Genomic DNA, 120,371 nt, shown 5'->3' on the forward strand with positions numbered 1-120,371 from the left:
AGTCAAACAGGAATCTCAACTACAATCCAAAAGTGTGCTTCTGTGTGAAAGGCACGCATTATCTCTTGGAAAGTTACTGAGATAATGAGGTAGCACGGTTTTAAAAGTATGCACTGCTAAGCTAGCATTAAAGAGTGATGTTTGACTGGGTTTTTTTTTTTTTTTTTGAAGTGGGGGGAGGTTGTTTGGGTGCTGGGGATTGAACCCAGTGCACTATTCCATTCTACAACTGAGATATAACCCCAGTTCAATTGGCTGAACTTTGAGATCTTTAGATGGACACTATTAATTAGTAGAAACATTTTTTGGGGGTCTGGGAAGGTAATTCAGTGCCTGGCAAACATGAGGACTGGAATTAGAGGGGAGAAAGAGAGAGAGAGGAGAGAGAGAGAGAGAGAGAGAGAGAGAGAGAGAGAGAGAGAGAGAGAGAGAGAGGCATATAGCTGGGAGCTGGGAAGATGCCTCATTTGGAGAAAGCTCTTGCTGGTGGAATCAGCAAATACCTGAAAGCCTGGGTGGCCACCTATAATCCCAGTACTCAGGAGGCAGAGACAGGGTCCCTGGGAAAAACTGCCCAGGGGTGTTAGAGTATTCTGGTTCAGCCAGAAACCTGCCTCCTTAAATAAGGTGAAGACCCCTGAGGCCTACCTTAGGCCTCTATACTGATATGACATGCTTGCAAATGAACCCAACCACCACATGTGAACACTCATTCTTACTCGCACACCACACACATGTACTCAGAAGAGGAATATAAGGTGTGTGGCCCCATCTCTTTTTAAAATATATAATTATATTTAACTTTTTACCTATTTATTTATTTATTTATTTATTCACTTTACATCCTGGTCTCTTCCCACTCCTTCCAGACACCTCCTCACACATCCCTCCCCCACCCAGGGTGGCACCATCTCTTAAAGAATACAACCTGCGGTGATCCTCTGACCTCCAGACTTACTGGCACACACATGCATTCATATGAATACATGCATGATCACGCATACAAAACATACAAAAAATGAACATGAACAAAATGATGTTTGGTTTTGTGTTATTTCATTTTGTTTTGCAGGGTCTTAACTCTCCCAGGCAGTCCTTGCTTACTTATGTGACCAAGGAGGACCTCCAGCCTCTCCTCTGCCTCCTAAGAATTGCCATTGCAGAGATCCAACCCAGGCCTTCACCCATGCGAGGCAAACACTTTACCAAGTATATGGTCTTCTCATCTATGGAAGTTTTTTGTTTGTTTTACAGTTTGAGAATGGTTTTTCCCTCTGTAGCCCAAGCTGGCACCTGCCTCCTGAGTGATGAGATTCTACAGAAGTGCAGTCATTCCACACTGCAGAACTGTTACAGTCTAGTTTCTTTTACTTTACATTGAGTTAATTAATTAATCATGTGCTTATACAGGGCTCATAGAGACTGAAGTAACAATCAGGGACCCTGCATGGGTCTGAGCTAGTTCCTCTGCACATATGGTTGTGTAGCTTGGCGTTCTTGTGGGACTCCGAACAGTCGGACTTGGGGGTGTCTCTGACTCTTGCCTGCCCTCGGAACCCTTTTCCTACTACTGGGTTGCCTCATCCAGCCTTGATATAAGGACTTGTGCCTAGTCTAATTGCATCTTGCTTTGTCATGTTCAGTGGCTATCATACATACTCTCTCCTCAAGGGAAACGAAGGAGGAGTGGATTTGGGGGAGAAGGGAAGGGTGAGGAGGGACTGAGAGGGGTGGAGGAAGGGGAAACTGCATTTGGGATGTAGTATATGAGAGGGAAATAAAAGTTTTTTTTTTTTTTAAATGTGTTTCTATGCCTGCAAGTGCAATCTGCTTTCGAGGCGAGAGAGAATATGTGTCAGAGGACACCCTCAGGACTTGGTCCCCTCTTCCCAGCGCATGTTTCTGGAACTGAGTACAGATAGTCAGGCCGTGTGGCAAGTGCCTTTACTCATGGAGCCTTCTTATTGGCCATCTCTGCCTTTTTTTTAAATTCTAGAACTAGAAAACCATGGTAAAAATGGAATCCAAGTTAAACTAGACAAACTCACCTATTCTGGAACACTGTTGCCATCTTGATAAACTAGTGACTCTCCCTTAAAAGCAGGTGGGGACTGTTCAATAGGGACTGGCACAGGAGAAGTTGCAAAAGTAACCTTCTTGATTTAGTGTGTCCAGAAATTGTGAGGCATGTGTGCCAGTGACCACACCAAAGCCTCGGGCCAATTACTGGAAACTAGAATCTCCTGGAGCCTCCTAGAAATGTGCACGGCAATAACCCGTATGCTTAACCCAGACAGACACAGGGCAATATCACAAATAACAGAGATGTACTGTCTCTGAAAAGCATGAGTGCTTACTCATTTCTTCTTCACCTTTCTGTGCCTGTTGGAAGGTCTCCTAGTGGGCTAATCATTGACTAAGATTTAACCCGGCTTTTCCACAGTGCCAAGTGTTTCCCTGCTGCACTGTGCACCCCGCCCTCATTTAAGAAGGCTTAAACTTCCCTGCAAGCCCTATATCCCTCACCCCCATCCTCTTGGCTTTCATTTCACTATGTAGCAGGGGTTAGCTTTGAACATTTCAGCAATCCTCCTGCTTCAGCTTCCTGAATACTGGGGTTACAGATATAAAAATACCATGTGTAGAGCATGTCCAGAGCTCCTCTATAAAAACGTCTAATTATAAGTTTTAGATATATTGGGACAAAACATACATTACTTAAATTAATTTTAAGTTTTTATAATAAAATCCTTGTAAATATTTCATAGATCATACAACTTTTATTAGTTAACTATACTTTGCAGTTTTATTTGTTTGTTCGCGCGCGCGCGCGTGTGTGTGTGTGTGTGTGTGTGTGTGTTGCACATATTCCAAGGCACATGGCTGGAAGTCAGAGGGCAGCTCTCTGCTTCCACCATTTGGGGCGAGCGATGGATCTCAGGTGGCCAGTTTGGGAAAGTGCCTCTCCACACACTAAGCTGTTTTGCTGACCCTTGCATTCAATTTTTAAGTTTCTCTTCCTTTCGAATTCTTCCCTGGCATATGTATCGTGGAACTTACCTGAAACAACTTCAAAATTTTTACCAAACTTCTTAAGCAGACTCTTCCTGGACAACAACAACAACCTGTTTAGGGCTGGAATGCTGCCAAGCAGGAAGTACTCAGGGGTTTTCTGTGGTTCTCTTATAAAACAATCTACCAGGGTCCAGGGAGGAGGGGGCACTTAAACTTTGGCCTTCCAGGCTGATTTTGGAGCCAGGATGAGCCAATGGATTGAAAAACAGATACAGAGGGGAACCATGTGTAGCTGGTGGTACAGGGACAGAACTGTGGGCAACGGAGAAGGTGAAAGGAAACCTCATATCCCCAAATTGTCTCAGGGGAAAGGACACTGAGGAGAGGAGACCCGCTTAGTGACTGTTCCAGTGCAACCAAGTGATTTCTACCACCTCTTCCTTCTCTTACCCACCTCTTAGTTCTCCCATGGGCAAAGCTACCAGACAAGTGATTTAGGCCAACAATTCATTTTGGCTGGTGCCAGGTACACAGGGGCCTTTCCCTGACTGTGATGAAATGGGCGTGTTGGCGCTGGGTGGTTATTCCAGTACTAGATGGTTGAGTAGAGAGAACACCAATGCCAATTTGAGGCGAATTTGAGGCTACCTAGTATGATCCTCTCTCAAAACAAACCAAGCAAAAACAAAGGGACAGTAGCTGGGAGGATCCCTCCTTAGAGTCCTTTGGTGCCAGGTCTGAAGAGATCAAAATGAAGTACTGTACCTTCATAATGAAGAGAGAGAGAGAGAGAGAAAAAAAAAAACGGGACCGTCACCCCCCCATACCTGACTTAAATAGGCGACGTTCAAACATGCTCTGAAATTCCCAACTTTACAGTTATCTCAGTAATGTTTTTTGAAACATGTATTCCAAGCCAAACATCGTAGACTTACTTCTAAGTTCTTCCACCAGGTAGGGAATGGAAAAACAGGCTTGCATACAGAGTTCCAGTCCCCATCCCTCCTCAGTGCCCATCCCTGCCCTTGCCCGGTCTCTCAGCTCCCCACCCAGTTGATGTGACAGGCTCCTGGCCCAATCCCCTTTCTGGTTCCCAGGCCTCTGGTGAAAACCACCAGAGCCAATGGCTGAGGCCGCAGGGCGGAGGGGGCTGGCAAGAGGGGAGGGAGCGCTGCCTTTAGAAGCACAGCTGCAGAGATTCCTAGGGGCAGAAGTTGTTGGAGAGCTTGGTCGGAAGCTGTAGGGCCAGATCAGCGACTCTGCGACTTTTACGTAAGTGCTTTGCTGCTCGGAGGGCGCGAGGGGAGCCGGTTTCCAGGGCGTGGGTAAGAGTGGGTCCTGGGGAGAGCATCTCCCGGAACCTCAGCAGGAACGTGCCTTATACTAGGGGGCGGGGGTTGGGCAAAGGGGGAGATCGAAGGAAATTTCTTCTGGAATCTGAGGCTCGGCTCCCGGGCGATCTTCGCCGCCAGGATGGGTGGGAGCTCCAAAGGGTTCCTTATTACCACCCTCTTCCATCACTTTTTCTGCTCTTCGCCTTGCCTGTTCTCTAGTTCCTCCTAACTTGTTGCCCACCACAGGCGGAAGGGCTTAAAAGCCAACCCCTACCCAGATTCCCCAAGGCGGCGACCACCCCTGAAGTGGAAATCCTAAGCCTAACTTCCCTCTGCCTTCCTTTTCCAGCTACTGCCGTTCCTCCCTCCCTCCCTCCCTCCCTCCCTCCCTCCCTCCCTCCCTCCTTCTCAGCCGCTGGGAAATCCCGGAGCCAACAGCCTAGGTCGCCTCCCGCTAGTTCCAAATTGCCCGCTCTAGGTGACCCGGCGGGTTCCTGAGGACCTCGAGGCTCCCAAAGGGGCGGGACGCGGAGCGGGTGCGGTGGCCCGGAGAAGGAACCTGGCCTCCGCCGCCCACCTTCCGCCCTCTCCCCTCCCCAGCCCTTAAACGGAGCTTCAGGACCTTGGCGCGACTCCCTATGAGTAAGCAGTTTTTTTTTGTTTTTGTTTTTTTTGTTTTTTTTTTTTTTTTTCTTCTTTCGGTGGCAGACGCTCTCCAGGCTAGCCCAGAGGTACCTTTCGATTCTCTCCCCTAGCAGCGCCCTGGCGGTCAGCTTGCATCCTGATGGTTGTGCAACTCAGAGCAGGGCTGCGGCACCCGCGGCGACCTCTCTGGGATCTCTGAGAAGCTGAGCAGAGATGGTGGCTGGAGCCCCATTCCCAGACTCAGCTGCACTTGCCTGTGTTTACTTTTCTCCGCCCGCTTACTTTAACGACTTAATAAGAGGCCTGGGGACTCTGACTACCCCTGCGGTCGCCAGTCCCAAAGTTGCTGCTGCTGCTCCACTAGGTCAAGTGCTGGCAGTTCCAAACCTCCGCCTGGCTCCAGGCCCTTGCTTGCTCCAGCTTTGCTGACAGTTTACATCCTGAAGACTCGCTTTTCACTTCAGCTGCATTAACTACACCAGTGGTGCAGGTCTAGCTTGTATTTAAACTGGGGCGCCTAGTCATATAGCACCAGACCTGAGGGATGCTCCCATCGCCCTTCCTCTTAGGGGATAGATATTGTAGACAGGGTGAGGGAGCCTGGGTGGCTGTGGTAGGTAGAAGATGTAGGTGAAATTTAAAAAGACCTACTGAGCAGTCAGCATTTACTCCATTTCAACATCACAATGGGCTTGGGAGGCTAAAATTGAGCCCTGAAATGCAGTTTACTGTGAATTGCAACTTAATGGCGAAGGTCCCACACGTGCCAATTGGCATCACGTGTTTTAAGTCTGTGATGCCCCTAGGGTAATGGTCACATGACCTCTTCTGACTTTAAAACTGGAATGCAATGACTGAGGCCCATATTCCCCAAACTACCAAGACAAAAGTGTGTGTGTGTGTGTGTGTGTGTGTGTGTGTGTGTGTGTGTCGGGGGAGGGGGAGTGATGTGTGTCACTGAAGGGTTTTCTTGGATTTGCATGAGGGGAACAGAAAGTGATCTGTTGCTGTGGTTTTAAGCAAAATTAAAAATTAAACAGAATATTAGAAAATAAAAAAGAGCTGCTTTTAAAACAAAGGCTTCAAATGTACTTATGTGGTGACACATAGCTCTGCTTCCCATAAATTCCATATGCCTCTTCTAAATTTTGAACATCCTTTTAAAATCATCCTCTTTCCTTATTTTTGATATTTCAAGACATTTTGGTATTTCAAGGGTTTCCCTGTGTAGCTCTGGCTGTCCTGGAACTCAATCTGTAGACCAGGCTGGTCAAGAACTCAGAAATCCACCTGCCTCTGCTTCCCAAGTGCTGTTTATTAAAGGCATGTGCCACCGCCACCACCAGCTGATTAAACCAGTAGTTGTGGCCAAGTGGTTAAGGTGTTGGACTAGAAATCCATTGGGTGTTTCCCTGGTGCAGGTTCAAGTCCTGCCGACTGTGCCATTTTATTTTTATTTTTTAACTCACGACTATTTAATTCCCAAATGGTTACTTTTGAAACCATATCCCACAAATAGTGTTAGAAATAGACCATCCCTACCCTTTAATCTGACCTATACCATTCTCAAAATTGGGCATCTACTTAAAGGTGGCAAACAATTCCTTGTCTAAAATTGACTCAGTTATTTGTTCTTTGGAATTAATTGGCTCAGAAACCACACCCAAACCTACTTGAATCAAAATTTCCAAAACTGGTTGGGTTTTGTGCTATGTAGTGGTTTGAAAGGACTTTCCTACATTATCCTATAGTGGAACTTTCACTATTTAGATTTTATATTGTCAAGTATGGAAACAGTGTAGACCAGCCAAGTGCCAAGTGTGGTGGTGGCAAGTGATCGGAATCCCGGCCCTTGGGAGGCTGAGGCAGGGGCATCACCTGTCCAAATTCAAGACGGACTACATGATACCCTGTCTCAAGCAACAAGGGTATGAGTTAGGGAAACAAGGAAATGGGAGAAAAGAAAAGGAAAGGGAAACACATAGAGGACTCACCAAGGTCAGGAATTTAAAGGTCTCACCTAGTTGCAAAAACAGGCTCAGTTTCCACATGTTAGTTCTTCAAATCAAGTACTGTAGACCCTACAAAAGGGAAATGAGGGTTAGGGGTTGAGAACCCTTTAGAGATGGTTCACATCATAAAAACACTTGCTATCAGTCCTGGCTACCTAAGTCCAACACCCTGGACCTATTGGATAGCAGAGAACTAGCTCCTGTAGTTTGTCCTCTAACTTTTACATTGCACTTCTTAGTGTGCATATATTTTTATGTGTGCATATATTCACACACATACATACGCACAGAGATACACACACTATATATTTTTTTAAATAACTGGAAATATTTAAAAGATTTCTACTTTTCATCTTTCCTTTCAGACTCTTTATTTCAGTAACCTCTGAATACCTTCTGCACTGCATTTTCAGCTGTACATAATAAGATTCTGAGCCTGAGAACCACACCTATCTAAAAGTACACGGTCCGGATGTGCTGGCTAGCCTGTTGCACAGATTAGCTAGCAATGGATTTAAACTGTGCCTGAACTCCTAGAGATGAGGCCCCCCTAGTGGAAGTAAGGTGACAATGTAATTTTAGAGTGAATTTCTAATAAAGGTTTAACATAAAAAAAAAAAAACAGTCAAACTGTTTATGCAGCTCAGCACTGTGTACCTGAGTAGACACTGATAACCACTGTTAATTTCCTAGCTTGAAAAGATGTTTAGATAGATGTATAAGATGGGTGAAGATTAACTACGTCTATATGATTGCTGTTGTTATTCTGTCAAGCCAAAATTATTTCATAATAAAAATGTTTTAAAAGCCAGTCCTGGTAAATTACATCTCTCATTCCAACATTTAAGTGGCAGATGCAGGGGAATCAACTAGCCTTGCTTCATTCACTGAGAGCCTGTCTCAATAAGGCAAGAAGAAAAATGTTTTAAATTGCTTAATTTTTTTTAGTTCTACTCATGGTTTTCCTTTTTAATCATTATTTAATTTTTTGATACAGTATAGTTTGATCATATTTTTCTCCCCCCACAGCCCTCCCAGATCCTATTCATCCAACTTTATGTTCTCGCTTTCTCAAAACAAAATGAAAATCAAAGAAACAACAACAACAAAAACAATTCAGACAAAACATCCTAGTGTGAAATCATTTTTTTAAAGATTTATTTATTTATTTATTTAATGTATGTGAGTACACTGTAGTTGTCTTCAGACACACCAGAAGAGGGCATCAGATCACTTTGCAGATGGTTATGAGCCACCATGTGGTTGCTGGGAATTGAACTCAGGACCTTTGGAAGAACAGTCAGTGCTCTTCACCACTGAGCCATCTCTCCAGCCCGTGTGAAATCATTTTTAAGAGGTGGAACACTCCTTATGTGTTGGGCCGCAGGCTGTATAGGTCATATGGCGAGGTAGCCTGCCCACTAAACAGAATCACCACTACTTCTGACAGAATCTCACTACTATTTTCTGGTCCACAGCACTTCTTGGAATGCCCACACACTTAAAACCAGTCTCATTGCTGGCCTGCAATTTAGAGGTATTTTCTAGTTAACTCAGATTTTTTATTGAAATTGGAGGGTTGTGCATCTATATTTCTTCTCTCTCTCTCTCTCTCTCTCTCTCTCTCTCTCTCTTTTGTTTTTTGTTTTTTTGAGGCAGGGTTTCTCTGTGTAACAAGCCCTTGCAGTCCTGGACTCAATTTGTAGACCAGGCTGGCCTCAAACTCAAAAGAGATCCACCTGCCTCTGCTTCTTGAGTATGGAGATTAAAGACATGTGCTACCACGCCCAGCCTAGAACTCTAAATCTTAATTTCTACCCTTAGACCTAGCCACTTGCAGTGCAAGCTACATTATGTTTTGCCTCTGTTGTAATACCTTAAATGACATTGAAGTCTAAAATGTTTAGTCTCTTTGATAACCTTTGGAGTCTAATTACTAAAATGTGACTAGGTTTGTGACATTTGGAGTAGGATTAGTAATAGTTTGATGGAGATAAGTCTCTTCTACAAAGAAAAAAGTTTGTGCTATATTAAACTTGACCACAACTATTATAGCAGACTGATAGAATATAGTAAGAATGTTACTATTCAGTATACTATCAGAAGTCCAGTGAAATTTTCCTCCTAGGCAAGTAGTATAATTGCTGTTACAAAAAGGGGAGGCAGTTTGGTCATGGTGCTTAATCTCTCAAGTGATGCCCTTGGACAAAGAAAGAAAGTCCACTTCTAACTCCATGTTCTGTTTAAGGTGTTGTTCCTACTTGGCTTTTCACATTAATTCCCCTCTCCTTCCCCTCTCCCTTTTGCTCCAGCCCCGCTTGCTCCGGCCCAGCTCGCTCATATGAGGGCATCAGATCTCATTAAGGATGGTTGTGAGCCACCATGTGGTTGCAGGGATTTGAACTCATGACCTCCGGAAGAGCAGTCAGTGCTTTTAACCACTGAGCTCTTAAACCATCTCACCAGCCCTTCACATTTCTTGATAGCATACTCTTAGCATATATTACAATGGTAGAGATTTGTATTTGAATTCAGTCTAGTATACTCTGGGTGGAAACTATATATACCAAGACATGTGTTGTTGTAACGGATTCTAAAAGTAATTAGTATGAAATCAGATTTGAAAATGAACATCTATCAATATATGACAGCTTGAATATCTTTTTTTAGAATTATTTTGTACTTGTTAGTATGACATGTTTTTCCCCCCAGTGGAAAATGATCAAAAGGGGACAGACTGATCTGTAAAAAGTAAGCCTAGAAGTTTCGAAGCTGGGTCACATTTCCGAGTGTGTGTACTTATTCTAGGGAGTGACGTGCCATATAATGCAAGCTTAATTCGATGGAGGATTCCAAAGCTTTTTGGATGCATTGTTGTGACTGTTTTCAGTTTGGAGTCCTTTGTTTAAAGTTGTAGCAACTGTCTAATGCTTACGTGATGACACCCATCCCATGTGTGTCTGTGTCTGTGTGTACCTTATGGAGATGGACATAAAGTGTCTTCCTCAATGACCTGCCTCCTTTTTTTTTTTTTTTTTTTAACACAGAGACTCTAGCTGAAACTGGAGCTTGTCCATTTGGCTAGACTGGCCGGTGAGCCCTAGGGATCTTCCTGTCTGCACCTCCTCAGTGCTGTATGTCAGTTCAGGCACATGGTACTCATCTGTCTTGTGGATTATGTACCGAGAAATCTGAACACAGGCTCTCATGCCTGCACAGCAAGCACTTCACTGTGGAACCATCTCCCCAGACCTTTAATGCCATTCTTAGAGCCAATCTCATAATACACGGGCCAATTGATTGTAGTTACGGAGGGGAGGCCATGTCAAAAGATTCACAGCTAAATTCAATAGTATTGAACATTGCCCTATTCTTACCACTTGAAAGTAAAATGTGAGTCAGGGCTGTTCTAGGGATGAAGAAATGTTATATTTACTAGAAAATGCTGAGAGAGAAGAGGGGTGTGATATCAAGGGCCTGTAATTCCAACATATCGGATGTCAGTGTATAGAATGACTTCTAGAATAATATCTTAGTAGCATGGGATCTCATCTCAAAAACCAAAATAACAAAATATGGAGGGGCAAATATATTGCATATCGCCTCAGAGGATCCACCACTGAGCCAGAATTTCATGTTGAGAAAAATCACATGAAATTGTTATATTGGCAAATAACATTTAGCCCATATGTGTACTAGATACTCAGCATTTTCTTAGTTTTGAAAAGTGGAGTAGCTCAATGATTTTAGTTGGCTGAATTTGCTTTTTGAATATGGCTGTAATCTGGCTATTCTCACTTAAGTTTCTTAATTTTTTAAAAAATCTATATGGATATTTTGCCTGCATGTATGTCTGTGTATCACTTGTGGTGCCTAAATGTCCATGGAGGCCAGAGGAGGATGTCAAATCCCCCAAATCTGGAGTTAAAGACAGTTATGAGCTGCAGTTGGGTGCTGGGAATCAAACCCAGGTCCTCTAGAAGCCCAGCCAGTGCTCTAGGGTTAGGGTTAGGGTTAGAGGGTTAGGGTTAGAGTTAGGAGCTGGTGCTTGATATCAGAGCCTCCCTCATGCCAGGCTAGCCCTCTAGTACTGATCAATATGCCAGGCCCACATGTTGCTTTTTACTTTGAGTCAGAGTCCTGCTTATGACAGACTAGCCTTAAACTCACTTTGTAGACTGAGCTGGCCTTTGAACTTGTAATCCTCCTGCCTCAACCTCTCAAGGACTCTAGATTATAGGCTTGCACCCATCAGGCCTGGCTACAGACTGATTAAAAAAATTAATTTTTCATAAAGCTTAGAAATGTGATTAATGATAAATGTAGTGTTGCTGATTCTATAAGATGTGGGGTCTGGAATCCCTGCTCTTTATTTCTCCGCTGTCTGGCCAGATAGGCCCCTTTCAGTAAATCACTGTGGTACTCATAGCTGGAGTTTGCTTCAGTTTTAAGGCATCTGTTTTTAATCTATGCATTTCACAGGCATGCTGAAAGGATAAGGGAGCTATGTGAAAGCTTGGCTCTTCAGCAGACAGGTGCTATATAAATCCAGCGTACTGTAGCTGGGTTTCATAACTCTGCCAGGGCTTTAACAGGCCTTCTCTGAAGACTGGGCTGTAGCTCAATGGCAGAACATTTCCTTTGCTTGCATGAGGCTCTGTGTTCAATCCCAAGCATCACACACACACACACACACAATCCCAAGCATCACACACACGCACACGCACACGCACGTACACACACACATACACACATACACACATACACACACACGCACATACACACATACACACACACACTGGCAGTTATATTTCTTCAAATATTATGCAGAATAGCATGTTAATGTCATCAGTTGTTTTTTCCTTGTGACTAAATAATACATTTCTTTTTCCTTATTGGTTGTCAATACAGAGTCCATGGTCGTCTTCTATTTTGTTCTTCTTTTAAATTGTTTATTAGCCTATACACATTTAGGTTTCACTATGTTATTTTTGAACAGTTTGTTATGGTTTATTTTCATACACCTCCCTTCTCCAGGTTCCCCCTTGTACCTTTCCCCACCCTCCTGTCTGCTTTCAGCATATGAGTGCCAGATTGTGCCCTCTTCCTCCACACCTCTCGCCGCACTAATGGTCTCATTTCTAGTTTCATAGCCTGTGCCCACACTCATTTGCCTGTTCACAGACATATAAACATTATGTCCTAGGATGCACACATGAGAGAATGTGATTTGTGTCTGAATCTCAGCCACCTCCCTTAAAATAATGCTTTCCGGATTCATCCATTTTCCTGCAAATTTCATTTTTCTTTATGGCTGAATAAAATTACCCACTATGTTTGTATTACATGTTCTTTATCCATTTATCTGTGGATGGATATCTAGGCTGATTCCATTTCCTTGCTGTTATGTTTAGAGAACAGCAATAAAAATAGATATATAAGTATCTCTGTGGTGGCGTACAGAGTCCTTATGGTATATGCCAGGAATGATAGCTGAGTCATATAGTAGTTCTGATTTCATATAATTTTTATATTTATTTATTCTGTATGCGCATGTGTCATGGTACACATGGAAGTCAGAGGACAACCTGCAGAAGGAGTTCTTTACTTCTATCATGTGGCTCTCAGGAATTGACTTCAGTCATCAGACTTGATGGTAAATGCGTTCACCTGCTGAGCCATCTTGCCCGCCCAGTGAAATGGCTTGAGAATAACTGAGAAGCATGGTGAGTTTCTAAGAGTGGGCGATTTTTACTATGAAACATCATTTTTCATTTTTAAGTTGTGTCCTCTTACTTTGACCATCTGTGATTTAAAACATTCACTCGGAGAGGCATTTTGTGTGATCCTGTAACTTGTGCATTGAAAATAGAAGTTTGATTATCTTAAGTTATGATACACCTATTGAAAAATGAATACATAAACACACTATATAATTTTATGTAAGCATAGAAAGTCCTTATGTTGTATAAAATGCAATAGATTCTCAGCCACTGTCTCTGTTTATAGCTGAGTTTATGCTCTACACTCTCCTTGCAAGGGCTACACAGAGAAACCCTGTCTTGACCCCCCCACCCCAAGAAAGGGAGGGAGGGAGGGAGGGAGGGAGGGGGAGAGAGAGAGAGAGAGAGAGAGAGAGAGAGAGAGAGAGAGAGAGAAGAGGGAAGGAAGAAAGAAAGGAGGAAAGAGGGCGTGGGGGAGGCTGAAGAGATGGCTCATCAGTTAAGGAGTGCTGCTTGCTGCTCTTACTGAAGACTACCTTCACCCAACCCCAGCACCCAGATAGGGTGGCTTACAACCACCTATAACTCCCGATTCTAAGAATACAACTTTTGTGGGCAATTACACTCTTATGCACGAACTCTCACACAAACACACACGCAACCTAATTAAAAGTTTAAAGTAAATTTAAAAATGGAAACTATGGTGGGTTTTCAATTTTTTTTATTGATGTGTGTGTGTGTATGTGTGTGTGTGTGTGTGTGTGTGTGTGTGTGTGTGTGTGTCAGAGGACAACTTGCAGGCATCATGTTCTTTTTCCACTATAAGGGTGTGCCTAGGATTGAACTTGGGTCCTCAGGCTTGGCAGCAAGCATTCTTAACCACTGAGCCATGCCACTAGCCCTTGTTTGTTTTGTTTAATGCTATTATGAAAATACTGTTTTCTGTTGATTTTCTTTGTGACTGTGATGATTTAAGCAAAGGTATAGGTTAAAGGGGCTGCTTTGCTTAGCTCAGAAACCTGATTATCGTTGAATTCATCCTTTTATGAGGATTTACTATCCAGCAGTCTAAAAATAACTTCCCTTCAAAGGAAAATTGGAATTGTGACTCCTAATCAGTTACATAAAACAAATAGAGCTTAAACAAGGGTGAAAGGTAATGTTTAATGTTGATGCCCAGTTCGCTATGTGGGAGAGGAGGCTTCAAAATTTGCATGGTGTTCACAGTAATAGAATCAGTGGCAACAAACTTACTTTGGAGAAAAATAGCATAGACAACATAAATTGGTGAAAACTGAAATGTTGAAGAAGGCAGAGGGTTATAAGTTAAATCAGTATCTTTCTTTTAAAAAAATTTATTAGTGTGGGTTTGTGTTTGTTCATGGGCAGAGGGCAGAGGGTACCTCTCAGGAGTTGGTTCCCGTCTTCCTTCCACTGTAGATTCTGGGTTCAGGTCATCATGGCTACTGTAAGCACATAGCTCACAAAGCCTTTGTAAGGACCATAAATCAGAATCTTTTTTTCAAGGTGACATACAGCCTTAGAAAGTGATAAACTTACAACATTAAACCTAAATTTGTTATTCTTATTTTCCCCCCTCTGGTAGAAGTTTTCAAATGCAAAACCCAGCAAATGAAAGGTGTTGAAACATTCGGAAATATTTTAAACAAGCTGAGCATAGTGGCGCATATGCCTTTAATTCCAGCACTTGGAAGACAGAGGTAGGCAAATCTTTGTGAGTTCAAGGCTAGCCTGGTCTACATAGTAAGTTGCAGGACAGCCAGGTTTATGTGGAGAGACCCTGTCTCAAAAAATTAAATAAATAAAAATACAACAAAAAAAAAACCAAGAAATAAAACAATCCAAATAAACAGAAATGTTTTAAGAAATTTGTGGAATTACAGCTGAATCATTTTTGCTAGTGATTATAGAGAATAATCCTTTCTCTGAGTACTTATGATTTGTGTACGCTGAGCAAACTCTATGACTGAGCTACAATGCCAGTCCTTATTTCATGTTTCTTCATTTACATTTTGAGACAAGAGTGTGCTAAGTTACTTGGGCTAGACTTTAAATTATGATCCTACTGCTTCAGCCTCTGGAGTAGCTGGGATTACAAGCATGAGTGACCAGACTTGGCTAAATAATTACATTTTAATATTTATCCTATCATAACTTTAAAATGCAACCACCTTAGTGCAATGAAGTTTAAAAAAAATCTTTCAATAGGTGACACGTTCAAAAATACAAGTCAACTCATTTGGTTTTTTTTTTTTTAAGTCTAAACTCTTAAGTAGTCCAGCTTCTATTAGCTCTCAGATGAAAAGCAGGCGTATAGTATAGATGCTAAAGGCGAGTGAAGTGAAACTTTCCCAAACTAGAGCTCTGTATAAAGATGAAGGAAGTTTGGTATAACTAGCATTTTGGAGTGTGTATGTATTAGAGAGAGGGAGAGGGAGAAAGAAAGGGAGAGAGAGGGAGAGAGATTAAGTTTGAAGCTAGCCTGGAATACATGTCTCTTCAAAACAGCCTATAGGCCCACTAGTGAATAGATAGAAACTTGTGCAAGTGCCCTGTGTAGATGCCTAGAGCCTACAGAGGTCTGAAGAGGGCTCTGGTTTCTCTGGAAGTGGAGTTACTTCCGGTTTCATGCTGCCACATGAGTGCTGGGAACCAAACTGGGGTCATTTGCAAGAGCAGCCAGTGCCCTTAACTGCTGAACCATCTCTCCAGCCCCATCATTTAAGAAAAGTATTTAATGAAGACTTATGTCCTGGGGTTACAAAGAAGATAGAAGATAACTCCTGCAATTTAGGAGGAGAAAAAAAGACACAAAAGTAATACCGTTTTTTTTATGGAATCTAAAAATGTTTATTTTAGTTACTTATTAATTTGTGTGTGTGCACATGCACAAGTGCCCCTGCATGTAACATCAGAACAACTTGTGGAAACTGGTTCTTGCCTCCCGCCTTATTGAGACACTGTTTTGCTGCTGCAGTGTTGCATCTTCTAGCCCATCTGGATGATGCTAGGGTAATTCTCCTCTCTTCTTCCCATTTCTGTGTAGGAGTGATGGGATTACTGATGCCCAACACCACATATGGCTTTTTAAGTTGGTTCCAGGATTGAACTTGGGTCAGTCCTTTCATGGTTATCACTTTTACCTGTTGCGCCATCTCCTCCTCCACTATATATATGAGAAATGGATTTAAATTCTTTTTAAAATGTAAAATAATTTCTAAATTTAAACTTTGTATGGACAAAGACATTCCCTTATATCCCAGTATAATCAAATCTAAACTAAGAACAAATCACATTTAAACATTGTTATTTCTTTGCAATAATTATTACGTCCTAAAAAAAGAGCCCACCATGAGTTAATTTTACTTAAATAGAACATTGCTCAGCCTATAAATGAAGGTCAGCAGACACCAGTGTCTTGGAATAAAATAGCCCTTTGGCTAGAAAATGTGCCACACCCAATTTTGTTTTTACAAAAATAAAATTCTTTCCAGCTTCACTAAAATGGAGATGCTGTGTACAATGACAGTAGTAGTTGGCTCTGCAACTGTGGAAATATCCAAGTACCCTGTGTACAGAAGCCCTTAGAAAAGTTGACTTACACAAGCAGTACTCAGGCCTTCTGTAGGGTCCTGTTCACTTAGGTTTTATCTGAACTGTGTATAAAGTGCAAGTAATTCATACAGCTGATGGCTTTCATTTCCTGACTTGTGAGTCATGATTTTCACAGACCTTAAATTGGGTAGGAGAACCTGGGATTTCAGGCCTGACAGTTGCTACCTCTGGAAGCAGGGAGTCAAAGTAATGCATATGGCTTTCTTGAAAGGCAGGGAGAAATTCCTGCCAACCGATGAGCTGCCACAAGCAGGGATGGAGCAAATAAACTCCAAGGAAAATCTCTGTTCTGGTTCCTTCATAGTAGCCTGATACACAGCAGGACCATTTACAGCATTCCCTCTATATTCTCAAGGAATGGGTTTCAGGAACTCTCTCAGGATGCAGAAGCCCCTTGTAGGAAATAAGGTGGTCTTTGCATATAGCCTATGCACATTCTTCACGCTTTTTGCACGTGGAGATGAAAACCAAATCAAAAGCCTCTCACATTCTAAACTTACCACTGAGCTATACTCACAGATCAGTGATTAAATCATCCCTAGGTTACTCAATAGCTCATGGAATATGAAAGCTTAGCTTGTATTGCTTAGAGAATGAGGACAAGAAAAGATCTGTATAAGTCCAATACAGACATGGGTCTTTCTGAATGTTTCCCACCTGGTGCTGCTTGAACCCACGTGGAGCATATAGTTATAGAGGACCCATTGAATTGGGAAAAAAGAAATAACTTTGAATTTTCATAAGCATGAAGCTGAGGTCTGGAGATATGGCTCAGTGGCTTGTACTGGGCATAAGTAAGGTCATAGATTTGTTCCCCAACAGAAACAGATGGGGGCCCAGGGAAGGAGGAAGAAAGGATGGAGTGAAAGAAAGAAGGAAGGGAAGGAATAATGTAAAGGTGATGTGTGGGACAATCAAATGGAAGAAACCCAAATTAGCAGGCCATTGATTTATGACACATGGCCTTCATGCGAGGACAATAGTCACATGCTGTTGCTTTCGTTTCCCTTTTAGCTATTTTCTTACTAGAACTTTTTTAGTATAAGTTCGTTGTACAACATCAAAGAATCATCATGAAATGTTCATGCAAATACATAATGTACTTTGACCATATTTACTCCATTTCCCTTCTTTTCCTCAGCCTCCAACCTCCCACAGGCTTATTTACTCTTTTCCTCTGAGACTCCTCCTATGTGTGTGGCATGTGCGGGTGTTTGCATGTAGAAAGATGCTGCATATGAAAGAAAGCTCAGACTATCTGTCCTGAATCTGGCTTGTTTCGTTCAAGATGATCCCTAGTTCCATCATTTTCCCTGTAAATGACCCAATTTTATTCATCTTTGTGGCTGGAAAAACCATCATCATGAACACTGTTCACAGAACTAGAAAAAAAAAAAAAAAAAGAGTCCTAAAAAGTCATATGAAAATGGAAGACACCATGTGTTTCCAAAGCCGTGCTAAGCTTTGAGCCCTGCTGGAAGGTATCGAAATTACTTGACCTCAAATTGTACTACAGACCTGTACTGGCAGAAACGTCTTGATCCACACAAAAACAGACATGTAGACCAAAGATATAGAATAGGGACCTATGAACAAACACAGACAGCTATGATCACATAACGTTGGACAGAAGTGATTTTAAAAGTATACACTAGAAAAAAATCCTATTTAGTAAATTGTGCTATCAAAACTGGATATCCCCTCACAGAAGAGTGACGTTAGATCCACACCTTTCCCCCACCAAAAAATAAATTCAAAATCGGTCAAAAAAACCATGAAACACTGAAATTGCTAGAGGAAAACACTTCAAGATGCAAACACAGGCAAACCCTTTTTTGTTTCCTGTCCTTGGAGTTAGGAGTCATGTAGCACAGGCTGGCCTCAAGCTCACTGTAGCTGAGCAAAATGTTGAACTTGTGATTATTTTGCTTCCACCTCTCATGTGCTGGGATTACAGGCAAGCATGCTCTCTAACACTGGCGTAGGTTGTGCTGCCAAACGGAACCACAGCTTCATACAAACCACGAAATCATTCTACCAAGTGCGGTGCATTCAGGCTGGTCTCAAACTCAAAATTCCTGCCAGCAGGACTCTGAGTGCTGGACTTAAAGGAATTTTATCACCAGTCCTGGCTTTGGCTACCTCTAATGATTGATTAAGAGTGTTAAGTATGTGCTTTGTTTTGTTCCTTGTTTTTGAAGATAAAGTTTCTCACTATGTAACCTCATGCTGACCTGGAATTTGCTATGCTGCCCAACCTAGCCTCTAATTTACAATTTACCTGCCTTAGCCTCCTGCATGCTGAGAGTGTAAGCATGTTCCATTACTTCCAGCTATGAAAAGCATCTTCTATCTTTTTTAGATATATCTATTTAATGTGTATGTCTTATCTACATGTACACATGTACATGGTGTGTGTGCCTGGTACCTATGGAAGTTAGAAGTGGGCATCAGATTCCTTGGAACTGGAGTTGCAGAGGATTGGTTAGAAGCTGCCCAAAATGGGCGCTCGGAACCAAAACCAAGTCCTCTGCAAGAAAAAGTGCTCTTAACTTCTGAGCCATCTCTCCATGCCCCAGTATGGATTTTCACGCTAAGAACTGCTGAACTTCAGAATCAAAGAGGAAGCTGTGATATGCTAATATTTTCACACTGTAGTAGCTTTGCTGAAAAACTGCATGTATATGCCCATACTATCTTCTACAAGTATGTACTTCATATTTTAGGCCATCTTCTATTGTGTATATGATTATAGTCTATGTTCGTCTTTTAAGATTTATTTATTTTATTTTAGGCACATGGGTGCTTTGCTCTCATGTATGTATGTGTAACATATGCATGCCAGGCCCCCACAACGCTCAGATGAAGGTGTCAGATCCCTTGGGACCAGAATTAGGTACAATTGTGAGCTGCCATATTAGTGCTGGGGATTAAACCTACATCCTCTGTAAGAACAAGTGCTCTTAACTGCTGAGCCATTTCTCCATCTGCCTATACTCCGTTTTCATACATTTTTATTAGCTCAGACAGAAATACTGGACTACCTACCCATAATCTTCCCACTCTGTTAACCCTAAGTGACTTCTACTCTACTTTGCATCTCCATAAATTTCCCTATTCTGGACTTTTATGTGAATTAAATGCTATGACATAACGCTCTTTTTCACATCTGACTTCTACTTGGCATAGTGCTTTTAAAAGGTCACCCACATTCTAGCATCAGTATTTCATTGCTTTTTTTATGCCCTATCAACGTTTAGGTTGTGTAGATATAGCCACCATTCGCTTATTGGTGATCATGTTAATTGTCTCTACAGCATGGCTATTATAAACAGTGGAGCACATCAGTATTAAAAGTTTAACCACCGGCAAGATAATGAGTTAAAGGCTGTACTGACAAGATTGTCTCATTTATTTCCGCCTCTACTGTTAATGAGAATCCTAGCTTGAACTGACTTTGGCTGTTGTTTTCTTGGTGCTACTACCCACTGATTTATCCATGAGTTACTCCCAGTACAATTTTCCTTTTCCTTGGGTAATGCAAAGTACATACAAGGTTTTAGTTTTGTTTGGGTGGGGTGAGGAAGGCCTTGAACATTTACCCTCCTGTCTCAGCCCCTGGAGTAGTGGGGATTCCAAGCCTGTGTTTTCAGTCCTTTAAAACAAACTGTATTATAGACTTTTAGAATCTTCAGTTAAATATGTGCTATTCTTGTTTGGTTTGGGAGATGGCCCCTTATATGCAGATAAGGCTGTGCTCAAACTCAAGACCTTTCTGCTTCACCTTCCCCATGACTGGGAATAGAGGCACACCACCACACCCTGCCACGTATTTGTTTCATTACATTCTTGACTACTGAAGAGCAAAGATAAGCAATGTTAAGGAATGCAGAAGTAAATAGTAAATACTCGAAAACAATGGCTGCAGTTAACCCAAACAATTACTGAATACATTTATTTGTCAAATGTGTTCACATAGAACAAATTTCAAATGCTACAAAGGGCCATGGTATATAATAAAAACCTTCCTAACACATGACATTTTCAAAAGATATTTGCACGTTGTGGTTAAGGAAGCACAATGGTAAAAAGGACTCTGCTGACATCGTAGGCGTAGAGATGAGAACGGGATATTTATCAGCACTTTGAAGTTAGTAGGTCTCAGGTTCAGCCACACAGAATAAGGTGAAAATAGGTGATAACAAACTAAATGGGATGGGACACGCCTGTAATTCCAGCACTTCGAAGCTGAGGCAGGAGGATTGTGGCAAGTTCGAGGACAAACTGGGCTATTAGGAGATCCTATCTCAAGAACCCTGAAAGGAATTAAGAAAAGAACTGCTGGTCCCTAAAATACTATTTTGCTCTTGCATTCTGGATTCAACTGTAAGAAAATTTCCTGGGAAGCTATTTAAAAGAGTCCTATAAAATTGGGATAAAGATGCTCAAGAATGGCTCCTCACAGTTGATGGCTTCTGGTAGGAGCTAGGGTGGGGGGAAACTCAATTATCTTTTAGGGGCTGGCCACTGGGAGTTTGACCATGCTCCAGTGTCAATCTGGGCAACACAAATTGGACTTGGTGTACTTTTTCGGGGGGAGGGTGCTAGGGAATGGCACAAGGGTGAGAGGGTACCTGGGAGGAATGGGACGTGAGTGTGACCAGGGTGCATTGTATGAAATTCCCAAATACTTCCCCAAATTATATTGGAGAAAGAAAAATAAACTTCTTGGATTCTAGCTTCTTACTCTTTTGGACACTGAGAACTATGCAGGCCCTTGAGGAAAGGAGGGGTTTCACTGTGCAAGGAAGGCTGGAAGTCAGTACCATTTCCTGGAGACCCATTTTGAATGCCGCATATAATTACTTAATTCTTGCAACACATCTTTGTTAATTGTTTACAATGTGCCTGCTACACTAAGATTAATCAAACAATCCGCCAACATTTGAGCTTGGAGTCCAGTCCAGGCATTGCTATTACAAGTGAAGGGATGGAGGTCTGATTGTGACTAGTCTCAACATACAGTTGTTAAGGTCATTGGTGGATGAGCACAGTTTATCATGGGAGATCTGGATTTTAGCAATAGAACTACTCCATCACTGTTCTCTGTCCATTTCATTACCACATCCATGGTCTGTCTGATAACACTGTCTCTTCCATCCTGAGTCAGTTTATACTAACTGCTATTTTCTTTCAGATACTGACAGAATGGGAGGCGCTATGCCATGTTTTCTTCTTCTTTTTTTTTTTTTTTTTCATTTTGTATTGGTTATTCTTTTCATTGACATTTCAGGTATTATCCCCGTTCCCAGTTTTCCCTCTGGAAACCTATCCCATTCCCCCCTTTCCCTGGTTCTATGAGAGTGTTCACTCACCCACCCACCCACCCACTTCCACCTCACCACCCTGGCATTTCCCTACACAGGACCAAGGGCCTCCCCTCCCATTGGTGCCCGAGAAGACCATCTGCTATGGATAGGAGATATGAGTCACTCCATGTGTACTCTTTCTTTGGTGTTTTAGTTCTGGGAGCTCTGGGGGATCTGATTGGTTGATATTGTTGTTCTGGGGGTTGCAGTTTCCTTCAGCTCCTTCAGTCCTTCCCCTAACTCCTCCATTGGGCTCCCTGTGCTCAGTCCAAGGATTGGCTGCCAGCATCCACGTCTGTATTGATCAGGGTCTGACAGAGTCTCTCAAGAGACAGCTATATCAGGCTCCTGTCAGCAAGCACTTCTTGGCGTCCACAATAGTGTCTGCGTTTGGTGGCTACATGTGGGATGGATCTCTAGGCGGGGCAGTTTCTGGATTCTATGCCATGTTTTTAAACTGCCAGGAACTCACTGGAATTCTTTTACTTATCTTGATAAGCCCCTTGGGTCAGACAATTCATTCATAGTTAATAGAAATGCCTTAATAATAGTTAGACACTGAGCAGGAAGCTCTTTTTCTGTGTTCTATCTTTAGTTGATAGTTCCCGGTGTGCTAACAAGCATGTTTTCATAATCCTACATGGTTAATGCATTCCAAAGGGTTGGAAAACTCTAATTCAGTATGTTGCAAGTATATCATAGGGTTTTTTTTTTTTATCACTCATGGTTTCCACTAAATTAGAATTTATTGCCAGGCAGTAGTAGCATTTGCCTTTAATCCCAGCACCCAGGAGACAGAAGCAGGCAGATCTCTTGATTTCAAGGCCAGCTTGGTCTACAGAGCTAGTTACAGTGCAGCCAGGGCTACACAGAGAAATCCTGTCACACACACACAAAAAATGATTATGCTCTTCTTCTTTTGAGATAGGCTCTCAGGTATCCCAAGTTGACCTATGTGGCCATGTGTGATCTTGACCTTATGTGCCTATATGTTCTATATGCTGAGATTACAGGCATGTACCAGTATACCCAGTGTTGAAAGTATGGAGATTGAATCCAAGGATTCATATAAATAGTAGGCAAATACTCTACTGACTGAGACAGATTCCCAGACCCTCACCATGTATCCTTGACCATCTGCTTCAGCTTCCCAGGTGCTGGGATTCCAGGGTATGCCATTACTCGCAGCCCCTATATTACACTTGACCAAGAAGAAGTTTCATTCAACACATCATCCACTTATTCAAATAATTATTACATATCTCACATAAGTCAGGCAATATTTTGTCATTAGGGATAATAGTCACGAATGAAATCCAAAAGGTACCACCTTTATGAAACTTAACATGCTACTAGAGGTAGCATAGAAAATAACATTGGTAAAGTATTGCTCTTATGACAAATATAATAGAAAAACTATTTAAATTTATTTAGAGAAACATATTAAATTTATTTTGGTCCATGGTTTCCCAGTCCAAGGTAAGCTGCCTCCATTGCTTTGGGCTTGAGATGAGGCAAAAATATCATGACAGTAGATCCTTGTGAATGGGGTTGCTCGCTATGTAACAATCAGGAAGGGGAGAAAGAGAGAGACCAGAAATCGTGTAGTACCTTCAAGAACATGGCCCCATTGACCCATTACCTCTCAGTAATGTCATTGGATTATTAATCCATCACTGGTTGTATCTAATGATTAAATCTAGGGCCTTATGGGCCAATCACTTTTCAGTGATTAGCTCCACTATCTGGAGACACACTTGAGCATTTTGTGGACTGTGTTGTGGTATGTATGATGTGTGTGTATATGGGTGCAAGGACAAGCATGCATGTATATACAGTGTCCTCCTTGGTTTCTCTCATTTATTTTTTGAGACAGAGTCTCTCCCTAAACCTGAATGATGGCTCATTGATTCTTCTGGCTGGCTAGTCCACAAAGTTTAGGAATATTCCTCTCTCCACCCCTTTCCCAGCAACACTAGAGTTACAGGCTAGTGTAAAGCACCACCATGCCTTTACATGTGTGTTGAGGATCCAAGGTAGGGTTCTCATACTTGCATGACAATCACTTTTGCAACTGCACTATCTCATCAGCCCCTGTGGGACTTCTCATATCCAAACCCTAACATATAATATGTTACATGCTGTTGTGTTAAGGGAAAGTTAAACCAGAATTCTTGTTATAGTGGGGAAGAAGTAGAGGGTTAACATTTTCAATTGTGAAATCACAGAACTTTTCTCTGAGAAATTTCAAGGCAGGAGTGTAGGTAATCAAGGAATGGGCTATGTGAATATGTGGGAAGCAATGCTTTAGAGTTTATCGTCCCTAATTTGTACTGAACTTTATTTCATTTGAGGAAATTAAAATTGTTTCTAATTATCTTACTAACCATAACATAATGATGAGCTTGGAATAATTCTTAATGTTAGCTCCTTTGTATTTTGGTATTGATCAAACATATTTATACTCTAGTGGAATCAGGAATTGGTTATAGTTTTGGAGGTGGGGTTGGTTTTGGTTTCTATTGACAATTTGTGTTAAGAATATGTTAGCAATATTTATGCTAATGCTTTAAGAAGACTATGGGAACAATATTTAAAATTTAGTTGGATGAATGCATACATTTTATTTATTTATTTATTTATTGTTTTGGTGTTTTGAAACAGAGTCTCTCACTATGTAGCCATGTAGCCTTGTGTAGAACTCACTAAATAGACTAAGCTGATCTCAAAGTCATAGAAATCGGCCTGACTCTGCCTTCTGAGTGCTGTGATTAAAGGTGTGTAACACCACAACTGGCTTATTTATGTATTTATTTCTGAATTTTATTTATATTTTTCCACTATATTTTGAAGTAAATGTAGGCTCACACATGAGTGTAAGAAATGGCAGAGAGATCTTGTGTTCCATACCCAGTTTCTTCGGATGGTAGCCACTTGCTAAAACAGTAGAATATCAATCCCAGGATACTGATATTGATACCGTCAAGATGTAGAACATTCCATCACTTCCAGAGTGTCTTTTTTGTCCATTTATAACAAGATATGCTTACTTCCTCCCTCCACTTTCACGCCTGAAACCTGGAAATTACCAGTATGTCCTGTATTCTTACACTTCCTGTCATTTCCATAATCTGTATAATGAGACATTTGGGATCTCTCTCTGTCTGACTCTCTCTGTCTTGTCTCTGTCTCTTTCTCTCTTTCTCTTTCCCTGTCTCCCTCCCTCCCTTGGTGTGTGTGTGTGTCTCTCTGTATGTCTGTATGCATCTCTGTGTGTCTATGTGTCTGTCTCTGTGTGTTTGTCTGTCTCTGTGTGTGTCCCCATCCATCTCTTCCCCTATCTGACTTCTACCCCTCTACTTCTCTGTCTTTTAATCTTATTTTGATACAGCCCCCCATTATAACCCCAGCTTGAACTTCTGATCATTCAGCCTCAGCTCTTGGTGAGCATGAACTACCAAGCCTGGATGGAAAATGGCTTTATTCATTCAGTATACTTTTCTGATGAGTCTTCCAGAATATTGTGCACATTCATTCTTTGTTCCTTTTCATTACTAAATTGCAGTCTGTGGTGAGACTGTATTTATCACTGTTTAACAATGGTTCCATTAGAGCATATCTGGACCATTTCCAGCTATATCTTGGTATTGCTTTAAACATAAAGTTTCGACATCCCCACAGCCTTAGTTTCTGGTACATGACTTGTTTTGCACAAATCACCAATGCCTGGAAGATGCATCTATTACCTTTGTTTATTGGAGAGTAGCATGCATGTACTGTAGCCCCCAAGTGGAGTTCAGAGTACGATTTGCAAGAGTTGGTACTCTCCTTCTCCATATGGCTCCAGGGCTTTAAACTGAAGTCATCATGCTGGGGCTTGAACTTTTGACCCCAAGCATGTTAAGCATATGTCCTACCACTGAGGTATACTCCCCTCTCATTTCCACTTTTTGTTGTTATTGTTGTCATAAATAAAGGCACTTGTCCAAGTGTAAGGTTTATTTTTGGAAAATTATTACGGTTTGAATATGAAATGCCTTGTGCAGGATCATATGTTGAATGCTAGGTGGTCCAACTTTGGAAATTTTAAGAGGTGGAACCCAAATGGAAAACAAAGGTCACTGAGGATGTGTTATTGGGGACTGTAACTTGTGCCTTGTGCTTCTCTATGTCTGCCACATGCCACATGCTCTGTCATAATGTTTTGCTTCACCAGAGGCTACAAATCAATTTAGGGAAGACTATGGACTGGGAAACCTCTGAAATCCTGAACCAAATAAAACTTTATTCACTGAAGTTGTGTATATCAGATATTTTGTCAAGTTAGCAAAAAGCCTAACATGTAGGTTAATATGTAAAGAGTGCAGTTACTGAGTTGTATGGAAGTTGCATGGCAGCTTTATAAGAAACTGCCAAAGCACGTGGGTAGAGTGACTAGACTGTTTTCTACTTCTTAAAAAGATTTATTTTGCCGGGCAGTGGTGGCGAACGCCTTTAATCCCAGTGCTTGGGAGACAGAGGCAGGTGGATTTCTGAGTTTGAGGCCAGACTGGTCTACAGAGTGAGTTCCAGGACAGCCAGGACTATACACAGAGAAACCCTGTCTCACCCCCTCCCCCAAATTTGTTTATTTTATGTATATGAGTATACTGTGCCTGTCTTCAGATACACCAGAAGAGAGCATCAGATCCTATTACAGATGGTTGTGAGCCACCATGTTGTTGCTGGGAATTGAACTCAGGACCTTTGGAAGAGCAGTCAGTGCTCTTAACTGATGAGCCATCTCTCCAGTCCCTGTTTTCTACACCCCTCCCCCAAATTTGTTTATTTTATGTATATGAGTATACTGTCCCTGTCTTCAGACACACCAGAAGAGGGCATCAGATCCCATTACAGATGGTTGTGAGCCACCATGTGGTTGCTGGGAATTGAACTCAGGACCTTTGGAAGAGCAGTCAGTGCTCTTAACTGATGAGCCATCTCTCCAGTCCCTGTTTTCTACTTTTAAAAGCAGTGTGTAAAATTATCCAGCTTTTCTACATCCTTGCTGAAATTTGATGATATCACTATTTAGTAAACCTTCACTCATCCCCAATGGCCAATGATTTTAAACATCTTTTCCATTTTGAACATTGTTTTCCATTTATATGTGCTTTTCTATGCAATGTCTGCATATGTCTTTTTATTGGACTACTTGTTCTATAATGTTGAATTTTGATTTTATGTATACCAGTCCTTTGTTAAGCATATGATATGCAATATTTTCTCTGGGATAAACAAGGTTTTTCACACAATGAAAAAAACCTTGAGACTGGTTCCCTGGTGCCCAGGTTGACCTTGAATTCTAGGTTCACATGAGTCTAACACCTTTGCATTTGGAGTATAGATAGGAATACAAACACCAACCATTTAAAAGCAAAAGAATTTTAATGATTCCCAGTTATCAATACTTTACTTTTTTTCGGTCATATTAAAAAACTTTTCAACGAATCAGATACTGGATTTTATTTCTCCAAATGTTTCAAGGGTTTACAGTTAGGTCTATGATTCATTTTTAATTTTTTCTTAAATTTAAATTTTATTTGTATTGTTATTATGCCTGCATGCATGTCTGTACAACACATGAATACCTCATGCTTTCAGAGGCCAGTAAAGGTGTTGGATCTCCTGGAAATGGAATTACAGATGGTTGTAAGCTGCCATGTGGGTGCTGGAAATCAAACCTCCAGAAGGGCAGCCAGTGTTTTTAACTGCTAAGCCATACATCTGTGTTGTGGATAGCCCCCGGCCTTGTATTTTGATACTAACTCCCCTTTCCTGTGAAGGGCTGCAGAGGAGGTGTGAGTCATTACACAGGTGAATTCTAGTGAACCTTCTACCCATCTTAATTTGTAAAATAAAGGCTGAAGCCAGTGATTGGGCAGAAGAAGGGGAGGTGGAGAAATAAAGATTGGTGGAAGAGAGGGGGGAGGACTGGAGGAAGATAATGGGGGAGGAAGATGAAGAAGGAGAGGACAAGGAGAGGATGACTGGGAAGCAGGAGGTAGAAGGACAAACGCAGGGTCTGTAAAACTCTCAAGTTATAAGGGTCTCATAGTTGGGGAACAGAGTAGAGTAGGGGTATCTGCCCAATCTAGGCTGACAGAATACATTCATAATTAATGAGCAGTGTTTTCATTGACCAGTCATATTCGAGTTGGAGATTAAAAATATCACCCACTACATATCTGTTCCTAGAGTTTTGTTTTTCCCCATTGAGAAAAGTCTTTTTCTATAGGTTGGGATGCTTTAGAATTTGTTATGTATGGCCCAAGCTGGCTTTGAACTCATCGTCATACCTTTTTCTTAGGCTCCTAGGTGCCAAGATTACAGCTGTGATTCACCATACCAAGCCATTATGGATTTATTTTTGTGTAAGGTTTAAGTAGTCCTGGTTTTATTTGTTTGAGACAGAATGTATGTAGCTCATTCTAGCTTCTAATTCACTCTAGCTGAGGCTGGCCTTGAACTTGTGATCCTTTTGCTTCCGATTCCTGATTATAGATATGTGCCACTGCAGATAGCTTTTGTTTTAAATTTTCTTTTAAAATAGATTCTTCTTTCATACAATACATCCAGAACCCAATTTCCCACCCTCCTCTCCTGCCGTCCTCCCCCACTTCCGCTCTCCCTCAGATTCATTTTCTTTTCTTTTTCTCCAGAGAAAAACATGCCTCCAAGAAACAATAACCCAATATGAAAAAAACAAAGATAAAATAAGACAAAAGCCCTCACCAAGGCCATACAAGGTAACCCAATAGAAAGAAAAGAGTCCCAAGAGCAGGCCAAAGAGTCAGATACATACCTACTTCCACTGTTAGAAATTCCACAAAAACACCCAGCTAACAGCCATAGCTTATATGCAAAGAACCAGGAGTAGACCCATGAAGACCCTGTGCTTGCTGTCTCTGTGGGCCGAAGTGAGCCCTGCTTAGGTGATTCAGTGGGCTAATGTTCTCTTGGTGTCCTCCATCCCCTCTAATCCTACAGTCTTTTCCCTCCCTCCTTATTATTTGCCTGTGCTTGTCTAGACAGTCTGCAACTATTCCTCCACTGGTTAGTTTACGTTCTTCTAAAAGAAAATCCTTTATCATTGGATTGGAATATAGTTAAATGGTAGACCATATGCTTAGTATCAATCCACAGTGTACACATGTGTATGCATACATGTGTGCACGCACATACACACACACACACACACACACACACACACACACACACACACACACGTCTTCTGAGTTTCCTGTTCTCTTCCAAGTACAGATGTTTTGCCAACACACTATCTTTTGATGAATGTAGCTTCATGGTATAACTTTACCACTGAAAAAAGTCAATACACCCAACTTGTCATATGTTTTACCTCTTCTTGTTCCTTTCTATGTAATTTTTTGGGAAACAAAGTTTGCTTATGATGGTAAAGAATTGCACTAGAGTTTTTAGAGGAATCATATCAATGGATTAAATTTTGGAGATTCTATATGTAAATGACAATATACTTTCAAATGGTAATTCTATTAAGTAAAACTATTAATTCTCTTTAAAAAATAATTTTGTGTTTAATCTGATGCTAAATATTATTTTCTAACCTTATACCTTCTTAAAAGAGATTAAAATGTCATATAGCCCAGGCTAGCCTTAAATTTTTTATGTAGCTGAGGATGATTTGAACCTTTAATCTTTCTGCCTCTATCACTAGAGTACTGAAATTACAGGCGTAGTCCTCTAACTCTGCTGTACAGGGATTCATGCAGACTAAACAAGCATTCTGTCAGCTGAGCTACATACCAGCAGTATCTGTTTTTATAGTTTAAAATAATTAAGCCTGGCATGATGTCACATGCTCTTAACCCCAGGACTCAGGCAAGTAGATTTCCATGAGTTCATAGATGCTTTAAAGCTATATACTGAGACTGTCTCAAAATAAATTTAATTTACCTCTTTAACTAATACACAGAAAGATAAAACCACATTTTTATAATGTACCATGTGATTTGACAAATGTATGTGTTATATAAGTGTTGAGATAAAGGTACCTGTCCCCTTAGACATTTATCTTGTTTTTCCACAATGTGTACCCTGGTTGTGTGCACCTTGGTGGTGTGCACACTGGCTGTGTGCACCCTGATTGCATGTACACTGGTGGTGTGCACTCTGCTGGGTCTCAAATTCATGAGATTCTCTTCCCTCTGCTTTATAAGTGCTGGAATTACATGCACGTGACACCCAACGATTATTTATCATTTCTCTATGGCAAACACATTCATATCTTTTTATAATTTTTAAATCCTCGAATGAAAATGCCTCTTAAAAATAACTTAAATGGCTTTTGAGTCGCCAAAATTGAAGTTTTCAAAAGGAATGAAGCTTTTGTTGTTGTTGTTGATGTTGTTTTACAATCCTCAGCTTGAGACCCCGGGGGGGGGGGGGGTTCTCTTGCCAGACCAATGCTCTCCAACTGAGCTACAACCCCAGCCCTAAAATTACATATAGTCTGAGTCAGGGGCAGGAAATGATTAAGACAAGGTCTCACACTAAAGCACAGGCTGGCGTCAAACTCAGCCTCTCAAATGCTGGGATTATAGGTGTTTAGCTATTACACATAGCTGATATAGGCTTAGATTTAGAATTTGTAGCAATTTCTAAATTGTTTATCTTTGTTTAAATTTAAGGAAAGTTTTTAAGTTCCACTTATGGAATTTTTAAATTTTATTTTTTATATTGTTTTGAATATCTTTGAGATACTCTATGGCCTAGGAAAGACTGGAGCTTACTATGTAACCCGGGCTGGTCTCTAACACTGATGCTAGTCCTCATGTCTGAGCCTCTGAATTCTGATTCTAAACAGAAACCACAATGACTGCCTTTTTCTGTAATTTATAAAGACCACCCACTGTAACTTCTTATATAAGTTTCTCAAACTTCTTGTTGTACCTTAAGGGAATGATGGCTTAGTCCATTGTTGGCCCCAACAAATTTATGTCTCAGAATAGCAAAATGGGGTATTCCATTAAACCCCTGGGATTTGGGGCATTGGGGTCAGGGTAAGTTTGCTCTTCGTGAACAGTAACTCATAAGTTTTTCAATTAAAATACTTGGGCATTTTGTGCTTTCATTATAGATTCTACAAAAATAACCCCTTAACAATTACAAAAAAGCATCTGGTAAGCTGGGTGACTTAAGAGAACACAAGGAAATTTACTGTCTGGTTCAAACAAACAAACAAACAAAAAAAACCAATGGGGACTGCCAGACTGATTGTGGCTGCAGAACTGAAAAGAAAATGTCACCTTATTGCTTTTGGGAGAGGGAAGCTGAGACAACATCATGTTTTCATTTCTGCCCCGCTTTCTGCAGAAAAGGCTTTTATGCTCTCTCTATATTTAATGATTCAGGGTGGACGGCAGAGAACAAAGCCATATGGCTCATTTTTCCATCCTGTTTTTATTCTCAATTGCCTTTTATTTCATTTAGTAAAATTTATCACTCGGCCTGTAACATTGGAAGGTGAGATTACGGGGTTAAAGTTAGAGAGCAGAATCAGGAAAATGACAGTTCAAACACACCTGCTCTAAGTATGTAGCAGAATGACTTCTCTATACTGAAAGCTTCTTAAACTTACATAGCACATGGCTCCTAGGGCTGCTTGCCACAGTGCTGCCTCCAGTCACTAGAGTCAGTGATATGTGTACCTGCTTAGGTAATGGCCACTGCTTCAGCGAAACCTGTCCTTAACAGAAGGAAGTGTAATCTGGGAAAGAAAGGGAAGCATAGCAGTTCACATCTCTAGTGTGGGGAGAGTTGAGGGAGACAGGAAGACCAGAAGATGACGCCGCCTGAGTGTCTGTGGCAAGTTCAAGGCTGACCTAGCTGGCTTCATACTTGAGACTCTGTCTCAAAAAAAAAAAAAAATCAAAATAAGAAAACAAAGGAGAAAAAAGATTGCAGGTGGTTAGTTCAGTGGTTGAGTACTTGCCTGGTGTGTAACAGTTACAAAGTGGTTTTAATTTTGTTTCTTAAAGAAGCAATGATATGATATGCATCAGAACAGATAGATATTCAAGTTTCTTTTTTCACATATAATTGATTTGGATTCTCTCTCTGTTTCTCTCTCTATTTTTCCCTCCCTCCCTCCCTCCCCCCTCCCTCCTTCCCTCACTCCTTTTCCCTCCCTCCCCCCTCTCTCTCTTTGTGTGTGTGTTTTACTCCAGAGCACAGGTTAGTCATGCACACTTACCACTGAATGGTACCACTAGCCTTTATTTTTGTCTTTTAAAAACTCACCCTGGAAATTCATGAATTCTAAAAAACAGTCAACATAAATAAATCAACCCCAGTGAAAGAACTCTGAATGGCTTAGCCAGTTTCTGATGCAAGGAGCTGGGAGCAGGCAGACGATGGTTAATCCTAAAAATGGAATGTTTAGCAATTGAAGATGGTAGAGCCCTTTAACTTGTGGCAAAATCCATTGTAATGAGATGTGTTTAGCTGTACAAACTTAACAAATTACCAAGTGAAATATCAGCCGAGCAAATCCTGGTTGATTACAATCCATCTCTTTAGCAAGCTGAGCCAGCCTGTTATTGTGTTGACAAATTCTGCTCCATCCTCAAAGAGATACAATGAAGCTTTTCAGCAAAATTAAAATAAATAAAATTTATAAGTTATCTTTCAGATGGACATATGAACATTAAGAGCATATAACCACTTTTAGAGACTGTGGAATTTTTTGAGGTCAATCTAACAGATAAATCTACATTGTGTTCACAGTTCTGTGGAGAGGCAGATTTAACAATGACCATTATGTGTAGAAAATAGCAACCATTGTTGCTGTACTAAACTCTCTGGAGATGAAAAAAAATTAAATGAAGCAAATTAAAACCTCAATGGTAACACACCAAAGGAATTAACCGGTAAAGAGTGATTAGAAACAATATATAGAATGAGTGTTGAATTAGACCTGGCAAACGATACCTGAAGTATATAGAAAGCTGAGGATTGTTTACTTATTTAAAAGAATAATTCCTAAACTGCATGCATGCATGCACATACACATACTAATTTGGATCTTTCAGTTATTTTGGAGAAAGAATCAAATATATATATATATGGAAGAGATAAAATACAGTCTGTGCACTGCCAAGTCATAATGATCTGGAATTTATTTAATTTTTGCTTTGACAGTGTGTCTATGTTTGCAAGAATTACAAGCAAGCATTGAGCTGACACGATGCAATTCTTAAAATGAATATCGGCAATGTTCTGAATGTTTTATTAGACAACGAGGCCACAAGTTTTCTCTTTGAACTTGTCTCTGCGATGGTAACAGAAGACAGACTATATTTCTCATGCTAATATATGTGAAACTTCATGGATGCATTTAACAACCTGAAGCCATGGCAACATGCGATAACAAGTGGCAACCAGCATCCTAGAAGCTCTGGCTTCATATTACCACTTCATCTGAATCAGTCATTTAAAGGGTATTTTATATGCCTTGCTGAAAACTGACAAGCTTATTCTTGGACTAGGCCATGCAGGCAGGAAGTGCTAAAAGGGCTCTTTCTTTTGAAGATTTCTTTCATTACTCCCTGTGAGGTCAAAAAGCAGTTGTGAGTTTGGAAACCCAGAGCAGTGATTTCTTTCTTGTAGGGTGAGTTTGGTTTGTTCAGTGCTACTTGTGTGCCAGGCACTGTCTTAGATGCCAAAATAGATTACTAAAAGAAGTAGACAAAAAAAATCCCATTGCCATTATAGTCTTTGATCGTGATTGAGGTTCTAGAACTATTTCCAGTTATTTAATATTATGTCTAAGCTTTTCAAAAACCTCCACAGAAAGAGACTTGAACTCTTGAATATTTTATCTGATTCGAATAGGGAAAAATTGATGATTTGTTTGGAATACTTGGCAAGAATCCAAAAGCTGGTAACTAAAGTAAATATTTTCCTTCTGGTTGTCACTACTATATTTCTTGTGCCAGAGTTAACCTGTACCGCTGACTGACCTAGGAACGATTTGGGCTTAACTTGTGGATTTAGTCTTTAGGTGGGGCTTAATTCAGTTTTGTGGGGGAGGGAAAGGACACAGGAGGGAAGATTTATGGAATCCTCAATTGGACTGAACAGTCACCATGGAAAATGAATATATCGCCGAGTTCTTTTTGCCTATGTGAGGAGTACAAGGGTTGACTCAAAGAGGATGCCATGACGGTTGGTTCCTGTCCTGAAGTCAAATAAGATGACAGGCTGTGCTGGAAAAACTGTGCTCATGCCCAGGTTTGCTCACACCCCGTGTTCAGTTCATTTCCTTTTATAGAAGAAAACCAAGGAGAGTGAGTCTCTCTCTCTCTCTCTCTCTCTCTCTCTCTCTCTCTCTCTCTCTCTCTCTCTCTCTCTCCTGTTTCCTCTCAATATTTTCTTTCTCCTACCATTTTCTTTTATTTCCTTTTAAAATTCTATTTTAATAATTTGCAATTTGGTTAGCTTAAATTGTGCCTTGTAGTAACATGTATAGCACCTTAGCATAGTAGAGGTATGATACTCATTTTTGGAAATCAGGGTTAATAAATACATTTTTTGTTTGTTTGTTTAGAGACAAACTGGTCTTGCATTCATGATGGAGGCAAAGCAAGACCGAATGTGAACTTCTGACTCTCCTGCCTCCACTTCCAGAATGCTGTTTGTTTATTTTTTTAGAGACTTGCACTGTAGCTCAGGCTAACTTGGAATTCACTTGTATAGCCATACCGGCCATACTTGAGACAGTCTTCCTGAGTTAACTTTCCAAATGTTAGGATTACAGAGAGGTATGAACTACCCTACCTGGCTCAATACGTGTATGGTTTTCTGACGAGACTGATGATTTTATTAATTAATATGTTTTTTAGGTATTATATAGATGTCAGCATTTAGAAGATCAATATAACTTGGTGACATGATCAGTTTTCCAGTGATCAATGCATAATTTAATGAAACCAAGTATTGTTTAAAAAAAAAAGTTCCACTCAAAATTCAACTGAGACCAAAGGGATTTCATTGAAAAGGTGGCAACCAACACAATTTTCAATTTGCCTTTTGAAATAATTGTTTTTTTTAAAATGCTATACATATTACCATGTGCTGCTACGCTATATTATGCCTTTTAAATCTTAACATTTTTCCCAGCTGCAAGTTTAACATGATGATTACATCAATTTAATTCACATATCAGAAAGTTCTTGGTGGATTTCAGATCTAAAGCCAAAAAGTTGGGGGAACCATTAAGTTGGCTGGATTTTACTGTTGTCTCCTCTTTCCTATCCCTCACTTCTAAACCCCCTCCTGTCCCTTCAGCTTTCTTATTCTTCCTTTTCCTCCTCTTCTTCCTCCTCCTCTTCTTCTCTTGATTCAACCAAAGGCATGAAGGCAGAAAGATAGAAAGCATATATTTCTTTATATGTTTTCATTAGCTGTGAAGAGAATACAGATTTCTTAAATCAGACACTGTCTCATGTGGGGCTCAGCTCAACTAGTTTTCTGAGAACTTAGACTTCCAACAGAGAAAGTCAGAAATGGTGAGCCACACACATCTCCAATCCCAGGGCTGAGGAGGCTGGGACAGGAGGATCATGAGTTTAAGGCAAGCCTCTAAGGCAAGACTCTGTCTATAATTTAATATTCAATTAGAATCCTAGTTTAGTTTAAAACAGGTTATTTTATTATTGAAACAGAGCTGATAGGTACATGATAATATGTAGGCATCCTTGGAACTTTGAGATCAAGGGTTTTTTATACCTTTATTCTTTTTTTAAAAAGACTTATTTATTCTATGTATGTGAGTATACTGTCACTGTCTTCAGACACAACAGAAGAGGGCATCAGATCCCATTACAGATGGTTGAGAGCCACCATGTGGTTGCTGGGAATTGAACTCAGGACCTCTGGAAGTGCTCTTAACTGCTGAGGTATCTCTCCAGCCATCACCTTTAGTAATTCTCTGAGAATGTCATATAGTGTATTATGACCATATTCATCCCCAGCTTTCCCTTTAACTCCTGCCAGATACAGCCTCACTACTGTGCATCCCCAACTGTTTGTCTTCTGAAGTTAAGATATTGTTTTGTACCATTTCTCTCCTTAAATATGCAAAACCCTTTCAGAGGCTGTAGCTGTAGGTCAGTGTGAAAGCGTTGGCCCAGCGTTCATAAGGCCCTGTGTTCCTCCCAAGTATTGGCCTTAAAGGCTTAGAGCATCTCATCCAGCTACCCCTCCCTAAATTACCTTCCCATTAAAGATTTTTCTTTGATCTTCCTGACCTTTGAATGAGGTAGATTGTTCCACCTTCTCCTATTAAATAAATTAGTATCAATCTAAAATGCAAGGTCATACTGTTAAGGCATTTGACTTTGTCTGTCTGTCTGTCTCTCTGTCTGTGGTATTTGCTCCCTACATTTAGATTGGACCTAGAGTCTCATACATGGTAGACAAGTGCTCTACCACCGAGCTACATCCACAGCCATTTTATTCTTAAATACTTTTATTTTTGAAATTAAAGTATGGTTATCATTTCCCGCATCCCTTTTCCTCACTTCAAGCCTTCCAATGTACCTGCCTTACTCTCAAATTCATGGCCATTGTTTTTTCAATTGTTGTTGTTATGTATATATTTCTTAATATATAAGTATATTATATGGGGATATTGAGAACCAAAGCAGTCCCCAGGAAGAGCAGGAACTTCTTTTAACTACTGAACCATCTTACCAACCCCCTCAAAGACTTTATTTTGAGACACAATGATATTATCCAGGCTGACACAACCTTGTGGTCCTCATGCCTCATTATCCCGGGATGCCTACATGCCTAACTTCATCCTCAGTAATTAGGAATATAGGCATGTGACACCACATACAGATTTTTTTTATCTTTGTCTTTTTGTTTTGTTTTTGTTTGTTAGTTTCTTCGGTGTATAGACCTTTTGTAATACTGGAGATTGAACTGCGAACCTATTTCTATACTAGACATCTTCTCTATTCCTAAGAAGAGAGGTGTTTATTTTGAGACAAGGTCTTCAATAAGTTACCCAAGCTATCCTTGCACTCAGTCCATATCCTATGCAGGCCTTGAATTGGCCATCTTTCTGCCGCAGCCTCCCCCAAGAGCTATGATTATAGACCAGGACCAAGTTGGCTTTATTTATCTTATAACATCATATCATATGCCTTACAGCTATCCAGATATGGAAGCAATGTAAAGTGTTCACATTCCAAATTCCAATGCTATGGTCAAGTCTGTAGAAGATAAAGTGCACCAGGATTTGGAGTGACTACTTATTGGGGCATCTTGCACTCATGAAGGTGGACTGTTACTTTTAGTATCTCAGGATGCTGAGCTTAATGTGTGGTTGTGCTTTGTATTTTTTCTCCAAATATGAAAAAAAATGGTTTAGAGAACCTTGTATAGCTCCATCTAAATCACTTGTGTGGCAGGCACAAGGCCCCAGATTCTGGTGTGGGAGGGAGGAAAAACAAAAAGTATCCCTGAAAACAGATCCAGTTGGTTATTAAAACGGACCCGTGTCATTGGCACCAGTTTTATATGTTAACAGATCTCTGTTCGTGAATGCTTCACTCACTGTGTGCTCTATTTTTGAAATAACAAAAATGGGTAGTACCTTGTTTCTTGAAAGGAAATTAGATCACGCCGTTGAGGTGTGTCATTAAACAGAGTGGGAGAGGCCTCCAGGGTACCCGAGAGACACGGAAAGAATGGACACAGCAGTGGGTGTGGTGGGGAGTATGATGTTTGAACGAAAGCTGGAAGAGGTCTTTAAAGTATGCTCTGGATTTGGAGTCAACTGCTGCGGAAGTGAAACTCTCCTGTGACGTTGATGGGTGTGCCTCTGATTCTTTTTTTCTTCCCACCCTCAGGGGTGTGTTGGAACCTTATTGTTTTGCTTGTAAGATCTAAAAGGCACGTGTGTTTTCCATTGGCTTTGCGTTCATCCTGATGGATTGAGACTGGAATAGGAAGTTCGTTTTCATTCTGTTGCCTGCTTGTAAAAAAAAAAAAAAAAAAAGTTAAGCTCATTATTAAGCTACCATCTATTTATTCCCAAAGCAGTTTTCATAAGCCACACAGGCACCGGCACATGCACTGACACAGTGTCACTGGTCAGCCCTTCCTATACCAACCTATTCATGTGCTGAGTGAAAAAGAAGTTTACAAAATGAACCATGGACCCAAAAAGAAAAAGAAAATCTAAAAACCTTGAGTGAACTGTTGAAGAAGTTTCTTATAGGAAACGTGTGGTGTTGGGTTTATTGTTTGGATTTTCCATTTGGGGTTTTTGTTGTTCTAGTGCTGGAGAATAAAAATGAGGACCTCTTGAATGCTTGGTAGGAGACAGATTAGTAGCATTTGAGTTTGAAAACCTGAATGCACGTACACACACACTTATATTTGACCAAAGAAGTTAGGTATACATTTTGTTTGATTGTTTGTTTTGCTAAGACAGGATTTCACTGTGTAGCTATCCTGGAACTTGCTATGTGGACCAGGCTGGCCTTGATCTCAGACATCCACCTGCCTCTGCCTCCCCAGTGCTGGGATTAAAAGCCTGCACCACAACCGCCTGGCAAGGGCGGACTTTCTAAGTAGCCTGCTAGAACCATCTGTAAACGAGCTGCACAATTGTTAGTTTAAAACAGCAATTTACCCAGTGATGTTGTGCATCTGAAAAGGGTGGTTATATAGACCTATTTGAGGGGTCTGATGTGGTTGAGGAGCAGCTCCAGCTGGGAAACCCCAGCATTTCTGGCCCAGCACTACTGTCTCCTTACCTGAGGTAATTGCCTCCGGTCCAGTATTCTTTACCCACAAAGTACAGGATAACACTTGCATAGGTTTCTGCCTTCCAGTTAGTACCATGGGCTTCATAGGTCCTTCTAGAAGTATTATTTACCCTGACAGGCCCTGGAGAGACGGTGCTAGGCTTGTTTTGCAAATGGAGAATTTGAAAAAGTTGAGAAAATTCATATACTGAGTCAGCAATTTACATAAAAACCCAAAGTATGTCCCCTGGCTTCTCGTGGTACATCCTGTCTTTTCTATATTGGGTTGCTTGGGGGGGGGGTGGTATTTCATATGGAATTTGATGATTGCTATAATGCATTGAAGCATGTCCATTAAGGCAATGAAGTGTAAGCCAGTATTGATAGTCAAGGGGAAGGGAGGAGGGCGGAACACTGTCTGCCTCGTAATGAAGACTACCCAGTGGTGGTTTCTCTTCACAAGTGAATACTCTGTGAGTCACATCTGTGTGCTGAGAACTAAGTGGGTTATATAAGACTCATTGCCGTGTTTTATTTTTTTTTCATACACATCCAGAACATGTTATCTCATTTTATTTCCTCATATGGTAGACAGAGGAGCTGTTAGTAAGCAGGTGTTATCCGGGCAGGTTACAACATCACTTACTGAACACCATGCTACACACTGACCCTCTCCATTACTTCCACGCTCCCTGGCAGCTTCTAAAAGATATGTGGAATTTGCTCCATTTTTACAGATAGGGATGTGGGTCCCAGACAGGCTAAGTGATTTGATAAGGGTCTCTAAGACTTCAAGACTGTGACTTCAACGGCCAGTGGTGGCACATGCCTTTAATCCCAGCACTTGGGAGGCAGAGGCAGGTGGATTTCTGAGTTCGAGGCCAGCCTGGTCTACAGAGTGAGTTCCAGGACAGCCAGAGCTATACAGAGAAACCCTGTCTCGGAAAAACAAAGAGATGGTGACTTCTAAGGCTCTCATGCTGCCATTCCATTCCTCTCAGGTTATTAATTTGCACTGAATCTATAGAAGTGGTGTTCTGAGCCTAGCCAGTACAGCTAGGTTCCTTGGTTGGTTGGTTGGTTGGTTTGGTTTGGTTTTTGTTTTTTTGTTTGTTTGATGTTGGTTGATTTTGGTTTTGGTTTTCTTTTATCTAGCCACTCAGTGATTCAGTTACTAGAGTAGGGAAGAAGGGTTTTAATAAGAGCCTCTGTCCACGACTACTGATTGCCATGATCTACATTTAGGACATATACAGAATCATTAAAAATGTTCTACATTGTATAAAGAAACTAGTTACTATAATATGGAGTAGTTCATAGTTTTATTTTTATACTACTACTACTAATAATTATTGTTTTGTATAAAATTATTTATTATTATTATTATTATTATTATTATTATTATTATTATTATTATTATTATTATTATTTTGGGTGTTGAGACAGGGTTTTGCTCTGTAGCCTTGACTGTCCTGGAACTCATTCTGTAGACCAGGCTGACCTCGAACTCACAGAGATCCCCATGCATCTGTAACCCCAGCGCTAGGATGAAAGGCATGTGCCGTTATGCCCAGTAAGTATTTCGTATCATTACTGTCATTTACAGTGTGAGAGATGGAACCTTAGGGCCTTTTGCATACTGAGCCAGCACTGTGTCTGAGCCCCAGGCCCCCAGCTTCAGCCCAAAATGCTTATGGTTGTCATCATCCTGGCTGGGAAAGCCAGGCTGAAGAGATTAAACAACTGGCTCAAGAACACATAAACCTATTAAACTGTGAGGCTGGGAGGGACGGACACCCATTCTGACTCTGGAGCACTTTCTAAGGTGGTACTGCCTTTTCCACAAAACAGTCTATGCTGGTGTCAGAGTGTGCTCTTCCAACAGAAACCAAAGTGGAACCAGTGTGCTGCTCCAGTTAGAATCTGGAGTATAAATGTTGTATGTGCACCGGAATGAATAATAGAAAACATAAGCGTCCTGGGATAGTTAATTTGCCTTTCCAAGTAATGTACTTGACTGTGGATGAGTGGCTTGGACACTGGGGAGAAGCTGTTCTTTGTGTTCTAAAATAAGCAGGTTACTTGGCTACTGTTCAAACTCTAAATAGGTATATGGGTTGTAGCTATTTGACCTGAAGCAACTTGAAGTTCCCTTGGTTCCCTGTCTGGTTTTAAAAGTGGAGCCAAAACGAAAGCATAAAAGCATAAAAGTTTTCTCTTAAGGCTGTGCTTCAGTTCGAATTTATTCAGCCTCTGGCAAAGGACTGCAAGGCAGCCAGGAAGGAGAGTCGTAAGTATTGTCTCATTCCTTTGTCAGGGTGTTCATTTGCTAGCAGGAAGTGTTGTGACTTGCTCTTTAAAGATGCAATTGTAAGAAGAATGTTGGGTTTCCAGATTTCAAGTTCTGGGCGTGGGAGACAGTCCTCTTAGTGCTTCAAGAAAAGAAGCAGGTTTGCTCCGGTCGGAAGGGTAACTATTTTAATATTTTTGTCAGTGCTAACTTTGTAGGTTACTGAATATTTAAGCTGAGCTTGACTGTTTGAAAACATGAAGTTCGTATTTTCTGTTTAGGTAAACCTTTGGAATCACTTTTAAAATCTTGATTGTTTACGGATAAACGAGCTTTGTTGTAAGACATTTTTGAAATTAACAATTTAACCTTTCTATGTTCTCTATTCTGATGTTTTTCTCTTCTTCAATGTTGGGAATGGTCTAGGGGCTTTGTTTTCTCTTTTAAAAAAAGTGGGTTTGACGTCCTACTTACATAATCTTAACTTGTTGAGTTAGATACCTCAAAGCTTATTAATTGATAGAAATTATTATCTGTGGCATTTTGAGCGGAAGGGTGAGGAGACAGGATTTCAGATGCCTTTGGTTCTTGTTAAAGGATTTTTTTAAAAAAATTCTGTAACAAAGCTTGTCATGCTAGAACATGTCACGATTAGATAAGTATCTGTGCTTTTACAAAGTGGCTGATGTCAAACAGTTGTCTCAGCATTTATAGTTCACAACACACATGATTTAGATGGTGTTCCTGTCCCAAAGCAGTGCTTATCTTGCCATCGGGGTTTTTAATCATACGTAACAGAGGAGCTTAAAAGTCTTAACTTCTCGAAGTTCTTGACAAAAGGAAGGAGAGCTAGTTACAGAATGATCTGAACGCTGAGCTAAGTAACCATCATCTATGTAGTATGAAACATTAGGTCTTAGTGTTTTCAGTGCAGGGAGAATATTTGAATTGGTAAGGTATATGATCTGAGGCAGGCACTTTAGTGACAAATAGATACTCTGCTACGCCGAAAGAGAGAGCTGGAATTGTGCATTTAGTGACTTCTGGTAATACTTTAGTATTTTTGTTTTGAGTTGAAACATGCTAATTGCTCTGATTCTTGCTCGCACATCCATACTTCACACATGTTCCGGAAGCTCACTCTTGGCTTCTTAAATATGGTACTTTTTACAACTCAGGAAGCTGGAGCGCCCCTCGGGGATGAGAGGCAGTTCATTTCATAAGCAGCAGTATCATTATTACACAGATTACGGGTAGGGGATGCATGCTGTAAAGTGCTGGGGAGAAAAAGAAATTGATGCCCATTAGCTTGGTAAACAATCATGGTAAGAAACGGGTAATATGAGTTGAATCATTTTGTTAATTAGTTTTAATTTTTGATATTATAGCATCATTTCCCCTGTCCCTTTTTTCCCTCTTGGCTCAGTCTTTCTTTTGAGTTTGACATATTTAAATCATCATTAGGACTTACATTAAAAACATCTATAAAACTTTTGGGCATCAAGCATTTAAAGAATGTCTTCAATGTAAGTTAGGTCGAACACTGCTATTATTGGAAGAGTTAGTGGCTTATTTTTAAATAGCCACTGCTTTTAGATCTTATCTGTGTTTTTTAAGAGCCAAGGGGCAAAGGAAACTTTTACTTAAAATGGAAGTAGTTGATCTTCCTTCAGGAAGTGACACAGAGTTGGGCACCCTTTGGGATTTGAGTGACTCATACATACTGGTACTGAAAAAGATCAATTAGAATGATGCTTATACTATTCTAGGATAGGCTGCAAATATTTTCAGAAGATGAATTTGCTTCTTCCTTGATATGTAGTAGTGAAATCATGGGATGTCTGGTGTTAGATTAGAGACAGCTAGAGAGGAACAAGAGGGAATGAAGAAACAGTAGAGGCATCTGTGGGGAAACCTGGAGAAATGGAGTGTCTGCTGGTTTTGTGGATGGTGATTATATTGTCTTCTCATAGTTTTATAGATCGAAAATGCTAACATCACAAAACTTGACATATAATTAGCTAATTGTATAACTAGCTACGTGTATTTGTAAACACTCAGTGTTACCTGTGAACGGCAAGCCTGTCTAAACATGATCCATGCATATGTCTTATTTGGAAAGAGAAATGTGCTGCATGTGTGCCAAAAGACAGCAAGGACTGTTTCTAAATCTCTTTCTGTTTGACTTTCAGTTGCGTTCACATCGTCGTAGGTCGCAAACCTCTTGAAGAGTTCTGTAGTATCTTGAAGTGTGAAACCAGAGTAAATAAGTAAAACTCGATCACAGGCCAGTGGCATGGGAAGAATGTGACTTGGTTGTGTTCTCGGGTTTTTTTTTTTTTTCCAAACTCTAATAATGCTTGCAACTTTGTTTACTTAGTCATTCATTCATTTATCTATTGGCGCTGAGGACTATGAGGACTGAACCCCTCATAGTGTTTGTTCATGCTAGAGAAACACTCTGCCACTAACCCACACTCTGAATCCCCTAGCATTGCTTGTTTGGGGTGCTTTTGTTTACATTTTTTTTTTTAGATAGAGTTTCCTTATGTTGCTTATCCTGTCTTTGAACTTTTGTGTAGTCCAAGCACTCACAACCCTCCTGCCTCACACTCCCAAGTTCTGTAATTATAGGTATCAGCATGCTCAGGTCAAGACTATGCATTTTGGAAACCTACTTGAGATGACTAGATAGAGAACTTCCTGATAGGTAGGTCTGGTCGCACCCATCCTTGCTTATTTATTCAGCCAGTTTTTGGTGTGTACTTGTTGTGAGCCAAGATACAAAATCACGTGATATCTTCTCTGTTTTCAAGAAACCAGGAATGAGTGTAAGAGACAGAAAAGGCAGAAAGGTAGTCACCACACTGTGGAATTTAGGGAAGGGGGTTTACTGGCTAACAACTATGATCATGTTCTGCATCTCCTTTAAAGTCATTTAACAGAAAATTTGAGGTTTGGGCAGGGTAGTCTATATCTGTAATCATATAATTTGGGAAGCAGGGGCAAGAGAATCAGGAGTTTGAGGCCAGTGTGCGGTACATAAGTCCTTATCTCAAAACAAAAACAAATAAACAAAAAAGCCACAAAAATTAGAATGGTGTAAGTGGTTGCTGATATTAAAGTAGAAAGTGGGCAAAGATAGCGTAGGTTAAATCTATATATATGAGATTTCAAAAAAAAAACTTGTCTGCTCCTTTATTCTTCTGAGAAACCTTTAAAGGTCATTTGTGTATCTGCTGGGATCATGAGGCAGCAACACATGCAAAGGAGAACACCATCCTTACATTTCCTAGAAGATGGGTGTTTAGGTCCCCTTAAAGGTTTTGAATACATCCAAGTTAAAATTAATACTTAAAGGAAGCAAGTTTGTGGGACAGAGCAAAGGGTAGAGGAAGCCTTCAGTAACAGTTGTCCAGAATATGGGAATTTATTAGGAATTAAAAGCATATTTTGTCAAGCAAGTATATGCTTACCATTGTTAAGGTTGAAATATTTGAAGCAGAAGAGACAGAGATGGTTAGGAGCACTTGCTGCTCTACTGAGGACCTTGGTTCAGTTCTCAGTATACACATGGCTACTCTAACCATCCATAACTCCAGCTCCAGTAGAACCTGATGCCCGATTTTAGCCTTTTTTGGCACAGAGATATACATGCAGATAAAAAATGCTCAAAATAAAATTAAAAGTAAATCATGTTAGAAATATGTAATTATTTTTAGTGTGTGTGTGTGCATGTTTTCCTTGCTACTTTATATGTGTGTGTCACATGCATGTAGTGCCATTGGAAGCCAGAAGAGGTTTCAGATCCCCTAGAACTAGAGTTACAGACAGATTTGATTTACCACAGGGTGCTGGGAACCAGTCCAAGATCCTTTACAAAAGCAACCAGCTTTCTTAACTGCTGGTCATTTCTCCAATCCCAAGTAATAAGACTTTTCAAGTTACGAGTGTCTTTGAACTCTTCTGTTTCATTATCTGACATATTTCTATATTGTCATTCACATGTCATTTTGTGGTACACCTGATTGAATCTAGGGTCTCATGAAGACTAGGCAAGCACTCTACCATGAGACTATATCCCAGCCTCCTCTTTACGTTTTATTTTGAAACATAATCTGGGTAAGTTGTCTTGGTTGGTGTTGAATTTAGAATCCTTTAGCCTCAGCTTTCCAAGTAGGTGAGATTGTAATGCTGCTCCACCAGGCCAAGCCTATGCTATTTAACCAGAATGAAACCAAGAGGCTGGACTGGAACGGTGATTCCGTATTTAAGAGCACATACTGCTCTTGCAGAGAACATCAGTTCTATTTCCAGCACCCACATTAGGCCTCTCCCAAGCACCTCTAACTCTACCTGCAAGGAGAACCCATGTCCTCACACAAATAAGTGAATATTTTAGAAAAAAGAATGAACCAAGAATATTTGCTATATATATTCAGAGTCTTTCAACCAGTGGCTTTATCTTTCAGATTCTAATTCTGTACAAACCAAATGGCATATATAGCTATACCTAAAGCTCAAATACTGTTGGTTTTGTGAGGAGTATCTGAAGATGTTCTCTGCTTTGGTTTTACAGTATGTGGCTGAAATGTCAATCATAATTACAAGAAGATGTAGTAAGCCTGGAAAATAATTGTGCTAAGTGAAGTCTGTTGTATAGTTGAACATCCCTTTCTTAGTTTTTTGTTGTTCACATTGGTTATTGAAAAAAAAAAAAAAAAACAATTGACAGGACCAGGTGTGATGGTAAGCACCTTTAATCCCAACACAAGTTGAGGGAGGGGGCTGGAGAGATGGCTCAATGGTTAGGAGCACCGACTGCTCTTCCAGAGGTTCCGAGTTCAATTCCCAGCAACCACATGGTGGCTCACAACCATCTGTAACAGGGTCTGATGCCCTCTTCTGGTGTGTCTGAAGACAGCGACAGTGTACTCACATACATTAAATAAATAAATCTTTAAAAAAGAAGTTGAGGCAGGTGAATGTTTATGAGTTCCCGACCAGCCTGGTCTAGAGTGTGATATACCTTATCTTACAGGAAAAACCAAATAACCAAGAAGTTGGCAAGGGACATGGAAGAGATGTAGCTCAGTTGGTAGCATGCCCAGTCCCCTGGGTTTTTGATGCTCAGCCTCACAGAAACCAAGTATCTTTCTTGATGCACACCTGTAATCCCAGCAGTCAGGATTTAGAGACAGGTGAACCAGAAGTTTAATTTTATACTTGGTTACATAGTAAAATCCAAGCCAGCTTGGACTAAATGAGAATCTGTCTGAAAGTAATAATCAAACATGATGAAAACATGCGAAAATGTCATAGTGAAACCTAGTATAAATTAATAGAAAACAAAAGGAAAGAAAGACCCAGAAGACCAAACCAATCTTCTTGTGTTGCTATGCATATGTGCAGCCACACTGGGTCACCTGTGATGGTTGGAGGACAGCCTATGCTGTCAGTTCTCCCCATCCACCTCCTGGGAGGCAGGGTCTCTTCATTGTTTGCCACTATATACACCAGACTAGCTGGCCTAAGAGCTTTTGCAGATTCTTCTGTGTCTACTTTCATGCTTTAGGAACACTGTAGGCTATTGTGCTCAGCTTTACGTAGGTTCTGGTTATTTGAACTCATATCCTTGGGATTGCATGCAAGCTCTCTACCCACTGAGCCAGCTTCTCATCCCCAAATACGCAAGTATTTCAAACGCTGATGTGCTATGGTTAGTGAATTGTCAAAAAAAAAAAAAAAAAAGACACCATGTTTTTCTGCATTTCAGAACTAGGAGCCTAAAAGAAGTGTGAGGACATTTGGGATTTGACTGCTTTCTTTTGACTTTCAAAGCATTGAAGGAAAATACTATGTAGGAGCACTCAGGAGGCAGAGGCAGGCAGATCTCTGAGTTCAAGGCCAGCCTCGTCTACAGAGTTAGTTCCAGGAAAGAAAAAAAAAACATATCTCAAAGAGAGAGGGGTTGGGGGGGGGAGAAGGAGAGAAGATACAGAAAGAAATGATGTATAGATTCTTAAGCTATTAAAACAACTTCTTTACCAAGATTACACAAAAGTTAGCTTCAAAAAGAAAAGTTCTGAAAGGGAAAGAATTCTATACTTAAAAGTGACTAGTAAGACAATGACTGAGTGGTTATGTTTATATTAACATAAGGGTTTTGCTAAGCTTTATGGCAGAATTCTACAGCCTGTGCTGAGCTAAAGAGAAAGACCTGAAGGAGGCAGGGCACTAGGCATCAGACCTCTCAAGAAGAGTCTTCTCAGTGGGAGAGGAAGCGCCTAGACTCACAGAGACTTGAAATGCCAGGATGGGGGGGATACTTAGGGGGACCCCCACCTGTTCAGAGGAGAAGGGGGTGTGGTGGAAGGGTTGTGTGTTGGGGGGACCGGGATATGGGCAGTGAATGGGATGTAAAATGAACAAATAAAAAATTAAATTTAAAAGAAAAGAAGGGACTTTGGTAAAACCTTGGAGGTTAACAGAGAAGAAAGGGAAAGCAGAAATAGAGAGTGAACAGTAGATGTAGAGGGAAGAAGTCTCCAGAAGAAAAGAGTCAATCCAGTGTGATGCTGTGGAAGTTAACTGGGTATGGTCATAAGGAAAGCTCGGAAGCAAAAGGCTTTTTTTTTTTTTTTTTTTTTTTTTTTTTTTTTTTTTGAGACAGGGTTTCTCTGTGTAGCCCTGGCTGTTCTGTAACTCACTCTGTAGACCAGGCTGGGATTTAGAAATTTAGAAATCTGCCTGCCTCTGCCTCCCAAGTGCTGGGATTAAAGGTGTGTGCCACCACTGCCCAGCTCAAAAAAGGCTTTTTCAAAGCTGGGGCATGGGGACAAACACCTGCAATCTCAGCAGGAGGGAAGATTACCACTTCCAGACCAGTGAGGGCTACACACCTTGTCTCAAAAATACAGACATCAAAGTTGGTGCAGAAGGTGGGACTCCTGAAATATCAAGGTGGGACTATCAGGTGGGACTCCTGAAATATCAAGCAGATGGTACACACTTAATTGCAGGTACAAGTAATTTGAGATTGCTGAGTTTGGGGATCAGGCATAATCAACTCGTGGTGGATGCTAGTTGTGGGCCATTTTTAATTTGAAAGCAAATCCAAATGCACTGTGTCCAAGGCATCCAGTAATAAATATGTTCTATTTCTACCCTACTGAGTCTTGGGGAAAGTAAATTCATTCAGTAAGTTGTTGAGATTTTATCAGACTGTGGTTGGGAATATGGACTTGGTTCATTTCTTTCTAGCTATGAGTTTGAAGTGACTTCTCTAAAGTCAGTTGCTCTGTTAAGTGTTAATATCACACACAGAGACACACACACAAGAAATAATTTTTAATATCAATAGTAATATTTCCAAGATTTTATTTTTCTGAGAACTAGCTTCCATTTTACATATGAAGCAAGTAGCTTACCCTACAGTAAATATGTCCTCTGCAAATTTGAGTGGCTAAAATAGAAACTTAGGAAGACGTGCTGATACTTCACGTAAGTTGTTATTACCTACACTTCAGGCACTGTGATACAGGCTGGGTGGATGCCAATGAGATGTGAATACTGATCAATGAGATATGGATGTTTTTACCTGAGAGATTCGATAAGAGTATTAAATGCTATTCTTGGGGTAAATATATTTTCTATAAATAAATACATGTTAATTGGGCATGGTGGTGCATGCTGGTTATTAAAGCACTTTGAAGACAGAGATCAGAGGATGGCAAATTCATAGCTATCCCGGGCTATATAGCAATATTCTAGGGAGAGACTGCTGAAAATTCTAGAATTGTTCAAATGTAATATCATAAAGGAACATGATGAAAAAATCTCAAAGTTTGTAAGAGAGAATCCAGGAAGTTTAATGACTGACTCACCTATAGGGAACAAACTTGTGGCCATCCAGTGTCTCAAATGTATTTTCCTGGAGACTACGAAAGTGAAGAAGCTGAATAAGACGTCTGCTGTTTGAAGAAGGAGAGTAAAGGAACAAGGCCATGGATGTGACTCACTGAAGAGAGCATCTGCCTAGCATGCTCCAGGCCCTGGGTTTGAGTCATACTACTGAGAAAAGGAGGGGGGGGAGATGGCAGTGAGGGAGAATTGAATGACTCTTGGTGACCTTCACCTCCTTTGCTCATGTCTCAGCTAGACTCTGACCTTTTGTAATTGTGCCTGTCAGTAATCCTAGCCTAAAAGCTCAAGCCTTCCTGTATGTCCGTAGCCCCAGATAGCACCTTCTCTTTCTGACTCCTACACCTAGAACAGGTCTCCAGCCTTTAAGACAAATTTCTTATCACATCCATAGAAATGTTGGCTGACGTCTACCACTCAGCACAAATCACAGTGATAGCTCTAGTATGATGTGCTGTTTCCCTCTACTGGACAATAAACTCTTCTAGAGAAAAGAGGCTTTGGAGTCCTAATCATTCGTATTCGTGGCACTGGACACACTACCTAGTATGTATTAAGCCTTCAGTGAAGGCTTTGTGAGTGCAGATGAGTCAGGAGTGAATGCATTAGGCACTCAGGTTGAAGTCTGCCAAAGTCATTAGGAAATATGGCACTGGAGGTTGAGTAATCACAGGAAGAGATGGTGAGCTTTAGCCCACAGAGTGGCACACACCCATCCAATCTAGAGACTGGCACTCTTGACTTACCTAAGCTGAGGAGGAGGCAGGGTGGCAGTTTCTGTTGGTACAGGTAGGAATGTGAAGTGTGGGTATTCCAAGGCACTGCATGCTTTGAACGGAAGATGGTGACAAATAATATCCACCTTTTTTTTTTTTTTTTGTTGCCTGCTCTAGGATTGCTTGCCCACAGTGGTGGCCACGTCTTTGTGGTTTCCTCCTCTTTTCTAACAAAATAATACATTCTTCCATGTTTCCTTCCTGTTCTTGATGGCTTTCTCCTTAGGGAGTTTTAAGTCATATACTGGACAATCTTTAATCGGGATTTTCCCAATTCCAGTTTTACAAAGTTTACTAGTGGCTGTCAATGAAGTCTATGGTAAATATCCTGTAAGTTACTAGGGTGGTTGATCAGCTTCTTTGTTTTCTGCTGTGCTGGAAATGAAACTCAGGGCACTTGGTAGGCAGGCTCTCTAACGCAAAGCTACAAGCCCAGCTGTGTACCAGTTTCATCCTTTATTTTTCCAGTTCTAAGAGAGGAAAAAAAAAAACCAATATAGAATTCCTAATCCAAACTGATTACCCATGAAGGAGTTTGTGAAAGTGCCACCCTTCTTCCTGACCCTGACATGGTACAGAATGACACACACTAGTAAGTCCACTTTTCAGTAAGCTACATTCCAGAGGTGAGTACTTGAGGAATGGGAATCAGGACCCTCCCCACCCCCAAACGGGAACAGCCTTCAAATTTTGAGTAATAGTTTCAGGTGGTTTTAGGTAAACCATTCTCAGCAAGGATTTGTGTCCAAGGTTTCTGCATAGTTACATGAGCCAATGGAGTGGTTTCATAATTGCCGTATTGTTAGTCAAACGCTGTAATTAGGAATGACTTCAGAAGCATAAGATTCTTCTATGGGTGACGCCCTGAATCCGTACCCTGTTGTACACCATATCCTTTTATGAAAAACTAACAAACACACAAACAAAGAAACAAGGCTTTGTTTCCTTTTGCTTTGTACCCTGAGTTGAAAACCCACTTTCCTGTGTCTCTGATGTTTAGGAAAGAGCTCCCCCAATTCCGCTGCCTTTTCTGTACAGAACAGGCAGGCAGATGAAAAAGAACAGAGGCAGAATGAAACATTTTGCAGACTGGAGAGCCTGGGAGCATTATTCCTTGGCTAGTATTTGATTTACCGAAATGAAATGCTGGGAAACATATGTATAGTTCTCGTCACTAAGTATTAGTACTCTCATATCACATAAACAACATTCACTTTTGTGGCACGACAGGCTGCGGGGGCCGGGGGGAGGTTAAAAAAACGACGTTGCTAAGAGCCATTTCCCTGTCTAGCATACATTATTAAATTGACTCTAAACTTGAGTCCTAATCTTTCTTTATCTTTTATTCACCATTATTGCTCATGAGAAAATGTTCAGATGGAGAGGAATGTGACTATTAACAAGCTGTTGATGACTTCAAAGTATTTATACGGAAATTATTTGTATTTTTGACATATATCACTTGCCTACACCTCAAGTTCTGTCTAGAAGTTGCCCTTTTGAAAGAGCCAAATTGAGTCATAGGTAAAATGTGACTGATAGGGTTTTTTTTAATAGGGTTTTTTTTTTTAATGCTCATCCTTCTTAAACTGCGTTGACTGAAGGCTTGTAATTTTTATATATGAAGGAGGCTTGTTATACTCTGTAGTCAATAGTTATAGGGGAGATGAGACAGTTCATCATGTATCCCATTTAAAAGACTCTTAGTAGAACCATTGCCTGATATTTATAGTCTCTCACAATTGCTTATGGAGTTATTTATTCCCCGTTTTCTTTCACTGAGGATTTGAAATTGCTATATAATGCTTTGTAGCTTATAATTTGCCTTCACATACGTCATCTTTAATCTTTATGAGGATCCGGGGAAACAGGTATTATTAGTGCTATTTGCAAATGAGAAGCTGAGCCTCAGAGAGATGAAATAAACTAACTCATTCAGGAAGGACCCAGAGGCAGCAATGATAACAAATTTTCTGTTTCACATGAAAGCCAGTCTAGGATACTTTAGTTTCTTTGGGAGAACTTGTATGAATATAAAGAAAAACTAAAGAACAGAAATTGAAATAATTTCAGTGAGATCTAAGCATTTCCTAATTCTATGGGAAGAACACATAGTTCTATTCCCAGCATCCATGGGAGGATGGGGCAGTTCACAACTGCCTGTACCTACAGATGCAGTGGACTAATGTCCTCTTCTGGCCTCTACAGGCACTGCACTCAAGATGTGTGCACCCAACACACACACACACACACACACACATTTAAAAAGAATAATAAAATAATTTTTGAAGTATGGTGTGAGGGTAAAAGTGGAGCCGAAAGTCCTGTTGAGGAGGGTTTTTAAAGGGGAGGAAGCAGAGTGGGAAGATGTACATTCCTGTCAGCTGGAGTAAGGATGACAAGCAGGGTCAACAAGGATGATAAATGGTGTATGTCCGGGTTTAAATCTTCTCATTTTCTTACTGATTTAAAAAAAAAAAAAAAAACAGAAATGATGTGAATGCATGAATGTGAAATAGTGTGTAAATGAAGTAAGTTGTATAAAGTCTTATTGTTTCTTGGACCTTTTTTTTTTTTACTGACCTATTTTAAATGATTATGGATTCAAACTAGAAAAATCTTTTAAAGATAGGGGTCAAACCACGTTTTAGATTTTCTCACTCCCAAGGCTTTTGTGCCACAGTTCACTAAATATAATTCATGGAAATGAGTAATAATTTTTCATTAAAAACATGATTGGCTGGGGTATGGTGGCATAAACCTTTCATTGTAGCTTAGTGAGTCGTAGAGGTAGGAGGATTGCCAATGAGTGAGGTCAGCTGTATCTACATAGGGAGTGCCTGTGCAGCCAGGGCTACAGAATCAGACCCCACTGCTAAACATCATCAGTACGGTACGTAAAACAAACTTAGAATTATTACCACAGGGTTACAGCTTAAATGCTATAGGATGTTTGGCCATGGTATGAACCCAGAGATTGTATTATTTATTGAAAGAGCCTGTTTCTAGTTGTGGTATGGCTCAGCACACACCTTTAATCCCAGCACTTGGGAGATACATGCCTTTAATCCCAAACAATGAAGGTAAAGTTAGTATGTAGAAGGAAGCCCCCATGTTTGTAAGTGATGTCTAATTGAGTGGCAGACAAAGTGACTAATGGGATTTGACAGAATAGGATATGCTCCAACTCTCGCGAGAAGAGAGAGGAAAGGAAAGCTACTTAAGGGGCAGTGCAGAGAGAAGGAGGCAGGCAGTTTTACTGGAACAGTTTTACAGATGACGGGTTGCAGAGAGAAACAAGCTAGATGCTGCTGATGGAGCGGAGCCAGATTAGAACACGTTGCCAAAGTGAGTATGAGGACAAGCAGAGCCATTCAGGAGAAGGGAAGAGAAGCCACATTGAATCTGTTAGTGTGGAGAGGAGTTTTGAGCCAGAACAGCTGAGTTGAACTCCACAGCGAGAGTTCAGAAAGGGATGGAAAGGGGTGAGTTTATTCAGCAGGAGGTCCCAGAAGCTGAAAACATTCTAGACGGAGATAAGACTGTAAGGAGGCTAGAAGCTCCCAGGACTAGGACTAGGAGACTGAGGCAGGTAAGCCACCAGGAAAACAGTTATTTCTAGCAACTAAAACTTACAGCTACAGCTACATCTTAATTTTAAAAAAATCATTTTATGATTTTTAAACAAAGTAGCTACTTTATTTTGAGCCAAGATTGTTTCTCTGCCTGCCTGTTTGTTTCAGATAGGGTGTCACCTCGTAACCTTATTAGCCTGGACTGATACTTGAAATAAAATGGCCTTGAACTCAGCTTGCCTCTGCCTCCCAAGTGCTGGGAATAAAGGCTTGTGCCACCACTGCCTGTCTACACATTTTTTTCAACATGTGTTTTTTTTTAATTAAAATATAACAATTTTGCTCTTTCCTCCTAGCCACTCCCATGCAGTGCTCTCCTTAACTTCATGGCCTCTCTTTCTTTAGTTCTTATTATTTAAAATGACTACCTCTGTGCTTGGGGTAGAGCTCAGTTAATACAATGGTTCCTTAGCATCTGTGGAACCATAGGTAGGCCCTATCCCCAGCACTGACTAAATCAGGCAGTGCATGGCTATAATCCCAGCATTTGCAAAAGGAGGTGAATGGATTCGAGTGAGAGGAGGGCATGGTCATAACAAGTTCGAGGCCAGCTTGGGCCTCCCCCCCAAAAAAAAAATTGTGAAAATGTACAATGACAAAATTTACGTCTAACTGGAGATACTTCTTTTTAAAGCATTTTTAATATTTGAGATCATAATTTCATTATATTTCCCCCTTTACTTTCCTCTCTTCAATCCTTCCCATGTTTCCCACTCTCTCTCAAATTCATGACCTCTCCTTTTTTCCTCTTCTTTATTATTGTTGTGTATATCCAGATATATTTAAATTATAATTTTTAAATCATACCTAGTATATAATATCAACAATTTAACACAGTATGTGTATGTACACTGGTTTCTGTTTATCTTCCTTTTAAGAAGCGTGTTTGATAGGTATCGGTATGGTTGATATTTGAAATCAGTAACTTTTTTTACAGGAATTATTAGCAAGTGATTTAGACCTTCACTTTGGCATTGGCAATCGTGTGTGTGTGCGCGCGCGCACACACACACACACACACACACACGATTCTGTCATGCAATGCTTTCCTGTTATACCTTGGTGCTTTCTTATCCTCTTTTAGAGTAGCTTAAGATTTAGCTTAAGATTTTATCATTGGGAAGTTGCCACCAAGTGAGACTTCCTGAGTTCAACTCTTGGGATCCACATACTGAAGAAAGAATCTATGCCGATAGTTGTCCTCTGACTTCTAAATGCATACTCTGACAGATGTGCCACCCACACACACACACACCCAGAATGAATAACTGTTATTTTTTTTTAAAAAAATAAACTTTATTCTTAATAAAGAATAAAATAGTTTCTTTTACTGAATAAATTTTGATAAATGAGGACTTGTCCTTGGTAGGTTTTCTTTATTTTGGGTGTAGATATATGGTTACCTTTTCAGCGTGTTTTAATAGTTTGCAAGGCTTGTTTGTTACATATTCTCCATGAACTGTTTTGAAGAATGAGCCTTTTGCTTCCTTTTAGGTCTTTCCATGGATGAGATGGCAAGCACCCAGATTTCCAAAGATGAGCTGGATGAACTCAAAGAGGCCTTTGCAAAAGTTGGTGAGTGCATTTTATACAACAACCAGTGGAAAGGCATTTGGTCTTAAAGTGATATTGCTAGAAATTACCATAAATCAGCCTTTGCCTGAGCAATATAGTGAGACTGACTCCAAAAATCAAACCAGAACTAGATGGATAAAGTTTTAGAAATTATAGTGAAAACTGTACTAATTCGGGCAGATATTGCTCAACAGTTAGTGGTACTTACCTGAACTCAATTCTGGGAACCCACTTCGGACGGAACTAATTCCTGCAGGTTGTCCTCTGGCCTACACACACACACACACACACACACACACACACACACACAAAGACATAAAAGCCATAAATTTTATTGCTATTTCTATATGAATAATGTATTTATATCATTTGCGGTCTCCCCTCTTTTCCTTCCAGCTCCTTCCATGTCTATGACACTCCCTTTCAAATTCATGAACTCATCTTCCTGTGTATATAAGTGTGTATGTATATATGTAGATATGTGCATGTATGTCTAAATTTTCAAATTTTAAAAATATTTTAATAGTATCTAGTATTTAATATGGTCACTCATTTTTAGCCCAGAGTCTGAATCATTAAATCTGGGCTGCTGTGGCACTTGAAAATTTGATGACACATTGTGTTATTAGAATATTTTGCATATCATGTTTTTCTGAGGTGAGTGTTTGCAGTGAACGCTGAAACATTCAGATGTCACTGTTCTTGTGGTATTTATTTGTTGAGAAGGGACTCATTCTGTATCCAGGCTAGCTTTGAACTTACTATGTATACTGTTCATCTTTCTAACAAGCATAAAACAAAGAGGGAAAGAAAGGCATATCGTGGTGACATTGTTTTCCCCTGGAACACAGTATTGAACCCAAAACCTCATGTTTTGGCAAGTCCTCTACACTTTAGCTATCTCCAGCCATTAATATTTTGAGACAGTCTCACTGAGCTGATCCTTTCACCTAACCCAGGAATCGGAATTATAGATACATGCCAACACATGGCTTAGTTTTTTTTTTGTTTATTTGTATACATAAATACTAGACCAACTATCTATCGATAAGTAACATTACCATCTTTTCCTTTCACTTTTATTTTGAGACAAGGTCTCCTACACTCCTAGACTGACCTTGAACTGACTCCATAACCCAGCCAGGTCTTGAATTTACATTCTATCCTTCTTCCTCGGCATCCCCAGTAGCTGGGGTTGCAAGCCTGCACCACCAGGCCCAGTTTTGCTTTGAACCTTTTAACATCATATCACATGCCTTCCAATTCTGTGGCTATGGAAGCAATATATAATGTCTATATTCTATGCAAAGATCAAGTCCATAAAGGATACAGTGTAATGGAGTAAGAACTGACTACTGTTAGGAATACTCACAAGAGAGCATGCGCTTAAGCTTTGCCTCCCAACCTGTGGTTATAAACACTTTGCAAAAACCTCTGTCTCTAAAAGTATTTACATTACGATTCATAGCAGTAGCTAAGTTACAGTTATGAAGTAGCAACAAAAATAATTTTATAGTTGTGGGTCACCCAACATGAGGCACTCCATTAAAAGCGTTTCTGCATTAGAAAGGTTAAAACCCCCGGCTTAAGGTAAACCTAAACCAAAGGGACTAAAGTTGGAGTATATTGGTTTGTTTTTTAAATCAGAATTACTCTGAAACTGATGCTAAAAGTCCTATTAATAGGAAATTTAGAAGGATAGCTATCTCTGGTCCCTTTTCATTCATTCATGCATTTTTGAGACAGTCTCATTTAGACCAGGTTAGCCTCCAGATTCATGCCAAGTAGCCCTTCAAACTCTTTCTTTTTCTTTCTTTCTTTTTTTTTTTGTTTTGGTTTTGGTTTTTCGAGACAGGGTTTCTCTGTGTAGTCCTGGCTGTCCTGGAACTCACTCTGTAGACCAGGCTGGCCTCAAACTCAGAAATCCACCTGCCTCTGCCTCCCAAGTGCTGGGACTAAAGGCGTGCGCCACCATTGCCCGGCTCAGCAACTCTTTTTTAAAAAAACAAAAACACTGGATTGGCAGTGACTTATAGTTCAGAGGTTTAGTCCATTATTGTCCTGGCAAGATAAATAGCATGCAGATAGACATTGTGCTGGAGATGCAGTTGAGAGTTCTACATCTTGATCTACAGGCACCAGAAGGAGACTGTACCATACTAAGGATACCTTGAGCATATAAGACCTGGAAGCCTGGCCTCCAGCAAGGTCACACCTACTCCAACAAGGCCATACCACTAATAGTGCCACTTCCTATGGGCCAAGTATTCACACGCATGAGTCTAGGGGGCCCATTCCTATTCAAACCACCAGGCCATTGTACATGCTAGGCAAATTCTCTACCAACTGAGCTACATCCCTACGTATGATCCTGATTTCTATAACAGCATTTATATTAATATTCTGAAGAGAATAATAATCCCCCAGCTAGAGTAGCTATTCATATTCTATCACAAGGCTAGATAGAAAAGGTTAAATTGTTCTGAATCATTTTATATGTGTTTATTTTACACAGCAGTGTATTAACTTGCTGCACATATGACTCACTGGGAGAATGGAAGTACATAGGTAAATATTTAATTGATGAAAAATAGAAAATGAATGCTGGGCAGTGGTGGCTCACGCCTTTAATCCCAGCACTTGGGAGGCAGAGGCAGGTGGATTTCTGAGTTCGAGTCCAGCCTGGTCTACAGAGTGAGTTCCAGGACAGCCAGGACTACACAGAGAAACCCTGTCTCGAAAAACCAAAAAAAAAAGAAGAAGAAGAAGAAGAAAGAAAAAGAAAAAAGAAAAGAGAAAAATAGAAAATGATTCCTTAGTCATAAGACGTGGTGTTATTTTTTTATTAATATTTTCTCTTTGGTCAATATCCCTTTAGACCTATTCTTACCATAATTGTTTTAGAAACGTATTTTCTTTCACCCTTGTCTTTTGTTTACATTCATTTTGCAGTGTTAGAAATGGGTTAGTTTGTTTCTTTAAGTGTTAGAGTAGGGACCACGACTTACTAATGTTTCACTGCTTCCTCACTATGCCTAGCCTCCGGAAAGAAGGCTTTTCATGGATTGCCTCTTAGAAATATTTATGTTTACTGTTCCTTTTAAATTAACATCAAATGATATGTGACTTACTTGATGAGGCTTGAAGGACTTTTTATGAGTTAGCAGCATAATTGCTTTGTTAAGACATAATGATAGAGAATTACCCAATTATTGCCATGGTGAGAACAGGGTTAAATTATACTTAACAAGAGAGGGATCAATTAGAACAGTGGTTCTTAACCTTCCTAATGCTGTAACCCTTTAATACAGTTCTTTATGGCCTAGTGACACCCCAACCATAACAATATCTTGTTGCTACTTCATAAAAATCATTTTGTTACTGTTTTGAATCATAGTATAAATATATGATATGCGAAATATCTGATATGCACCCCCTGTGAAAGAGTCGTTGGACACACGGAGGCACATAAAAGCAGGGGTGAGGTGTCTGTGTGAGTGAGTGTGTATGTGTCTGTGGGGGTGGGGTACTATGTGTGGGAAATGCTTGTGCAGACTCTATCTTTCAGAAACTATTGAAAAGCTCACCAGACTCTGGATATTCCTGCAAACCTCTTTGTAGTTTTTACATGGCATTGGATACAGAGCCCTCAGGCAGCTCTCAAAAGTGTTGTGGAACTAATCTTTTAATTTAACGATCCTTTATTTATTAAACAAAGCTCTAGAACTTATTTTCCTGGCAATAATGATGTTTCCTACTCTTTGTGATAAGGGAGAGCAGAGACGACTACTTTGTCTCACTTCATCTGTGACAAAATATGGAAACTGTTTTCCTTATCTATTAACAATAACAACCTCCATTGTCTGCTTAGAAATTCAGCAAAATCACAGTGGGCAGAGAAAATCTCTGTAATCACGACTAATCACACGTTTTGTTCAACCAATTAATAGTGCTTTGAAACTCTCTTTACCAGCAATAAATTGACTATTAGGATTTAAAGTTCTTTCACTAGTTTCTTGCACCTGCTTATGGTTCAGCTCTAATTATATGCAATTATTTTAATTATACCAACAACTGGCTCAGGATTTTCCTCTGGGTTAGTGGAAAGCATAGTGCTGCCCTTCCCCAACACAAATCATTTCTGTTTTAATTTACATGCTAACACACTGCATGATTTCTTTCTAAAGAGACTAGAGCTTAGTGTGTTGGGGCCTGCCAGGAATCCTTGCAGTCTATAATCTTTGCACTAAGGTGGCTAAAGTCTCAATAGTACAGGGCTAGCCAAGGCTAGATAGGGAAACCCTGACTCTATATTTTTCAAGCCAGAAGTGGTGGCACACACCTCTGACTCCACTACTTGGGCACATGTCTGACAGTTCAAGGCCAGCATGGTCTAGACCCTGTTTGAAAAAAAATAACCTAGAAAGATAGATAGATAGAGAGTTTTCCCCCCTTGGGCAGTGTCAGAACATGGCTTTAAGCCTAGCACTTGGAAGGCAGAAGCAGATGTATCTGTTTGAGGCTATCCTGATCTACCTAAGGAGTCTCAGGAGTACACATAGAGAAACCCCATCTCGAAAACCTAATATATATGTGTGCCTGTGTGTGTGTGTATGTGTATTTCTAGGTTCAAGCCAACACAGGTGAATGAACAAGCAGATAAATGAATAAAACTGGGCATGATGATATATGCCAGAAATTCAAAAATTTAGAAGTAGAGACAAGAAGAAGAGGAATTCAAGGCTAGCCTTAGCTACTTAACAAGTACAAGACCAGCATGTGTTACCCTAGACTGTGTTTCATAATACTAAATAAGTACATAAATACTGTATCTCAACTAAAAAAATAAATTAAGTAGTGCTCTTTCACTGTGGCATGTGGTTCATTATCTATGGAATATTAGAAGTGGATGTTTGAAGACCATGTGTTGACACTGCAAGGTTGTCTAAGGACCTGTGTGAGAATGCAAGCAGGACTGCACACATGTGAGACATGTCCACAGACATGAGTATATCAATATTTGTAGAAAGAAGGGAGTAGCATACTAGGATACTATAGTATCCTCGGATACTATAGGCAAAGTGTTAGAAACACACAGGAAAAGATTATAAACATTTCTGAATACCCAGTTCTGGTCCTCTAGATTGATCTAATGTTCAAATCTAGGTGAACTCCACCTTTGGGGGGTCTACTGCTGAATGTCTAATATAGAGTATTAATTAGCAATCTCTACTCTACCCTTAACTGAGATTCATTAAATATCCACTATATCCACTTTGTGTTTGTTGAACTAGACTACCTCAAGAAGTAGAAGCTGAGTCACAGGGTTAGATACACATCTGAAGATATTTAATAGCAGACATTCCTTGGCTTTTTGGGGGGGAGGGGGGTAACCATGACCATACTGGAAATTGCTTTGTAAATTAAACTGGCCCAGAACTCAGGGATTGGCCTGCCTCTGCTTCCTGAGTGCTGGAATTGAGGTGCCCACAAAGCACTGTCCAGCTAAGTTTTCACAGTTTAATACCTATTGAAAGCTTGGCTTTACTACTAAGATATTAGGGTGTAATATATAAAATATATGTATATATGCTCCTATAAAAACCTTTTGGCCAGTTGTGTTACAAAGATTATTTTTGGACTGATTAATTTTATTTTGTGTGTTTTCCTTGCATGTGTGTCACATGTGTGTCTGGTACCTTCAATGGTCAGAAAGGGGTGTCAGATTCCTTGGATCAAAAGTTCTGCATGATTGCAAGCTACCAGATGGGTGCTGAGAAGTAGGACTGAGTCCTCTGCAAGAGCAACAAATACTCTTAGATACTGAACAATCTCTCCAGCCCCTGCTCAAGTCTTTAAATCAGTGATTTTGTGAACTCAATATCATGTGTTTCCATAAAACCATTATTATACACTAATGTTTCTATCAATTTTTTTAATTTAAAAAGTTTTTAGAATATATTGGTTAAACTAAACTGAACTTTTAAAATCCCAGCCTTTTCAAAAAATTGTATGTCTCCACTGGGTTGATTTTTCTTCTTCAAATTGTAATGAGCATTGTCCACAATGGGTTAATGTAGAAGCCATATATGTATTGCAAATGAGGCCACACAGGTGCAAGCTCTTTTCTAGAAAAACACTATATTTAGACAGACTCAAGAAGAGTTAAAGGATCTCTCTCTCTCTGTCTCTCTCTCTGTCTCTCTCTCTCTCTCTGTCTCTGTCTCTGTCTCTCTCTGTCTCTCTCTCTCTCTCTCTCTCTGTTTCTCTGTCTCTCCCCCCCCCCAGGGTCAAAGGAAATCCTAGTTACTCTTACTGTCAGATTTAAAACACAAAGTAACACCTTAAAAGATGCTTTTGAAGGGATTGTTACAGCGCATACCACCTAGGCAAGGGCATTGTAAAACAGCAGGCAAAATCAAAACCACTTGAACTCTGGCTCAGCCTTCTCCAGACAAGGACTTAAAATAGCTTAAATAACAGGATGCAAGGGGAGGGAAAACATTTCCTTTTAAGGATATGCATTCTTGGTGTGATTCAAACTTCTGCAGGAACATGGCAGGAACATAAGTTTATTTACTTTGAGGTTACTTGGGGGAGGGTATTGAAGGAGGTAACTGGCATTTAAACTAATACTTGGTAAAAAGAGAATAGTAAGATTTCCTTTCAAACAAAATGCAGATGTGACTCTACATATGTCATCTGAAACACAGATGGCAGGGAATTTCTTATAACCAACAGTTGGTTCGTTTCTGATGAATTCAGCAGGCAGAGTGAAAGATGATTATGTCTAGTAAAATCTTGAGTGCCTCCTGGTGATTTTTTTCAAGTATACTGTGTTTCAGCGTTTGTTTTTTAAATAAACTTGGTATATTTGTTAAATGTTAGCTCATTACTTTGTTCATATACTTGGTTTGGCAGCTAGGTAGCCTTCCTTTTTCCCTGTGGCTAGTTAGTCTACCCATAATAATCATGTTTTCAGAACTACAATGCTCATAGAAGCATCGTGAATGTTTTGGATAACATAAGCTGTCTGTAAGTCATTGATTATTATAATCAGTCATTGGAAAAGGTGATGGCATAAGAGATGAGTCTTCCAAATACAAAGCTTCTTCCACATCATGGCAGTGTGTAGTTAGAAGCAGTGAATAAATGAGAAAAGGGTTCCAGAATGTTGGCAGCTTTAATGAGAAAATAAAGAGCTACCATCATGAATGCTGATTGTAATTTTACTATTCAATCAAAACTGCTTTTGATCTGGGTCTATTTCTTAAATGCTCATATTATTAAAATGTTATGTTCATATCAAATTCAGAGTGGGAAAACTTCACCATCAAACATGGTCTTAGCTTTCGGTGGATAACTTTACTGGTAGGATGGATTCTGCTGAAACCAGCATGTACTACCTCATTTGACCCCCTGCATGTTAGATCCCTTGTCATGGCTTCAGAGATGTACTGGTATGTTTTATTTCTCCTTTTGAAACTGGAGATTGGAAATACAATCAGCATAAAATGCTTTGAAAATAATTACACACTGTTTTGTGCCTTGTAAGGACTTTACCAGCTGGGAGGTTTTGTAAAATTAATTGTTAGCTGCTGCCATTTTCTGACTCTCTCTGCCTTCTTAATGGCATTGAAATTGTTCTCTTCCAGTCCAGTCCTAAGAAAGGCCCTTTGTGATTTGCTAATACTAGCACCAAAATGACACAATGTCAATAGGTTTAGCATCTATCGAGAAAATACAGGAAGGTAGCCAAGAAGAATTTCTGAAAGAATGATACAGTGATACACAATGTCTCTCCCTTCCCCCATCTCTTTTTTTTATGACTTGGTTTCTCTGTGTAACCCCTGGCCAACCTGGGACTCTCCCTGTAGACACAAATATCCACCTCCTTCTGCCTCCCACGTTTTGTACCATTTCCTGGCTAGATGATACACATTCTAATCACTAAATATGTGAAGGATAAGTATCCTCAGGAGTTCCAAAGACGTACAAAAAATTTCAAGTTATTGGTTCAAGTGAGACCCAAGAGTTTGAACTGATTTTTATTCTTTTATTTGGGTCCAGCTTAGTGTCTCTGACAGATGGCCGTGGTCACTTAGAAAACCAAATTACAGATCAGATGGTTGCTGGGTGGGGACAGGATTAGTACCAAGGGGATGAGATTAAATGTTATTTGAGAGATATTTCCGTCAAATTTTGGTTTCCTGACGAACTGGCATTCGATCTTTGTTGGTGTTTTTCCTGTACTTTTTGGTCTTTGCTGCTTAGTTTTGTTTTTAAAATGGTCATCTAGGATTAGAACATTCTTTCTCTAGTTCATGTCTGAGAATTAGTTGTACAGTATTTTAGAGCATTTGACTCTAGAGCTTGGGGTCCAGTAATAGAGCTTCTACTTAGCATGTCTAAAGCCCTGGTGCTAGGACTAAAGTTGTGCACCACCTATCCCTCCCTGCCTTGTCAGAATTTTAAGTAAATTCCTGTGATGGTTTATATATGTTCAGCCCAAGGAGTGGCACCATTAGGAGGTGTGCCCTTGTTGGAGTAGGTGTGTCACTGCGGGTGTGGCCTATAAGACTCATCCTAGCTGCTTGGAAGCCAGTGTTCTGCTAGCAGCCTTCAGATGAAGATGTAGAACTCTCAGCTCTGCCTATACCATGCCTTCCTGGATGCTGCCATGCACTTGCCTTAAGGATAATGGACTGAACCTCTGAACCTATAAGCCAGCCCCAATTAAATGTTGTCCTTATAAGAGTTGCCTTGGTCATGCTGTCTGTTCACAGCAGGAAAACCCTAGCTAAGACATTAGTTCCCTAATAAAAAAATTTCCATCATGGTCATCTTGGGTCATTTGCTTATTTGTAGATTATTTCTTCCTTTACATTTTAATATACCTAAGCTACAGTAGCCTAAACATAGGAAAATCATTTATAGAATTCTTTTTAACGTCTGCTTTACTGAGTACTCCATTATTCTCTTGAACTCTATAGATTAACGTTTGTTTAGATTAGCTCAAAAAACTGGTCCTCAAAGTTACGTTGCTCCAGGTCAGAAGTGCTTTGAGACAAAGCACTGCAAAACCATAAAACCTATTTTGCCAAAAAAAAAAAAAATACACATAAAAATCCTACATCCTGCATAGGGATAGTAGAAATTAGATTACACCATGACAAAGTCTGTATAAAGTATTGTTTCTAAGACTCCTCTTGTTCCTATGATTTAATAGTAGTTTTATAAACTAGAAACTATAGTTTCTTATAATAAGGGAGGCTATTTTTACATAAAGCTTTATATACATTTTAAAAAATACAAGATACATGATACAAACAAAAGATTGCCCTCTCATTTAAACTATACATTCCTCTTTCACATATCCTTAGATTCCAACGGATTGAAAAAGACTGTAATTAGACAAACACGTACAGTGATGATATTCTTACAAATTTATTTCTAATATCTTTTCTCTTTTCTCGTTGTTTATTTGGCTGTTTTTTTCCTTTCTTTTCATGAAGATCTCAACAGTAATGGATTCATTTGCGACTATGAACTTCACGAGCTTTTCAAGGAAGCTAATATGCCATTGCCCGGATATAAAGTGAGAGAAATTATACAAAAACTCATGCTGGATGCAGACAGAAATAAAGATGGGAAGATAAGCTTTAATGAATTTGTTTATGTAAGTATGTCAAAAATCTGTGATTATGAAAAGTCAGTGTTATTCCACTGTATACTGGGAAACTTAAAATCTAAATAACATTGTATTGAATGGTTAAATATATACTATTAATACTCTGGTACCTTGTAACATTTTTGCCATTCTGACTACTAAAATTTAAATTCTTCAGCTATTAGAATGTTTAACAAAATATCAAAAAAAATGTACATTGAAAACAACAAAGCTATAGCAGGATGTTCACAGTAGTCAGAAACAATCTCCTTTGGGGCACCATTAGAGAGCATCTATCAATATGCTAAATAACAGCTTTGAGGCATTCTTGCTCTTCACCATATAGAAGATTGTGTTACACAAGTTTACTGATACCATATGACTCAGTCTTAGAAGTTTCCTGAGCTGAAGTTTTTGTACTAGTGATATTTAACTGTCCCTTTTCCCCCAGGGCGATCATATTGATAATTAAAAGGTAGAAGGATATTTTTTCAGTCTATTGGAAGAGGCATTTACACTTCTGTTTTCTTGTCTAGTGTCATAAAATATTCCTCAACGTCTGACGCTGATTTCATAACACTTCCCTGTAAGCGGTTAGTTCAGTTTCTGTAGCATGTGTGACAGGCATGTGGTTCATTATCAAGATATATATTTCAGCTGCCAGAATTACAGCCAAGATTTTAGTGAATTATAGATTTTAAGTCTAGATTTGTTAAATTATTGCATGATGATGTTTTAAATAGATGTTGCTTCTTCTCTCACTTAAGAACACTCTTAAAGGGGTTGCAAATATATGTTAACATTAAAGAGTGCTAGCTGCTCCTCCAGAGTACCTAGGCTCAATTTGAATGGAGGCTTACAACTGTTTGTTGTTCTTCTAGTTGCACAGGAAATGACACCCACTTCTGCCTTCCCCAGGCCGCACATGAGTAGGGCACAGCCTGTAAACCAGGGTATTGGTGCCATATGCCTTTAATCCCATGATTTTGGAGACAGAGGCAGGAAGATCTCTGTGAGTTCAAGGCCAGCCTGGTCTACAGAGCTAATTCTAGCACAGCAAAAGCTATACAGATGAAGCCCTGTCTCACAGGGGAGAAAACAAATAATTGAAAAGAACACCCTGAAGGTGTGGTCCATACCTTTCATCCAGGCAGATGCAGTCATTGCTGCAAAGAGACCCTGCCTTGGATAAGAAACATGCATGTTTGGGCTTTTGTTTTTGTTTGTGTTCTGGGGTTTGTTTACTTTAGTTTGTTTTTTTGAGACAGTCTGATTTTAAAGTCATGATCATCCTGCCTTGGCCTCCAGAGAGCTGAGGGTGAAAGGCATGTACTACCTTATTTAGTCTACCTTAAGATTTTGTGGATGTTACTATTTATTTATTGCCTTGGTTTTTAAGACTACTTTTGGCTGTGTAGCTCAGACTGGCCTCCCGTTTATGATTTCTTCCTTACCTCAGCACTCGCAGTGCTGGGACTACAGTGCTGCCTGATTATTTGTGATTATTTAAGCCTAAATTTGAGTCGATCTTGCTAGGCATTATATATACTGCAAACTAGGAATTAGTGTTTCATATTTGTCACCAAGATCTCAGCGTGCCTGTCCTCCTTTTTCATCCTTCGTCTTGGTACCAGCATATCTGCTGTTATAGCATATGCTCTCATCAGTTACCATGACTCATTATGACACCTAAAATTCAGATATGTTCTCTCTGAGCAGAACTAATGCAAAGAACACACCATATGGTCAGGAAACAAATAAACTACATAGGACTGGAGAGATGGCACAGTGGTTGAAAACATACATTGCTCTTCCAGAGGACCCAAGGTCAAGTACCACCACCCACATGGCAGCTCACAACTGTCTGTAACTCCAGGATAGACACTCTGATGCAGACATACATGCAGGCAAAATACCAAATTAAAAATATAGAAATGATTTCTTAAAACCAAATACACCTGTCAGATGTGGGGGATGGGTAGTAGTTACTGAAAACTACAGATATGCGCCATTATTATACTTACACAGTTCTTGCCATTGTCCTTGTGAAAAACTGACTTCCTCCCATCATTTCTGTCTCCAGTTATGGCCAAAGCATTTGCTTTGAATTCTGTATTCAATAAATAGTAAGTTACAAATGATTTGTGATGTCAGCACTTGCATGTCTCTGTATGTACTTTGCATGTGTCACTGTGAATTTAAAGCAGGTCAGAATGGTCGCGAACTATGGTTAGGTGCTTTTCATTTGACTTGCAGCTGAGAGTTATTAACTACTAGAAAGAAGCAGCCTACATCATTAGAATCTGCAGTCTAACTGGTAATGTGGAGGAAAACAAACTTGTCTACAAAGGAAATGATCCTGAGGAAACTTTCAATTTTGTATTTTTTAAAGACTGCAGTTTCCACATGTTTAGTGGCTTTTAAGTGACAAGGTAATATTGACTTAGTATGTACTTTAAGAGTAGATGCATAATAATTTGGACAAAAGAAAGGATTTTCTACAATAAAAGCGTAAGGAGGGGCTGAAGAGTTGGCACAGTGGTTAAGAGCACTGGTTATTCTTCCACAGGTCCTAAGTTCAATTCTCAGCACCCATATGGTAGCCCAGAACCATCTAATGGTATCTGATGCCCTCTTCTGTCGTGTATACATACAGTTAAATATATAAATAAGTAAAAAAAAAAAAACAAAATAAGAATATATATTTTTTTAAACTAAGTAGGACATCTAAGGTCAAAGTAATATTTAGAAGGATTTCCACTCTCTCTTGTTTGAGACAGGATCTGACTCTGTAGCCCTGGCTGTCCTAGAATTGACTATGTTGACCAGGCTATCCTCGAACTCACAGAGGTGGACCTTCCTCTACCTTACATGGTGCAATTAAAAATGTGACCACTATATCTTGCTTTCAACAGGAAACAAGCATGTATGAGAAAGAGAGTTGAGCAGCAATCTGTAGATGGGGAGAAGTCTTTTCTAGTTGCTCCTCTGCTAATCAAGACATGTGTACTGGGACCTGGAGAAATGGCTCAGCCGCGTTGGCTGCTCTTCTAAAGTTCCCAGACTTGATTCCCAGCCCTCAACCAATCTGTGACTCCAGTTCTAGGAAGCCCAATGCCCTCTTGTAGTGTCTAAGGACATCACTGTGATGTTAAAGGGACCCTCACAAACCATCATGATACTGTGGCCATGACTGTTAGAAGAAAGGGGGACATTGAAATGGCTGTCCACTCTCATGTGCTTTGCTGATGTTTTAACACTTTGCAAGTTGTCAAAGAAAATTGAACCATGGCTTACCTCCACAAAAACCAGGCTGCAACTCTTGTTGGCTGTTAGCATAAAGAAAGAGAAAGACACATTGTCTCAAATGCTAGATGTGGCGTTTTTATGTGAATTAGAGTTTAAAGCAGTATTCAGTGTACACTAAGCTACAAAGTGTGTGTGTGTGTGTATATATATATATATATATATATATATATATATATATATATATATAATCAGTTTCTGTTAATCTTCAAGGCTAGATGAACGGCAGGAGAGGCTCCAAATACTGTAGTTAATATTGTTTGTTTTGAGTATCATAAACTGAAGTTACTAGCCTTGCTTATTTATTTATTTTTAGTTTTAGGAAGTAGATTTCCTCTCTGTAAGAACTCAGGATCTCTGGGAACTCTCTCTGTAGGCCTCTACTGACCTTTTTAAATGTTGATTATTTTTGTCTTATGTTGACTTTTCTTGTGCAATAACTTAAACACTGGGGGCCTTGCACATGCTAGGTAAATGCTCTGCCACTGAACCATGTTATACACAAAACACTAGGTTTTATACTTATAAACTAACACAATTGTTTTCTTTGAGCGTCATAAGGCTAATGGGGCAATATATTTTTATACACAGATGATTACATTAATATCTTGTTTTTCACAATGATAAGCTTGCTTTTGCAATAGTGGTAATATGTCTTTAACATTAAGGATTAATCATTTCAAAATTGCAAACTGCTGAGAACAATCTAGGCACAGAGTAACTGCTCCATAGCCCTTAGTGGTTTGAATAATTTTTGCTGTTTTTATTGATTGATTCCTTTGATCCAGGGTCTCACCAAGTTACCTAGGCTTGACAAACCTCAATGACTCAATGGATCCTCTTGCTCTCAGCCTGTGGCAACTGTGGGGCTCCCGGCCCCTTACATACTTTCTCTGATTTTCTCCTATTTAAAATAAATGTAACCATGTTTCCAACAATTTCCATAAGAAGGAAAAATTCAAACCTGCTATGTTGGAAACAAACCCCATAACTGGAAGCAGTCAATATTCTGTGCAAATTCTTTCTGAAATCTTTCCTTCTTAAGTCATATGCCCCTGCATTGCTCTGACTTGGCTGCCTGGCTTATGCAGGACTCACTTTGGGGTCAAAAGATCTTAAGTGCCTGCTGAAGATTTTGAGAGAATGTCGCCGAGGTTTACTTAAGAAAGGAAGAGCCACAGATGCCATCAAAGAAACTAAAAAAAGATCATAGGCTGAGACTATTGCTTTCTGAGTAGTATGCCCAAGGAATTTGTCTCCAGATGATAAAATGACTTCGTCCTCAAGGAGGGAAAACAGCATAACCCTTTACAAAGCTCATTAGGATCACTAGTGAGCCTTGAAAAATTTCGTTGGGCAGCCTAGCACAGTCTTGTGCTGGCGCTCATTTCTGAGACGCCTATTAAGACAAATCCTGTGCTCCAACCGTTTTTTATCATCCAATCCAGTAATGTCTTCCCTGAGTGGAAAGAAAAATGAAGACTTTCATGTAGAGAACCAGGCTGATGTATGAATTTTTTAATATTATTAAATTTATTTATTTACTTTACAACCCAATATCAGTCCTTCCTCTCCTCCTAGTACCCCTCAAGCAAGTCCTTCCCCATTTCAGGAAGCCCCCCCTCTGTATCAAACACCACCCCCTACATGCTCTCCCCACCACCCACACTTTACCCCCTCCCTTACATATCAAGTTGCTGAAGGACTTGGAGCATCCTCTCCCACTGAGACCATACAAGGTTATCCTTTTAGGGATGCAGGATCCAAAGATAAGACAGGCATGCAACAAGCTCATGGACAGCTTCTGTTCCAGTTGTTGGGAGGAACCCCATGAAGACCAAGGTGTTTATCTGCTACATATGTGCAGGGGCCTAGGTCCAGTCCGTGCTCACTCTTTGGTTGGTGATTCAGACTCTGGGAGCACCTGAGAGTCTAGATTTGTTGACTCTGATGTATGAATTTTCAATCCTCTTAATTTTTTTTTTAAAGAAAATAGTTATAATGAGATCTGGTGCCCTCTTGTGGCTTGCAGGCATACATGCAGGCAGAACATTATACATAAATGATTCTTTTAAAAAAAGAGAAAGAAAAAACGGTTTATGCTAAGAGACAGAATAAAATGTTATGGACCAAAATTTGAGGTTGGCTAAAATGTGTTTAGAAATATTTGGAAGGCAGAATTGGGAATATAGGTCAGTGGTAAACATGGACTCTGTCATCAGCACCACAAAAAGACACACTTAACAAATGTAATTAGACTTTCCACATCATTCACAAGCACTGTTTTTCATATGTATGAAAGAGGTGGGATATTTTACCACAAAGATATTATTAGTGCATTATTCCACTCTTCATATATATATATATTCATGTAAATATAAATATATATAATTTATTATTCAGCTAGAATCATGATCATTGAAACAACTTAATTTGTTAGAAGACTACACTGCTTAAAGCAGATACACACAGAACAAGACAGACCACTATTCCTCTGAAGCTGTAACAGGTTTGGGTCTGGCAGTGGTGACTGGTATGAGGAAATGCACACCTGTCCAATTCCACAGTGTTTTTGTTTTGTTTTACAAAATGGAGTATAAAGTTCACAATCAGGAAGACTAACTTGTTACTGAACAGATTCTCTTCTTTTTTTTCTTTCATTTTGTTTGGTTTGAGCAAGGGTCTCGATCTGTAAACCAGGCAGACTTTTAACTCCTGGCAATCTTCCTGCTTTAATCTCCTGAGTGCAGGGATTACCAATGTGAGCCACCATGCCTGACTATTTTTGTTTTGTATTTGATACAGGGGCTCATTATGACTATAGGATAAAATTTCAACTTTTGAGGACACGGCATTAAAACTAGAGGTAGCAACTGTGCATGGTGGCACATCCATTTAGGACCAGAACTCATGAAGCAGAGATAGGATATCTCTGAGTTCAAGGTTAGCCTGGCCTGCAAAATGAGTTATAGAATAGCCAGATGTATACAGAGAAACCTGGTATCAAAAACCACCACCAACACAAACACACACACACACACACACACACACACACACACACACACAAAACAAGAGGAACTTGATTTTTAAAAGCTAATTGGACCGTATTTTCCTGTATGTATGTATGTATGTATGTATGTATGTATGTATGTATGTTTATAGAGCCAACATTGGGATTTGAGAATGGTAATTGGATAATACACCTGGCATAATCATTAACAATATCCATTACAGAAAGTCCCTTTTTTGCTGTGCTTGGTGGCACATACGTAATCCCAGCACTTGGGAAGGCAGAGGCAGTTAGATCTAACAAACCAACAACAAAAAAGTTCCTTTCTCTTAGTGGCTTAATCACAAAAGGGCTTTGCCTGAAGCTTGCTTGGTATTGCATGGGCTAGACTGTTCCAGTCTGCCTTGCTGTCCTTTGTGAACTTCAACTAAAGGTGACCTCCTCCAGGGAAAAGAATGACAGTCTCTGAGGCAGCAGCATTAAAAGCCTTTGACATGGGTTCTGTTCTGTTTCGCAATTCTTTTATTTATGGTTCCACTTAAAGGGGAGTTCTAAAAGCATTTAGTAAAACTTTCAGGACCCTGAAGGATGGCTCAGTGGGTAAAGCATTTGCTTAGCAAGCCTGCTGACCTGGATTTGATCTCCAGAGTGCATGTAAAGGTGGAAGGAGAGAACCAGCTCCTCAGAATTGTTCTCTGATCCCTACTTGTGTGCCCCTCCGACAACAATAGTACATTTGATTTTTGAAGAATAATTTTTTAGCAAGTTTCCATCCTTGTTCCTAGCTGACAGTGATAAATTGAAGCATGCTCATTGTAAACAGAGAGAAATTTTAGAAGGAAACTACTTTGAGAATATCAGAAGTCTAGAGACAGATTTTAAGGATGTTCACTCATTCACGTTATTAAACCAGGATACAAACCTTACATTCTTCTACCCTGTTTAACTTTTGGTGCTGCAAGAGATGGCTCAGTAATTAACAGCGCTGTCTGTTCTTCCTAGAGGACTGGGGTTCAATTCCCAGCACCCACATGGCAGCTTACGACCATCTGTAGCTCCAGTTCTAGGAGATCAGGCACCTTCTATACGTGCAGACAAAACACCAATGCATATGAAATAAAATAAATCTTTTCTAAAAAGGAAAATTTATTTTTTTAAAACGTTAACCTGTCCTTCAGGTTCTGCAATGGGAACATAAGCTGAACTCAAATGCCCAAATGGGACAGTCAATAAAAGCCTTTTATGAGTGTGCTTCCTCTTCCATCTCCTTCTCATAACTGAGGTCGAAACCCTGGTACTTGCCTGATCCACCTTCACAGGTCCACATTCACTTTTTTGTTGTTGTTTGTTTTTTGAGACAGGGTTTCTCTGTGCTGTCTTAGAACTCACACTGTAGACCAGGGTGGCCTAGAATTCAGGGACCAGCCTGACTGCCTTCAGAGTGTTTAGATTAAAAGTGTTCACCTTTACTGCCCAGTGGAATTTCACACTTTAATTTTTAATTTTTAGACAAGGTCTCACTGTGTTGTCCAGGGTGGCCATGGACTTGTAATCCTTCTGTTTAGTGCCAGCTCTTCCCTTGAAGTCAGTGTCTGTGCCATGACTTCCCATCCCCTCCTTCTTGAGGTAAAGACTTTCTATGTAGCCCTAGCAACCAGGAACCTTTTATGTAAGTCCACCTGCCCCCAAACTTGTACAGATCCTCTTGCCTCTGTCTCCTGTGTTCTATGACTACAAATGTGCACCTCCACGTCCTGGCTCTGTTGTCTACATCCTATCTTACTTTTTAGAATACTTGGTTGAGTCCACTGCAGCAGAGCAGTGGAGTGTGCAGTATCAACAATACTGCCTACTTGATGTGTGCTCTCCTTGAGGATCATGTATGCCACCAACATACCACTATTGTCCTTAATTCTCTGTTGCTTTTAAGTGAATGAACTTTTAGCTACCACATAATACCACAGAATAGAGTTTTGGTCAAGTGATACATTTTTGTCTGTAGGTAAGAATTGTGGTTAAAGAAGGGGCTGTCCATCAGTCTCTTCTCTCTAAGAAAAGAACATAAAGCTATGCCTCACCATGGGAAATTAACAGTTTTACCTTTGCCTTTCAACTACACTGTAAAAAACAACTTAAAAGTGCATTCAATGCATGCAGCACTGAATAAGTTTGGTGAGTGTGCGAAATTGATGCTTCATCTTCAGTAACCATATTGTAGCCCTGCAAAAAGCCAAGCCAGTTTTCCTCTTAACACTCACCGCCTATGGAGCACTGTTAGGTGATGGACAGATAAAACAGAGGTCAATGTGCTTCTTCTTGTGCTTGCTTGAAAATTGTGAACCAACAACCTTGTTTTAATTGATAGATTTTCCAAGAGGTCAAGAGCAGTGATATTGCTAAAACCTTCCGCAAAGCCATCAACAGAAAAGAAGGGATTTGTGCTCTGGGAGGAACTTCAGAGTTGTCCAGTGAAGGAACCCAACATTCTTACTCAGGTAATTATAACATGGTGTGCTTAGGTTAGTACAGTGCACTGGGCAAGTATATACTGATGCCCTAAAAAGCATGTTTCCTCTGGCTTGGTGACATAGTTAGGTCTTGGGTCACATATGTGTCAAAATGCCATGGTAGACATTGGTAGCTTGTAAGACAGAGAGTAAAATAGTCTTCATTACAGTAGAGGTGCACAGTAACATAAATACAATTTATATACATTGTGTAACTTCCCTAAAGATCGGTTAACCTGCTCTTTTGTTTCTGCAAACGTATTAATTAATCCCTACTGGCCACTGTATTGCTTCCATGTCTTTGAGTATTCAAAGAGGATGACCACATATTTGTGAAGCATTATCTCTTAGCAGCGCTATGCCAACAAGCATAGGGTTTGGGGCCAAAGGATTAACAGAGCATATGAACTGACTGCTTGCTTCCTTCAAATAATTTTAGAGGAAGAAAAATACGCTTTCGTTAACTGGATAAACAAAGCTTTGGAAAATGATCCCGATTGTAGACACGCCATACCTATGAACCCAAATACTGATGACCTGTTCAAAGCAGTTGGCGATGGAATTGTGCTCTGGTAAGAGGCTAGTTTGGTTTTATATCCAGATTTCCAAAGATAAACTCCACAGAATAAATGTATTTGGTTATATATTTGGTTATTTGGCTGTTTGACATCAAGGAGCGGGGGGCGGGGGGACAATTGCCCAGGATTTGTTTTATTCATTTAATATTTAAATCTATGTGTGAAAGTAAAAGTCAATCACAGCATGGGGACCTTTTTATAGGGTTGATCTTTTGGCTTCCAATTTCTCCTCATCACTGAGAAAGCAGAACATTACAATTTTTTTTCAAACCTAAGTGTGTCAGTATCTATTTGAAGCACCTTGGCTTTGTAGGGAGAAAAAGAGGCTAGCTAGCCTTCGGTTCTAACTCTCCAGTGATCCAATTCTGAAAACCACTTTTGTTGCTTTAGCTGCATCTGTGCCAGCAATGTCTAGGCCCAAGTGATGTAAGATTGGCAACACTGTCCATTGCTGCTACTGTTCTCAGAGATGGTGTTGCCACCCTGTTCTAGGTGCTCCACTATAAGTTCTGGGTTCCTATGCGAGCCTTGCCACTTAGTAGCTGTGTGGATGGGCGCCACATAGTCAGACTTTTTACATTCTATTTTCCACTGTGGTCCTCACAGTATCATACAGTTTGGGCATTCCAAGGGAAAAAAATCCAAAATCTGAAACTTTAGTTTTATTTTTGTTCATGCTTTTATTAGCATACACTAGTTATATGTGACAATGGGTACATTATGACCATTTCGTATACATACATACATATGTGCATATACAGTTGTGTGCATGGGTGTGTGTGTGATTGATTTTGACCACATTCCTACACATAAATGTCTTTTCCTGTCCAGTCCTTCTTGAATTCCTACTGATCACCATCTGCTTCCCATCTTATCCCCTTCTACTTTTATATCTTCTTTTTTTTTTCATTGATCCAGTGAGTGTCATCAGGCTTACTTACAGGAACAAGTGTTAGAGGTAGTTACAGGAGCATCAGAAACTTTTCAAATTCCACAAGTAGAATACCCATAGCTGACCTCGGGTGACAGAGACAGTCAAAGAGCAGATGCCCCCAAAGTACTGCACAAAACAGCCTCTGGGCCAGCACCACACCTTAGTGGCACAAGGCATGCCTAACATGTTCATGGCCTTGGTTTCCAAACTCAGCACTACACTGTGCATGGTGGCATATGCCCATAATACCAGCACTCACAAAATGGGGTCAGACAAATACCTGTGAATTCAAGGCCAGCTTGGTCTACTATGTAATCAGATCCAGGAACTAGGAAGATATAGCAAGATCCTGTCACAAAATAAAAAAAGAAGGAAAGGAAGGCAGAAAGAAGAAAAAGAACAGAAAAACAAAAAGAAGAAGAAACAACGAAAAAGCAAACCTGCCAGATGGGGATGGGACACCTTTAATCACAGCACTTGGGTGGCAGAGGCAGGCAGATCTGTATAAATTCAATGCCAGTCTTATCCACAGAGCGCTTTTCAGGGCAGCCAGGGCTATACATAGAAACCCTGTCTCAAAACCAAAATTAAAGAAAACCTTCAGAACCTTGCATCACAAGAAACAAAAAGCAAACCTTAGGTTCAGTTTGTCTGTATATGTGAGTGTGTTTGTATGTATATGTACATATATGTATTTAAAGATAAATAAAAATTTGTTTTCAGACCTGGGCACACCAATATGTCATCATATATTGTCAAATCTGCAGTTTGGAGATATATATATATATATATATATATATATATAGTGTTTGTGGTCAACATGATAAATGTCATGATAAATGGCATGTCTAACATGACATCAACATGATATTTGTATTATTATTATTATTATTATTATTATGTGTATCTTCATGGGTTTATGTATACCACACTGTGCAGGTAGCTGTGAAGGCCAAGAGAGTGCATAGAATCCACTGAAAGGGGAGTTAACAGGCAGTTGTGAGCTGTTCACTATGGGTGCTAGGAAGCAAACAGGGGTCTTCTACTAGAATAGTAAATGCTCTTAACCCCTGGGCCATCTCTTCAGTCCCAGATTGATTGCATTTTTTTATACTGCATGAAAGATAGTTTATAATAAGCTTTAATATTCATAAAGACTTATTCAAGTGTTGTTGTTAGAGACAGGATCTTGTATGTCTCAAGCAAGTCTCAAGTTGGTATGTGGTCCAGGATATCCTGGAACCACTGATTCTTTTGCCTCCATGCTCTAGTTCTGAGAATGTAGTTTTCTCTATCTCCTAGTTAGGTGGTGCTGGGGATTGAACCCATGATCTCATGTGTGCGAGGTAAGCAATTTTCAAAGTGAGCTACATCTCCAAACGTTGTGGACTCTTTAAAAGTAAACCAACATTTGTTTGTTACAGCAAAATGATCAACCTTTCGGTTCCTGATACAATTGATGAGAGAGCAATCAATAAGAAGAAGCTTACACCATTCATCATTCAGGTGCGTGGAGTTCTCTACTCCCTCTTCCATGATGTGTGATTTGAAACTGAGGCCATAGACTCTGTATTCTGTTTGCCTGCCTTTAATCCTCAAAGCTCTGCGTGTAGAAGGACCATTGATATTTTGTACAATGAGCTGGGACTCAGAAAGGCTTCTGGGCTTGCTGGAAGTTCACACTGGCACTGAGGTGTTGCTCAATATTGAACTCAAAGCCCTGTTTGCTTTCCATTGCTTATTGAGTTAAGATATCACCAAAATGAACAAAATGACTTAAGCTTTAGCTGGTGTGCTTAAAGGATGGAGCATTCTTGTTTCCCACTGAATGAGTAAGTAGATTAGTACAGCAAAGGCCCATCAGGCAGCAGTGTCCTTGAGATGTACAGATGGGTCATTTCTGGAACATGGATATATGCCATGTGCTGCTGAACTCCACTTCAGGAAATCTAGAAAAATAACACCATTGACATGGATATATTTACTTCGGTTACTTGACTTTTTTCTTTAGGATTGCTCTAATTCAAAAGCAACCACATAAAAAGAAGCAGTCCACTACCCATAGAATGCTGCAAAAAGAATACAACAGAGGCTGAGAATTGTTGATGCTTTGCTTCTTAATATTGAGCTCTGCAGTTTGTTTTCTGTAAATATGGGTGGATAAAATTAATACCTTGTATTAATTTCTCAACTTAATGGTATTGTCAGTGAAGGCTGAAGTAGACTGTATGTGGGATAAAAAAGTAAGAAGTACATAATTTGGCTGTCTTGCAGGAAAATTTGAACTTGGCACTGAACTCTGCTTCTGCCATTGGGTGTCATGTTGTGAACATTGGTGCAGAAGATCTGCGTGCAGGGAAACCTCATCTGGTTTTGGGACTGCTCTGGCAGATTATTAAGATTGGCTTGTTTGCTGACATTGAATTAAGCAGGAATGAAGGTAATGGAACACAGTTGTTCTTTTGAAAGATGTACATTGTTGAGTTTTACGTTCTCTTCATGAAAATTGTCAGGATTGCACTTAACTGAGTTGAGCAGAAGGTAACTAGAGTGAACCCAGAGCTATTCAGGAAAACAACCCATACACCACTGTTCTTTATCTGTAGCTGATCAGACAGTTCACATTTGATTTGACTATGAAGACACAAAAACACAGAGAGGTTTTTCCTCATTCTCTCTCCATTTTAGGTGTGTGTGTGTGTGTGTGTGTGTGTGTGTGTGTGTGTGTGTGTGTTTATGTGCATGAGCCTCCAGCTTATTAATCCAGCTATCCAAGCTGCCCACTGAGCCCCAGGGATCCTTCTGTATCCTCTTCCCCAAGACCTGGATTACAGGTCAACACCACTGTACCCAGGTTTAAACGAGTACTGGGATGAAGCACTGGTCTTCATCCTTACACAACAAGAAATTAACCAAGCTCTTGTCTCCAGCGCCGGGCTTACTTTTGAGACAAGGTCTATAAGTAAATCTGTAGCCTGCTACTTTTGCTAGATTGCTGGATAGTAAAGCCCAGAGACTGGCACACACCCCATCTCCTTCCCACCCCACCACACACCACCCCTGCTTCCACTTCTGCAGCTCTAAAGAGTACAGATATGTGCTCCCACACCTGGCTTGTCACATGGGTACTGGCAATTGAACCCAGGTCCTGTGGTTTCACAGCAAGCCCTTTACTGACTGACTGAGCCATGTCTTAAGCCCAGAGTTTGAGGTCCTGGAGACTCTATTAGCAAACAAAGTATCAAAAGACTGAAAGGAGGTACTATGCTGCAGGCCTGTAATCCCAGCATTTAGGAGGCTGAGGCAGCGAGATCATGAGATCGGGGCAGCATGGACTTGTTTCAAAAAAAAGAGACAGGGAGCACTCAAGTGCTTGAAATGACCACTATCACATGACATACTGACTGAGGCATTCCTGTCTACAAGCACTGGCAGCCTTGCTTCGAGATGGGGAGACTCTGGAGGAGCTTATGAAATTGTCTCCAGAAGAGCTTCTGCTGAGATGGGCCAACTTCCATCTGGAAAATTCAGGCTGGCAAAAGATCAACAACTTCAGTGCTGACATCAAGGTAACTGGCATTTGGAGAGATAGGATGGTTTTAGAGATTTTATCCCATCTTAACAGAGACAAAAGTTTAAAGGATATCACCAGTCCCTGTTGTCTTTCTTGTTTTGAGATAAGGTCTTACTATGTAGCCCAGGTTGTACTAGACATCACTAGACAAGCAAGGCTGGCCTCAAACTTACTGTGATTCTTCTCCTTTTTTCTTGATGTTGTTTTTCCATTTTTTGGATACTTTATTCATTTACATTTCAGATGTCATCCCCTTTCCCCATTTCCCCTTTCTGGAAAACCCCTTTCCCCATTTCACCTTTCTAGAAACCCCTATCCCATCCCCCTTCCTCCTTTATACTTATATACCATTTTAATTGTATGCATGTATTAAGGTCAGTTCTAGGTTGAGTGTCTAGCAATACAAGCCTCTTGAACACTGGAATACAGAGAAATAACACCATAGCTGGATGATTCTTTTTTCCCACTTTGTTGTTTTTGTTGTTTGCTTTGTTTTTTTGTTTTCTGAGACATGGTCTCCTATGTCCCAAGATGGCCTCATATATGCTTTGTTGTTAAAGGTGACGTGAGTTGCCATACTCACATTTTGTGTGGAATTCAGGATTAAACCCAGGGTTTCCCCCATTCAAGGCAAGCACACTACTAATGGAGGCCATTTTGGATTTTTCAGATATGATTTCCCTCTGTAGCCCAGGTTGGCCTACAGCTCACTGTGTCTGCTAGGCTGGCTTCAAAACTGCAATCTTCCTGCCTCTGCCTAAAAACTATATACAGGCATAAGGCACAGTGCCTAGTCAGTGGAAATCTTATATTAGGAAGCCTGCTTTGAATATTTTTGAGAAGCAAGGAATTCTTGCATTTGTTGATCATGTGAAGCCATAACCTCAATCCCATCACTGTGGGAAAAGGGACAAAGAAGAAGGGAGAAATATGAACTCGTTTGGTTAAGTGTATTCTGATCCTAAAAGCTTAACTGCTGTCTTCTCAACTATGTGTGTTTCACATTTAAGCGTTTCTATAATTCTACTTTTGATTAAACATATAATTAACATAGCAGATGATGTTTCCATAGGTTGATACTCAGCATGCTTTGTCATGCGATAATGTGTTCATTTTCTCTTTCCCTATGCTTCCTGGATTTCTGCTCTGCTATTTCATGGTTGTTTATCTGTCAAGCTTATTGACTTCAGTAATTCAGTGAAGGTACAGAAATACTTAATAGCTTTATTTGTTTGATGGCATAAATTGTAAAGTCCTAACAAATTCAAGTGCAAAGAGAGCGGTAAGGCCAGACAGATGGATTTTGCTTGGGAAAGATCTCAAAACTAAGAAGACAGACAAGAATGCCATATTTCATCACAAAAGCTGATCCAAATGTCCTCATCACCAAGGGACAATACGATCCAGCTACTCTGTACAAGTGATCACACTGGTAAGCTGTACATATGATCACACTGGTATGTTCAATTCTTTTGTAGGATTCCAAAGCCTATTTCCATCTGCTTCATCAAATTGCACCAAAAGGACAGAAGGAAGGGGAACCACGGATAGATATTAACATGTCAGGTTTCAATGTAAGTATAGCTACCTTTTCAATTCCTAGTCTTTTACCATCGCTTGTCTCTTTTTTCTCCCCTTTGGTTTTGTTGAGACATAGTCTTGCTACATAGTGCTATAACCTGCTATGTAGAGCAGGCTTGTGTTAGACTCATAGACATCCACCTGCCTCTGCTTTCTCTGTATTGGATCTAAAAGTATGTGCTGCCACACCCAAATAATTTTGCAGAAATTCTATTAAAACATCTATGTAACTTCATGTAGTGCTGTTAATACTTTGAAGATATTTTAAGATGATATGGTACATGTGACTGACAGGAGAGAAAGTATCCTGATTTATTTTGAGTACTCGTGGGTTCCATAATTTTGATGGTACTGGATTTTATGAATGACATAAACATGCAGAGAGAGCTTGGGGAAGTAAGCATTTCCCCTGGATTAACCCCCATGCTAGGGTACAGGGCAAGTCTGTGCATTAAGGGAACTACCTTGGGTAACCTGTCCTCTCTCAAAATATACTTACAGACATGCTCAGAGGTGTGTCTCCAAGTTCATTTGAAATCAGGCCGAGTTGAGGGTCAAGATGAACATCGCACTAGCAAATCCTCCATGTTGGATGTTTTCTACTGTATCACTTTGAGTTGTCCCCAGGATCCATCAGGATTCTCCCACTGCCTTTAGAATTGGTCTATCAGCTTAGCATTTAAGTTCCTGCAAAATATTACCCATCTCTTTCAGTCTGCCCCCAAAACCTCTTTTCTCCTCCATATAGCTGTCTTAGACTTTTCCAAACACAATTACCCCTCTTCATTTTATGAGACATGGTTTCTCTGCATGGCCCTGGCTGTCCTGAATCTCAATCTGTAGACCAAGTTGTCCTTAAACTCATAGAGCACTGCCTGCCTCCACCTGCCTCTGCCTCCTGTGTGCTGGGATTAAAGGCGTGTGCCACCACCACCCAGCCCAAGCATTCCTTTCCACTCCAAGCCTATGCCTGCAAGATTTTTCGGATATGTTCTTTATGTAAAAGAAATTAGGGGTCTGGAGAGATGGCTCAGCTGTCAAAAGTGCTTGCTGCTCTAGCAGAGACCAAAGTGTTGTTCTCAAACTACACCTGTAACTCTAGATCCAGGAGATCCAAATGCCCAGTTCTGTTCAGGCATGTGAGGGTGAGAAAAAGTTTTTTAAAAAATTGAAAAACTCTTTTGAAAATAAAATATTTTTCTGAAGCTATCCATATTTAAAGTTAAGTCTTCAAAGGAATGTGGATGAAAAATTGGGTAATGGGTGTTTTTCCCTCTGCCTTTTCCCTTTGAGAGGTAATCTCCAGGAATGCTTTATTCAGTCCTTAGATGTACTCTGGCGCCACCTCGTGGAACGTATGGGTACTACATATCCCATGCCTCATGTTTTTGCATGTGAAACCAGTTTTATAAGTACCAAGTGTTAGTTGACAGAAAGTACTGTGTAACCTTTACCCAACCTATGACTTTATTGTACCTGCAATGTATATATGTGGATGATGTTCAAAATATATCTTCTTTTCTTCAACAGGAAACAGATGATTTAAAGAGAGCAGAAAGTATGCTTCAACAAGCAGATAAACTAGGTTGCAGGCAGTTTGTTACCCCAGCTGATGTTGTCAGTGGAAATCCCAAACTGAACTTGGCCTTTGTAGCTAACCTCTTTAATAAGTATCCAGCACTAACTAAACCGGAAAAACCAGGATATTGACTGGACTCTTCTAGAAGGTAACTCAAAGGACCTCTAATTACAATGTGAATTCTATAGCATAAAACCCCAGAGGCCACAATGATGTTATTCCAACCCAGAGTTGCTTTATCCATTTGTCTTTTGAAAGAATCTGTTACAAGTAGATGCAGTACTGAATGAGAACTGGAAATGGCTGGGTAGAGGTGGTGATGGAAGCAAAATATGCAAATAAAATCATGGAGTTGGGGAATGTGGCTCAGTGCCAGAGCTCTTGCCTAGAACAGCCAGCACTGCAAAATAAAATAAGATAAGAGAAGAGAAAATAAAAATAAATCCAGACTCACCTATCATGGGAACACTTAGTTCACAAATGTTTTGCTTCAATATTTAGTGCCATATCCTACATTTTTTTTGTTTTTTTTATTTGTGTTGTTGTTTAAAACTTCCTTATTTATTTAGAGCAAACAATCTCATGTTTTGTTTGAGTTTTTAAAGACACAGTCATCTATTTTGGGGCAAGTATTTAATGTGTCTCCAGTTGACCTCAAACTTCCTACATAGTACAGAATGATGCTACATTTCTGATGAGCTGCGATTACAGGCATCATTTGTGGTTTAGAGGGTGCTAGGGAATGAACTCAGAACTTCATGCACTCCAGGTTAGGACTCTATAAACTGAGCTACAGTCCCCAGAGCCTTGGAGGCAGTTGTAAGACAGGGTGTCACCCTGTAGTGGAAGCTGGCCTGAAACAATGTAGCTCAAGACTGTCCTGGAACTCCTGGTGGTCCTCTTTCTTCAGCCAAATGAGGCCTGAGATTATAGATGTGAGCCATCCTGTCTGACTAGACCACAGAAGAGTATAAATCCATGCAGAATTTACCTATACGCTTTTGTAACCATATTTCATTTATCCATTGTCAGAGTGGCTATACTAGCATGTGGCTAGAATAAAGCATATAAAATAAATGAATATATGCACTGGTGGTATATGTACAAGATATTTAATCAATGAATATACTTTGTGGATGTGTTAATAGGAGAAACTCGTGAAGAAAGAACGTTTCGTAACTGGATGAACTCTCTTGGTGTTAATCCCCACGTCAACCATCTCTATGCGTAAGCTGCCCTATTTCTCTTATGAAGTTAGGAACATCATGAATAGGTGTACTATAAATAATGACAACTCTAATTTTTTTCTACATGTGTGTTGTAGCAAATACTCTGATTATAAAGCATTAGTGATTTCCACCATCATTTTCCAAATACACACAAGCCCAAATCCTTTCTTTGTGCGATTATTGGCTGTAAGTGATAGAATATGTGCCTTGATGGTACTTTAGGGAACAGGTACTTTAAGTTTCTTAAATAGTCTGGGAATACTCATAACAGAGTACTCCTGATTCCCTGTGGCCTTTGGATTCCTGGCCACATTGTTATTTGCTGACATAGAATAGTTTGTATCCTAACAATATTCCATATCTTCACTATTTTCCTACATTTGCCATTCACCACCAGTGAACTCTGTTCATTGCATTTACGTATATGCGAAAATCATATTATTTGTTTATCTACATCCTTGTTTATTATACATCTTTTTGACTCTCAAGTAGGGCCTTGGGTTTTCATCCTGTGCTCCCAACCTTTATAACCCTTTTTGTTTACAATAAGTGCACATCCATACACAGTGATCTTTGACATTGTCGTCATCATCATAATCATCATTGTCATTTTGGATTTTCAAGACAGGGTTTCTCTGTGTAGTCCTGGCTGTCCTGAAACTTATTCTGTTGACCAGACTGGCCCCAAACTCACAGAGATCTGCTTGACTCTGCTTCCCAAGTGCTGGGATTAAAGGCATGTGCCACTACTGCCTGGTCCTTACTTTTTAAAGATAGGACAGAAATGCACTGTGTAGCCCTGGCTGTCCTGGAACTTGCTGTATAGACCAGCCTGAACTCACTCACAAGGATCACCCTGCCACCCCCTCCCAAGCCTGGGACCAAAGGTGTGTGCCACCTTGCCCAGCTGTGCTCACATACTGTTGAGTGAACTGAATAGGCTTGGCTCTGTTTCCAGCACACACATATGAGTTGTAGGAACTGTGGCTTTATAGATCTTGTGTGATTTGTGTCCCTGCTTCTGATCACTGACGAAGTTATGTTTCAAATTGTTAGTGACCTACAGGATGCCCTGGTGATCTTACAGCTCTATGAGAGAATTAAAGTTCCTGTGGACTGGAGTAAAGTGAACAAGCCTCCATACCCTAAGCTGGGGGCCAACATGAAAAAGGTAAAGAACCTTGAACCTTCTTGATTTCTTTCTTTTCCTTTACAACCTCTAGACCCAGGCTGGAGAGATGACTCAGTAGTTAAGGGCACTGACTGCTCTTCCAGAAGCCCTGAGTTCAATTCCCAGCACTCCCTGACAGCTCACAATTATCTGTAACTGTAGTTCCCTGGTGTCTGAAATCGTCACACAAATATACATGCAGGCACAACACAGAATCAAATGAAATAAAAATAAAAATGATAAATAAATAGATAGATTAAAAACGTCTAGATCCTAAGTTGCTTCTGGAGAACAGGAACTAGATCTTGGCTTTGAGCAGATTCTTACCATTATACAACACACACAGAGAGAGAGAGAGAGAGAGAGAGAGAGAGAGAGAGAGAGAGATTGGGGAGAAATCTTGCAGACTAAACAAATGACAATATTTAACACTCACTTTGCCTTTGTCCATTTGCAGTTAGAAAACTGCAACTATGCAGTTGAATTAGGGAAGAATGCAGCTAAATTCTCCTTGGTTGGCATTGGAGGACAAGACCTGAATGACGGGAACGCTACCTTGACCTTGGCTGTAATCTGGCAGCTGATGAGAAGGTATTGTACATAGTGTTGGCTATGGAAGCTTCATAGTAATATGCATATATGAAATCCCCCTAAGTATATTTTCACTGCTTAAATGAATCATGTAGTTCAGTGAACACACTTCAGAGTTCATTGGACTAGAATCTGAAATGAATTTGCTATGGGTGTATGTTGGATCTTCACTGGGAGATAATTTTTGTGGGTTACATAGAACAGTAGCTGTTTCCAGTCTGTCACAGAAGTCTGATGTGTAGACATAGCCTGATGTAATGTCACTGAGCACCATTAACAGATGATCTAATGTAGTTCACTGGGTGAAATTGTCATAGGGTCGGCAGCCCAAGCTCAGTAGTCTAGGATATACTTAGCATCCATGGAGGCTATCTTCAGAATCCACAAATGAACAGGAAAATGTTGTCAGAAGCCCAAAATGGTGGCTCCTACTTGAAATCTCAGCACTGAGGAGTCTGAGGAGGGGAAATTGCTAGTTGAAGGCCAGCTTGAAGTTGCTAGTTGAAGGACTACATAGTGGATTCTAGGACATCCTGAACTATAAAGTGGTACCTTGCCTCAAAGGAACAAAGCAAAAGCATCATCAGAAGAAATATGAACATCTACACGTATCCATTTGGAAATGAATATCAGAGGCAGCAGGACAGCCCAGTGTTAAAGCTCCTGTGCCCAGCTTGAGGGCCTGACTTCTGTTCCAGGACCTGTGTAATAAAGGAGCAAAACCGTGTCCCACAACATGTCCCCTGGTTTCCATAGGGGTACCATAGCATACGTGTGTTCAAATACATGTCAATAATTTATATTTGTATAATTCTTTAAGTTATTCAGGATTTCTTTACTTCATCTCTCTTTATACTACTTTGGGGATTTCATACAATGAGCGTTAATAATATCAAATCCCACTTCCCACCCCTCCAACCCTGCTGGGCTCCCTTACTTCTCCTTTCTACTTAAATGACTTTTGTTATAACCTACTGGGTCCCACGAAAGCCTCCCACATGTACAGTGTAGAATCTTATGGCAACTTAGTTGAAGCCACATTCCATGATAAAAACTGACTCTGTCACCCAGTTGTATCAATTGCCACCACTAGGAGTGATGCATCATGGGTCCTTTCTCTATCCATGATGTAATGCTATGTCTTGATCTTGTGTGGGCCTTCTTCAGACAATGACAGCTACTGTGAATTTATGAAGTCAAACAGACCTGTCATGACCCTCCAGGCAGGAGGTGATGCAGAGGCCATGGATGGCAGGGGCAGGGGTTGCTGCTTACTGGCTTGCTTCCTTTTGCAGTCTTAGGGAGGCTTCCTCCACTCAGATAACTCTATTTTATATGACAAGTTTACACAAGACTAGTCAGCAGAGAGAGAGAGAGAGAGAGAGAGAGAGAGAGAGAGAGAGAGAGAGAGAGAGAGAGAGAGAGAGACAAGAAAATTACCTCAGATGATTTGAGATCTGTCCACTCTCCCTAGATAAAGATAGAGCTTTTCATAGGGATTTGTGCATAGCTCTTTGGCTCTTTGGGCCAGTGAGCCCCAGGAATCTGTTGTTTTCACCTGCCCAGAATTACAATTACAAATGCATTCCTGCATACATATTTCATTATATAGTGCTCATGTTTGAACTCAGGCCTTCATGTTTGTGTTTGTGACACAAGCACTTTACAGACTGAGCTATTTTTCCAAGTTTTCCTACACACACACACACATAAACACACACACACACAAAAGCATGGCTCTTTCCCTGAAGTTACTTTCATTGTGTGTATGAATGTGAATATATATATATATATATATATATATATATATATACTAATTTTGTGTAAGTATATAATTTAGATGCATATGTAGAAACTCTTTGTGTGACAGTGAGTAAGTATAGCAAGGATCATACCACTACCTCAGGTGGACCTAAGAGTATAGGTTTTGGGAAACATTTTTTACTATCTATTATGTAGGAATCATATTCAGTTTGTCAGACACATGCATCAAGCTGGTTTACACACTGAGCCATCCTGCTGATCCCCAAACAAGCTTTGTGATAAAAATATACATGATGTATATTTCTGATGTATGCAGTTTCTTCATAGAGTACATTGTGACTTTCTTCTGCTAATTTCTTAGATATACCCTTAATGTTCTGGAAGATCTTGGAGAGGGTCAGAAAGCGAATGATGACATCATTGTAAACTGGGTCAACAGAACATTGAGCGAAGCTGGAAAGTCAACTTCCATTCAGAGTTTTAAGGTCAGAATACTGATTATTATACATTTTGTGTACTAGATAATATCAGTTATTTTAAGGACAACCTTGAGTTTCTTTGTAAGACTTACTATTATTGAGGTAGTTTCAAAGCTTTCCTTTCCTTGGTCAGGCTAACCTAAGGAAGCACAGAATCATTTGTAAATAGTGGAATTCTTAGCCTGATTGTTCTCTTTTTCATAATAGGACAAGACAATCAGCTCCAGTTTGGCCGTTGTGGATTTAATTGATGCCATCCAGCCGGGCTGCATTAACTATGACCTTGTGAAGAGTGGCAATCTAACAGAAGATGACAAGCACAATAATGCCAAGTAAGGTCAACCATGAGCTGTCACTTGGGGTCATACAAAGAACACAGGTGTTGCAGCCAGGCAGATCCACTCCAAGTCAAGCCCCCCACCCCTCTTGTTAGCGGTGACATCTGGGGAAGCTGTCTTCTTTCTTAATGGTTTACTTTTTATCTTACTTAGGGTTTTCATTACTGAAAAGAGACACCATGACCAAAGCAACTCTTATAAAGGATAACATTTAATTGGGGCTGGCTTACAGGTTCAGAGATTCAGTCCATTAAAATCAAGGCAGGAGCATGGCAGCATCCAGGCAGGCATGGTACAGGAGGAGCTGAGAGTTACATCTTGATTCAAAAGCAGTCAGGAGAAGACTGACATCCTCTGGCAGCTAGGAAGAAATTCTCTTCTGCAATGGGTGAAACCTGAGTATAGGAGGAGACCTCCAAAGCCCACCCCCACAGTGACACACTTCCTCTAACAATGCTTTATCTCCTCACAGTTACCACTCCTTATGGGCCAAGCATATTCAAACCACAATTTTAATGGCTTAAAACACTGTTATCAGATAAAGCAGAACCATCCTGAGCACCAGCAAACCTAGGTTCTAGCTCTGTGTCTGCCTACCCTTAACTCTATTTCATCTCTCTGCTCTTTCATGTCAATTATATAGCCCCATCGACAACCTCTCCCCCTTGTACCCTTTAAACTTACTACTTACCTGCCGGTCCTTTTCTAAGACTACATTTGTAGAGCCCACATGGGAAAATGAAACACAATGGGACCTCTGGTAAAAATGCAATGCTATCATTCATAACAGCATGGCTGAATATGAAGTTGATGTTAAATTTCAGACACAAAAATACCAGTATGGTGTGATCTTTGATCTGTGAGGGAAAACATTGTTTGTTTGTTTGCTTGTTTGTTTGTTTGTTTTGAGACAAGGTTTCTCTATGTAGCTATGGATGTCCTGGAACTTCCTCAGTACATCAGGCTGGCCTCTAACTCAAACTCAGAGATCTGCCTGCACCTGCCTCACAAGTCCTAGGATTAATGGTGTTCACAAGAAATATTATTGTTAACCTATATTGTTACTGTATGTGTGGGGGTGTTTTTTTCTGCAGGAATGTTGGCACACAACTTGTGTGTGTGCCTAGTACCTGAATAGGCCAGAAAAGTGTGTCATATTCTCTGAAACTGGGGTTACAGATTGTTGTAAGCTACCATATAGGTATGTGGAATTGAACCTGAGTCCTCGGGAAGAGGAGCCAGTGAGGCGGCTATCCAGACCATGAGGCAAATATCTTTAAACCACAAGTTCATATACCAAAAAAAGAAGGTAATTTTTACCTTAGAAGATTCAAAGGTTTACAGATGTTTTAAGAATTTTGTTATCTCATTACACTGCACAGAGAATGTCATAATTGATTGTTGCAGTCAACCTGGCTAATTGAACACACACACACACACACACACACACACGCACACACACGCACACACACGCACACACATACTCAAAGACATAAGCAAACACAAACACAAAACATAAATTTCTTTTTGTTGCAGGGGTCAGGCTATTTGTTTCTTTGTTTTTTCAAGACAGACTTTCTCTGACTGTCTTGGATCTCTCAGTAGACCAGGCCTCAGACTCAGAGATACCCCTGCCTCTGTTTCCCAAGTGTTGGATTAAAGGCGTGTAACACCATGCCTGGCTAACAATTTCATTTTTATATGAACTCAGTGCTCCAAGATTTCCTTTTCATTCCATATTGGGAAGAAATGAGTACATAAAATCCAAAATAATAAATTGTAAAAATTTAGTATAACTTGGGGCTGGAGAGATGAGCTCTTGTTGCTCTTACGAACGACCTAGATTCAGTCTCCAGCACCCACATGGTGGCACCTCCATTTCCATGAAAGTTAATACCCTCTTCTGACCTCGTCAGTCATCAGGAAGACATGTGGTACACAAACATACATACAGGCAAAATACTCATACACATAAAATAAATCTCACGTTTTGATTTACAATAAGTTAAAACTCAATTCAAAATAAAAATTAAACAGAAAACAAAGTGAAATTACTAACTTGTACTTTATGCTTTCTGAGACAAACTATCGCTCTACACTTCTGACTGATTTCAAACTCACAGGGACTCTTTGGCCTCACCTTCTGCCCCAAGAGTACTATGATTATAGGATTATGAGCATGTGCTAACATGCCCAGCTCTCTGACTTATATATTCAATGCAGAAATTTGCATCCCAACCATCAGGCTATATAAGAGGAAGTAGATATCTTAAATGGTGTCCTTGGGCTAGAGAGATGGCTAGTGGTTAAGAGCAGCTGTTCTAGAGGACCAAGGCTCAGGTCTCAGCACCTGCAGGGCGGCTTGCAACTGTCCATAGCTTCAGTTTTAGGTGATCTAACACAGACATGTATGAAAGGCACAAAAACAAAGCATGTAAAATAAAATATTCCTTTTTAAAAAGAGTGCAAAGTTGTTCTTGATGGAAAAATAAACCTCATATTGATTTTTGTTTCCTCAAAAACTAGGTATGCAGTGTCAATGGCTAGAAGAATTGGAGCCAGAGTGTATGCTCTCCCTGAAGACCTTGTGGAAGTAAAACCGAAGATGGTCATGACTGTGTTTGCCTGTTTGATGGGCAGAGGGATGAAGAGAGTGTAAAACATCCAACCTTAGTTGCAGGTGCATGACTAGCAAGTCAGCTAGTCCCAGGTGACACGCTTGTGGTTTCAGAAGTCTTGGTCATTTAAACAACTTTGAATTTTGATTAGCAAGACTAATAAATCATGACAGCCTTTGGAAAAAGCATTTTAGTAGACAAGCAACTCCTCTTTCCTGTAGAGCTTGATCTGTTCAGCAAACCTGAGCAAATCACAACCAACCTTTTGCTCTCTCTTCCCAGAACGCTGCCCTTGACATTCCAGCTTGCTTCATATTATCTATGTATCTTTACCTCCTGCAATATCTGTCTCTTGAGACTTGCCTAGATGTGTAGACAGGAATATTATTCGCTCCTCATTTTGCATTCCAAGGTCTAGCTGTTCTTTCTGGAGAAGAGTGCTCTGATGCTGTGTGGAGATGGGTGCTCTTGGATTATTCTGTAGTGCCAAAAATCTGCTGAAGTAACTGGCTGTGCAGAATGTACTAGAAGCTTTTCTCATTCTCTTATTCTTAAAATCAGTAACTTTTTTCAGTATTCTTTCTACATGATTATTTTTTGTACATTTAAGAATATTTTGATTACGTCAAACATGTCTGCTGATTTGCTACTATTTTTAAAAGGGGGTGTTCATGTAATTGAAACATAGAAAAGCATAAATTATAAGTGGAGGAAAGTGGACCCTAAGGTTGCATTTCTTCCTCATGCCCAGGCTCAAATGAAATGACATATTTTGTCTTCAACAAGTCCGTCTGATACATACTTCTTTATTTGGAAGTCTTTATCTCAAAATTCTTTTTTGGTCTAAAATGATGTTGAATATGACACTTTTGAGGAGAGAGTGGGCTCAGAATTTAGGTGGGAGTTTGATAAGCAAAGAATTTTAAAGTGTGCAATGGACTTTTAAGTTTTACACCTATAGCAAGGAGACGTGGTCACAAAAATGGGAAACTATGCATGTCTGACTCGATGTACTCTTGCTCTGTCAAGGTCTTTGCTATAGTTCTCAAGATCCTTATGTTAATGTAACTTTGAAAAGTGATATAATCTGGTAGCAACATAGTCCAAATAAAGGCATTTGCATAATAATTATTCTCTAATCTTTTTTCTTTTGTTTTGATGATTTATTTTTCTTAATGTGGAGATATGGGGGGTGGAGGGTGCCATTAAAGGGACTGCCTATGTCCAACAGAAAGAACATTGGTTGCCCCTGGATCTGGAGTTACAGAAGGTTGGAATCTGTTTGATGAGGATGCTGGGCGTCAAACTTGAAAGTGCAGCAAGCACTTTTGATGCCTGAGCCATCTCTCCAGCACATTGTTTTGTTTTTGATACAGGTCACCCTCTGTAGCTCCGGATGGTCTTGAATTGAACTTAATTCCATTTCAGCTTTCTCATGCCTGCACTGACTCTCCTCTTGGTGCTTCTGCCCCATAGTGATATGCCAATGGTGACCTGCATTTTCTCTGTTTTATGTTATAGTCTAGAAAAATCATTTGTATTATATTTCGGCTTTGAGGGGTGAGTAGGAGGTGTGAAAATAACTTGAGTACAAATAAATGTTAAGTGTAATTATTCGCTGTAATTCCCCAGAGCTCCTTGTGTGAGGGTTTTTACCTCAGTAAGAAGGAGAGAACATAGTGTTCAAAAGGGTCTGGGTTCAATTTCCATCCCTCTAAAAAATATTTTTCTTCGCTGCCTCCTCTTTCTCTTTCCTTTTCTCTTTCTCTTTCTCTTTCTCTTTCTGTTCATCTTTTTTTTTTTTCAGTGTTTTCTTATGTGCAGATCCTGAAATGGGAAAGTCTGCCTGGCCAGTGACGAGAAATGATTAACCACTTTACAGTTCTCATGGTGACTGGATAATTCTTTCTGAGCACTTTAGGTGGTAGATAAACACCATGTCTACTGGATGTCAAGGCCATACCTGTGATTACATTCACCAAAATTACCTCCAGCCATGGCCTCTTGTCCCATAGGACACAAAATGAACCCTTGTTAACAAATACAGTGGGTTAGGGTAACCTTGTAAAATTTTGTGTGATTAATAATATGAAGTCCAGTTCGTTTTATAGTCAGGTTACATGACAGTATTTTAAAATAGTTTGAGTAGGCATAGATCGACAAACCTGTTGTTAGACCACTTGGGAGGCTAAGCCAGAAGAAATATGACATTTCTAAGACAGCTTAATCAAAATAGCAAAATCATCTCTTAGAAGGAAAGGAAGGAAAGACAGAAGGAAGAAGGAAAGAAAGCTAGTTTATACATACTGTCTGACAGTTTGAAAAGGGACTTTCTTAATATAACACAATTACTAAAGACATAGACAGAAATAATGAAACAAAAATGTAAGTCTCCTTGAGCGGCTCTATAAACCAGGCTGGCCTCAAACCTAAATACCTGCCTGCCCCTGCTTACTGAATGCTGGAATTAAAAGTTTTGTGCTACCACCACACATCTTTCAAGGTTGTTAAAAAGGTGTCTGATGAGATAGATGGCTGGAGGTAGCCAATCAGAAGCTGCCCCGTCACGTGGCCTGGGGTAAACACAGTAAGTCAGCAGGAATTTTTAGGATCTAGAATAAGTTCCTAGAACCCTAGCCAATCCCAGAGACACCCATACCACTGGAGATAGAGCCAACCTGGTTCCTGTGTGTACATGGACACACATAAATCTTTATACATACACAGACAAAAGATGTAAATCTGAAGAAGACCAAAGGACAATGGTTAGTACTACATGATACCCAGTGCAGAAGCAACACAGTTGATAGTGTTTGCACAGTGTACAAGGAAGCCTGGATTCTCTGCCTAGAACCTCATAAACTGGTCATGGTGGTATAGACCTGCAACTCTAGCACTCAGGAGATGGAGACAGGATGCTCAGAAGTTGAGTTATCCTCAGCTATATGGCAACTTTGAGGCCAGAATGCTACATAAGACCCTGTGTTCAAAATAAATATATAAATGGATGGTTCCTGGTTGTTACATAACCTCGTAGACTCAGGAAGGAGGAAGACTGCAAATGTAAAGTGATCCTGGGCTACATATTGAAAGGGTTAAAAAATTTCAAAAACTCCTAGCAGCCTGAGCAGAAACAAGAGTGCAGTTCAGCTTGGTCGTGAGCTCTTGTGTTTCAGGAACTTGGCTGACCACAAGATTAGATGGTTGAGTACAAATAGGCTCTTGAGAATAGCCTATACAAAATGTTGCCCATGACTGTTTCTTGGACCCTGTCACAAACTAAATAATGGGCTGGGACTCTCCACAGGTACTCTCCAATAACCTTTATTTCCCCTGGGTTATGGTTCCCCCCCACTGGGTTGTGGTTTTTTCCTTGTGGTTTTTGCCTTTAAATTTTCTCTGCCTCCAAAGCACAGGGTCAGACTCCACTGCTCCTGTGTGGGTCTTGACCTCTGCATGCTGATTGCATCGAGTTTGGTGTCTTGTGAGTTATTGGGTGGCTGTGAATTCCTGAGGCTTGGATGAGGTCGTCCCTTTGTGGGGGTGTTACATTTTTGGTTCCTTGACCGGGAATCAACAACCACCCTAAGCTGTAAGAACCCACTTGGAGGTATAATTTCTGTGTTTTTGGCAAACTCTGTTGTCTATATTGTCTCAGTAAAAGATTTCTGGTTCTGTGTTTTTCTGTGTTTTGGGCCCATTCTCTTGTCTGTATTGTCTCAGTAAGCTGGTTTTTTGAAAGTACTTTCGGGTTTTGCAGCTGTTTGTAGCCGTTTCTATCTCAGGAGAAGATGAATGGAGTGATTGACAGATGTGCTAGAGAAATAGCCAGCTGCAGCCCTGGGAGACATCCCAGGAGGGCAGGAATTCTCAGGGACGCCTGGGAGATTCCCATCTGGGTACCAGGGGGTGGGGGTTGGGACACAGTGGTCCTCTTGGTAGGGAGGACATGGAATCCTTCCCAGCTGGCACTGGGTGTTGGGGAGGACAAGGAATCCCTCCTGGCTGGCACTCGTGATTGAGACAGGTTTTTGTTAGTCTCTCTGTGTGTTTGTTTTGTCTGGGTTTTATGTTACTTTTGACTATGGAACACACTGTAACTAAAGTTTAACCTTAGATTATTGGACTGAAGTTAAAACCAGAGCACATAAATTATCAGTTGAGATTTAAAAAAAAAAAGACTGTGAGAGACTTTTTGTGCCTCAGAGTGGCCGATTTTTGATGTTTGCTGGCCGCCAGAAGGGACTTTTGACTTGACTATTATTTTTTAAAATTAAAGCTATTATTTTTCAAGAAGGACCAGGGTTACATCTTGATCAACAGCCATACATTACTGTGTGGCAGGACCTGGTCCAAGATTCACCACCATGGGTGAGAAGGAGGAAGCCAGGCTCTGAGCCATGGCCCTCTGCAGAACGAGGCACAGACCAAACTGGAAGATTAATCACCCTTCCTTTTCAGATAGTCCTGCCAGTTTGACAGGACTAGAAGTCTTTAATGTTTTTCCACCAGCCCACTAGGGATGATTGCCTGAAACTTTTACAGGTTCTCTTTAACCACAGAAGAATAAGAAAGGATCCTGTTAGAAGCCCCCTCTTAACTGACCAGAGTGAGACTTCAACAGGGTTACAGGTAGGGAGCGGCTGACAAATTATCCCACCGGGCTCTGGTGACAGGTAAGAATGTACAGCATATAGAGGGATTAGAAGATAGAGAGAGAGAAAGGATAGGGTCTAGACAGACAGTGAACTTGGGCAACAGAAAACCAAAACCAAATGGGAGCAGAGAGATAACAAAGACATCTGTTAAAAAGGTGTGCCTACTGTACTTTACAGTGTGCCTACTGTAACGAAAAAGGACATTGTGCTCGAGACTGTCCAAAGAAAAAAGGCAGGACCCCTAAGGTCCTGGCTCTTGAAGAAGATGACTAGAGGGGAACCTGAAAATGGAGGGGACCTCTATGGACTTTCTGGTGGATACTGGAGCAGAATATTCAGTTCTGAAACAATCATTGGGAAAATTTAAAAAAGCAAAAATACCTTAGTCATAGGGGCAAATGGGCAGAAACAATATTCTTAGACCATTTCACAAACTGTTGACCTGGGGAAAGGACAAGTATCTCATTCTGGTTATTCCTGAGTGCTCTAAGCCTTTGTTGGGGAGAGACAAAGTTGAAGTTTACTCAGACAGGACCAGGGGTGTCTTGAGAGAACCACCACTGCTATGATATTGGCCTTAAAACTAGAAGATGAGTAACGGCTTCAGCTTCATGAGCTCCAAAAACTACAAAAAGGCCCCCCTCAACATTAGTAAATGGTTAACAGAATTTCCAAAAGTTTGGACTAAAACCACCGCCTCCTCTATTGGAATGTGGCAGAACCCAATGAGTCGTGAAGCCAGAAAAAAATTAGACCTCACATTCACAGACTGTTACAACAGGACACTCTGGTTCCTTGCCAGTCACCATGGAACACCCCCCTGCTACTGGTAAAGAAGCCAAGCACTAAAGGCCTACAAAAAACTAAGACACTACTGACTTTTGACTTAGTTGCCAGCAGATGGCCTACTTGTCTGAAAGCCATCACTGCTGTGGCCTTGCTTAAATTGACTCTGGGACAGCAGGTAACTGTTGTGGCAACCCACTCCCTTGAGAACATTATCCAGCAGCCCCCTGACCAATAGATGACTAATGCCCACCTGAAAGGGTGATCCCTCCCCCACCCCCCCGCCATCCTGAACCCTTCTAACTTGCTGCCTGAGACAGATGATTCCTCCCCCATCCATCACTGTATTGACATGCTGACAGAAGAACCGGGTATTCAATGTGACCTGAAGAACCAACCTTGGCCAGGAAGTCTGAACTGGTATACCGACAAGAGCAACTTTATTATTAAAGGTAAGTAGATGGCTAGAGCAGCACTGGTAAATAAAAAACAAGTGATTTGGGCCAACAGCCTGCCAGAAAGAACACTGATAGCAGGTATGCTTTTGCCACTGCCCATATTCATGGGGCAATTTACAGAGGGGACTGCTGACTTCTGCAAAAAAGACATTAAGAACAAAAAAAATAGTGAGCCTCCTCGAGGCCATCCAGTTGTCTAAAAATGTGGCCATAATTCATTGTCCTGGACATCAAGAAACTCAAGATGCTGTTGCTAAAAGAAATCAGATGGCGGATTTGACTGCTAAAAAGGCTGCTCAAAGAGCTATGATCCTGACTTGAAAGTTCTAGAAAATATCTTGATGTCCATGTTAAAAATAGTCCTTCCACAGAGAGAAGGACAAAGATATGTGACAAATTTACATCGTTTGGCTCACCTAAGAACTAAACACCTAAAGAACTTAATAAAGTCCTCCCAATTTTATGTGTTGAAACTGTGAGGCCTGTGCCCTGACTAACACTGGGTATTCAAGATGTCCCCCAGGAAGAAGACTTCAAAGAGACAGACCTGGGGCCTACTGAGAAGTGGACTTCACGGAAGTCAAAACTGCTAAATATGGTAACAAATACTTGTTAGTCTTTATAGATACTTTTCCAGGCTGGGTGGAAGCCTTTCCTACAAGGACTGAGACTGCCAACGTGGTGGCTAAGAAGATCTTAGAAGAGATCTTCCCTAGGTTTAGAATACCCAAGATAATTGGGTCTGACAATAGACCTGCTTTTGTTTACCAGGTAAGTCAGGGACCGGCCACCCAGCTGGAGATTATTTAAAAATTACATTGTGCTTACAGACCCCAGAGCTCAGGACAGATAAAATAATGAATAAAACTATTAAAGAGATCTTAACTAAATTAGCCTTGGAGACTGGCAGGGATGACTGGACAGCCCTCCTTCCTTTTGCCTTGTTCCAGGTTATGATTTAAGCTACCACCTTATAAAATTTTATGTGAGGGGTCTCCACCACTTATTGAGACAGGCAGAATATATGATTCTGATATTCTTTCTAAATCCCTGTTCGCCCACATGAAAACACTTGAGGTGGTCCGACGTGAGGTCTGAGAACAGTTAAAAGAAGCTTATGAGACTGGAGACATGAGTGTGCCAGTTTCAGGTTGGACATGGTATTCTCATCTGCCACCACTGGGTCAAGAACCTTGAACCTCACTAAAAAGGACCATACCTGGTGCTCCTGACCACCCCCACTGTGGTAAAAGTTGAAGACATCTCTACTTAGATTCATGCCTCCCACGTGAAAAGAGCTTCTAATTATAGGCCCCTATATATTAAACAGACTAGTTACTTTTGTTAGAGAAAGAATAAGTGCTATTCAGATTTTGATGTTACACCAATAATATCACGCTTTACAGGGTCGAAAAATCCAGATTATGAAGATGCTGAAATATAGTTCTATGATTAGAACTCTTGCATCAGAAGAAGTGGGGAAATGAAAGGGTTAAAAAACTTCAAAAACTCCTAGCAGCCTGAGCAGAAACAAGAGTGCAGTTCAGCTTGGTCGTGAGCTCTTGTGTTTCAGGAATTTGGCTGACCACAAGATAATAGAGGGTTGAGTACAAATAGACTCTTGAGAATAGCCTATACAAAATGTTGCCCATGACTGTTTCTTGGACCCTTTCACAAACTAAATAATGGGCTGGGACTCTCCACAGGTACTCTCCAATAACCCTTCTTTATTTCCCCTGGGTTATGGTTCCCCCCACTGGGTTGTGGTTTTTTCCTTGTGGTATTTGCTTTTAAATTTTCTCTGCCTCCAAAGCCCGGGGTCAGACCCCACTGCCACTGTGTGGGTCATGGGTCTTGACCTCAGCATGCTGATCCAAATATACCTCTTGTTGATTGCATCGAGTTTGGTGTCTTGTGAGTTATTGGGTGGCTGTGAATTCCTGAGGCTTGGGTGAGGTCGTCCCTTTGTGGGGGTCTTACAATATCATGTTGGCCAGACTAGGCTACATAGTGAGATTCCATCTCAAGAACTAACAGCATGGTGGCCTAAGATTAATTTCATTATCAGAGGCAGAGACAAGAGGGTCAGAAGTTTAAGGTAGAACTAGGTATATGGCTCAATGGGAGATCTTGTCTCAACTAACTCTGGGAGCAACTGAAGAAATCTCCTTATGTGGAACTTTGTCACATACATGTGAACATCCTACAGAAACAGTTGCATACACCATGCACACACAGAAATCAAAACTGTAAAAAATTTCAAGCCAGGTGTGGTTGTACATGCCTTTAATGCCAGCACTCTGGAGGGAGAGTCAGGCAGATCTCTGAGTTCAAGGCCATTCTGATCTACAAAGTGAGTTTAAGACAGCCAGGGCTACACAGAAACACATTCCTGTAAGCCCAAAGAAAAGCCCTATCTCTTGCCCAGAGCTCCTTCCATAAAGGCTCTTTCAGGCCAAAAGAGACAGAGCTCTAACAAAATCCAATGGCTTATAAAAAGAAGTCTCTAGCTCCACTCCTATACCCTTGGTAGGTTGGATACTGTCACCACATGGTAGGGTAGATCAAGGTTGCCCGGCTGACTTTCCCTTGGGTCATGAATCAAAGACCACAAGACAGTTCCCAAACACCTTGCCTTATAATAGGCAGGAATTTTCCAGTTTTAGCATTTTTTTTTTTTTTTTGAGACAGGGTTTCTCTGTGTGGCCCTGGATGTCCTGGAACTCACTCTGTAGACCAGGCTGGCCTCAAACTCAGAAATCTGCCTGCCTCTGCCTCCCAAGTGCTGGGATTAAAGGCATGCGCCACCACCACCCAGTGGGTTTTAGCACTCTTATCTATGGAGGCTTTGAGAAACACATCCAAATTGCATCTCTTTGGAACACAACTAACTACATCTGAGAAATGCAGTATCTATTTAAGCTTGTACATTTTGCCAAAATTAGCTTTTCTATGTACAATAATCAAATAGCTTGTAAAAAAACATTGTCACAAAGATGCTATAGTTTACATTACATTGGTTTGTTTGTTTTTGCTTTTTTGCTATTCCTGAGATGAAAACCAGCCCCCGTCCCCCCCCCCCCCAGGCATGCTGGTCAATGCCTTACCACTGAACACAACCCTCAGGCCTTACTTCATACAAGTACAGTCTATGGGTTTAGACAAACACATAATTCCACGTATCCAATATTATTGTGTAGGACAGAATACTTTCAGTATTGTGAAGTCCTCTGTGCTCTTTGCATCTGCCTCCCACTGTTGCTAGGCAGCTGCTTCAGAGGTTTTGACTTTTCTAAATCTTGAGACTTACAGTCTTACAGGATTTGACAGCCTTCAGTGGGAATTCTTCCACATGGTTGCTTGCATTTCTAGAGAAAAAACTTTTTAGTTTTGTTTTGTTATTTTTTCAGTTTTGTTTTTTAATTTTGCTGAGATAGGGTCACACTAATGACACAGTGGACATGTTTTAAACATTCAGAAACCTTGGGTTTGGGGGTGGTGATTTCAATCCCAAAGATGTAGGAAAAAGACCACAGACCCTAATCATCATGGCCAAATTAATTAAAGCAAGCAATCAATTCAAGCAAGCTTTTTGTTTTGGGTACTCAAGCTGTTTCCCACTAACGAGGCTTTTGAGAGGTCACCACTGGACATGGAAAAGATAAGGGGGTTTACAAACGGGGGCAAATAGGCAGGTTATATAAGCATATCGATTTAGTTGGTTATAACAACCTCATGAAAACAAAGAGATGGTTGCAATTTGGTCGTGAGGCATGCATACATATGCACATATAAAACAACAGATGGTCATAATAACCTTTGTGGAACAGGCAGAACAGAACCATTTGTAGTTAAGATTGTAGGTGGGGCAAGGCCCAATCCTTGAGAATACAGGTTTAATAACAAACAGGAATGAAACTAGTTTGTCTCTATTATAAGAGAGATTTCAGGAAAAAGATTGAGACAGGCTGGTTTATCAGCTGGAAAGATGATGGCTCAGCAGTTAAAAGCCTGTGCTTCTCTTACAGAGGACCAAAGTTCCTTTACCAGCACACAAAGGGCAGGTCATAAGGAGGTGATTATGATGCCCTCTTAAGTCCTCTGTGGGAACTGCATGCTTGTGATGTACTTACATGCTGTCAAAATAATCAAACTCATAAAATAAATAATTTGTTTCTTTATTTAATGAATGATTACAAACGATAAAAAACTTTTAAGATATTACACATACATACACACACACACACACACACACATTTTTTATGTGCATATGAAGAACCCCAAACTCGGAAGACCCTTACTCAAGTCTCAGAAAATCACGGCCACCCAAAAATCACAAAACACAGTACCTGGATGCAATCAGCAGAGGTTTATTAGGGAGGAGAGTGGGCCAGCCAAAGGTCAAATTTGCTTGCTCATGCAGGAGCTGAATTTGACAAAAGACAGGCAAGCTGAGTGGATTTTTAAAGAGGAAAACTACAAACCAGGGGAGTGAGGAGGGGGTGAGGGGTTGCTAAGGAAAGATAACATAAAAATAGTGGAGAATTCCAAAGGAACTCAACATAAGTGAGTTAGGGTCATGTGGAAAACACTCTGTATACTCATTCTTCTCAAAAATGTGGTCTTGCCCTGTCACTTGTTCAACTATTTCTCAGTTGTTGCCCTGTCATCATGGGTACTAACTTCTCAGCCCCACCTAGGTGACTTGCATTTTTCTTTGTGGTCAGGAATGTGTCTTCCTGCTTTGGGCCTTCCCCACCCACAGGTGGGCTCTCTTCCCTGAGGTCTAAGGAATGTTAATCTAGCAAGTATCCTCTGACTCAAGGATAATGTACTCCTCCAGAAATGTATCCTGGGCAGTGAAGGCCTGAAATCTTACATTCAGTTCCGCTCTCTTGGAACTAGTGAACCTGCATTCTTTTGCTCAGGTCTAGGGGTCATAAAAATTTTCTATATTTTTCATGCCCTTTAAAGAAAAGCCTGAAGAAAAGTCTGTATACATTTAATAAAGGATCTTTATAGTTATTCACTCTACACATGAATGCTTTACTTGCATTTATATATGCAGGTGTCATATCTGCCTGGTACCCATATTGGCCAGAAGACAAAAGTCAGATCACCTAGGACTGGAGTTACAGACAACTGTGAGTCACATTGTGGGTGTTGGAAACAAAATCTCAGTTCTCTGGATGAGCAGTCAGAACTCTTAACCACTGAGCCATCTCTCCAGACCCTGGCCCCCACATAATTATTATTTATAATTAATTATTTAGATAAGGTTTTTATATCCCAATGGACTTTATAGGACAGTCAGCACCTGATATTAAAAAAGAAACTGCAGTGTCTAGAAAGACTTCAGGATTGTACATTATGGGATCTTGTGAAGGAAGCAGAGAAAGTATAAGAAAGAGACCGAGGAAGAGAAGCAAGAAAGAGAAAGAGAGAGAGAAGAGAGAGAAGATAGGTGGGATCGCAAACAAGAGAGGAATCTGATCATGATACTGGCAGCTGTGGTAGGAGAGAGAGAGAGAGAGCGAGAGCTAGAGAGCGAGAGAGCGAGAGAGCGAGAGAGAGAGAGAGAGAGAGAGAGAGAGAGAGAGAGAGAGAGAGAGAGGACAAGGACAGGGCCTAGGCAAATAGGGAACCTGGGCAACAGAAGACCCAGACCCAGTAGAAACACAGAGCTACAGTGACTCCTGCTGGACAAAGATCAGTGTTCCCACTGCAAACAACAAGAGCATTGGGTCCAAGATTGCCCCAAGAAGAAGCCTAGGACTCCTAAGGTCCTGGCCCTTGAAGAAGATGATTACAGGGGATGAGGCTCGGACTCCCTCCCCAAGCCTAGGGTAAACTTGAGAGTGGAGGGGACCCCAATGGACTTTCTGGTAGGTACCAGAGCCAAATATTCAGGCTTGGAACAAGGATTAGGAAAGTTTAAAGACAAAAATACCGTGGTGGCGGAGGCCACAGGACAGAAAAAATATCCTTGGACCTCTTCCAGAATGATTGACCTGGGGAGTGGCAACCTTTTTGTTGTGGCCTGCTCAGCTCTGCCTGGCTAGAGACAAAAGACTTAACAATGCCTGAATAATTACTATAACAAAAATGTTGCGACCTGCTCCGCTCTTCCTGGCTTGGCCTCCCAAGTGCTGGGATTAAAGGCATGCGCCACCACTGCCTGGCTCAAACTGCCGTTCTGGTCCTCGGGTCAGGGTCTAGAGAGAGAGAGAGTGGGGATAAGGGGAAGAGACGCACAGAATGGAGACAAGACAGAGGTTCTGATCAAGTCTCATTTATTGAAGGGAAGTCTGGGGGATTTATACACCTTTTCCACATGCGTTGTAGTCGCGTGGATATGATGTAAGCCTTACAGGCATGGATAGCACGTGCACCGTGCGCCTTGCAGGCATAGATACCATGTGCGCCTTGCAGGCATGTATGGCGTGGCTAGCATGTGGATAGCTGCTTTCTAGCAGCTTTCTGCTAAAAGTTGGCTCCCAACACCCTTTCCTGAGTGCCCCATGCCCCTTCTAGGGAGGGACTTGCTGATGAAACTAAAGGCCCAGATCCAGTTTACACAGATGGGGCTGGAGGTTACCTGGGGGACTCCCACCTCAGTGATACTTGCCATTAAATTAGAAGATGAATATCAGTTTCACGAACCTCCAGGAGCACAGGATGTTTCAGAAATTAGCAGATGGTTGACAGAATTCCAAAAAGCGTGGGCTGAGACTGGGGGCATGGGTATGGCAGAAAGAGTTCCCCCTATCATGGTTGAACTAAAAACTGGAGCCCTCCCCATTGGGGTGTGACAGTACCCAATGAGTAAAAAAGCCAGAGAGGGAATCAGACGACATATCCGAAGGCTGCTTCATTCAACAGGGCATCCTGGTTCTTTGTCAGTTACCATGGAATACTCCCTTGTTGCCAGTGAAAAAGCCAGGCACTAATGACTACAGGCCAGTGTAGGATCTGAGAGAGGTGAACAGGAGAGTCCAGGATATTCACCCAACCATACCAAACCCCTACAATCTCCTCAGTTCACTGCCACATGAAGGAAACTGGTATACTGTTTTGGACTTGAAAGATGCCTTTTTCTATCTAAAACTACATCCTTCTAGCCAGTCAATTTTTGCTTTTGAATGGAGGGATCCGAATACTGGATTAACTGGGCAGCTGACCTGGACCAGGCTGCCTCAGGGATTTAAGCCTATTTGATGAGGCTCTTCATCGAGACCTGGCCACCTTCAGAGCTGAAAATACTCAAATAACTTTGCTTCAGTTCATAGATGATTTATTTTGGCAGCATCAACTGAATCTGAGTGTCTCCAAGGGACCAAGAGACTGCTGACAGAATTGGGTGAGTTGGGATATGGGACCTCTGCTAAAAAAGCTCAGTTGTGTAAATCTGAGGTCACCTATCTGGGATATACCCTGAGAGATGGAAAGCAGTGGGTGACGGAAGCTAGGAAAAAGACCTAGATCCCTGTCCTGACCACCTCATGCCAGGTGAGAGATTTTTTGGGCACTGCTGGCTTTTATAGACTGTGGATTCCAGGTTTTGCCACATTGGCAGCCCCCTTGTACCCTTTCACGAAAGAAGAAGGAAGATTTACATGGACTCCTGAACACCAAAAAGCCTTTGAAGGCATCAAAAAAGGCCTAATTGACAGCTGTGGCTTTGGCTCTGCCTGACTTAACAAAGCCTTTCTTCACTCTATTCATAGATGAGAGGGCAGGGGTTGCCAGAGGGGTCCTGACACAGACCCTGGGGCCATGGAAAAGGCCAGTGGCTTATTTATCCAAGAAATTAGACCCAGTTGCCAGTGGGTGGCCCACCTGCTTGGTGGCCATTGCTGCTGTAGCTGTTCTTGTCAAAGACTCTGGGCCAGCAGATCACTGCAGTAGCACCCCATGCTCTGGAGAGCATCATTCGGCAGACTCCCGACCGGTGGATGACTAATGCCCGCATGACACACTACCAAAGCTTGTTGTTAACAGAAAGAGTGACTTTTGCTGCACCAACTGTCCTAAACCCAGCCACTCTGCTACCCGACGCGAGTGACCCTCCCCACTCCCCCAACCATACCAGTGTCTTGAGATACTGGTGGAGGAAACAGGAGTCCAGAAAGACCTGATGGATCAACCATGGAATGGTGTCCCCAGTTGGTACATGGATGGTAGTAGCTTTGTGGTAGAAGGTAAGCAGATGGCAGGGGCAGTGGTAGTAGATGGAAAACAAGTCATATGGGCCAGCAGCTTACCAGAAGGAACCTCTGCCCAGGAAGCAGAGCTAATAGCCCTGATCAGGCCTTGTGGATGGCAGAAAAGAAGCCCATCAACCTTTACACTGACAGCAGGTATGCATTCACTACCGCTCATGTGCGCGGGACTATTTACAGACAAAGGGTGTTGCTAACATCAGCAAGAAAAGATACTAAGAATAAAGAAGAAAATTTGAGTTTGTTAGAGGCGATCCATTCACCAAAGAAGGTGGCTATCATTCACTGCCATGGGCACCAGAAGGATCAGAGTGTGGTAGCCCAAGGCAACTGGATGGCAGACTGAGAAGCAAAAAAAAAAAAAAAAAAAAAAAAAAAAAAAAAAAAAAAAAAACGCCACTAAGGGACCCTCAGCACTGGTGGCCAGGGTCCTACCACCCTGGATCCACACAAAAGTCTATTATGCCACCAGAGAAACTAGCTTCAGATACACTCCCGAAGAACACCAGATAATGAAAAAACTGAGGCTGACCCAAGAATCTCCCTATGGAGTTGTGGAGGCCGAAGGTGGAAAATAAATCCTCCCTCAAGAGGGACTAACCTACATCAATTAACCTGCCTAGGAGTTAAAAAGCTGAGAGAGGTGGTAAGATCTTCAGACTACTATGTAATTGGATTATCTGACCTGACTGAGGAAGTCATAAGAAACTGTAGGGCCTGCACCCTAACCAATGCCAGACCCACCATGCGCCTCCAAAAGACAGGCCAGGAGCCTACCGGGAAGTAGACTTCACAGAAGTCAACATCGCCAAATATGGTAACAAGTATTTGCTACTTTTTATAGCTACCTTCTCAGGATGGGTAGAGACTTTTCCTACCAAAAATGAGACTGCTAATATAGTGGCCAAGAAGATCTTAGAAGAAATCTTCCCCAGGTTAGGAATACCTAAGGTAATAGGGTCTGATAATGGACCTGCCTTTGTTGCCCAGGTGAGTCAGGGACTGGCTACCCAACTAGGGATAAATTGGAAATTACATTGTGCATATAGACCCCAGAGTTCAGGACAGGTAGAAAGGATGAATAGAACTCTAAAAGAGACCTTGACTAAATTGGCCGTAGAGACCAGCAGGGGTGACTGGACAGCTCTCCTTCCCTTTGCCTTGTTCCGGGTTCAGAATACCCCTGGACAGTTTAAGCTGACCCCTTATGAAATTCTGTGCTAGAGGCAGGCGGGGTGTACGATCCTGATGCTGTTCTTTCTAAATCCTTGTTGGCTCCCATGAAAGCACTTGAAGTGGTCTGGCGCAAAGTCTGGGAGCAGCTGAAAGAGGCCTATGAGACCAGAGATCCGAGTGTGCCACACCAGTTCCAAGTGGGAGACGCAGTCCTAGTCTTGCGTCACCAAGCTGGGAACCTTGAGCCACACTGGAAAGGACCATACCTGGTGCTCCTGACCACCCCCACAGCAGTGAAAGTAGAAGGCATTTCTGCTTGGATTCATGCCTCCCACATGAAGAGAGCTCCTGAATCCACCAAAGATGAATGGGAACTGGAAAAGACTGCTGATCCTCTTAAGTTGCGTCTGTCACAGACACTGTTCTGAGTGAGAATACTAATCCCCATGCCCCTCAACAGCTTACTTGGTGTAGCTGCCTGCGGCCACAAGTCAACTGGGTTCACCTGAAAAGGGGGCTGGGAATTGAAGGGAAAAGGAGGGCAAGAAGAGATGAGGCCAAGACAAAGTTCTCTGATCAAGGCCCCAAGCTTTAATGTTCAGCTCTCAATTTAAAGGGGAAGACCCAACCCACAACCCCTCCTGGTTTCAGATGGGTGGGATAATCCATAGTCCGTTCCAGGTCACGGCCGGAGATGTCTCAAGGCAAGCCCAGGGGCAGTTCTGCTTCTGTGTTCTGGGCAGCCAAGGTGGGTAACTCCACCTAGATCCTGTCACTTGACCTTGTTGTGGTAAACAAGGTCTCTCAGGCTTGCTCATGGTGGGGGGAAGGGTACAACTTGGCAGATCTTAGACCTAGGTACTGGAATCATTGTAAATAGCACACAACAGATTGCCCCTCTGGGGACATGTGGCCTGTCTTACACTTCTGTTTCTGACAGATCAACTCTGCAGCTGGGAGTATTCCCTCCCAACTTAGTACGCAGTTATGGGTTTTACAGCTGTCCTGGTACTGACAAAGACACATACTGTGGGGGTCCTCAAGACTTCTTTTGTAGGAGGTGGATCTGTGTCCTTTCAAATGATGGAGATTGGTGGTGGACTACATCATCCACTCAAGATAGATTGACTTTTTCTTTCATCAACTCAGGGCCAGGCAAATATGTGATGACAGAATTATATAAAGGTAGACCATGCTCTCCAGCCGACTTAGATTACATAAAAATAGAGTTTACTGAAAAGGGGAAAAAACTGACCTTTTTAGATGGCACAATGGCATGACCTGGGGTTAGTCTTTTTAAACATGGGGGAGGGGCAGGATCTAACCTTCTCATCTGCCTGAAAATAGAGTGTCCCCCTCCCCAGCCAATAGGCCCCAACAAAGTATTACTTGAACAAGGTCCCCCGACCCCCGTTCCACCACCACCTAGAGAGACTCATGTCCCTTCAAGGGCCCTTACATCTAGCCCCTCTCCAGTACTGGCTAGTACTTCTTTGCCCCTTTCTCCAACGGGACAAAGACTATTTAATCTGATCCAAGGAGCATTTGCTGTGTTAAGCAGGTCCAATCCTAATATGACAGAATTTTGTTGGCTTTGCCTCACCTCAGGACCCCCTATTATGAAGGAATTGCAGTATCTTGAACCTTTAATTATACTACCAGTCATGATGCTTGTGTCTGGAACAATAGAAATAAACTGACACTTACTGAGGTCTCGGGAAAAGGGACCTGCCTAGAAACTCACCAGCTGCCTATAAACATCTATGTAATGAAACTCTTAGGAGCCTGAGAACCTCTGATGCCAGGTATTTATTCCCTGGGATAGATAAGTGGTGGGTTTGTAGTACAGGGCTAACCCTTTGTGTGTCAACTTCTGTCTTTAATGACACCAAAGACTGTTGTGTACTTGTGCAGCTAGTACCTAGAGTCTATTATCACCAAGCCACCACCTTTGAAGATGAATTTGATATACATCCGAGGCATTTTTGGTGAGAACATATCTCTTTGACTCTGGCTGTAATCCGAGGGCTAAGAATGGCGGCTGGTGTCGGGACAGGAACCACCACCCTAGTACAAGCTTCTCAGTACTTCCACTCATTAAGATCAGCCATGGAGAAGGCTCTAGAACAGTCCATATCCAAGCATGAAGAATACTTGACTTTCCTATCAGAAGTGGTCTTACAAAATAGAGGGGATTAGACTTGCTGTCTTTAAAAGATGGAGGGCTATGCGCTTCCCTCAGAGAAGAATGTTGCTTTTATGTAGACCATTCAAGAATGATTAGAGACTCAATGAGTAAACTTAGAGAAAGATTAGATAAAAGTCAGAGGGACAGAGAAGCACAACAAGGATGGTTTGAAAGTTGGTTTGATAGATCCCCATGGATGACTACTTTGATATCTTCCCTTATGGGACCCCTTTTGATTTTGATTTTTGCTACTAACTATCGGCCCCTGTGTGTTAAATAGATTAGTTACCTCTGTTAAAGAAAGGGTAAGTCCTGTTCAGATTTTAATGCTTCGCCAACAGTATCAGGCTCTTCAGGGTCAGGAAAATAAGAGAGATGACGATGTTGAACTGTAGCTCTATGATTAGAGCTCTTTACTAGAAGGAGTAGGGAATGAAAAGAATAGAAACTTTTTGAGACCCAGAACAGATAAAGTGGAGCCAGGCTGTCTATGTTCCAGGAACTTAGCTGACCACAATAAGGCGGAACCAAGAATGCAGGCCATCTGGTTCACGAGCTCTAGGTTCCAGAAACCTGGCTAACCACAAAGTAGATGATTGAGCGAGATTAAATTCCTAAGAAATACATGTTCCCCACATGACTGACTAAATGATGGGCTGGTACCTTCCACTGGTATTCCCCCTTACCCCCTGGTTTGTGTTTTTTTTTTCTGTTAAATACCCTTCTTCCCCTGAAACCTCACTGTGATTTTTGTTGTTTCAGGGTCTAAGAGATTCCCCCAAATATTTCAGAGTATTGCCTTCCGTCTGGTTGCTTGCCAGAACTTGAGGATAGGACCCTACTTCTGGGCTGGAGAAATGATTCAGCAGTTAAGAGGTCTCACTGCTCTTCCAGAGGACCCAGATACAATTCCTGTCACTTAGGTAGCATCTTATAGTCCATCTGTTTCTATAACTCCACTTCAAAGGGCTCCAGTGTCCTCCCTCTATGGCCCTATTCTGGACATTGCGGGCACTAGGAATGCATGTGGTACACAGACATGCAGGCAAAACATCCATAATAGTGTAATGGCACAGAATTCTAATCCTTATTAAACCTTATTTAAGCTGGTTTTTCCTGTAAATACTTTTGAGAATCTTGGGTTGCTACTTTCCCATTGTAAGATTCCTCCAATACTTAAGGGACCAAAACAGCCTTTCAGCAACTAGCAAGAATGAACTGATCCAAGACCCATATGGCTTTCCCAGGCCCATCGCCCCATGCCTTTGAGACAATGGGGCAGATCTAACTTGTCTCACATCTGCAGGGTGGAGCCAGCACTAAGTGAGAAAGGATTGCCGTTCTTCCATTTCTACTTAGCTCTCAACTAAGAATGCAGTCAGAGAGATGGCACAGAGGGAATGATGCTGGCCATTGCAGCCCTCCAAAGGTCTGAGACCTGACCAACAGGACAGCCTGGCCTAGACCAAGTAAAAGAAATACTTTGAGATAATCAAGTTTGGTCTATTATTATACAAAATGTGCCTAAGTTAATCAAGCAAGTCCTAGTTTAAACGTAGGTGAGATGCTATTTATTTACACAAACATCTGCATTTGTGTTTTCTGTGTCCTTATATTTCTTGTTATTCATACTGAAGTAGTTCTGAACTGATAGAATATCATAGTTCCTATTTACCACAATGAATATGATGTTCAAAACAGTACATTATCTTTTTTTGTTGCTTTTCAAATCATATGTAGGAAAACATAAGAATCCTCTAGAGTCTAGAATGCTAAACAGGAACAAAACATGTTCCCCCTCCATTTACTTTTTTCATTCCGACATAGTTTATAAAGGTGTCTTCAGTGAACCAGGCATGGAGCTATGACCTCTGTGCATAGCCATTCCTATGTGTGCATCTACCTGGCTTCATTCCCGTGAGGCTTTAGGACCCTGCTACCTATTTTGGTTTTTGTTGTTTATTTTACCCCTGAAAGTAAGTGTCTTTCACCCAATGGCCTCTATCCTTCATCACAAGTCTATTGTAACACATCCAGTACTGTAAACTGTTTTTATAGCGTATTTGATATTTTAACCTTGTGTGTATGTGAATGTTGGTGTGTGTGTGTGTGTGTGTTTAGGAAGCATTTGTGAGTACACTATGAGAAGCACAGTGTACATGTCCAACAGGGAAGAACATTTTAACAACAGGGGAGAACATTTTAACTTTGTCTGAGAATGGAGTCCCTCTTTCTGTCACAGTACTGCCCACGCCAGGCTAACTGGCCTACACTCTGACTTTATTGTTCTCTCTTTGACTTCTCTCTGCCTATACCAAGGTAAGGATGTCATATGCACTACTGGTCCTGGTTAATTCCATGCTTTCGAAGGAGCTGAGTTAAGATGTCAGGCTCACAGAGCTAACAATTTTTATCTACTGAGACACCTCCAGGATCCTAGATATATAATAGGATGCCTTGCTGTAATACAGGTTTTACATATAGTGACAAATGTTAAAACAAGTGCATTCTGTATCTTCTCTCTCCTAGATGGACATCAATGAGGGATTATATTCCTTGTGAAAAATTAAATAGTGCAGTGTGCAAAACTCGTTTCAAGAGAATTTCACTTGAATCACTATAGACTAATTAATTGATGTGTTCTCTCTCTTCCTATTTGCATACACACACATATGTATATATATATATATATAAATTTATATGTGTTTATATGGTTGAATACCTCCCTTATTTGCACCTATTGATGACATAAGATAATTTACATACTAATAAAAGGTCATTCTACCAAATAGCAAATGGGCATATTACTTGGTCAAGATGAAGCAAAAAAACTTAAAACTATAGATAGAAAGGACATGAAATATGGACTTGTCTGCAGGAGACTGTGGGGGAGGAGACACTGTAAACCAAGCCTTTGATGGGCAGGGTGACAGGATCTCACTACTGGGAATCAGCATCCAGGAGTGCATCTGCATTTAGGGGTGACGCGTTCTGCCTGTCCTTGTTCACCAGAGCAATCCTGGTCTCACTTTCTTATGTTTGAGACTCCACAGGAGCTGCCTTATAGGATACCTTCCCAATCCCCACCTCCCCTTGCTACTAACACACAGAGAGGGCATAGATACAGGTTATCCTGCTTCTCTGAAATGTCTCAGCATCTCAGAACTTTTGTGGCCAGACATCTTTAAACTTAATGATCTCCCTCCAACCGCAGCCCCATCTAGCCCAGTTCCTAGATCTAGGGTTGTCAGGGTTGTCATCTCTGGTTTTCAGTCACTCTGTTCTCTCTCTCTCTCTCTCTCTCTCTCTCTCTCTCTCTCTCTCTCTCTCTTTCTTTCTTTGAAAAGGCTCTCTCCTGGAGCTGTGCCTCAGGTAGGTGTAGGAGTCCCAGGCCTGTCAGAAAATCGCCCATGTCCCCAGAACCCTTCAATGGTCTGGGAGGCTCCCCCGTCATTCTATGCAAGCAACCACGCTGTGTGCCCCAAGGGGCCGAGGAGCCTAGGCTGGGTCTTGCCTCTGGGTAAAAGTGAGAAGAAACAGACAGAGTATGCTGTAGTCTCAAGGGTGTCCAAAACAGGCCAGGCTGCCAGGAAACCATCCTGGTAGGGTCCCTTGAAAGCCTCCTGGCTCTGATGCTTGACACACAAACAGGCAGCATAGTCAGAGCTTCTCCTGACTAGTTACTATCCCTAACATCCAGAGAGATGAGCCAAGATGAAGGCTCAAAACACACCTGGCCTTCTCTGCCATGTCCAGGGATTTCTGGAAGAATACACATGGTTATAGAATAAACAGATGGGCAGTCTAGGCTCCCAGAAAACTGAGAGACCAGAGTTTCTCTCTGTCTCTGTCTCTCTGTCTGTACCTCTCTCTCTCTCTCTCTCTCTCTCTCTCTCTCTCTCTCTCTCTCTCTCTCTCTGTGTGTGTGTGTGTGTGTGTGTGTCTGTCTGTCTGTCTGTCTGTCTGTCTCTCTCTCTCTCTCTCTGTGTGTGTGTGTGTGTGTGTGTGTGTGTGTGTGTGTGTGTGTGTGTGTGTGTATGTGTTTGTATGTATGTATCTATCTGTTCTGTGTCCTCTAGTCAGGAAACTAGGCCCTGCATGGCCCTGAAACAGGTGCAGTTTGGGCCCAGGGTGTATCCTTTCTTATGGTGCTGAGCTCAGCATTGTCTGGGAAGGCCAGGTTTGGATGTAGGGGAACCCCTTAAGGCTGTATGTATGCCCAGGCCATAGGTCGGGTGGGCACAAGGTGTAGAAAGGCCCCAGGGGGACAGCAGGGGGGTTGTTCCTGATGGTACTTCTGTCATGGTGGATCGATGAGAAAATTGCTTGGTAATAAATACTATGGAGGGTGGCAGGAACCATCCTTCCTTGGGGTTGTGGGCAGCCTTGCACCTCGGAGAACTCAGAGCAGGCCTGCCTGGAGAGAGACAGAGCTCTCCTGGTTGTATCAGAGCAGATGCCTCCAGGAAGCTTGGTAGGGAGGGAGAAGTGGAAAGAAAGCAATGGCAGGCTTCTCTCCTGGAGAAGAGGTTGTTAGAGGGGTCTTCTTCCAGGAGCTGTGACTTAAGGACAGTGCACGGGTGGACCTCTGGAGACTCTCAGTGCTCATAAAAGGAAGGCTTGCTGGTGGATAGTGAGAAGCATTTCTTAAATGACCGTGGCATACAGCATCTGGTAAATAGAGAGGCCCTTCTAGCCTGGAAGATGTACCTGGAAGTGTATATACTGGCGAGACAAAAGGAGGTAGTAGGAGGTGTGTAGTAGGTAGGTAGATATGTAATTTGGTAGGCAGGTAGGAAAAAGATAGATAGATTGCTAGATAGATAGATACACTGATAGATAGATAGATAGATAGATAGATAGGGAGGAAGGGAAGGAGGGAGGTGGGGTGTGTACTAGGCAACAGAAAGAAGGGTCTATGGTGAGAGTGACTTGGGGACTTTGGAGGAAGGAAGGAGAGCCAAGTGTCCTCTGAGTGCTGCATGGTGGTTGGTGAAGGGCTGGGGTGTGGTGGAGGTAGGGTGGAGGGTTACGAAGAGGGGAGAGATTGTGAGAGAGCTGGAATTAGCTCATAATAGTTGCCTGGTTTTCTGGTCACCTGGAGATGCTTACTTAGTAGGTGCTTAGAATTGGGGGCCTGAGGCTAGGGCCTTGTTGTCAAGGGGCCAAGTTGGGATGGAATATTCATTCCTTCTTTTGATATGTCCTTGTCCTCAGCTCAGGGTGCTAGGTGGGGCCTGCAGGTGAGATTGTGGAAGTGGTCGGCCAGCCCCTCTGGGCCTCTGAGGTGGATGGATGACTGGATGTCTTTGTGGGGCAGCATCCACCAGAACTCATATTGAGGGGTACTTCAGATACCAACCTGTATGCCCTGGTCAGTACACTAAGGTTTTCAGGGGGCCCTTCTTTTCATCTCCCACTGCACTTTGGGCCAGGGAAACTGAAGGCCTCCGAGGCACACAGCAGGCAACCCATTGCCCTGGGTCCACTGCAGTGCCTCCTGCTGCTGAGCAGGTGGGAAGCCAGTTCTGGGCCTTTCGATCTAACTCTGTTGATTCAGTTGTCATTGAAATCACAGATATATGCCTGCCTATGTCGTGTATGTATTGTTTTTAAAGTTCCTTGCTATCACTTTCCTGGTTAATGTCATTTGCTCTACTCATGTGCACCCATCATTAGAATGTGTTTGTTTGTTCAACTGCAGCCACAAAGAGCTGTAATCCACTGTGTGGGTCCAGTGAATTGAAGATAGTTCATCGTGAAGAGCAACCAGTACTCTTACATGTTTAGCTATCTGTACAGCTTCTTGAGGGTGTTCTTATTTGGGGTAAGAAGCATCATCTATTTTTAAAAGATATCTTGCAATAATGTGTTAACAAGTCTAGAGTCAAAAATCTGTAATTCACTAAAATCTTGACTATTATTCTGGCACCCAAATTAGTTATATCTTCAATAAGAATCACACGTCTGTCACACATGTTATAGGAACTAAGCTAAATGCTTACAGTGGAGAAGCATTGTGAAATTAGCCATGCACCTTGTGGAATATTTTATGACACTTAAGAAGAAGCCATAATTGTAAATGCCTCTTCCAACAGACTCAAAAAAAATGTCCCTCTACCTTTTAGTTATAGAGATGGTGGCCCTGGGGAAAACTGGGCATTTAAGGATCACTAGTACAGGGCTTAGAAACCATCTTTTCATCAGAAACTTCTGTTCAAAAATCGTCTAAGAATGTGTCATATGACATCAGTAAATTGTGCAGCATGTTTTTTATATGTGGATGAGAAGAGTGCTTCAAACTGTTTCATAGCACCTTGACAGATGTCCTCTAATGATGCCCCAAAGGTTATCGTTTTTGTTTACTCTGAACATTGTGCTATAGCTTTGCTTGTGTTAATGTCCTTGTTTTTCTATTGATGTTTTGTTAAATATTCTGATGGCTGAAGGAATTAAATTTTGTGGTCCTGTGAGAATAAATTGTAAAAATGAAATTTTAGGTCTCAACATGAAAGATTCTTAGGTTCAGAGTTTCAATTTACACTCAAGTGTTAGCTGCCCCTGGGGTGCACTCCAAGGGCTTGAATAAACGTTTCAAAAGCACAAAAGACCCAAGATAAAGACAATAAAACACCTGGGTAAACCGAAGTCACTTAAAAGGAATTCTCCCAGGAGCAAGATACAGATGTAAATTAGGATAGAGCCTGGTTGTAAATTGGGATGGAGACTGGATGGAAACCAGTCTTGGGAATGGATGTTTGAAATCTCTTTTATTGTCTAAGAAGCAATTGACTGTCTTTGTGAACTTTGTATATAAACCATCCTTTTTGGTCACTCATGGTTCCTCTTTCTCGCTTGAGAGTGGAGGGCCCTGGTGCACCGGCTACTGTTATTCCACCTATTCATCTAATAAACCTCATGCGATTGCAGCGATTTTCTTCCCTGGATATTTCTGAAAGAGTGCTTCCCATGGGTTTGGATCCTTAGATTCCAACATTTATGGAGGTTCCACCGAGATTTGCTCTCCCAGACCCCCATGGCTCCTGGGATCAGAGGTTTATTTGCTCGAGCGCGTTTGTCTGTGATACTGTCTTCCTGTTCTTTGTTTTTGTTTCTGTGAAGAATTTGTGCCCGTGGCAGGGGCAACTATCTGTGTACTGTGTCTGTGTGCCTGTGGCAGGGGCAACTTTCTGTGTAACTTGGTTTTTATACTCATGGCAGAAGCAAAAACTGAGTAAGCCACAGAGAGCAGGACCCTGGGATAGGGTCAGGTTACGAATTCCGAGAGAGAATTCAGGGATAGTGGAAGCAGTGGGACAGATGTGTTGGCACACTGCAGGCCACAGTTCTCTGGGGGACGCCCTGGAGTTCATTTGTATGAGAGATTGGGTCAGGAACGACCCTTCTCTGTTTGAAGGTGGTCTTTGGCCACCGCTGCCTGGGGCGGTGTTTGTTGCACTCTGGTGGCAGTGTGTCCGTGTCTAATTCTGCTTGCGTTGTTCATTGCTGGTGATATTAGAAATCTGTTAGATTTGGTCTAGTGTAGGCTGACCATGTCTTCTGAATCTGTTAGATTTGGTTCAACATAGGCTGACTAAGTCGTCTGAATCTGTTAAGTTAGGTCCAGTGTAGGCTGCCTAAGTCGCCTGAATCTGTTAAGTTAAGTCCAGTGTAGGCTGGCCATGTCGTCTGGTTATTAGTCTCCCACTGGCAGTTTTTCTATGTCTTGATTGTGTCTGTTTTCATGACAGACTGTCTGTGTATTCGTTGTCTTTTTGTGATTTGAGACTCTGACGTTATTTTACACTGAATGGACTGTGTTAAAGATCCTGATTAACTCTTAAAAAGTTAAAAAAAAAAATTAACTGCCAGGGGCCAGCCCCAGCTTGTTGAAAAAAGAAAAAAAGAGAGACAGGTACTTCTTGAGACAGCTGAGAGAGATAAAATAGCGCCGGGGAGGTTAAGACTTGGTCGTAAGAGATAATTAGAGTTGCTATTTAATAAAATCTTACTTGCCTACCTTAAAAAGTTTACTCACTATGCTGGGCTGCTATCTGTTTCATTCTTTGAGAGGAAAAACTGCAGTTTCTGGCCACATTAACACCTCAACCCAACCCAGGAGAAGATTAAACAAATAGCCTTTGTACTATCTCAGCAGGAGCTGCTGGGCCCTAATTTATGCCTGCTAGTTTAAGGTCACAAAAAAATTTATTTTATTTTATTTTTAATTGTTTTTTATATTGCTTAAAAGATTGCCAGAGTGAGGGCAGGCTGGGCCTTTGCCCCTAACAGGCAGTGGTGGAGGCAGCAATAGGACAGCATGGGACAACTGCTTAGCCCAGCGTGCATAAAACAGCCCAGAGCTATGGTGTGTCTAGGCTGTGGACCCCAAGGCTGCCTGCTGTGAGAAGTTGCAGGTTGCTCTGATTGCTGGAGACCAGCTTGAGAACTCTAAGACTGTTTGCAGGCAGGCTGACTGCTATAAAAAGTTACAGACTGTCCTGAGTCAGAGAACAAAAAATATATAGGCCTCCGTTTTGATAGACTTTCTAGCCGTTGTTTATATGAGACTTACATCAAGGTTTGGTTCAAAGATGAGAGTTCAGACAGGATGAAATTGAGGAAGTAATAAATAGCTTGTGCTTTTATGTTAGATATAAAAATGTTCCCTTTCTTGTTCTTGTTGTGTATCACTTCTAAAATAGTATTTAAATCAGAAATAACCCTTTAAAAGTTTTTATAGAACTATGACCGAAGTTTCTATTTTGCCAAAAGTTAAATACAAATAAATTGTCCATAAGTGTGTCCCTAATAGATAAATTCAAATAAGTGCCAAATGTAACTCAAGTTACATTTTGTGAAATGCTATAGATAAGACTATTCATTTTGATTTGGTTTCTTTCTTAAAGCTTTAAAAGTGAGCTCACATTGCACCTATAGACAAGATACTGTTTACCGACTAAACTAGGCTGTGGTCTCTAGTGTAATATGAACAGCAGCCATACAGCTGCACAAAAGTATGTACAGAGTTGTAGAAGACTATTTACTGCTTTTATAGGTGATCAAAACAATAAATAAGATAGAAGCCTTTCTTAGGTTCTGGTTTTCAGAAGTGCTTTTCAGGACTTAAAGTGTGGGCAAAGATACTGGAAAAGAAGTGTTCCCTCAGGCATGGGGACCGCATCAGTTGATCAGGCCATGGTCAACGGCGGGTTGTTTCTGACCAGATGTGACTTAAATCTTCATGTAAGGTAAGGGACACCTAAAAGCCCATGCCAGATCCCATTGGCAGGTCTTGAGAGAGCTACATGGGACCCTACTAATTTTGACCAAGACACATGAGATTAAACAGGGAGGCTAGAGAGAAGTCTAGAAGAAAGTAGTAGAGAAGAGGAGTGGAGATAAGTTGCTGAGAAAGTCTAGAGAAAAGGAGTGGAGAAGATAAAAGGTCTAGTGTAAGTTGCTGAAACTAGAGAGGGGTGAAGAAAAAGAAAGGTGACAGGAAAAGAATTTACAGAAAGCAGAGAAGAGGGACTCCAATCAAAGAGAGATTTAAAAACTCCTTGAGAAAGACCAGTGTGCACATTGCAGGTAAAGGAGCCAGCTTCGAGGTCCAAGAGGGCCCTAACAAATGGAAGCCAAGGCCAGGAAATCCCAGGCCTTGAAAAATAACCCAAATGGCGAAGATATTAGCTCTGTGTGAAGACAGCTATTGAGATAGATGGGGCTGCTTGAAGCCACCCACCTCTTGATAGACACAGGGTCCTCCTCCAGGCCAATGGGCCAAAATATATTCAGGAATTACTGGAAAATGGTGGACTAAGAAATGGACTGGATATCCCATTCATTTATGGTCATCCTAGACTGTTCCTACCCTCTGTCGGGTTGAGACTTACTCCCCAGGATGGAGACGGGCTGCAACTAGCTGACAAGAACTCACAGGTAGAGGAAAGGCTTCTCCTACTGACTCCAGCCGGGAGCCGAGGTAACCTGCTTTACAGACAGGAGCAGTTTTCTCCATGCTGGTCAGAGACAAGCCAACGCTACTGTGGTGGACACAAAGTCATCTGGGCTGACTCCCCACCCCTGGGCTCGGTGCAGAGAGCAACCTTGGAACTTGGGGCTGACAAGAAAATCAACATCTGCATGGACAGCAGGTATGCTTTTGCCACAGCCCATGTCCGCAGGGCTATATACCAAAAGAGGAAACCCTGATGAAGCCCGCAACTATAAATATTCGTTGCCCAGGACACCAGAAGGGAGGAGACTCAGTGGCCTGAGGCAATAACCGGACAGATCAAGTGGCTTGATACAGGAGCCTGTTCTGGCTGTGGGCCTAAGAGATGGCCTCACTTAAAACACAAGAGTAAGAGAAAGAACTCAGAGTGCTAGCCATCCTGCCAGCTACTATCTAGAGGAAAAGAGGCAATGGTACACACAAGAAGGGAGAACAGTACTCCCCAGAAAACAAGACTTACCAGGCTAAATACACAGATGGACTCTTAAGATATGAGTGCAACCAAGCAGCCAAGAGATTTAAAGCATATAATAGGACTCAGGTTTTGGGGCCAGAAAAAATAAGACAGTGTAAGATATGCCAGCAAACAATGGCTTATGAAAGTTAGAGTAAAAAAGAAAATACCTAAGAGAAAACAGCCTAGAATAGAGATTTTAGAGTATCTGAGATAATTAGATCAGAAAGCAGCCTTGCTTTTGTTTCTAAGATAAGTCAGAAATTGTCAGAGATATTAGAGATTAATTAGAAGCTCCACAGTTTATATTGTCTCCAGAGCTCAAGACAGGTAAAGAGAATAAACAGAACCCTAAAAAAGTAAATTGCCCCTGGGAACTGGCGCTGGCTAGAGTGTCCCTTTCCTTGTCCCTATTCCAAACCCAGAATGTCCCTCTTGTGCGAGAGATGATTTTTCAGGCTACTAAGAAACTATTCCTCGTGCTATCCACCATCCTGACCTCTGCTAAAGTAGATGCTGCCTGACTTCACATAACTCGGGCCAATACCTGCGCCTGATGACAACTGGAGAGAACAGCCAGACACCTGAACAACCCCCTCAGGCTCAAGATCACCTGATGTTCTACAAGGCCAGACTTCTCACCAGATACTATAAAAGCTAGAAGATGCTGGACAGATGTCATACAGACCCTAAGAGAACACAAATGCCAGCCCAGGCTACTATACCCAGCAAAACTCTCAATTACTGTAGATGGAGAAACCAAGATATTCCACAACAAAACCAAATTTACACAATATCTTTCCACAAACCCAGAATTACAAAGGATAATAGCAGGAAAGCTCCAATATAAGGAGGGAAATTATACCCTAGAAAGAGCAAGAAAGTAATCCTCTTCCAACAAATCCAAAAGAAGATAGCCACACAAAGATAACTTCACCTCTAATAACAAAAATAACAGGAGACAACTATCACTGTTCCTTAATATCTCTTAACATCAATGTTCTCCAATTAAAACATATAGGCTAATGGACTGGATACATAAACGAGAGCCAGCATTTTGCTGCATACAGGAAACCCACCTCAGTACAAAGACAGACTCTACCTTAGAGTAAAAGGCTGGAAAACAATTTTTCAAGCAAATGGTCCTAAGAAACAAGCTGGAGTAGCCATTCTAAAATCTCCAGCCTGAGAACACAAAAGAAGGGACTCATGGCTTCACCTGTATAGGTAGTTGAGGGTGGCCTTGCCAGGCATCAGTGGAAGTGGACAGCCTTGGTACCTGAAAGTTTGGATTCCCTAGTGTTGGGAAATTTCAAGAGCAGGGAGGTGGGAATGAGAGGATGGTGAGAGCACACCCTCATAGTAATTGGAGGAGGAAAGATGGGGTAAGGGGTTAGGCATCAGTGGAAGTAGAGGGCCTTGGTGCCTGAAAGTGTGGATTCCCAAGTGTTGGGGAATTTGAGAGCAGGGAGGTGGGAATGAGAGGATCGTGGAAGCACACCCTCATAGTAATTGGAGGGGGGTAAGGGGTTAGGCATCAGGGGAAGTGGAGGGCCTTGGTGCCTGAAAGATTGGATTCCCTAGTGTTAAGGAATTTGAGAACAGGGAGGCAAAAATGGGAGGATCGTGGGAGCACACCTTCATAGAAATTCCCAGAATTATATGGATTAGACATGATAGAGGCAGACAGCCAGAAGACTAGATTCCAGAATTCAAACAAACAATTATCTTGATACTAAAATTTGTTTTGAGAGTTGTATATTGCAGAATACATAGTCTTGGTGTATCTACTCATCAGGCAAGCTGAGCACACCTGCTCGAACCTCTGATGTCCTGGAATTCCAGCCGGATGCAGTGAAGACACAGTGTCAGAGGCTTATCAATTTATTCTTCCCCCCATCCCTCTTCTAATATGTCAACACACATAATCATCTTGAAGAAGTTAATGAAGAGTCAGCGCCCCTATTCCCTGGGCTTGGGGACTGAGCTGGTTAATATTGGGCTGTCTTTCTAGGGAAAAATAGTGATTTTGGTGGATCGGGGAGGATTAGCTAGGACTTATTGCATAGCCATAACTTACTGGTAGAAATATGTATAATTGTTATTAAGATGAAGTTATAATTTCTTAAATGGTACAAAATTTACTTTGATTTCAAATTTAAGGTTTTTATTGGTACGAGCTTCTTATTGATATAAAAGTGAGATGAATATTGTTATTATCATAGGCATTGTGGCTGTATAACACATTTAGGAATACAAGGCTTAGACCCAGTCCTTCTTTAACTTTTTTAACTTATCTGAGATGGTTAGACCTTGACTTAAGGGCCTATAGCAAATTCATGGCTTTGAGTTTATTGTTAGGGAGTTTTCTATATTTTCTTTAGAAATAGCTGAGAGGAGTCAACAGACAACAGTCCAGATTGCCTTACATGGATAGTTGGTTTTCAAAACATCAGAATTCCACAGAATTGACATTACAAACATTTCTGTAGTAATGTTCATTTTGATTAGAGACCTGTCTTCTCCTGACAGCTTCCTGTCGTGGATTCTAAGAAGAAATTGAGCATCTTTGGAGTTACTCCAATTGTGGTGAGACAGCAACTAGGCAAGAATTGCCTCTTTCAATCTACAGACAAAATACTGTCCAGAAAAGGACACGCTTGCAGAATAGTCAACTGATTATATCTGCCAACACAGAGTAATCA

The 120,371-nt window shown here is 41.0% G+C and overlaps 1 protein-coding gene and 1 non-coding gene across 2 annotated transcripts; both read left to right on the forward strand.

The window, feature by feature from the left end:
• The first annotated feature begins 4,858 nt into the window (after positions 1-4,858).
• Positions 4,859-90,834, forward strand: Pls3 (plastin 3). Its single transcript, XM_076918879.1, is given in 18 exon segments — positions 4,859-4,991; positions 54,697-54,777; positions 64,293-64,456; positions 73,129-73,258; positions 73,710-73,842; positions 76,207-76,288; positions 77,057-77,222; positions 78,209-78,351; positions 79,533-79,559; positions 79,835-79,930; positions 81,468-81,632; positions 81,634-81,664; positions 82,665-82,743; positions 83,802-83,916; positions 84,374-84,507; positions 86,633-86,756; positions 86,958-87,082; positions 89,615-90,834. Coding segments are annotated over 18 exon segments (1,932 nt in total). The 5' UTR covers positions 4,859-4,987; the 3' UTR covers positions 89,748-90,834.
• On the forward strand, positions 6,353-6,436 carry Trnas-aga (transfer RNA serine (anticodon AGA)). Its single transcript has one exon. It is a non-coding gene; the product is annotated as a tRNA-Ser (tRNA).
• Positions 90,835-120,371: the final 29,537 nt, after the last annotated feature.

Source organism: Arvicanthis niloticus, chromosome X (assembly GCF_011762505.2).
Source record: "Arvicanthis niloticus isolate mArvNil1 chromosome X, mArvNil1.pat.X, whole genome shotgun sequence".
In the NCBI taxonomy this organism is placed as follows: Eukaryota; Metazoa; Chordata; class Mammalia; order Rodentia; family Muridae; genus Arvicanthis; species Arvicanthis niloticus.